Source organism: Chelmon rostratus, chromosome 17 (assembly GCF_017976325.1).
Source record: "Chelmon rostratus isolate fCheRos1 chromosome 17, fCheRos1.pri, whole genome shotgun sequence".
NCBI lineage: Eukaryota > Metazoa > Chordata > Actinopteri > Chaetodontiformes > Chaetodontidae > Chelmon > Chelmon rostratus.
This window is the reverse complement of record NC_055674.1, coordinates 5,557,773-5,680,631: the sequence shown is the minus strand read 5'-3', so window position 1 is coordinate 5,680,631 and position 122,859 is coordinate 5,557,773. Positions and strand designations below refer to the sequence as shown.

The window sequence follows — 122,859 nt, the reverse complement described above, 5'->3', positions numbered from 1 at the left end:
ATATGTTAACTTTTGGATCTGTTGGGTGTTATGACCCTGGAAAACACTGAGGAGAGCTGGACCCTCTACATCTTCTTGAGGTCCAGACTAAGTCTGTGACGTCTGTGTCAAGTACACAAGAGTTACCACCATTTATACCGGAAGTCCGGAATTCTTTCTTCAATATAAATGCTAAGAGTTGCGGTAATCAGCTTTTGTGCTTCAGACGCAAGTTCACTTTTGTCAAATATCACCACCTATCACTCGGAAAGACATGATGATCCCTGTGACTTAATTCGTGAAAGTTTTTGAATTTAACTGTAATGCTGTCCAAATGCTATTATAGTGGACTTCTAAAACTGGCATGAGATAATTAATGGAGTCAGAAAAACATAAGATAACATAAGACTTCTAAAACTTTATTTATCCTCAGCTGGGGAAATTTGGGCATTTCAGCAGCATGTAATAGCATTGGGAAGACAAATAGACTATATGAAAGAAAAAATCTATAAAAAATATGTATTGCCCCAATAGCTGTGGAAAAAAACAATGTATGCTGCTTTCCGATTAAAAATAATAATAAACAACATGTTGAAACATGTTGAAATCTAAAGCAATACATCACTGATTTGAAGGATGGCTGGCTGTAATATTAAATATACATGAAATTTGGAGTTAATGAACTCATCATTCAAACTGAATAAAATTTAAAAAGAATCGAGCAGCTCAGTGAGACTTTTATTTTGAAGGACTCGACCGGAAGCACTTATTTTCAGCGTCCAGCTTTACGCGGTTTTCACAGCCTACGTGCAGGCAGACATGAGCGATCCCTGGTAAAGAAAGAGGAAGTTTCCCGATCCATTCAAAACAAGCTCAGTCTCCTGCAGGAGCCGGCGGAGGTCACGATGCTCCTGAAAAGCCTGTGCCTGGCCCTCCTCCTCCCAGCCCTGGTGGAGGCTCAGTATGAGAAGTACAGCTTTAGAAGTTTCCCCCAGAAGGACATCATGCCGCTGGACTCCGCGTACGGCTACGCGCTGGAGCAGTACGCGGCGCAGAACTGGGCAGAGAGCATCAAGTTCCTGGAGCTCAGCCTGCGGCTCCACCGGCTGCTGCGGGACAGCGAGGCTTTCTGCAGCCGCAACTGCAGCTCCGTCAACCGCGGCAACGACACCCTGTTCGCCGACAGCAGCCTCCGCGTCGTGCGCCACGTCCTGCTGAGGGCTGCGTGCCTTAAAAAGTGCAAAGCGGATTTTCCGGTGTTCAGCCTCGCGTACCCACGGAGGGATGTGCTGGAAACCTTCGAGAAAAGGATTCCGTATCGGTACATTCAATATGCGCACTACCAGGTGAGAGCAAAGGCTTCATGTGTCGGCTGGAGTTCAAAACAAACGTAGGCCCTTACCTCTGGATTCTGAAGTTACACCAGACCAATTTAATGCCAGATTATGAGTCCAAACTACACAAAGTCTCCAAAGTGGAATTTACAGAAATGTGAAGTTAGTGCGGGTGATTGGAAAATCTGGAGTCTGCACAATAACCCGGGGCAGGATTAGCGTAGCTGTGCGTAACGGGCGCAGAGACCCAACAAAAGTGTCTGCAGTCGGCTCCTCGACGCAGATCGACTCGGTTCGACTCACCGAGAGGACATTCGCAGTCGGAGAGATGTGCGCTTTCACTCCCTGCTCGTTTGTTGCGCCCTCCTGCCGACCAGGCAGGAGTTGAGCATGTGCCACGTCTCTTCCAGTGTTCCCCTCAAACAATCCCGTGATTCTTCGCCTCGATGAGGTGTGCGGTTACTCACAAAGGCGAAAAAACCGATCGGATTTTTGGGATTTTGAAACCGTGCGCTCTGATCTCCGGGTGATCTCCATGTGGTACCGTTTTATTCTTGCTGGTGTAGCCACCATCAGAAGCCTGAGGTGTTACTGACACCACATCAAAGCTGAGACCTTTATTGTTGAGGAGTTTTGTCTGTGTTTGTGAGGTTTTGTTTGCTCTCACCGGTCTGATGAAAGCTGACTTAAAGCTCCTTCTGGTGATCAAACAGCAGCCAACAGCATTAAACATGCTAATAAACAGGTTGACATGGCTTTGATTTTATGACATGAGTCCATCTGTCCTCTTCTTCTGAGATAAAAATTGTTTTTTGTACGTGTCAAGTCCTTTAAGTTCATATTTTAGGCCAATACTTCCTTACATATGTGCCATTATCTCTTATATTTTCACATTTCTGCATACAGCACCACATTAGTTTTCCAGCAATGCAACAAAAGCACTCAGGGGTCAGAGGTCATGTTATAATGGTATGGTATGGTCATGGTATAATGGTAATAACAGCCCCTCCTGCCAGTGAGAGATGGTGTTTCATGTTTTGAAATCCTGGAAGTATCATCAAATCAAACTGTGTTCTTCCTCAGCTGAACAACCTGGAGAAGGCCGTGGCAGCGGCGCACACCTTCCTGAAGAAGAACCCCACCGACCCCCATCTGACCAAGAACATGAACTACTACAAGACGCTGTTCGACGTGGAGGAGTATCTGATCGACCACGAGGAGCAGCCGTATGAAGTGCGTAGACCGGCTCCGTCGCCCCGATCCGAATGAGGCGCCCGTTAAACTCTCGTCTTTCTCTCTGTCACCCAGAGCGTCTTCCTGAAGAGTGTGACGCTCTACAACAGCGGAGACTTCAGCAGCAGCGCCCGGAACATGGAGCAGGCCATCGCGCAGTACTTCGAAGTGTACGGCAGCTGCTTAGCGGGCTGCGAGGGCTCCTATGAGATCCTGGAGTTCAAAGACTTCTATCCCACCCTGGCAGGTAAGAGGCGAGCTCAGCACACCTTCGATTAGCCTTCGATGAGGCTGTTTTACGATCTCTTTCCTCCTGCGTCCCTCAGATCTCTTCACGGATGTGCTGAAATGTAAGGTCAAGTGTGAAGAGCAGCTGACACCCAACGTCGGAGGCTTCTTCGTGGAGAAGTTCGTAGCCACCATGTATCACTACCTCCAGTTTTCCTATTATAAAAGTAAGAACCGTGTCGAACGCCTCCGGATTCGGGTCTTTGAAGGCTCTGCTGTTCTAACGCGTGTGTCCTTCACAGTGAACGACGTGAAGAACGCCGCTCCGTGCGCAGCCAGTTACATGCTGTTCGACGGCAAAGACCAGGTGATGCAGCAAAATGTAGCGTACTACCGCTTCTACCGGGAGCAGTGGGGACTGGAGGAAGCCGACTTCCAGCCTCGGCCTGTGAGTCAAACACACGCTTCGAGCTTTTGGTACTTTCAGGACTTTGATGTAGTTTGGATTGATTAGAGGCAGCAGAAAGTTCACACTGGCTGCACTTAACCAAAGCAGGATGACGGTAGCATAAAATGTCTTGGCGTGAACATTAACACAATCTCAGGGTGGTAATTAGAAAGCCAGATAATCTTTTCGCTTGGTGTAGAGTTGGCAGCAGCTGCAGTCCTCCAGCTCTGCGTGGAGCCGGACTGGCCCATAAACATCTTTGCCCTCTGAAGGCAACGCTGTAAATCCTTTAAGGCTTCCAAACTAAGAGGCAGAAAAAGAATAAAGCAATAAACAAAAGGACACCAGGCCCAACGAGTCGCCCAGCGCAGAGCTGTAAACTGTTAGAAGTTGGCTTGTTCTCCAGCCGCCGCTTGGGTCAACGCAAGAGCTGATGTCACGTTTGTTTTTCAGGAGGCTCTGAGGTATTTTAACGAGACAAACAAGCAGAAGGAGATGCTGGAGTTTGCACTGAACTACCTACAAACAGACGATGAGGTACGTTGCCACTGAAGTCGTATATAGTTCACTCATCTTTGTGTTTTTAATTGTTTTTCTTATTAAAAGACAGAGAAATGTCTGAGAACCTCCTTCTCCTCTCAGCTGCTGGAGGGGGGCTTTGATTGACAGCAGCTCTCATTTGATTGGCTGCACGGAAACAAGTTCTCCATCCATGTAGTTGGAGAACTGATGGTATTCCACCATCATGAAGCTTAAAGATAGAAAATAGGAACATTTAATTTCACTTCGACTTTAAAACACCTACCACTCCAGTAAACGAGCCTATCCAAGGCGCACCCAAACTAAACTGAGAGCTTTTCTTGAACCAGATCAGACCAAATCAGGCTGTAGCAGCAAAGAGAATGTGCTTCTCATAAGTGGACTCTCCTTAAAGTTGGAAGAGCTGAGTATCCACTGAATCTGCAGAACGTATGAGCTCCGAGAGTTCTATATATACAGAACCACGAACTATGACGGTCTGTGTACAAAACCCAAAACCAGTGAAGATGGCACTTTATATAAATCGTAGATAAAAACAGAATACAATGATTTGCAAATCCTTTTCAACTTATATTCAATTGAATACACTGCAAAGACAAGATGTTTAATGTTCAAACTGAGAAACTTTATTTTTTTTTGCAAATAATCATTAACTTAGAATTTAAAGGCAGCAACACATTGCAAAAAAGTTGGCACAGGGGCCTTTTTACCGCTGTGTTGCATCGCCTTTCCTTTTAACGACACTCAGTAAACGATTGGGAACTGAGGAGACCAAATTTTACGCTTCATAATGCAGCACACATTTTCAATGGGAGACAGGTCTGGACTACAGGCAGGCCAGTCTAGTACCCGCACTCTTTGCTACGGAGCCATGCTGTCGTAGCACGTGCAGAATGTGGCTTGGCATTGCCTTGCTGAAATAAGCAGCGGCGTCCATGAAAAAGACGTTGCCCATGCCTTGGGCACTAATACACCCCCATACCATCCAAGATGCTGGCTTTTGAACTTTGCGCCTATATCCGGTCCGGAGGACCCGGCGTCCACACTTTCCAAAAACAATTTGAACCGTGGACTCGTCAGACCGCAGAACACTTTTCCACTTTGCATCAGTCCATCTTAGATGAGCTCGGGCCCAGCGAAGCCGGCAGCGTTTCTGGGTGCTGTTGATAAATGGCTTTCGCTTTGCATCGTAGAGTTTTAACTTGCACTTGCAGATGTAGTGACTGTTACTGACAGTGGTTGTCTGAAGTGTTCCTGAGCCCATGTGGTGATGTCCTTTACACACTGATGTCGGTTTTTGATGCAGTACCGCCTGAGGGATCGAAGGTCACGGGCAATCAATGTTGGTTTTCGGACTTGTCGCTTACGTGCAGTGATTTCTCCAGATTCTCTGAACCTTTTGACGATATTACGAACCGTAGATGATGAAATCCCTAAATTTCTTGCAATAGCTTGTTGAGGAATGTTGTTCTTAAACTGCTCGACAATCAGCTCATGCTTTTGTTCACTAAGTGGTGACCCTCACCCCATCCTTGTTTGTGAATGACTGAGCATTTCAGGGAAGCTGCTTTTATACCCAATCATTTCACCCACCTGTTCCCAATTAGCCTGTTCACCTGTGGGATGTTCCAAATAAGCGTTTGATGAGCATTCCTCAACTTTCTCAGTCTTTTTTGCCACTTGTGCCATCTTTTTTGAAACATGTTGCAGGCATCAAATTCCAAATGAGCTAATATTTGCAAAAAATTACAAAGTTTACCTGTTTAAACATTAAGTAACTTGTCTTTGCAGTGTATTTAATTGAATATAGGTTGAAATCATTGTATTCTGTTTTTATTTACGATTTACACGACGTGCCAACTTCACTGGTTTTGGGTTTTGTACGTGGAGATTTTGTAGCACTATTACCTCCACCTTGTTAGTCTGCTTGTCAGCAGGATTAAGGAGAAACTACTGGGCAGATTTTCATGAATCTTGGTGCAAAGTTGAAGCAAAGACCAAGAAAGAACCCATTCAGTATTTGGGGTGGATCCACATATGCACACAAATTATTTTTCGCATTCATTAACATCGCAAGATACAGCATTTTGCCCTAGTGGAATAAGTGCAATACATCTTAAAGTCCAGTAGATGGCAGTAAAGTAAAATATTGACAAAGAATAGCCGATTGTAGAAATTCGCTAAATCTGCTGGCTAGAAAAATGACACATCCTCGACAGATCAGAGAACGGCTTCACCCACATTCCAGACGTGTTTTTTTTTCACTCACGCCAAGCCGCCCTATCTAACTTTGCTGATGAGGTTTTCAGATATTCATCTCTGAGATCTTTCTTCAGCTGCACAAACAAAATTCCATCCATGTGCTGGGTGGCAGCAGAGCTTTCAGAGACAGTCGTCTCCATGCCTCAATAGATAAAACCCAAACAGGACTCGACAAGTGCGTCAATGTGAGCTCTGTTTCTGTGAACTGACGCTTTCACTTGGCTCAGCAGCAGCAGAACTGGCCGATCTAGGTGGAGTTTTCTAAAACACAAGCAGGGATATAGATTTTTTTAATTAAAAGGAGCAAAGTGTCAGGCTAAGTGCAAGCTGCTGTTGAGGTTATGGAAAGGAGAGTAGAAGAAAAAAGTCTCAGAGGATGAAAGTGAGGGAAGGCAGAGGGGGGGGGGGGGGCTGCGTTTTCCGCCAGCAGCGTGTGGTATGTGGCTGGGAGGTGTCGGCCACTGAGACGGTGCCACATCCATTTAACTCAGGTCAGCCCCTCCCAGCTCTACACACTGCCCTGACCTGAGAGGAGGGGGGGCTGTGGGAGACTTCAGGGTGAATCACAGGCTGAATTACAGGCTGCACAAGTGACAGATTTATAGACATAAGAAGGGAAAAGTATCAGGTTTGCCAGATCGAGTGGAAGTACGACGGTATAACGCTTGCTCGCTGCTGACTGACTGTTTTGTGCTCACTTCAAGGACGTGGTGAGTCCAGAAGAAATGGCCGGCTCTCAGTCAGAGCATCCTGACGGCGAGTTTGAGGGCGTGGGAGACTACGAGGAGTCCTTCCTGGCGGAGTGGTGGCAAGAACCCAAAACGAAGTGGGACACCGGAGAGGCCGTAGACTGACGTCCGTCCCGGCCTGCCGCGCAGGACGCCTCCTCTTCTGCACCTGTCTCGCCTTCCATGACGACAAGCCGAAGGATGCTGACCTGCCTACAGACAGAGAGACTCCCTACAGCATGTAGCGGAAAAGCACAGCTCACATTCGGCTCTCTGCTTTCACCGAGCTGAAGAACAAACAGACAAACTCATCCATCATGTCGATCAAGACCAGAGATTGACATATTCTGTCTTGGCTGTCATCAGCCTTTTAAAACTGTTCTTTTTCCAATCAGTCATTGGCCTCTACGCCACCACCTGTTAGTGACTCTACAGTTTTTATTTACAGTTTTATTTAATGAAAGCTGAATGTGCTTGGATTTAATGCAGGTGACCTTTAGCTTTCGAGCGATTTCACAACCACCACTCAGGTTGTTGTTATACTAATTTGCTCATCATTAAAGTAATATTTTAATATACTTTTTTTTTTCTTTTTGTCACTTAATGTTGGAGATGCAGCAACCAGTTTGACTGCAGTAGTGCTGAAATGATTCTCTGATTCATTTAAGTGATGTATTATGAAGAAAATTCCCAAAGGCTGCAGGTTCCAGCTCCTCAAATGTGAAGATTTGCTGCTTTTTTCTGTTTTATGTCATAAATTGAATCGCTGAACTCGTCTCTTATCGGAGGTTTAGCTTCTGGGGGCGATGGCCGATGTTTCAGGGCTTCTGATGCAGCCACCAGGTATCAGGATATCCGGCTAAGACTTCCTCTTCCACCCGTCGCCCAATGTTTACAGTCCAATTAGCAACTTGACATTTCTGCTAACCTCCACAAACTGACATCTGCATGCGAACGCAGATTTAAAAAAAAACAACTAAGAAAATACTAAACTTTCAGCAGAATACAGATGATGGGCTCTGAGATTGCAGGTTTGCCAATGCTTCCTGCCTCTTCTGCTCTCCACACGGACTGTTTACCTGCATGCAACCAAAGCCCGCTCAAATGTGATTGGTGGACGTTGGACTCGCACTACAAAATCTTGTCCCTTGCCTCCAGATCCTTCATTTATATGCAGATATCCGTCTACAGAGATTATAAATGTTGTACTTCCAAGTTTTAAACCGATGGTCAGACAAAATATCAAACTTGAAGACGTCAGTTTGGGCTCACTGTATTCATTTTTGCTTGCTAGAAAAATGACAGCTACCTTAGTAGATAATAAAAATAAATCCCAGCATCAGATTGTAGTAGCTCTAAATAATTCAAGAAAACAATACTGATGTATAGTTTTACACTACTTTGCCCTCAAGTTCTGTTTGTCTCATGTCCACTGTGATTTAGCAGACAGATTATTACTATTTAAAAAAAAATCAAAGCATAACTGTCTATTAAAACCATGAAAAATAAACACAAAAACATGTGAGCGGCGAGATGTGAGAGCAGGAGGGGTGATTTCAAGTTTTAGTACTTTTATTTTCCATCCATTTCATCTACAAGCCTCAGTTCATTCCTTTCGTTTTGTCTGAATTCAAAAAGATAGTGTCTAAAAATATTGGATAAGATGCATCTTATTTTCTCTTTTTTTCCCCCCAAACTTCAGAATCAAACAGATTGTACTTGATGCCAACTCTGTACATATTGTAATAACAACAATAGTGCATCTGCCATAGTGCAAAGCTCAAATGTACCAAACTGACCTCATACAGGCATACAGTTTCAGACAAGCTGCCTCCTGGACCCAAGACTAGATCTCTTTAATCTCATTTACAGCAGGGGATCGTTACAGAGCCTCTGGGCTGAGGCGTCCGCCTGGGGCTCAGGGGCTATCAACAAATGTACAAAAGATTCATGACAATTCAGTGACAGCTGGAATGATGAGAGAGATGCGAGACAGCCGGCTCGGCTGCTACGCCACATTTAAAAATGCTGGGACGGCGGAGACCACGGGGGAGATTGGCGGGTCATGTCAGGAGACTGACAGCTGTAGGTTCGCTGAAACAGGTACGACTCGTTATTTTAACATAGCTTTTAAATAAATCTTCATACAGTGCATTTAACATTCAGTATATCTTGCACATATTTACAAATAGGTGTGCATACAGTTGGCTAGTGCTCATTTTTCTGTAGATACATGACATAAAAACTGTTGAATTCTTTATTAATGTGCTGCCTTTATGGTACCATGGCTGCAGCGCACAACAGTTTGTAGAAAGATGATATTCTAGAGGTAAAAACCTGCCTATCTACCTGTGATAGGAGGAGTGTTAAAGTGTACGCGGACACAACTGCCCCTAACACTAATGTAAACACCATACATTCATCCTTCCTTTGAAAAGCTCAAACATTCACTCGTGAGCAGACACGCGCATTAAACGTCCTACACGTACAAACTTTGGGCCTGAACGTAGCACACGCACACAGACGGATATTGTGGAATGTATGTCGGTCAGTCTGTGGTTGAAAACACTAAGTTACGGTCTCTGCTGCCTCAAAGTTCAGTGGTTTAAAGTGATCCCAAAACCATTACACCTAGCTTCCCTTTTTGTACCTGAAAATGTGTGTGTGCGTGTGTTGGGGTGCGAGTTGGGGCATGGGAGGGGGGGCACGTACGATGCCTCAAGATAAAAGAACAAATAACAATGAACATAAAGTCAGTTATTAGTCTGGGCTCTGGCTAATGCTTGACTGGTTTTTGAGCCATCTGATCATTAGTCCTTCCTCAGTCTCTCTTTGGAAAACATGCTAACAACAGTCCAGCGTACGGTTTCTTTTTACTGATATCCAAGTGCCAAACTTTGTAGATTAAAAACACGTAATTGTACGCTCGGAGATGCACCTAATCAAGGCCTGGCCTTAGAGCAACTGCCTCGGGTCCTTCTTCTTTTAGAAAAAAGGACAATATTCATCTCCTTTTCCGTTATTTCAGTCAATTAAATGGCCCGTCTGTGTGCTAGTCCAACATTTAGCTGTGGGCTAAGTTAGTTTTCTGTGCAGGCAGGCAGGCATTGGAAAGACGTGTCTCTTATTAAATTGGTCCACCGTTGATATGTTCTTCATCAGACTGTCCAAGATGGTAGTAGAGGAGGTACACAGACCGAAGCACATTCTTGGAGCCACCGGACTGGAGGAAGACCCTGGTGTCTCCCACGGGGAGAGCCACCTGCTCGCTCTAGGCGTGGCGCGGACACAACGCTCAGCGGCCTGCTGGCAGCAGCCACACGGGTATGACTTGGCTGGTATGGTGAGAGGAGCTCCACAGGCCCAGAGGAGGACGGAGCCAGGCAGGAGGACAGACGAACGGGGCAGACGGGAGTACGCAGGGAACGAGAATCGGAAGAGGTCTGGAGAGCTTTTGGGACAGGAGTGGAAGACTTTTTTTCTTTTTTTGTTCCCCTCTTCTCCGATGTGGAAACGACACAGTGCGAGGAGGAAGACGGGAGTAGACAGGACACAGAGACAGAAAGACAGACAGGCATCTTATCCTCCACCAGATCTGAAAGAGAAGTGAAAACAGAGATTTTTAGCAGAGACAAAGCAAAGGATGAAGCGTTCAAGCAAAAGGAGCGGTGGGATGGATGGTGTGAATGGTCTCTGTGGATGAACTGCTGAGGGAATCAGCGATGAGACGCTTCTCCACCAACAACATGTCACATGATCGTGGTCCTGCAAGGTTATACCTTCCTCTCCGAATGTTCCTGCATCCCGTGAGCACAGATCGGGAGAAAAGACAAAACGTCAAGACGAATCAATGACAGCAGAAAAATGACAAACTAATGACTGACAAGCTTTTTTTTATGTTATGAAGCTTAGAGTAGAACTTGCATGAAATTTAAAGGGCAATTAAGCAAAACATGACTGCACGAGATCATCCATTAACAATTAGTTAAAATCTAGCATAAAGAGGCTTTAATGTGACATGTGGACATAAAATCATTCTTTCATGTTCATGTTCATGTTGGTTGAGATTTAACCACAACGCTGTCAGACTTTAGAACAAAAACATGAATCAAACAATGAGTCATTCAATCCATTATTCATCCACAAGTCCTATCCAAAATCCTTCTTGCCAGATTAGAGTGATGACATCACATGCAGCAGGTCTACAGTAGTCCTGGCACCGGCCCTCTCAGCCCCACAGAGTCTGACAAGGCGCTGCACCAGAACTTATAACACCCACCCTCTAAGCCAGAGCTCTGAGAAAACATCCCGCTTACAGCTCATGCACGCATGCACATACACTTACCTCTGGCCCTAAAAGGACTGACTACATGCTAGAGGCTATTAAAATGTTGCTTTTAAACTAACGGGACTTTTCATTTTCAGTCACTCATGAGGCTGCGAGTAAAGTAGGAGTGCAGTCCTTTCAGGTCAGGGCATAAGAGGTGAACAATAGCAAGCATGCACAGGTGGAACGGTGCAGAAGAAGCACTTCAGCGAGGGCGTTTGGGGTGTTGGCGTTCGCCAACAGGATAATGCAGGCTAATAGAGCACCAAAGGTAAAAGCATCTTTAAAAAAATCTGCTGTTTCATAAACGCCTAACAAATCTAGTGGACTTGAGAGAAGTGCTGCAGAGGTTCCTGGCAGATAAACATCTCAGTCCTGGCCTGTCGTTACAGTAAAAGGCTTGTAGAAGAGGGAGGGGGTGGAAAGGTGCAGGATGGAGCTCAAGGTTGATTCACAGTTCAATCAGAGAAGAACTGGTAGTAGTTTGAGTGGTAAGTAGTTTGAGTATTAGCGCTGTCGAGCTCAGACCCGACATCCCAGTTCCCCCCCCTAAGTTGCAAACGGCATCTGTTTCAGAGGGGTGAGAGTGGCAGGGCCGGGGGTTCCTTTAGGTAGAAGCAGACAGGTACACAAAGGCATGCCAGAACTCTTACTTAAATCCCCATCCTGTTCCCCCTAGGACTATAGCTGCCAGGAGAATAGCACCTGCGATGGACCCTATTATGATATTGGTGCCACTGGGACCTGCGCAGAGGAAGGAGGAGGGAGGGAGGGTGCGGAGGAGGAGGAAGGGGAGGAGGAGGGGGCAGAAACAAAACAACACCACTAAAAAACACACGTCAGAGGACAGCATCAACACCGTACATCAACGACATCAACTAGAGAGAGAGAGAGAGAGAGAGGCAGATGATACCTGCAGACAGAGAGAGAGAGAGATGGAGGGAGGAAACCAGCACGTGGGGTGGAGGTGGGAGAACGGGCGGGTGAGCGAGGGAGGTCAAGGAGACAACAGTTACAAAAGAAAAAAAAGAAAACAAAGGAGAGAGAGTTTTATTACTTTGTTCTCATTCCCCCTCTCCTGCTCTTTCAGCTGGACACCCTCTTGCTCAGCTTTTTTGGCCCTATGAGAGCAGCTGCTCTATTGCTCTGTGTCATTGGCAGACTGCAAGAAAGTAAGGGAGACACTTGAAGATGACAGTGCCTGCAAGACATACAGTACCACACACACACACACTCACATACTGTACATGCACATATGCTCTAAGTGTATCTCAACACACACCCACACTCACCCAACACTGAAACCAAGACTCAGCAGAAGGAAAACAGTGTGCGGTCTAAATATTGATGCTCTCACAATGATCAGGTGAGCTACTCTTCGTGTTTGAGGGAGAGATATTGTGCTCGGCTTCGGTACACAGAGAAGCTACAGCGACGATGGGCAGAGACTATGAGGGGGGTGTGAGAGGCAGACAGGAAAGAGAGAGATGGGCGGGTTGAGGGGAGCTATGGACCTTTCTTCTCCGGGCCCGTCGGGACCGTCGGCTCGGGGATGGGATCAAAGACACTGCAGTCCTTCCCTGTGTAGTCCCTGTCACAGATACACTTCACCTCATTACTGCAGGTCTACAAGAGAGAAAGATGAAAATCAAGTGTAACAGCTGCTAAATGAAAGAGACGAGCAGAGACAGAAAAACTGCTGCGTGGACAGAAAGCGAGGATTTGGTGATTTGCAGGTCAAAAGGCGTGTATGAATCCAGGTCAAAGCCTTTCAGTGGCAGTATTTCAACACGCTGTTTCAACCTGTTTCACTTGTTTAAATACATGTTGGATTATAGTTACTAAAATGCTGTTAATACACACTGTGGCCACTTTATTAGGTACGCCTAATGCATGCAATCTGCTATATAGTCCACTTTTATGATGCCTATATGACACCAGGTTTCCTTAATAATGTCACAGAGATGTGACATTATTCAAATTATATGTTTTAGCATTAAGGACATAGTGTTTCTAATATTCTGTCCCGTCAGGAATAAACAAACATGATTAAAAACAAGTTGGGACGCTGCGTAAAACATAAATAAAACTGAATGCAATCATTTGCAAACAGAACGTGTTTCTGAGCTCAGGTATCAATCTATCCAATCATGTGTTCACAAAGTGGTGAACCTCACTCCTTCCTTGTTTGCGAACATCTGAGCCTTTCCAGGATGCCCCTTTCATACCTCATCATGATACTATCACCTGTTACCAATCAACCTGATTACCTGTGGAATGTTCCAAACAGGTGTTTTTGGAGCATACCACAACTTTCCCAGTCTTTTGTTGCTCCTGTCCGAACTTGCTTGAAACATGTGACTGCATCAAATCGAGAATAAGTAGATATTTACAAAAAACAATATTGTCTTTGCACTGTTTTTAACTGAGTAAATGTCAGAAAGTCTTATTTATATTTTACACAGCATCCAAACTTTTGGAATTGGGTCTGTAAATGGGACTAAGAGAAAATATAATATAATATATAATATAATGTAGTTGTATTACTTCAAACTGTAGAGGTGTTTCTAATAAGTTACAGAATGTGTCTGAAAAACATTCACTTTAAAATGTCTAGATGTCTTTTCACCTGCACTAAATTCACCAAATCACTGTTTGCTGGGAAGATGTGAGGTCAGGATATTTTTACCCCGTGGTCGGAACAGATTCGTCCAAAGTTGGATCCGGAACAGGAGCTGAGGTTGAACGCGGCCACTGGGAGGCAGCGTCGCTCCAAACACATCATGTTGGGACCACAGGGAGTGCCGTCCTCCACGTAGCCCAGGTCTGAGCCGTCCTCCAGCAGAGCATGGCCGCCTCTGAGTGAAGCATCATGTCAGACAGGTGAAGAGACGTGTGAGATTCTAATTTCCAACTCTGTTGGTTGTAGCAGATAAGATGGATGTGACTCACTCACCTGCAGTCCAGGTACTTGTTCTGGTGGTAGAGGGTGAAGCTGGTCACCTCGCCCTGCAGGTCTCCGAACTTTGGCTTCATCGTCACGTTGGCACAGAAGAGGAAGCCGCATAAAACATCCCTGAACAGGAAAAAAGAGAAAAAGTATGGCCCAGAGGTGTAACTTATGCTTTGGCTGCACAGACATACGTCACTTAAGACTCACGGCTTGTTGCACTGCAGCCAGCCCTGGCCTTCAGGACCTGGACCACAGTTGCCTTTCTCTGTCCCCTCAGCATTCAGCTTCTCATAACAAAACCTGTCCGCTGAATCTGGAAGCGCAAACAAAGACACAAATTGTCTGTCGTGAGGAGAATGAAGCTACAAAGCCAAGCACAGGTATGTGTGTACATGCATGTGTTCTATACTTACTATAACCCCAGAGTCCCCTGCACTGTCCATCACGAGTCCTGCATCGTCCACCATAACAGCGGCCCTGAAAACAGGAGACAAGAATAATTAAGTGTATATCTGAGTGAGCTGCAGACGAGAAAACATGCCAAAAACCAGCCCTCACCTGACTGTTGTCACACATGTAGCCATCCAGCTTGTGGACGTTATGAGGGCACTGCAAAAGAAGGAAAGTACATCACGTTCTGCATACTCTCGCTGATTTTGCAGCATTTTTTCCAGTGTTTCATACAGTCGTCTCTACCTGGCTGGAGTCTCCGGTGCAGGTCTCTGGGATATCGCAGTCGTTCACAGCGTCTCGACATACCACGCCCCTCCGCTCGTACTAGGCCACAGCATGAAAAGGCATCAAGTAAATGCTGGATAAGTCATATTAGTAATCATATTTGCAATGCATGTGAGTGCACCACACAGGCTCTCTGAAAGGTCACCCACTGTGGATTCACTTTAACTGTTCTTAAGTAGTTTTTCTGACCTAGATTTAGGTAAGTAGTATACCAGAGCAAACACCATGAATCCCTTGACACTAAGACTAAGGCTGTGGAAGTTTAAATCTCAATGCACGCCAGCTTGAGGAGCAAAACTAAGAAGCTGGATGCCTCATGTGTCTCTTTGTTGCATGCAAGCAAAAAATTATACTATTTCCAGTTATTTCCCTAGTTTGCAGCCCTAATTGTTTATGAGAAACCCCAGCAGATGTACATGTTTTAGCTCAGTATTCTTACATTGTTTAATCACCTTTTTGTCTCATATAAAGTAGATTATATATAGATTTTGTTCACTTTTTTTGACTCATTGTTATAAAGTAGCTGGACTCACCTTGCAGCTACTGCAGCACAGTCCATTACTGCACATGGCATCATGGGTAAGGGTGCATTTTTTGCAGCAGGCTCCTCCACTACGAGCACACTCCTGCAGCCACGGACATGAAAACAAACCTTCAGCTCTGTTCCAGCAAACAACACACCCTCCGATGCTCACAAAGCGACAGGAGGTGCAACCCATCTGCAGAAGGTTAAAGAGCCGGGTTTCATGCATGAGGTCCAAGTGGATACTCACCACCTGGGATCCACAATCACACTCTTCCCCCGGCTCCACAAAGCCATTCCCACACTCTGGAGGGTCCAACAGCTGAGAGAGACAGAGAGGGATATATATGAGCATATATATATACATATAAAGTGGGAGACAGATGGATGAGAGATGAAATTTGCCAGAAATACAGGAGATTGTTGGCTGGAAGTGCAGAGATATGAAGAAAGGGGCATCACTTAAAGGAAGGAAACAAAAATATTCGATGGTCCTTTGAGGAAACATGTGCTCCAAAGGAAATTAGACCTTAAGAATAATGAATAAGCCTATAATGATTCTCACACACATCCTACATGACCACATGGCCCTCACCTTGTTGGGCTTGTTGAAGAGGCAGCTCCCGCCACCCTGGAGCAAGAACTGGATGTACTCATCGACACTGCAGCGAGAAAACTTTCTGGGCAGATAGTATCTGTATTCACACACACACACACACACACACACACACACACACACACACACACACACACAAAGACCGAGGTGAGGACATGAGGAAAAAATAAAAAAAAACAGCACAATGCTTTTCTGCCAGTAAGGGATGCCAGATCCACTGTGGGTGTCTGTGCCACTTCGCAATCTGACAGAAATGTTACCATCTGTAGTAAGATATTACTCAAATGAATAATTGAAATCTGTATTGTTCCATCTGGCGACGCGAGCCAAAACCTAATCACTCATACTGTATAGTAAATATTTTTAATTCGATTTTTAATTCCCACACAGCGGTCGACAAGCTGATGCCCGATGTTTTAACAAATTTGCTTCAAGCATCAAGTACAAGCTGGCTCGGCTCACTGAGGACTGAGTAAAAGTCGATGCATCCCTCTGTTACAGGTGTTTAATTGTCTAATTGAGTGAAATGAAGGGAAGGAATCGCAGCTTGGAGGGAGCGCGGCGGGGAAACAGTCCTGCTGTCTGCTGGTAAATCGCGGCAGTTTACGATGCAGTTTACGGGTGCGTTGTGTTGTTCGCATCGGCGTGCTGTGGTGTGGCTCTTTACCCCGTATCTTCCATGATGCAGCCCAGCCAGGCATCTGGGCACCTGCAGTCTCCTGCAAAGAAGAAGAGCAGAGATGAAGAGAGGAAAATAATGCTGTGATGCTTCAAGTGCGGCAGCAAGCAGCGTCGACAAAGAAGACTCTCTACAGGCCTGACACCGTGACAGAGGTCTGGGAGCCTATAGTGTGTGCACTGAGCTTGTCCTGGCATTGAGGAATGGACCTGATGGCTCTAATCCATTAATCACTGAGCCCATTGTTCAGTGGCTTCAATGCTCTAACCACCACCCCCTCCTCCATGGGCGCAGGTGACTAATCACCTAATGGACAAGTCTAATTAAGAAGCACTGCTGGACAGGGATACCTACACCTAGCGCTCTCTCTATAACACCCCCCTGCCCGGCCATCAATCCAATCGCTCACTGACGTCCTCTGCCTCGATCTTTTCCACACTCGTCTTCCTTTTTATTCAGTCCATCCCTTGTTTTATAGCCTCTCTATCATCCCCCATGCAGCTTCCACCTTTACCTGCAGAGTTGCGTGCGTTGTTCCACCTCATGCCGATGTTCTGGCCGAGACTCTGGCACAACGTGATGGCCATCGCACCGACGTTCCCATACTGGAACGAATACATAGAGGATCCGAACAGGAGAGCGTTACTGTGAGATGCACACTGATAAAATCCTGCAGGTAATTTAGGTCGCCAGGTGGTGCTTAAAACCAGGAGAGCAGCGAGCCTGGCTCTGTCCTAAAGCCACAAAAACAAATTTTCCTCACCTCGTTGATCCCTCCTCCCCTCGTTAGAGAGCACACTCCTCCTGTGTAGGCCGTCCCACTGCGGCTACTGTGAAATGTTCGCCCTCTGAAGAGCACAGGAAAGATGGCGTCATTTAAAGTAAAACCCCAACTGGCGTCCAAACATCACATAAGCCTCGACTTGACTACGAGTCCCCTTACGAGAAAAGATGGACGACGTCGCTCTGCTCTTTGATGTTGTCCTTCCTGTATTTCATGAAGTTCTGCAGCGTTATCAATGGATCTTCCATGACTGGCATCATATTTTTAGAGGTCCAGGTCTCCATGGCAACCAGCACGATCCTCGTGTTCAGCTGTTCTTTGTAGATCTGGGGACCGAAAACGCCCATCAGTCCACTGCATTGTTGCCGTGACACCTGTGCTGTGAACACTCTGTGAATGGAGAACTGTGTGCTATCTGCGATAAATCATAAACACACACACACACACACACACTTCTCGGCAGGTGGTGTGTGTATGCAGAGTTTAGGAGGAGGAGGATTATAATCCCACAAACAAAGCTCTTACCGCATCTGCCATGTTGACCACTGCTTTGGCAAAGTTCTTGGTTTGGCTGCTAGAGCGACGCAGCTGTACAAACTGTGGAGACACAGATGGTGTAAGAGATGGATTACAGTCTCACACACACGCACACACACACACACACACACACACACACAGTACTTCTGTACATGTAAGGATCTCTGGTAACCCTGGTAACCAACAGTGATGTCACGAGGTCCTGGAGTACACCTGTGCATCACTGCAGCAAGGTGAGAGGTTCAACCGCTGGAGGTCAGCAAACACAAGATGAGCTACTCGTTAATTTATCGGAGCTTTAATAAAGGGAAAATGCTGATTTAAACATTTTAAGCATTCATTCATTCATGCAGATCATGGTTGACCGTTACCTGTTTGAAACGACATTCAGGTGAGTGCTGATGTTGTCTTTTGAAACAGATATGTTTAGTCTGGTTAATTGTTCAGAGGATATTTGAGCGCACGATGCTAATTTATTATTCGTAACCATTTTCTAGCTTTTGCTTCACCTCCAGCTATATTTTGTCTGGACTCCTGTCAGACACTTTCCAGTCAGCGTCTCTACATTTATACCTCTGAGGGCAGTTTTCACACTATAATGATGAAATTGGCAGCCTGCCTGTGTGGCCTCTGTCAGCTTTGCAGTCGCAGAATAATTGAGGCTATTACGTTTGTTTGGTTGTTTTTGTTTTGGTGGCTGCAAGTATTTAGTGCAGCATTCAATGGCAGTATGGTGAAATGTGACCTTTATTTTCATGTGCTGACATTTGCCAGACCAGCAAACATCATCTGTGAACCAGACAAATTTCTCTGGACCAGCAGCGTTCACATAATTAGCAGCCAAATGTACGGTACCTTGAACTCACCATTTCGTTGTCGTTGACCACCATCAACTCAATATATTTGGTCTCAGTCTGGACAGAGGGCTTGCGAACGAACCTCTTGGATCTCCTCAGCCCCGCAGACGCCTGCTGCTCCCGCATTTGGTCCGGTCTGTCGTCATCACCTTCACCTCCTCTGCTTTCCCACCTGCTGTCCTCTGTACAGTCTGGACACAGAGACAAGCAGAGCTGCAGGCAGTTAGAGCAGCATGACTTCTAGTGAAAGGTGCAGTCAAACAGTCTCTATTTCAGTCAAACTTAATGGCTCCTAATCAAGAAAGCTCTGCCGGTAATTATCGCCCCATCTGAATTAACTAAAAATTACATCCCATTCAATTATCACATTGTTTTGTCCTCTAACACTGGTGTGAAGTTTTTCTAGTGTTGGAGTTTTATTGGACAGTCACATTGGCAGTATCCACAGAATATCAAAAAAACAGTTATTGAAATTAATGAAACAGTCCTATTGAGTCTTATTTATCTAACTGGAGGCTGAATAGAGGATAAGAAGAAAAGACATAAATGTGTTATTCTGATGGGATATGAGTGTTAATAGTTTATGCTTTAAATGTACTGATGTACCTGGACATTCAGGGGACAGTCTGATGTCAGGCATCCTGCGGATCAAGTGAGCACCACCATCCTACAACAGAATGACATGAGAAAACATTAGCACCTAAAAGCAACCAAATCAGCATCCAGACACGATGTCATTCACAATCATTGGTGCCAAAAACATTCAGTAATCATTGCTATAATTCACTGACTATTTACCTGATTGCTCGCGTTGTGAACGGGCTCAATCCCGTAAGAGAAGAAGCCGTCGGAGAACATGCCGCTGAGAGCCGACCACAAGAGGAAGTCAGGCGGAAAAGGTCAGAAAATAACAATTGAGCGGTTATTTTGTGTGCAGACATTTTAAGCGCGGCCTGATCTGCATGCACAGATCACTTGTGTGCGATTTTGTGAATAAAGGTTGACTGTCAGGCTCACCACAGGCCGCGGCAGGTGGAGAGAGCTGCCCAGGACTCTGGTATACCTCTTAACCTTCCCTGGTAGTAGCAGTGCTCCCCTCCCTGTGGACACAATGCACCACGGTTTCATCATACGACCTCTGCTGACACACTTTGGGCTTCTATACTTCGCTGGGTGTGGTGGAAGGTCACCTCTGAGGAAAAACCTCTCGCAGCCTCTGCATGCACGTCTACCCTCTCCAACCCTCTTCCCACTATTACGTTTACGGCACAGTTTGTGACCTACTTGTGTCCTCCACCCTGCTATGCTTCACTGACAATAGAGGTGGAGGTAGACCCTCGACAAGGATCTCTTGAATAAATCACACTCATGTTGCCCACACAGCTAGATGTGAGAATTTAGCATTGAACAGTGGGCGGGCTGTGACTGAAAACCACGAGATGAGAGTAAAAAAAGGAATTGTGCTCTGCTCTGTCGTGCTCTTATGACAACCTTGACTTCCACAGGCTTTCGCCTCCAGCTGACACTCCCTCAAAAGTGGCTTCGCGAGGTCACAGCAGCGGAGATGAAAGGTGAGAAAAATGACAAACACTGGTTCACCTGGATCGAATTGAGCTCAGCAGGTCGGCGAGCGCACTGAATGGAAATGAAAGCGCTCTGACGACAGAGATCGGTCTGGTGACGCACTGCCCTGAATGCATCGCACCTGCGGTGTCCGGCAGCAGCATCGGAGGCATCACGTGAGGCCTCCGTCCAGCTGAGCGACAATCTGGCCTGACTACAGGCCTCCATCCCCGGCCCTGCGGGCCTCCTCTCCCTCCCACCACTCTGCGAACAAACCGATTGTCTATGAGCACACAAACACCAAAATCACTCCTCCCCAACGCCACAGCTCGTCCTGCCTTTGTATTCGCCGGCATTTTACTGCTCGTATTCCATCCTCCTCGCTCGCCGGCTCCACTCTTCCCTCCCTCTCTGTCTTCTTTCATTCTCTTGGCTGCCAAGAACTTAATGACACCGCTGAGCTAACTCGTTGCTATGGAAACAGGCTCGTGATTGGTCGGGAGGACTGAGGGAGAGTTTGGAATGATTGTGGGTGGGGATGTGGAGTGCTGGTTCGGCGGGTGGGTGGCTGATGGTTGGGGGGGGGGTTTAAGGCTTTCATCCATTTTCCTGTTATCTCTTAATTCTTTCTCTGCTCTCGTGGTTTGACACCGCAGGCATCCGCTGGCTTTTTTCTTGACCGTTCCAGTAAGGCCACGGCTGAGAGGCATGCATGAACCCACGTATGTAGAGCACAGTAACATGTGCAATCCTAATAGCTGCACGGCAGCCTATTTTTGAAGCCCGCAATGCACGTTCCATAAATAGATAAAACTGGAGGCTGAGATCAAACTTCAACAAAACATCACAATCACATAAGAAAAATCTGCCTTAAAAGAAACAAACAAAAAGATTGAGTCAGATCTGCATTAGATGAAAACAACACACAGGAATCGTGTTATATAATGAGTCCTCGGCCATGTGAGGCTGACAAACTTTAAATTGTTCTAAGACTCAACTGGCAGCAGCACCAGTGCCAAATGTGACAAAGTCTCAGTTTCTACAGCCAAACAACCAAATGCTGCTCTGCCGCTCTGGTCATCTCATTAATATGCCGCCTCCTGAATGCCAAAAGACAAGTTCACTCACTAAAATCCCGTCAGTACTCATCCCCACCCCGCGAGAACAGGCTCACCACAGACTGTGAGGGTCTGCCATCCTGGTTAAAGTGCCGTTCCACATACTCTGAAGATAGGAGGTGACTGCAAAGAGAGGAGAGAAACCGTGAATATCTCGGACAGCATTACCTCTGTCGCCGTTTAAGCAAAATTGTTGTCATCAGGGATATTTTTCCACCTCTTGCTGGTCCCTAAAATACATTTCACAAAGAATAAGTGACCATTGTGGTGGTTTCACTTGTGGTGTTAATAAAATCAGTGGAGGCTCATAAAAATGCAGCAGTGTGTGTCTGTGTGTGTGTGTGTCACATTGGCATTCCCCATCTTGTTGTGGAACATAATAGAGGCGGTAAGTGCATTTGCTGAAGTGCGGGGAAATGCTAATGAGAACAGCTGCAGTAAATTAAGAGCACCTACTGATACAAGCATGTGCAAAAAAAAAAAGAAAAGAAAAAAAGGCAGATCTGATGATCCTGGACTGTTATACTAACTGGTTTAGCTCCAGGTCCAGAGTGAAGGTCTGTCCAAAGGCTTCCACTTGAAAACAGCTCTGGGCCAAGTGGACGGGCTGGAAACAACAACAACGACACAGAGACAGATTTGATGGCTGATAAATTGAAGTGTAACAAAACAATTGTGGTTGAGTGTGTCGCTCTGTAAAAGCCACAGAGTGAAACAGTCCCATGAATAATTCAACGGAATCAATACTGCGAGCGCTCTGAAAGCATCGCGGCAGCTGAAATATTATGATTGATAAAGTCTCCATTGATCGACGTCGGCTGCCGGCTTTCAGGCGGGCATGACCGCGGAGAGCTATGGCTGTTTAAGAGCTAAGCTGGGATTTTGTGATAGAGATGGATGGAGAGGGGCTTGACAAAAGGCGAGGAAGAGGAGGAGGAGAAAACTTTAGTGGCAGCGGCTGCACGCAGCGGTGCAGTGCCGATGTCCCTAATGAACAGCGACTGGAGGTGAGGAGACAGCAGGGCCAGGAGACAGAGAGAGAGAGAGGGACATTTACTGCAGACTAAACAGTGCGTCTCCTCAGCAGCTCCGACTGTGCCAGCGTGGCTTTGATCTCAGTCTGGAGAAACCAGGCTGCAGTGAATCACTGGGCTTTTACAATAACATGCATCACTATTCAGGCATCATTCCCTCCAGCGAGTACGGGCAGCAGATTTCCTACTACTGTCTTGGAGAGGCTTGTGTCCGTCGGTGCTCCGTCTGCGCAACGACGCTGTTGCACCGCTTCGCTTCGGTTGCATTTGTGTTCGGATCACTTTGGGTGACTGTTCTTCAGGTGGACCAGGCAAACCAGACTCAATCTCACCACGAGGTCCTTTTAGTAGCTGCTCCGGAGCTTTCGATCGCATCACATCGTCCATCTCCTCTCTGATGGAGTCGCCTTGCAGCAGACCTTTTAGAGCTATAGTGATGCCAAAACGTGTGCTGACTTCTTGATATTAAACAACAAACTTCTAGTTTTATGCATGAAATGGTTTCACGCTTTTATCCTTAAAGTTTTTTCTCATGACCTGAGAAATTGAGGCAATTAAATAACCAATAAAATCAAAATTATGGTGCAGCACATCAACACCAGCCTTAAATTTTAAAATAACTGTAATCCAACCAAATCGCCAGAATAGATGTAGGCACTGTGTGTTTCTGCAAATCATGGATATGTGTAGTGTTTTTAAGCACAAACCTTGAAAACATTGCTCTTATAATTTGTCTTTCAGTGTCAATTTGTCACAAAGAATGATCACGACAGATGAAACGGCACAACCGAAGCAGTGAGGCAAAAATGCTGCCTCACCTGTTCTCAGTGCAGCCTGATGTGACAGAACAGAAAGCAAAAGCTCAGCTCATCTCCTGCTGCTTCTAAATTTATGACGACCCGCATTCCTGCATCTTAAATATTTTAAAAACTAAACACAGCAGGGCTTAATAAGTGCAGCAGCTGAAACAGGGACTTCTGAAGCCACCGTCATCGCTTGCGTCTTGTGAATGTGTGTTACAATAACTGTTGTTTTTTTATTCATACGGTATCATTGTTGGTTAAGACAGTTTGTCCACCGGGGGCAACGACATTCATCTTAGCTGTTCTTCAAACTAGGACTAGGTCTTCAAACATGTGACTCCGCGTGTGTGTGAGGAGCCTAATGGACCCTCTCATAACAGTTATATGAATTACATCAAATCAGCATGACGGGGGGAGGGGGTGCGTGTGCTCAAGCCTCTTGGACCATGCAGCACTTCTCACACAGGCCTGTTTCATAATTAATGGGGACACACTTCAACACACCATTGAATAATGAAGAAGTCGGGGGGTGCTCAGCACGGCAGCCGGATGATCGGACACGACGACTGAATGTTTCAGGAGGGGGGCTACGCTTTGTCATGTGGAGAGGGCCACTACAAGCACGCACGCAAACATTTGAATGGCTTTTTGGTGAACGTACTCCAATTCTTGCGCGGGATACAAAGCAGGTGAGAAGGTTTTAGTCTCAGAACTTGTTGCCAGATGTTACGGCTCAAGTTCAGGCAGGAATAAAACAACAGCTCGTCTGTCTTGGTTTCATCCAGCTGATGTTATTTCACCCTGGACACTCGAAGGGATTTTCAGTGGCTAACTGGGTCAAAATCTCGAGGAGCGGCGACTGCTGCAAAGATACCACCCTGCACTGTCATTCCCCTGCAGCAGGAGCCACATGAGCAGCAGAGCTGAGCGCTGCACTGTTACAGGAGAAAAGACGAGGTTCCCATCAGTGTGTGGAGTTGCTGTCACACCCATACAGTATATGCCCCCGCAGACCACCACCAGTACTGAATCTTCTTTGGTAAGGATGCACGCTGAGCACTAGACTTAACATGGGTCTCCTGAAGCCAAAAATTTCATATCTGATTTTGGTCCAGAAAAAAAAATCTACCTGTAATATCTGATTTAAAAAGCCATTCTCATGCAATGTGTAATTGGGAGACTCCTGAAGGGTTCCTTGCCCCCTTATTTAAGAGCACTGAGTTGAGAACAGAGTGATCCAATGTGAAGATAAACACAATTGGGGAAATGAGAGTGAAGTTGGTGAAGCTACAACTCACCGAGGTGTCCCCGGTGCTGTTCTTCACCCTGGTATCCAGGTGGTCATGAGCCATTTCCTCCTCCGACTTGATCTGCTGCACCAGCCGCTTCGGATAGGTGACCTTAGTGGCAGCGTCCCCGCTGTCCGGCTGCCCTGCCGGGGTAAACCAGTCCCACATGCCTCCATCCTGCACCGGGCTCCTGTCCGCACCTGCATGCAGCACAACAGGGACATTCACCAGGGGCTCGCTGGGTGTGCAGGAGGCTGCCTAAACTGCACCTGGCAGCGGTGTAGTAAGCAAAGCAAATGAGAGTGATGTATTTTTAATGAGTCACGCTGTGTGAGCATCAGTGTTGTTTTCTGTGAGCTGATGGTTCAGTGACCTAATTTATCACACTGACCAGTCAATCACGTTTTATCAGTTCATGCACATTCGTAGAAATTAAGTGGGCACAATCAGGCTTTGGTGGAATAATGGATGTATTAATATAGAACAGCTGAGGCTCTATAGTGGACTGACGCCCATGCTGACATATATTCAGGGACTATATATCTTAAAATCTCAGCAATTATCTATCAAGCTGAAAAACACATTGCCAAGATGATTGACACGCTCTATAATGATGCTTTGAGATGTTTCTTGGATCAAACACGTTGCAAAGAGGCGATGGGGCAGCGACGGAAATGTGTTGATGCAGCAAATCTACCGCAGCGGAGAGTGATCTCAGGCCGGCGGGCTGGTTGGCACCGAGACCCCGTTTCAACACAATCACAGCCTGTACTGAGAAAAGTGCTGGTGCAAGGGGAAAAAATCGTGGATGCAAAGGAAAAGAAAAAAAGGTGCTCTTCATCCAAACACCCCCCCACTCCGCCTCCCTCTCTCTCCTCTCCCTCTCTTACCTGAGACTGCAAGCCTCTCGCCCACTGCAGCAAAGACCGTGAAGCACCACACCGCCAGCATGATCTTCACATATTCCCCCGGATTACAGCATCGAGAGGCGCAAAATGTGACGAACCCGGCCGACGGAGGGGAGGGAGAAGACCAAAAACCGCACCGCAGAAATGATGGCGAAGCTCGAAAGGGAATCTGCTAAACATCTGATGATGCGCGTCCTCTCATCTCTCCCCCCTCTATCTCTCTCTCTCTCTCTCTCGCCCTCTCAGCTCCGGCCAGCGCCGCCGTTGAGAATTTGGATTTGCATTGCCAATCAGAATGATGAAAAATGAATCATTATCTATAGGCCAGTGGCGCAGATGATCGATACAGGCCGTGAGATTGATCAGTGAGGAAATAATGAGGAGCGGAGCAGTTCGCACGGCGAGTGCACAGCTCCGCAAGGCTGCGCGGGCGCGTACGGGTGTCCGGATGAGGCTGTATGTGTGCGTATATGCGAATCTGCGGTATGCGGAAACGAAGGGATGGGAAAGCGAGGAGAAATGCATTGGGTCTGCGGCGAGGAGGACACGTGGGACCGTGGTACCCTCCCTCATCCCGAGCAGGCTCCCCCTCCCGTTGCCATGCAGCTCTGTGTGCAGGGAGAGGATGCGACAGGTCGGCTGCTGAGGCGCACGGCCGGAGAAAAGCCATGAAGCGGATCAGGGTTCAGCACTTTATTCGTGTTCTCAGTGTAGAGGCATGCGCGGCGGTGGAAAAGGTCTGCAGAGGATGAAGACGCATCCCAGCTGAACGCAAAAACATCCTGACAAATACATCCGAGGCCTTATCACGGTTATCACGGAAACAGATACTGTTTCTGTGGTAACCAACTCAGTTTAGGATGTTTCTGTCTTTCATATTTTGCAGCAGGACTCTAACTTTGCTTTTACGCTTGCAGAAGAGTCCAAGTCCATCCTCTCCACTACGTTTAGTGGGATAAAACAGGCTAAAAGCTGGGACTGCTGCAGGACTAACATCATTTTTTTATATAATTCTGATCATTTGATATCTGAGAGGGACAATTCCTAACCAGTACTGATCATATTAAACCATATTTGCATTTCTAAAAACCTGAGCGATGATTGAAGAGAGGCTGATTTCACCCTTTTTACACATTCACATTTTACACATTTCTATTTCTACACACTGAGGGCAACAGTGTGACAATGGAAGCTTTTAAGGATCCAGTAGCTGTTTGACGTGTCCTCTCCATGAGTGAATTCAGGAAGGAGAAAGAGTTGAGTTTTTGGATGAAACCTGAAGCGTTTCTTCTGGCATCTTCAATTGAAACAAGCATCACACAGAAATCAGTTACAGCATATTAGATAAAGAAAACCAGATACATGCTGCACTTCAATAAAATGAAAAATATTGGTATAGACCAGTCAGTCATTATAAAAATAGTGCAAATATCCCTAAACGAACATTACAAAATGGTAAAATACCCCATATAACCATACTAGTGTGCAGATCTACACTGGCACATTTCGTAATATTGGAGTGATTTATTTAAACATGACAGGCATGATGTATGAATTTAATTCTAAAGGACTGTGTGCCAGCATACGATCAATCGGCTTCCTATTGGGAACCATAAATACAGATCAATCAGCGCTGAACCTGGAGAGCTGCAGCGCTCATGTGCTGCTCTGTGACCTGCTGCTTAGCATCGCCGCTGCAGTCAGGTTTTCCAGCAGCCATCCTGCCAACACTCCCCGCTAATGGAGGCACATTGTGCACTGACAGCCCCCTCTGAATATTTCATCTCCTCCTTTTGAGACTAACAAGGAGCAAGAGATAGTTGGGGGAGAGGTGGAGGGGAGGGCAGCAGCAGCGGCAGGAGGAGGAGGAGGAGGAGTGAAGCATCAAGGGCCAAATATGTGCTCGCCCTGTTCTTCCTCCACAAAAATAGGAAAGCTGACATCAAAACAGGCATCGGTTCAGTACTGACTGGCCTTTCTGCTGTTTATCTGCATTGAAGCACCATCAACATCTCCACTGTCGGCGGTTTTCTCTTGATAAACATACAGTAGAATGGCTGATCACCACACAGGGCTGATGCTAGCTGACTGCTGTGAGGAGTCAGAGCTGCAGACATTATGCCGGCTTCACTCATCTATTAGTGGTCTGAGGAATTTTAGCAGACCCCGTCGAGGGCTATGAATGGCTACTTTCATCCACTAACTTTCTCCATTTACAGCAGTCTGGCTGTTTCAAACAGCCGTTCCTCAAACAAAACCTCTGATCAGAGAGGTTTGACATCTGCACCATCTGTGACTAAGCATCCTTCCATTTCCCTACTTAACCCTACATTTAACATTAAACACATCTAAGAGAGGATAAACAATGGGATTTAACAAACTAGTACCAGAAGTTTTAATAATAGATATATCGACTTTGGTGACGCCACTGCACTCAACACAACAAAACTAAATTACTGGGTGTTAAATTAGATGACTTACTGTCTTGGACCACGTTGACTACACTGTCTCCAAGATGGGAAAGAGCGTTCTGTTTTCACAGACAGAGATGTTCTGTTACGATTGATGTTGTTAGATCACTCGTTCTGTCACACCTGCAGTGCTGCCAGTTCTTCGGGTCAAGCACAGCTGATAATAATAATAATAAAAACCCTTTAGATTGTACAGAACAGAGCTGCTAGATTAGTTCTTCGTTGTTCATGTGGCCTGCAGAAACATCTGCTAACTGTGGGGGCCAAATTTAAAGCAAGTCTTTTGTTATTCATGCAGGTTTGGAATAACACCATGCACTTCTTCAGTGATACACTGGTTTTTGTCATGGATGTAGGACACAACAGGTGAGTTCAGGTCACCTGGAAGTATCCAGTCATTTATCAAGATTCAAGATTTTATAGCTGTTTTGACACCTTTTGTTTGACACTGTTCACGCTGTATTTTTGGTCTAATTGATTCAGTGCAATTTTTTGTTGATGTGTCAGTAAGGACCCCAGGAACACCAGGGATCCCTCTGTGGAAGCTAATGGGGTTCCTGTAAAGAATAAAGAATAACAGCACCCTCTACTGTGCGGATGGCGGTATCACACTTACAGCTCCAAAAAGATGTGACATCAAATCAACCAGAGTGATCTGAATCTGAAGTGTGCTGATCACTTTTGAAAATTGACCTCTCACTGTGCAGTTTTCAAGCCAGCTATAATCTTACTTTTCTTAGGAATGGAGAATATATCGCGCTCCTCTCTGCTGTTTTAAGTGTGATAGGCTATAGAGGCCTGTCACGAGTGGACAATCATATTCTGTGGATGAGTTTTATTATTTAATTTAAGTTGGAAGTCATGTAACACCTGTCTGGCTTTGGTACATGTGTTGACTTGCCCGCGTGTCTGCACACAGCTGAGCTAAGCGGGCAATTAGGTTAATTAATTTCAGCTTTACTTCTCGAAGACGCTGAATGGACGGACGCTGCGGGCGCAGCCTGACTCACCGCCTGCTGACCCGACGCTGCCAATTAACCAATTAAGATCTTTCAAGAGGCTATAAGACAGGCTGACAAAAGCGGCCGCCTTTCCATTCAATATTTTCGTCGGGAAAGTGAAAATGAACGGCGTGCGCAGCGGGAAACCTGGCGGCGCTCCGCCGCAGAAGCTGTTCACCTGCGCCCACGCGAACTGTGGGGCGACTTTCAGCAGACAGTGGAGGCTGAAAGAGCATGCGTCAGTGCACACCGGAGCGGTAAGAGCGTGCAGTCAGGAAGTTGGTTATTTACAAGGCTGCTGCACACATGTTCATATTCTTAAATGTGAGAGACCGTTATGTGAACTACTTTAAAGGTGCAGATAAAAGACATGAAGGTGTAAAACTGTTACCAAATGTCCGCAGCGCCCGTGTCAGTGCACAGTTGCTGGCTGTGGTCGTCGTTTCTCCAGGAAATCCCACCTGAGCCGCCACCTGCTGCAGCACGGCGGGGTGAAGCAGTTCAAGTGAGTCTCCGGTCTCGTTTTGCGCCATCGCTCCTCTCAGCCGCGACCTCGTTTTAACTTCGCTTCTCTGCAGGTGCAAGCTCGCGGGCTGCACGCAGACTTTCTACAACGCGGCCAAACTGAAGAGGCATGTGCAGTGCGCCCACGGCGACAAGGGCAAGTATTTCAAGGTGTGTGTTAACGTGCAACTCTGTCCACGAGATGGCGCCAGAGCAACACATTGCAACAAACTGCATCCTCTGAAAGTCACTGCTCCTGTTGTTAAATGACCACTTTTCGATACTTTCGTGTCTTGCATGTTTTCTCTCCTCAGTGCGACCATCCAAACTGCGTCATGACCTTCAAAAAACGCAGAGTGTTTAAACTGCACTTAAAGGAGCACGGCGTGACGGTCAAGTTCAAGTATGTCTGTGAAATGTTGTGTAGAAACACTCTGGAGCTTGTTCTGTGAGTGAATGAAGTGCCTGAGATCAGATCCAGATGAGTCGTTGGATTATGCCCTTGCCATTTTGAACTGATCAGATCTTTGAAGCCTGGAGTACGGGCTCTTGCAGGGGACAAATGAGTGGTTACAGCCTGAGTGGGTGTGGCCCCTGTGATTTTATTTTTGCCTCTGCCTGTCCCCGGTGGGGTACTTACTGTAGGTGTACGAGGGACGGATGTGCTGCCACGTTTGACTCCCACGTCGCCCGCAAAGCCCATGAGAAGAAGCACGCAGGTTGGTCTATTTCAGTCTTAGTAGGAGTCCTTTCATCTTCCATCCCTGTAAATTCCTTAATTAAAAAGTGGAGCGTGGCTGCATATGCATGTAACCTTTTCTTGCATCTAAGCAAAGTGTTTCAGGACAAATAACATGCATCTCTCTCATCAAAGGGGCCCAGAAGGATCCAACTGGTGGTGATCCTTTCTATTTCTCATACTCACTGGCCTTGTTTGGTTCTTGCAGGTTATCGCTGCCCTCATGCCAACTGCCAGGTGCTTGAAAACACGTGGGGGAAACTTCAGAAGCACATGGCCAAACATGCAGGTAAATGTTGCAGTGGTCGTACAAAATTGCTGAAATCTGTCCCATGTTCCACTTAACACTTAAAAAATAAAATGTGTTGTAGCCACATTCACGTGCCAAGTGTGCAAGAAGGTGTTCAAGAAGGCGGACGCTCTGCGGAGGCACAAACGGACCCACGCTTCCCATAAGCCCGTGCTGGTTTGTCCCAAAGATGACTGCCTGGCCTACTTCTCTACAACCTTTAACCTGCAGCACCACATCCGCAAGGTGCACCTCGAGCTCCTGAAATACAGCTGCTCCTTCCCCGACTGCCCACGCAAGTTTGCTATGAGGGTGAGCAACAAGTCTGCAGGTCCTTGTGAGGAGATCAAATTTTTTTTTCTTTGCATTCAAAGATTTGTGGAACTGTAAATCCCTTGTGTGACTTTGGTCATGTCAAATTAGCAGCATTAATACTCCAATTGAGAATGTTTCAAGCAAATACCCAGCAATGGCTGCCAAATTCAACCTTAAAGTAATTCTGATCATTGAGTGTTAACATGAGTGACATGATTTCTGCACATTTTACTGCCATTTTCTTGTACAAAGTTTCAAATTATGACATTTTCGCTTTCTCTTCTCAGGAGAGTATGACCAGACACCTTCTTCATCATGACCCAAGTGTCACTGCTCTGAAGGTAATTCTGATGTCCGTATCCCACGATGCAGATGTGGACTAAAGCCACCACATGGCAATGAGCTAAAGCTATCTGTCTGGGGGGGGATTTCTCTTTAAACCCGTTGAAAGTAGACTCCTTTGTGTTTCTAGCAAACCGAAGGGAACATTCAGCTTGAGGTTGTTGGGTTTAAAGGATGAAATTCTACTTTAAGTGCTTCCAAATGCTAGGTGGCTACACAGCCAGTATAAAACATCTCTAAGTCGTTTTTCTGACACCAACAGAAACGGCGACGGCCAAAGAAGTCCTGGCAGAAGCGTTTGGACAGACACAATCTGCCCCTTGTGGAGGAAAACCTGCGTCGCCTCTTCGCCCTGCGCATGCGCATCTCCCGACGCACCAAAGTGGAGACCAACCTCTCGGCCCTCTTCAATGAACGCAAGATCCCTCATTACGTCGACCCGGAAGTCAACCTGCGCAATCTGTTTGGTATCAAAAAGCCTCATCCTTTGGAGGAGAAGCCTGTGGTGGCACCATTAAAAGGTTAAGTCGGTCCAGACCAGCTCTGCGTTGTGACTGTTAAGTTTGAACTTCCTGAAATCTGCGCAGCCTTTTTAAGTTTGCTTTTCTTTAATTTTTGAGAAATTAGAAAATGGGGTCTCCTTTAGTTGAGCTTTTCTAAATGTAGCTGACATACATTAAAATCTTATTTGAATGGCGCTTCGACACGCTGATTAGGATGTCAAGAGTTGTTGCGAGATTCTAGTTCTTGAAGACAAAAGGTCTTCATTGTGAAACGCTTATGTTGTAAAATGACACTTGTTGACCCAATAAAATGAGTTTCATTTTGATCAAAGTGGGATATATTTCAATGCTGTTTCACCTACCATTTGAGTGTTTAGCTGAACACGGGTGGAGGTCTGCGTACGGTAGCAGCAGCAGCTGGAGGCTCATCTCCAGAACGAAGAATTGTTTGTTCAGTCTCATTTAACGGCAGCGGACGTAGCATCTCATTGTTGGCGCGCTCTCAACAGCTGTTCTCCTCCAGCATCTAGCTTCTGTGCCTGCTTTGGCTTCACGTTGTTGGTTGACATTTGCTGAACATGCTGGAGCTCATTAAATATGAACAAAAGGACTGCACATGAGTAACGGCTGAGTCACAGAAAGCATGTCACTTTGGGGGGTGGATGAGACTTGGATGAGTATCAGCTGTCAAATCTCTTCAGCTGAGGTTGAGCTGCTGCAGTTTAGATTTCAGCCTCATGTTTACACCAAAGGGAGTGATGATGCAAGTGTTGAGCAAATTTGACTCCAACAGGCTTTCCAGCATTTAGATATTTCTCCAATCATTTGGTGTGTGTAATGGTGGGTTTCTGATGAAGATGCCATGACAGCAGGATCTCTGTTCATATTGACTCGTAATGAAATACTGGACATGAACTACAACCTCATTCATAAAAGAAATAAAACATGTGACAGGACAGAGGTGCTGCAGCTTCTACACAGCTGGAAGAAAAGCAAAACAGGAGTTACCACCAGTTTAATTTACTGAAGCTTCAAGTGTTTATCTGTTTAAACAAGTGTCAAGAGCTGACGTCTAAATATCTACAGGTAGAGACAGACCTATTATTGCAGGCAGCAAAATATAGGCATGCGCTTAAAGGATTGCTGAAGGTTAGAAACATCTCTTCTGTTTATTGGACACCCACTGAGAGGTGAAGGGGTCAAAAGAAGCTCAGAGGGTATAGATGTGCATGAGGAAGGGCTTTGAACAACATTGTACATAAGCTTTGACTCCTTGCTAAACAGGTATCACCTATATTCTGTATTTATATTAAACAAGATTGCAATAAAAATGATTTTCTCCAAGTTCAAAATGATTTACATAAATGTCAAACCTCATTTGTTTAGTGCAGCAAATCATCACACTGGACAAGCTGGAGGCAGATGTTTGAGTTTCTGCATAAAAAACAAGCAGTTCCAAGTCATTTCCTGTTTATTGGCTAATTGATTAATTGACCAGTAAATAGACTAGATTTTTCACATTTGCTGCCATATAAATCAGGTTTTTAGAAATATATTAATGGAAGCCTATCTGATATTAAATAACTTATTGTGTTACAAACAGGTTTTTGTTTCAAGAGTTCTGTTTAATGGCTAGTTTTTGTGATTTTTTTTTTTGTCCCCCAGCTCCAGTGGAGCAAGGCAGAGTACATTTCAATTCTTCAGCCAAGCTCTGTAGCAGCTTGTCAGCTTGACTTCGGACAGCATCTTCGCTGCTGTGTTTTTCTTCGCCCCGCCGAAGGTCATCCTCTCGGCTCTGCAGCCTCGGGCTTCTTTCCTCCCTTCACTAGCTGCTGCTCTGCCTCTTCAGGTCCCATACGTTGACCTATCCTGCAGCAGCTGACCTGCGAGCTCTGTCAAACTCCAGAAACACATGCCTCAGCAGCTGACAGTGTCTGGTACATCCATCATTATCTTCTGTAAATTTTCAGTTAACAAGCACAGATAAAAGCATCAGTCACACTCTTAAGATTGTGATACTGCTTTGGATGTAAAGCAAGCCTTTCAAAGTCAGCATGTCTCCGCTGAACAGCACTGTGAAAGGATGGTCTTGTTTCTATGGCGATGCAACACAGTAAATAAGGTTTTCTTAAATCTTTGTTGTGCTCTGAGTGTTTTCAGTGGGCTTTTTAGAACAAATGTGTTTGCAGGTGTTCAGCCGTCGTGGAAAGCCCTTGAGTGATTAGATGTTCCTTGTTGACTGCAGAGTTGCTAATTGTTTTCCACTGGTGCCACAAAGGCCCATAAGAGAGCGCCGACGCTGCCTGGCGTCATAGGAGCCGAGTGCTGGACTCATCCCGGGAACACCATGGAACTGCATCACGTACGGTTAACCACAACCTACACCATCGCCCCTCCGGCTCTCTGGAAAGGCCATGCCAATTATCCACATGGTGAGCATGACCTTTGGTGCAACAGGCTGAGCTTGATTTCTGCAACATGTGCATCACAGAGCAGCACAAAGCGAAACTCACGGCGGTATCGTCACAGCGAGGGAGGCTGCTTTCACATTCATGAGTGCCTGATTAGCTCTAAGGAAACTTTTAATAGGTAAAGGGTGGATTTTCAAAAACAAATTTTATTCAGTGTCAACCAATTCAACCGATTTTACACTATACCTTGTTTCCAACTTATAATAGTCTCATGATTGTGGAAAAAAAATCACATTTCTAATCATCATGTGAAATGTTTAGTTGGCTCCTGTGTCATAAACTGTCCTAATGAGTGTAACTTAAGTTTGGCGGGACTAAAGTGTTGTTAATTAAATCTCAATCTTTCCTGCAAATCAACAGTTAAGATCTGCGACGCCAAATCTGCAGTGGCAGCTTATCTACAGGAACTGATTTGTTCGTTTCTAAAATAAACCGCTTCATCCGCCTTTTGTGACTCAGGCTGAATAGTCTATTTACATAAATCTTACCTTTGCAGCTTTAGTTGCGGGTGGTATTCATTTCCCTGGTTGTTTCTCCCACCCAAGGGCAAAAATGCACCAATTGAAACACCTTGATCCTGTTGTGAATCATTTTTATCCAAGTGATGACAGCTTCTCTGTAAAATTGCCACGACCTGCACAAAAAAGTACCCACGGAGTAGTTTGAGTGGCAACAAAATGATTCAACTAATGTCTCAACAACAGTAAATAACAGCACTTTTTGTCTTTACCACTAACAACAAACAGTAAAACAGGAGCTGCATCTCTGCAGGCCTGCCAGGAGACAATGCGGACGGTCAGTTCCTGGTAGTCGTCCAGCTGTATAACACATCATTCATTTTGCAGATGCTTTTGTGCAAACAAGTTAAAATAGCTGTATCAACCTCCACAGGAACAATTGCTAGATGTCATCACAAATCAGGACATTTCTGATGACTCAAATCGCAGGAAAACAGATGCAATAACAGGCTTTATCATAGTGGCACAATAATAAATACTACACGTCCGAAGCTTTTAGGTGCCAATGCAACTGTTCTTTCTAGGATAATGTCTGATGTATTTTTTGGTGTTGGTGCTCCTGTTTTTTTTTACCCTTTCAACAATACAAGAGGACCCTTCGTTCCACACAGGAGACAATTTTCTAATTTGAGTTGTAGCCCACATTTCTTTTTTCCAATCTCATTCACAGAACATACAAGAAAAAAAAACAAAAAACAGGCAGTCACAGAAGGAGAAAAACGGTGCTTCAGAAAATCCCGAAACCAGGAGATAAATCGAAGTAGGTTAACCATACAGCCGTCATGCCCTGATTTAGCCAGCTTCCTCCAGAATAGATGACCCAAAACCTCCTCTCCCTCCCTTTTCTCCCTTTTCCCATGGCCTGTTTGACGAGAGCTTCTCATGCCCGCTTATCTGACAGGATTCATGAAATAAGCATAAGATGAGGAGGTGCTGCACAGGTGTCGACATGCTCAGCTCCTCCGCCTGCATCGGAGCGAGTGGCACTGCAGCTCTGTGACAAATTACGTGTCACCAACTAGTAGGAACAAAATCCTCTTAAACGACAAGGTCAGATCTGATGTAAGGCTTACTTCTTCGTGAGCGGATTCTCAAAAAATTAATGACTGGTCATTATAGATTTTTAAAATTGGGTTTGCGTGTTAAAGGCGTTACCTTGAAAAGAGTTGAATGAGTCTGGATGCCAGCGAGGCCAGGGCTGGTGCAGAGGATGGCTTTAAAATGACTCTTGTGATTAAAAATAATGAACAACTTACGTGTTGAAATATTGTCTCTGTTGCTTTTGAAGTCGTTGCTTGAAGGAATAATTAATAAGACTAAGACTCTACAGGCATGCTATCAGCTTGCACAGGCCGTGCTTCAGAACAGCTTTGAGCTAAATGCTAACGTCGGCATGCTAACACCCTCAAAGCTGATGAACAGGTGTACAGCTGAGACCGACGCTGTTAGCTTTGAAGGTACTTGGTCATGAAGCAAAGCAGAGGACAAATTGAAATCTTGACCTGATAATGGTCGGAGGAGCACAGCAGTTACTACAAATCATCCCGAGGGTGACATGAAGGTTTGTACCAAATTTAATAGCAATCCACCCAATATTGGAGCGACCGACAGACACAAGCACAGCTGATAAAATAGACCGGGACTGGGGATCAAATTTCAGCTTTTATCCTCTGCAGCTTTACTTACACACTGATGAGAAACTTGAGGTCCAGCTTTGTTTGAATGCTGAAATGAATCCGGTGAATGTCAACACCAGACACAAACTACCTGTTGCATTATTCTATAAGGACATCCGCTCCAACCTGCCAAGAGACCAACATGACCTTACAGTCTTTCAAATTAACTCTATACTTCACACAGTCCTCAACACAGACCTTTGGGCGAGTTTAATGCATGAGTGTGCTCAGGCAATCATGTAATTGCTTCTTACCTCACTTAGCTTTTACTCAAGGTGATTCTATACTCCTTCATGAATGTTTGAGCAGTCTGAAATGGCCACTTTGGCCCCCTTCCTTGTCGCTTGTCTAGCTCAGTTGAAGTTAATGAAACTGTAAATCCACCACACATGCGCGTGAGCTATTTTACAAAAATCAGCAGACAGACAGACATAAATAGTGTCTTTATTTATGCCGGAAACATTTGCCTACACAAATTCCTTCTGGTTCACAAATTTGATGATCCAAGCAGGAGGTCGCAGTTCCTAGGAAACTGGAGCAGGTGCAGCAGTGGCCAAGATGCTGAAAGTCATCCAAAAAGGCGTAGATTGATGGTGTTTGTTTTAAGACTCCTTTGACGTTGTGTGGGGAGCTGTTCATTCAGAGGACAAGCTTTTCCAAGGTACAAATATGTCGGCCGGAACACTGTTCCTAACTGACTGTTTTGTGGGGTACATTTAGTCTATCGGCACGACAGAGGGGATCACATTCTCCCCCTCATCATCTTATTGTAATCGTCCCTCCGTGACCCGCCACGAGCAGAAGGCTGTTTAGCATCTTTTCTCGGTCATTAAATCATGTCACGTCATACATCAAAGCTCTCCTTTGCTTCTCTGCGGTTTGTCTTCACGGCCTGTCTTTGTCTTCTGTTGGGGTAATTTTCATGGCAAAATATTCACTTGCAGATTTTCCCGTGCTCCCTTTGTCTGCGTCTGCAATTTGTAGTCCTCGCAGTTTCCCCGACCGTCCGCATGAAAAATCGTGCAAACATGAATTAATGAAGAGGGCATAATAAGGTGAGCGTATTTCTTTGTCTCAGACAGAGAAACTGACAATGGTTATTTATCTTCTTTGCGTAACAAATCGCCTTGTGTCTTGGTTTGGTGCAGATTAGTGTGCTGCAGGTAGAATGCAGCACCAGATTAAAGCGACTGAATTGCAGTGAGTCACATGTCCACAGGCTGAGACTAGATTGATGGTGCAGGTTAAGAAAACCCACATTGTTCCTTCACTGTGACAAGGATTTTGCATAATACAGCCATAAACGCAGAAAGAGTCTCTAAAAATGAGACACTGACATGATTTATCTTGGCAGACCATCAGAGTCATTTTGATCAGATTAGATGGGATTTTTTTAGCCACTCGTCTGCCTTGCCTGAGATGAGACTTGATAACCAGTGACAATTTAGGGTTGATTACGCTTCGTTTTGTTGACATCCGCATCAAAACATCCAACGATGCCCTTATTTCCTCATATTCACCGTGTGCTGCTGCATCAATCAAACCCTGGCTTCCGATAAGTGCTTGGCGCTCCTGTTAATTAAAAGTGCTGCAAGCGAGCAATCAAGAAATGTGACAGTTACCTTGTTTTACAACCTGGTCTGAATTATCTGCCAAAATATCTGCCCAATGCAATAATTTATCAAAGCTGCCAAATAATGAGAACCTGACGAAACAGATCTTGATACACGCCACACCTCTTTCCTGGTTTTATTCAGTTTTCATTAGCTGAAGCTCGTGTGTTTGCCTCGTACCTGCACGAGACGTGCAAAAGGTCAATGATTGATTTTAACCTGCTGTCTAATCACAGTAAAGGAAAATGCACACAGAGCAGCGGGTGGGCCAGTCTTCAATTAACAGCCATATAATCCGGAATGATTAGCTTGCATGAGCTCAACGACACCAAGCAGCAGTCTGAGAGACGTCTGCTTGACATGCAGTCCTGCATGAAAGAAATTTTATTGAGCCCTTCGGGGAAATTGAGTCATCGCAGTGGCAAGAGTATTTCAGCGAGGATCAGCTAAAGTGGAAGTTAAGCACAGAACATGAATACAAACACTATAACGGGTGTATTTTCAGTTGCAAAGCTCTTTGCAGCAAATAAAAATTTCTATATTGATGAGTTAAAGAGTGTGGTTGTTTAATTGTTTATTTTTTTATATTATTATAATTAAAAATGCTGATATATTTCAAACCAAATGAATATCTGACAAAACAACAGTTAAGGATAAACTGTCAGCTCAACAATATAAAGGAATGATTTGACATGTTGCTAAATACATTAATTTATTTTCCTGCCTGCAGTTGGATGAGAAGATCACAACAGGATTAGCTTAGCTTAGCACAAAGACTGGAAATAGGGGGAAATAGCTAGCCTGCCTCTGTCTCTGAAAACTCACTAATTAACACCTGGTACCTTGTTTGTTTAATTGGTACAAAAAGTATAAAAGCGACATGATGTGGTTTTACAAAGCATTTTTTTCCCCTGTTTCCAGTGTTTATGCTAAGCTAGGCTAAGATAGAAGGCTGCTGGACACAGCTTCGCAGTTATCATACAGACATGAGAGTGGTATTGATCTTCTCATTTAGTTCTCAGCAAGAAAGCCAATAACAGTATTTCCAAAAGTGTCGAATTTTTCATTTATTATTGTACTTTTGGCATCTTGTCCTGATGCAAGGTTAAAAAACAATAGTGAAAGTATGGAGAAGAAACGGCCCACTAACATTTACAGAGGTAATTGATGTTACTGACAGGCTTTAATGTAAATAATACATAAGAATTTTAATTGTGTGTGTGCACACGTGAGAAGGTGTTTCTTGTTCTTCGTCTTCATCACCGGGCGCTCACAGATTCGTTTCATCTAGCTGCTGACTAAAGTAAAGGTCAGCTGTGTAGAGAGAAAGATGAGGTGAGCTGTTCACTATAACAGCTCATCTGTGTGTGTCTGTTGGAGTGCGTGTGTGTGTGTGTCTGTTTGAGTGCATGTGTGTGTGTGTGCGCGCGCGCTGCTGCAGCTCACGCTTCACTACTGGCGATGCCTCTGGCTGCAAACTCTTGAAGAGAGAGAACGAGGAGCAACAAGAAAGAGCTCAGTGGGGCTGGTGAAGCTCATGTTTCATTAATGAGGCATATCATGCAGTGTGTGTGTGTGTGTGTGTGTGTGTGTGTTTGTGCATGGGGGGTTGCAGGGTCACAGTTGACTTTAATTAGAGGGAGAAGGTTTTAAACAAATGTAGGGCAATCACTAAAGAGCGTGGCGTCCATGTTAGTCTACCTCTAATCAGCGCTGATCAGGGGCAGAGCACACAGGGTGAACCGGGCCCCGCTAAAGGCATGAGACACTGAGGAAGACTGATGAGTCAGTAGCCTGTTTGAAGCAACAGTCATGATTACGAACCGAGTGCTGAATCACAGCCAGACCAACGTCTCCGGGTATTATTTCCCACAGAGGGACGCTGAAGCTATCGGCCGCCCTGCCTATCTCCCTCCTCGCCTGCCAGTCACTTCCAATCATCATACGTGTTATAACCTCTGACTCCTGTGCGGCCACGGAGTGACTGACCTCCCCGGCCTCCTGTCTGTCTGCTTGTCCAGCCTGTCTCCCTGCTCGCAGGATTTGCTGTTGACAACTGCAGCCTTTGTTCTGCTGCTAAGAAACATTCGCAGCCAGCCTCCTCAGAGATGACAGGGAACAACAGGAGTCTTAAAACAAGAATAAATATTTACGGAAATGGTCCATCTGTACCTGGTAATTAATAGATACACTAAAATCATGGTCAAATCACTTCGTGGTTAGATTATTTTTAATCAGCATGCATGAGAATATGCAGCATGTGGCTTTCAATTTCCAACATAAAACAGCTATTTTTCTTTATCCTTGCTAGTGGCATGGCTCCAGGGATGGTTTTGCAACACTGTCATTGCAGTGATAAATGTTTTAGCATATTAAAAATAACGCGCTTCACTGTGGCTATGATAACATGCAGGTATAGGGTTATGCACATACTCATAGAACTGGAGTTACATCCAGTAACTACTATTTTCCTCACTTTAATGGCAACTTTGGTAACATGAAGATGAGAAGGTAACATTTTGAGCAACACAAGTCAGCTTCTCTGTTGTTGTCTGCAAGAACCCACACGACTGAGTGGATTAAGATGGAAAACGCTATGCTACATGTGTGCTAGTCATTTTACTTCTGGCTGTTTTGAAGGTCAGTTCAAAACTGAAGCTATATGATGGATTAACACTGATTTAACAGTTTGAAACTATTTCTATGTTACTTTACTGTTTAATTTGCTGGTTAGCCTGTTGAATTTGGCCTTAGCATGTTTCACTGCTAATGTGGCTAGTAGCAGCTATTGTAGACCCGTACGCTGGAGCAATGTTGGAGTAATTAGCATTGATTAATATTAACTGTATGAATGTTAAGCCTCATCAGAAGCTGGAGTTTGGTTCAGATATCGTTGGTACAGACAGTCAGTGTGTGTACTCTGGATAAATTATAATCACTTTGTTCATCTGTTAACTTTTAAACTTTCAGTGCCATCATCAGGACATTAATGAATGATAGTCCCATCAGTCTCAGCTGTGCTTTGTGTTTAGTGCTAATTAGCAGTGTTTTACCATGTAGCATGCTGAAACACGATACTAAGATAGTCAACATGTTAAAAATTATACCTGCTTCGCATTAACATGTTAGCATGTTGTTTGAGTATGTTAGCATGTTGTTTTTTGGATTTATCTCAGTGCACCGCTGCATCGAAGTACACCACAAAGCTGCAAGCAAAACTGTCTAATTATCAGAAAAATGCTTGTGCTTATACATATTTTGAAATAAATTATTTTTAAAATCAATATCTATATAATATATAACAACTATCTGTCCCAGAGAGACAAAAAATAAATATGCAAATACTGTGTGATTTATATTAAGGTGTGGTATTCATATATGGAGGTATGTTTTGCTATCAGTTGTACTCTTCTTCTTCAGCAGTACATCACAATGATTACTAATGCACAGTGAAAGTTATTCTGTGACAGTCACCACGTCGGTGGCATTGTCTGTGCAGGCCTGGATTAAGGTGCTGTCCTTTATCTTTGGAGCTGCTAAATTTCAGATCTCATTTTTGAGATAGTAACCAGCAGTCGCTTATTTGTAGCTGTAAGCACTGAGAGCACCAGAGCAAACAAACCGCCAGACACATGACCAATGATGTTTATGTTCTTCTTCTCTCTTAAAAGTGAAGTTGACCAGTGGTCCAAGCGCTACCAAAACTTAATTAATCCTTTTGATGGCCCTCTGCTGCGTTGTCACACAGCAGCGCTCCTTAATCCCTGATTTAAACACCCACGTTGCTGCAAAGACAGAAGTATCATGGCTCCTGCAAGCTACTCATGAAGCGGTGAGAGAGAGAATAAGATGTCAATGTTTCCAGTGTGATGCCCCTCCAAATTGGTTCTGTATTGACTGCGTGCACTTGACGCATCTCAGCTTCCATCTTGTCATTTGTGTGTCTTTGAGATTTCTTTTATTAAACAAGACTGTCCGGCGTTGGCATTTGTCAACCCGCTATGACACATTTATTTTCTCTTCTGCTCAGTGCAGCACAGGGAGAGGAAGCGGGAGTGTGACTGGAGATAGTGGGGATGTAAAACAAAGACGAGATGATGATCTTCAACCTCGCCTCTGTGCCATCTGCGTCTACATACGTGTGGCAGCATTACAAATTGCTTTTTGTCTCTATTTCTCTCTGTTTGCCCACACTGCATATTTACTTTTCTGTGTATTTTAGCTTGATGTCAAAGACAGACAGATTGCACCGCATTTGTTCCTGTGTGGGTGAAGCAGAAAGGGTAATGGTATGTTGTACTAAAAGCTGGAGAAATAAGTCTTTATGCTGCTGTCAGCCTATATCAGTGACAGCTCCGTGTGTGTGCATGTGTGTGTTTTAGCAACCTGTGATTACCTGCTATTCTTAGTATGACTATCATTTAATCAGCTTTATTTTTGCAATCGGATTCCCCTGACAGCTGCTTTTGTCATTATTTGTTTTGATAATAGCTCGCTTCCTCCCTCTAGAAACAGAGAGTGTGAAAATTGCATACTTATAAAAGGAAACACCAAGGCGGGAACAAGCCTGTGTGTGTGTGTGGTGGGTGGAAATCTGTTGTGCTAAGGATTTGTTGAAGGAAATTATTAACATATGTGGGATTTTTCCATGTGAGACACCGCTCATTGTAACTGTAATTTGTTTTCAAATAAGGGATTGGGTTTGGGTATCATTCAGGTTTTGCCACTTCTGTACCTGATAGCGATTATCTGTATGCTTCCTATTGAATCCTGGTTTGGCTCTGTGGCGTGTTATTTGAGGAAGAAAAGAAACAAAACAAAACAAAAGAACAGATTAAGGCTGCCGTGAACGTTCATTTGTTGTCAGCCTACCTGATTCTGGGCGAGGGCGCCAGATGTAAGAGGTTCAAGGGCCATCACCCCCACACTCCGCAAATGCCCCTGCGTTGCAATACTTACAGTATAAAAGACATTTTAGTCATTCCATTCCACTCCAAGACAAGGGGTAAAATAAAGCAGGCAGACATAAAATGGGAAGATTATTTATTTTTTGCATATCTTCAATCAAAGAGGGCATTGCCACCCCAATCAAATGCATACAGTGTACACTGCAACCAATACAATTGTTTCAAAACTGTGAGTGACGACGTTTGAGTCATTAACCTATAGCAGAACTGACTGCATGCATCCACACACCGGTAAAAAGAACCACCGCATAGAGAAAAGTAGAATACAGTGTTAGGAACTGGTTGCCAGTGGCAACATTCCCAGAAATAATGCCATTGACATTTTGAGAAATATGTATATTCTCTTTCAGAGAAGAAGACATGCTGGACCACTTCTCCGAGCCAAGAAACATTTTTACATTTTGTACATATTAAACAATTCCAATATATTGTGTTATTCAGTGACCTTTAGAGGTGCTGCTCAGCAGATTTTACTGCAGTCTGAGCCAGGCTTGCTGTTTCCAGGCTTGCTGTTGCCCCGTTTCTAGTCTTTTTCCTAAGCTAAGCTAACCGGCTTCACATTTAGTGTACAAACGAGAGTGGAAGCTATCCTCTCATTTATTTTTAGGCAATAAAGGGCGTAAGTGTAGGCTTATAAAATAACTATTTAAAGTAGCTCAATCAGTTCCCCCAGTTTTCAGCCTTTGTGCTATAGCTAATGGGCTGCACAAGGTAGCTTCATATTCACTGTATAGACATCAGAATAGTATAAATCTTCTCACCTAGCTAATGCTCTATAACTTCTGTGACAGGCCTGTGCACGTTATGTTTTTATGATTGCTTGCTCATGTGTTTTACTAACTCTGCATTTCCCTGAACATGGTGCCAATGTGCAACAATGCTGGGAATTCAGAGTCAGTCCTTTGGCTGTTGTTACTCATAGTGGTCATCTGAGCAGTGTGATCAGTCACTTTGAAATCTGTTCATTCCCAGTGCAGGGGAGCATGCAGTCAGAGAAACTCAGTACTGTGGATGTTCAGCTGGTGGTTAGAGAATGGCTTCATCACCCTGAGGACCAGCCGTTCTGAGATATGTTTACTGACATTTTTTTTCTTTCGCTTTCAATTAATGCTACATTATTCTTGACCTGTAATAACACATTATACCTGCTGCAATATGCAACAAGAAAACCTGACTGTTACATACTATAGATGCAATTAGATTTCCACCTAAAATCATTTAAAGGCTGAACATGCAGTTCTAGTGTGTACTTGCTTGCAACTGTCAAGCAAAAAAAGGTATAGTTTGACGTTATTCCTCATATTGTGATTCTGGTCCTCACTCGAACCACGCTGGAACCTACAGAACAAACAGCACAGTTTGACGTTAACTCAAAAGCACCACGTGGAGGAGAGATAAAAGAGGAGGAACACGGTGTTCAGAACAGCTCTCTCTCTCGCTCTTTCTGTGCGTCTGTATTGATGTTATGGCTCTGTTCACCTGCACCGGGACAGACGGTGCAGAGGCTGTTAGTCGTGACACTTGCTCGGAGGCACCTCGAAAGGTCACGCAACGTAATAATAACAGCAGGGGACATCCTGAATAATGATAGTGGACATTTATTGTACAGGAGCACGAGTAAACCCCTGCAGGGTCTGTGCAGGGTCGGCCAGATATGAGGCAGGGCCACGTTTCAGAAATAACCACATTTACACCGGGCCTTAATTGTCCCCCTGCTGTCGCTTTACTACCTTAGAAAGTTGATGTTATGGCCGAGCTGAGCAGGAGCTGCCAGCAGAAATGAGGCATTATTAAAAGGCAATTTTATTTTCAGCAGCTTCCCCACCTCCTCAGATATTTCTCCATAATAAAATCAGGAGAGGCGAGTGCAGATGGAGCCTCTTTACCATAACTTTAATCATAAGAAATGTCAACACGCGAGCTGGAAAAAGGAGGAGAGAAGATAGTCAGTCATTCCCTCCTTAACGTCTCTCAAGTGCAACTCAGTGCCAGACTGACGCAAGAAAGAGAGACGTCGACATGAAGGCGGTGACAGAAACTGATAGGAAGAGAGGGGGAGAAAGACAGAACGAGCCAGAGGATTGAGACACCGAAGGACAAAAGAGAGCGTGAGGGTCTGCCTGTAAAGCGACAGTCAGAAAAGAAGTGATTGAGAGAGGTGGATGGAGCCAGAAAAAATGAAATGAGAAGATTAGAGGAGACTGTTCAGCAACGCTCTCCCACACTGGCAAAGTTTCATCAGCTTGAGAGGACTCGCAGTGCTCTGAGTCACAGCAGATGGGCAGCGCTGTCAAGTGTTAATAGAGGTATAGCAGCAACTATTGGTGGCGAAACTCTGCCGCTTCGTGAACCGGCCGAAGATCCCCTTCTGTCAAAAACACCGGCTATGTTTAGCTGCTGTTAGCTGGTGTCAGGCCGAAGCCAAATTTACACCCAAAAATCAAACATATGCACAAGCAGAGCTGGCCTTGAAAGTAAAACGTTGAGCCAAAAATGAAAATGGCCGCCATTGTTTATGCACCGTAGTGTCAAAACATTAGCAAGTTGGCGAGTGCAGCGCCGTGTCAGAATTCTTCAGAACTCCAAAAAAGGCCCAAAAAACAATCACTTATTTCAACATCTGTCAGCAGAATAATCCAAATGCTCTAAAGCCATGTATCAGAGTTTATGATCACGTCCCAAGCTTGAGTATTAATGCTGCACTTTATATGGTAACAATTCGCCATGTGTTTACACTCTAAAGCATAAGTTTACACGATGCAAAACAGCGACAGCTCTGCTCCAGCTGTGATTTGATCGCCATGGTAACTTACAGTGGAGGTTATGTTCAGGGTTTTGGATTTATATATTGTTGTATATGTAAGCCCGCTGAGCCGTATGTGAATAGTGTCACTGATTAGAGCAGTGCAAAGTGTTTTTTTTTTCGACACATGCATTCAGTTGGTGATGCAGAAAATAATCTTTTCCTGTTTGCTCCAGGTGATTTTTTTTAAAATGATTTCCACGCATCCTTCATTATGGGACAGAGTGTAATGTTTAAATACGCTGTATGAAGTTCAAAGTTTAAGAGCTCTACAATTTGCATTTGTCACATTAGAAATAAACGAGAGGCACTGTGGTTAAATAATATATTAACTTACACATATACATCATCAGCAGTTTTCTAACAGCATTCCCCTTTTACCTTATTTGCTGTTATTTTTTATATTCTTCGTAGCCATTGTAATGACCTGTTCCTCTTGAATGAAGTAGAAGAAGAGTCAAATGATGCACCAAACAGCCGTTTTCATGCACAGAGCACAGAGCTTGATTGGGCAACAAAGAAAGCTGCTGACCGCCATCAACACGCCCTCTATGTCTGATTGGGGTTTTAGGTTTAGCTGAGCTCACATAAAGACAGCCTGGCTATGTCGAACTTGCTTCATAGTATACCCCCAATGTAACATCTGTATAGACAGGATATTGGCTGAATAATGTTTTCTCACAGACCTTTAAAAAGCTTAAAAGTAGAAACCAGCAAATACAAATTCATGTTGTTCTTCCAGGAAAAGCACAACCTGTTCAGGCAACATTTTGAAACTGTTGTGTTATTGTAAAATGAGTTAGCATGGACGCCACTGAAAGTTGACATTAAAGCAGCCTTATTTAGGAGCTCACTGCTATTTGTGCTAAACAGGCTGCGAATATGTTCGCAGATATAGAAAATACAGACCTATGTGATCAACAGCATTCATGCATGCAGGAGCCTTGAGTGCACATGTAATGAGACCGACTGCACACGTGAAAAGGGCAGAAACTGTTTTGTAAAGATCTTTTATTGAGGTATGCGGCCAACCAATGAATCTGGATACATCCAAACACATCACACACACTTTACATTTTGATCCTCAAAGGTGTGAACATGTGGTGCTACATAAAACTAGGCGCAATGCAAGATAACAAAGTGTTAACATGGGTAAAACCATGAATCCAGTTCTGCTCTAACACGTTTTTTTTTTTCTCGAGGATGGTCGCAGCTGCGTAATTCTCAGTGTTTTTCCATCTCTGATATTTTTTGACTTTAGAAACGCACAAAAACAAACCATCAGTCCGAAGAGCTCCACGTCCACGTGAAGTTGCAGGTAAAGTATGACAGCTAGCACTACGAAGGAGATACCTCAACGAAAAGGGTTATTCAGATGACACAAAATAAAGTGCTTCTCGTTAGTACAAGAGGACAAGCTTATTCTCACAGTCTCTAAAGGCTTTCACATATATTGAAATGTAGACTAAAGAAGGATCGTAATCGCTAGATCTCTACGCTCTGACAGAAGACATGAGTTAAGTTATTTTAGAGTTTGCAGTGCCGTCGATCTGCTGTTGCATCCTATTCTTCTATCCCACATTTTCTTCATGTGCGTGCGTCCTCTCTCTGGAACGGAATCTCCCTTTTAAGAAACGCATCAAAGTTGTTAAACAGGCGATGGGTGAATGAATCGATGGAACCATCAAATGTGCACCTACACACAGGAAAAAAAACAAACCTTCCCTTCATGTCATAACTGACCAGTCCCATCAATAAAGTGAGGACAAAACAGGGAGCGGGAGACGGAGGTGACAGGCTGACATTTGATCAATGATGACTCGTGCACCCATGGGTACAACACTACCTGCATGCACACACTGAGTCATGACGGCTCAGCACTGATGTCACTCCTCTCGCTGCACCTCCTCCTCCCTCTGTTTTCCTGCGTCCTCCTCCGAGCTGTCAGTGAAGCTTAGACTCCTTGTCATGGTCAGAAAGATCCCGACTGCGTTGTTGTTTTTCTGGCAGACTGGCTGTGGTTTATTTCCCGCTGTTCCGGCTCCAGTGAAGTCATGTTAAAATGCTGTGCAACGCTTACAACACCCGCTGCGGCTCTTCAGCGGGTCTATGGAGAAACCAACACTTTCTGCCAGCTGAACTCCTTAATGCTGAGGACCACCTGACTGGGTTTTCCTAGACCTTCCCTAGACTTGCAGGTTTCATGCCCCCTCCTTCTGATAAAAAAGTAAGACAAGAGTTATCAACAAGATACATTACACCAAAATCCATTCGTGGAAGTTTAAGTTCCTGTCTTGTAGATAGTTGAAAAGGTTGTTTTGCAAAATGTGTTGAGTTGATCTTTCTGCAGAGCGTGATTGATTTATGCCCTCTTTCTGCTAATTAAAAGATGCCGAACCGTATTTTCATTGTTATTTTATACTGAAAAAGTCAGGGGAGGAAAAGTTTCCTGTGAAAAGATCCCCAGAGCCTCCAATTTCCCTTTGAAAATCTTCTCACTTCTGCACTCTCAAGTCGGCGAGCGCAGTTATAACTCAGCCCGACACTGCTGAGGATTTTCGGATCCGGCGCGCTCCTTTCATCTGATTCGCCGGCCTGCCTGAGTGGCGGTAGCTTTCTCTGGCTGGCAGCGGTCGTCCTTGGCGAGTGCCTCATGTCGTGTACCAGTCTACACGAAGCTGATATAAGACACCAGACCAGAGACCCTGACATGAGCAGATAGGGATGAGAAATGCGGAGTGGGTAGAAGCAAGAAAAGGACACCGACAGAAGCATCATGTTCCCATTACAGGAGTCAGCCTCCTCCCACGTTGGTACACATCTTTTTGATGAGGAAAAACTAAATGTGAACCGGCATCCAGCAAGCATATTTAAAGCATTTTTTGACTTGTGCACCCTTTGTCTAACTATACACTGATTTTTGTATTGCAAAGATAAACCTACAGCAGTTCCTGTCTAAGAGCAGGATGACTCCATCACTGAACACTCTATTAAAAACTCTATTAAATACAGTAAACCAGTTCAAGTGGAAACCACATGTTCATCCTGGGCTGCGGTTCCCGCTCTTTGCAGAAACGTGTTTTCCGTCCAGTTTATCTGCATTTGGTTTGAGTCAGTCAGGGCTGGTTGTGGAGGCTGCGGCTGACGTTGTGCCGAGGGGGATGGCGGGGGAGGGGTGGTGTTGATGGTTTTGAAGATGGGCGCGTCCCAGGAGGAAGTACAAGTGGTAAGATGGTGATGTGCACACAGAGGCTCAGATCTCCTCTATGGAGTCAGCTGGGACCAGGCCTCTCTTCTTCCCGCTGCTCAGCTTCAGAAACACCTCGCCGTCTTCTAGCTTCCCCACACAGATCTGAAAGGACGAGAGGGAAACTGAGCTGCTCCATTCGTTGGAAAGGAACAGATACTGCAGCGCAGGACCAGATTTACCTGTCAAAACCTTTTTCTAAAGTTAAGGAATTTGACTCAAACATGTACAGTCTATCTATTTTGTAAGAAAATTATGTGACTATCACACTCTTTATCTTAATATATGTATGTGAATGAACATGCTGACAGTTCATGCCTGCAGTTATTCAGTGTAATTCATGCTTGGCGTTGCTTAATTTGTCAAAATGGTGAAGTTAAGAAGCAATACAACAAAATCTGGGTAAATAATTGGAATTTAACTTTAAAAAATGCTGTTTTGTAACAAAAGCCCTTATTTTAATTTACATAAAGGGACTTTGGAGCAGAATCAGCAGCTCATTTGTGCTTTCTTACCATTTTCTTTTTTCATAACAAGAACATTTTCTGATTTGTGCTAAAGCAAAAATATTAATGTAAACTGTGGCGTCGGGGAACAGCTTCTCCTCACAGCAGGAAACTAAAGTTTTGGGTGTGTGGGGACATAAATCATTCAAAGTGATATGTTCTCCATCAATCTACGTGTTTTATTGCTGAAAGCCTGTAAAAACTGGAAAAGATGAGCCTTATAGTGTCAACACACAGGAACAAAGCTCATGTTTGTGCCAATCCTTTGATCACGCCTTGACCGGGATGTGTCCTGCTTCTCCCCCAGTGTGAGCTGGGAGAGGCTGCACCCCCCTGCAGCTCTGCACAGGACAAAGTGGGAACCACAAATAGATCGATGGAGCCTTATCATCACCGACTGTCGAATGATTCAAATTCCCGAAATTTATGGAACAAACTTAAAGGATAACTTTCGTTTTTTACAACCTGGACTTTATTTGTAGCATTAAATACGACCATTTAGACACCCAGACAACTTTGGTGGCATTTGGAGTCGTTTTGAAGAAATTAGCCCCAGAAGAGCGGCGCATATATCCGTATAATGCAAGTAATTGGGGCACCCGTGCGTAGCCTCTATAAACGCATAATCTGCGGTGAAACTCGTTCATATTCCAATATTTTGTTATGATATGCTGGCGCTATTCCCCTCTGAGCCCGTGGTGGCATGTTATCAACATCCAGTGTCTCTAGACAACTACTTCTGACGTGGATGACGTCATTTTCGAGCGCCGCGCGCTGCAAGCGACCAGCCACAACACGGCTAACTCTGCGGCGGTCGGCTAGTTTAGCTGTAGTTTGCGACTGTTATTTTTTACAAAATGGATGAATATTTTTCCGACTCTGAGGTGGTGGACGATGACTTTGTTTACGATGGACGTCCTCACCGTTCTGAGCCAGAGTACACGGACGAGGAGCTCGTTGAAATGAGGACGAGGAGGCAGAGAGAGGAACAGCTCGCCAAACAACAACAAACGGCTGCGCGTCCACGAGTAGACGGTAACTGGTGGTGTTCTTGTGGACAATGTTCATCAATGACAACAGAGGAGGAATGCCTCTGTTGCTCAGAGTAGGACTTGCGGCCAGGAGATACGCGTCTGGATGTGTCAATAAATGTCTGTGTCACAACACTGAAGGATTTTCGCGCAATGATAAACTTCTGTCAAACAAAACCAAGGCAAATAAACAATCTATACATGTGTGTAAGCTATTTACTCAATTGAAAGTTGCCCATTTGGTCCAGCAGGCTTTGGCTGGGTCTTCCAGTTCACTTTAGGGACACGAAAAAACGTCTCCACCACAGCCCGGTTTATCATTGCGCGGAAATCCTCCAGTGTTGTGATACAGACGTTTATTGACATATCCTCCTCTGTTGTCATCGATGAACATTGTCCACAAGAACACCACCAGTTACCGTCTACTCGTGGACGCGCAGCCGTTTGTTGTTGTTTGGCGAGCTGTTCCTTTCTCTGCCTCCGCGTCCTCCTTTCAACGAGCTCCTCGTCCGTGTACTCTGGCTCAAACGGTGAGGACGTCCATCGTAAACAAAGTCATCGTCCACCACCAATATTCGTCCATTTTGTGAAAAATAACAGTCGCAAACTACAGCTAAACTAGCCGACCGCCGCAGAGTTAGCCGTGTTGTGGCTGGTCGCTCGCAGCGCGCGGCGCTCGAAAATGACGTCATCCACGTCAGAAGTAGTTGTCTAGAGACACTGGATGTTGATAACATGCCACCACGGGCTCAGAGGGGAATAGCGCCAGCATATCATAACAAAATATTGGAATATGAACGAGTTTTGCCCCAGATTATGCGTTTATAGAGGCTACGCACGGGTGCCCCTATTACTCGCATTATACAGATATACGCGCCGCTCTTCTGGGGCTTATTTCTTCAAAACGACTCCAAATGCCACCAAAGTTGTCTGGGTGTCTAAATGGTCGTATTTAATGCTACAAACAAAGTCCAGGTTGTAAAAAACGAAAGTTATCCTTTAAATGCGATGAAGAAAAAAATGAGCAAAATGTAAAGAAAAAGAGCAGAATAGGTCATTAAACAGCATGAATACATCAGCGTACCTGGGATTCCCTCACGGCCATGTGTCCTCTCTCTCGGTTGCCGGGCAGACCCTGAATGACCCTCCACACTCTCTCTCCTGGTCGAACCCTCTGCACAAAGTTGGCAGGGAAGAAGCCAACTCTGTCGCCACTCTTGCCCTGAAAAGCACAGAACAAAGAGGCATTTCTGCCGCTGTCAGTTCCTCCATCCTGAATCGTAATGGGAAATTACAAACAAAGTGAGACAGACAACACACTTCCTCACATTTCTGCCTGTGCAGAGACGAATCATTGTGGCTGCAGTGTACAAACAACTGAGGAAGACGGCACACTGGAATTACACCAATTAAGGTAATATTTGTTTGGAATCCAAACAAGAAATTGCTTCACCTCAATGTCATATTTGTTTCACGTGTATTTAAAAAAAAACAGTAGCAGCAGATTATGGCCCCTTGTTTGCTGGAGAAAACAGATGATGTTCCATTGAACCATATTATGCAGCATATTTCACTGTTTATGACCCTCTACCTCAGGTTTTTATGTGTTTATTGAAGTGATTCACAGGCTATACATTAGTCATGAGCAGATGATTCACAAATTATACATAATTTACAGGTTCTCTGGAACAGCAGTGTTGATTTAAAGTGTGTTTTGACTGCTGCTACATAAAAGTATCTGTCTTGACATCATCCGTTGGTTTGGACTATCATTTTGAAGAGTTTGGCATTTTGTCCGTCGCCATCTTGGTTTTTGGGGAGCCAGAAGTGACCATAATTTGGACGAGAGGGATACAGCAAGGGGTAAGCTAAATTATCAGCTAACACTAGCGCTGGCTAGCTAGCTTGGTTAGCAGGGTGCAGTGTCGTTAACTGTGATATTAACTAATTTTGGCTAGAAAAACAGGCTTAAACAAAACCATACGTACCATCTTTTATTTTACTCTAAATGTGATAATAATTTACAAAATAAACTTCATGTTTTATTAAAGTAGACTTGAAACTAACGACTGAGACCATAAACTCATTAGGAAAATGTTTATTGAGGTAATAAATCAAATGAGAATTAGGGTAATTTTCTCATAGACTTCTATACAATCAGATTTTGCAACCAGTGGAGTTGCCCCTGCTGGCCTTCACAAGGAATGCAGGTTTCTTCTACAATGGCTTACGTCTTTTATACAGTCTATGGCGACATAAATACTGGTGCACTGACTGAAGTCAAACAGAGTCTGCTCTTCATTTCAGTCTGGGTGCATCTTCCTTTATTTATGACTGAAACACACACACACACACACACAACTCAGATGCACATTTATTTCCACTGGGAGCGAGTGAAGCTCATTACAGACTCAATAAAGACCTCTTTGAGGTTGCAAGACTAGTCAAGTTCATTATGTTAAACTCTCAGTAATTTTCAGAGAAAATTATGTTCTATTTCTGTCTGTGGCTGCCTGCATGTTTATGACAGGCAAAAATGAAGCAGGTGTTATGCATTAAAGGCTTGATTTGAACACTTGAATTTGCATACGTGCACAATAAATTCATTTACACATATTTCTGTACACTCAAATACACAATCTACATAAAAGAACACAGGCACGCACCATCTACCACACACACACATACACATGCACACACAGATGTTTGGAGGGGATTTATTACCCACCTTCCACCACTCTTCATTCGAGTCGTCAGTGACCTGCACCCGATCACCGGGACTAGAGGAGATAACATAAGAGGGAGGATGGAAAAAGGAGGGATGAAAGGGGAGGTGATTGAGGTGTCGAGGGAAAGGGGATGGCGGGAGGCGGGGGCGAGAGCGGGACGGGGAGATGAAGAGGGTGAAAGAGCGAGAGCGAGAGCGGCGAGCAAGAAGGGAAGAAGAAAAGAGTTGAGTGCGAGCACAAAAGATAACATTATCCAACTGTCGCAGGAAGCTGTTGTACCCACAGCTACAAAGCTGCGGAGGTTAAAAATGTGAGCGAGCCTTTGTGTCCCTCTGCAGACTTGACAGAGCGGCCGCCACCGGAGTCATGAGGTCTGCATGAAACATGACGCTGTGCCGCCTGCTGCGGTGGTGCAGGCTGGGCCTGATCTGCAGCCGGCCTGGGCTGCATGCTAATGATGCTACCATTTTTTAATGAGACTTTTTCTACACACACACACACACACACTGTGTACCCTCCGTCCCAGATACACAGGGAGAAACTGCTGTCCCAGTTGCACTTCTGTACGTTGCGTCTCCTGGGTGTCTGCTCTCACTACTGCCCTATATGATCATCACTCAGAAACACACACATATGCACACAGTAAGTTTGCACACAAACTTACCAACTAGGGTGGGACCCATATACCTCAGCTGATGCTGGCCATTAATTAAATGTGAAACAATTATTATGCTCACTGAGGTTTCTCCCAGGAGCACAGCTACTTGAAACCAAAATGACAAACTCGTTGATGCCTTTTTTAGGTTCCTGCACACAGTTAGAAGGCATATGCTGAACAGTGGGATTAGCCTAGTTTAACTGATGTCTTTGGGAACAGCAGCTTTGCTCGGTGTCAGAAAAATGCACCTGTATAATCCTCCACTAAGTGTAAACAGCAAACCCTAACTCTAACTGTTTTAAAAGCACAACAGCAGCGCTGAGAAAGCTTTTTTTTTTTTTTCACAGCAGGAATTTTGGCTTGTCGTGGCAGGAGAGGCGCAGGTGAAACAAATGTCTTTAACGATGACTCAGCTCCATGACAGTGAGCCAGCATGCGTCGTAGCAGGATCCTGGAAGTAGCTCACCTGAATGGAGTACAGTCATTTTTCATGTTATTAATTACATCTGTGTTTTTTCTGCTATGACAAGCCAAAGTGTCGTGTATGAAAAAGGCCTGTTGTATGCCATACTAACTGCACAACCACGTGTTCACTCTTTAGTGATTTTATTTTGCATCTTGCCTGATTTGAAGCACTGTATTGCGGGATTGTTAGCAGAAAGCTTTTTTTTGTTGCATTGTGGGAATTTTTCATGCCACTATATGCATAAAATGGCAGAGAGTAAATGTAGCGCACTTTAGAGCAAACAAAGAGTGATTTCAGAATGCAGTGGAGATTTGGATGACCTTAATTACAAGCCTAGGTGGTGACTGCAGGGATAACTGAGAACACCTGTGTGGGTGTGCAGGGCTTTTAAATAACACAAGCTCATATTTTTTGTGAATCTGTTAATTCTGCATGTAGAATGAACGCATCCAGAGTTTTCCCTCCTGTCGAACACCTGTGATCGTCCAAATTACAAACAAATTATATATTTTACTTTACTACACGCAGAGCGATGGCACAGATGGCTGTCAACAGTCCCATGGATCTTCTACCTTTGAGAAAACTGTCCCCGAATCATCCATACACACACCTTCACACACACCCTGCCCTCATTTCACTGCTCCGTCCCTCCTTTCTTCTCTTTCCTCATCCTCCTCCATCTTATAGAGCTTTTACTTCTATATTTGCACTTTCCTTTCTCCGCCTGTGTCTCCCATCCTCACTCTCTTTCTGTGCATGATAATCTTCATCTCTCAGTTGTTCAGTGTCTTTATCCTCTCCCCTGCTGGGAACACAGCTCAGTTGCTACAAGGGGATAGTGACGGGCTACGAGTTTATAATTAGTCGTCCTTAAGGGCGCCCGGGCACTGTCCTCTGCAGATGGTGGGGACGTTTTTATCCTGCAGGAACAACAGCCGGGGCAAAACACAGGGAGGGACAGAAACACAGACAAAGCAACGCACTCATACTCACGTTAGGAAAAACACACTACCACAAAAGCACTCCTGCACGTGCTCACGCTTGCTTGCTTGCATGCAGGCAGTCGGTTTGGCTTTTACTCACTGTAGTTCCAGGTCGTTCTGTTCCTGAGGCAAAAACTTGTAGAGCGCTACATAGGTGTGGATGGAGTGAACTTCAATGCGCTTGGGCACCTGGACACAGGGAGACACAGGGAGGGCAGGCAGTGAGACAGAATACAAACATCAATGGGTGACAGTCTGCACAGGGGAATTAAAAAGAGGCGGCACCTTCACACTGCTCTCCTCGGCAGGAGCTTGGCCGCTGCTCTCCTCTTCCTCCTTCTCGATCTCGGCCTCGGGGACGGCGTCGTCTGGAGGTGGTGAGACATTTTTTTTTTTTTTTTTTTTTAGAAGGTGCCACGAAAGCATGCACCCACACATATGCAACCGGGCATGTCATTTTTTTTACAGCCAGACACAGTAAATCTCTCTCACGCAGACATGCACAGGTAAACACAACAGCACAGGCGCACATAGGCATGGACATACAGCGCATATGTGTATCCACATAGACACAGGCACACAGCCGTGATTACCCCCTGTCTCCTGAGTTATCTCTTCCTCCATGCTGCACTGTCTCTGCTGACTCTCCTCACCTCCCTCCCCCTTATCAAAGAAGGAAATAGAGAGGAAAGAATAAACTGTTAGCGCCAGGATGATGATGAAAGAGGATGCATTTTATAGTCGGAGTCAACGTTTTCGCCTTTAAAATATTCAGACTGCACATCACACAGATCAGTAGTTCTCAGTGTTGTAAAAGAACCTGCACACATGACCTACATACTCATGCATGAAAAATATTTGAGGGGTTTAGGGAGACTTTCACACTGTTTGTGGGTAACTACAGTGCACGTTTAATGAGTAGAACACAGAGACCGGTACCATCCATTATGCTCCTCATAGATGATGCCCTGGTGCTCAATTAGAAAACTTCACCATATGCCCAGTTGGATTTATGTAGGGGACTTTTAAAGGAAACTTTTCTTAAGCTTTAAAATTAATTCTCAAGCAGACATTTTCATAAATACACTCAGTTGCTTTCTGGCAGGGAGTTAGACGAGAGGCTTGATACCACTGTATATTAGGTTAGCCGCCGGTTTGCTTAGCCTAGCACAAGACTGGAAATAGGAGATAGCACATAATCACACATAAAAAATGGCAACTTGTCTTTTGTACACTTTTATGTTTTGCACACATCAAACAAACAAGATATAACATGTTAATCAGTGAGCTTTAGAGGTCCTGCTAGGCGGATTTTGATACTGTCTAATACAACCAGGCTAACTGTTTCCCCCTGCTTCCAGTCTTTGTGCTAAGCTAAGCTAATTGGCGCTTGGCGGTAACTTTATTTACTGTGCAGACGTTAAAGTGGTATGGATCTCCTCATAACTCTCTTAAGGGAGATCTTTAACGTTATCCAGCCAATTCAAATATATATGTGGATGAGTTGTAAAATGCTTACAAAATATAGCCAACTATGAACCTGGGGAGCATCCTGTGCAGCTACAAATCAATGCGGTATCTATGGTCTCAGTGCTTCACCAGTCAGATGACCAGTAGACCAACATTGCTAAATCTTTGTGGGTTTCTTAATCACAGGATCCGACTGTCCTCCACCCCGGACCACTGGGTGATGATGTCATACCAGGCTGCGTGTTGGAGACTCTGACAAACTGCCAAAACTGGAGCGGCTCATCTGTGCCAAGGACGTCCCGTAGCGCAAGGCGGCATACACGGGGTCCACACGCATCCGCGCCGCCTCTGAAACCACACACACATTCATAAAACTCATGCACGCACACACTGCTGCTCACTTTCTTTACAAACGCGCATGTGAATTATTCACGCAAAGACACAAGCTCTGCACACACACTACAGTTAAACTGAGATTACACCGTGCAACGTTGTGATTGTGCCTGTGCCAATCTGGAGGAACCACAGGCTCTAAATATAACTGTAGTAACACAGTCAGGCCTGGACCAAAGTGACCCACTTTAGATCTGAGAGAGGACAGCAGCCAAAAGTTAAGGGGACATCAAGACATTCCAATAAAACTACGCGCTTTGATTTATTTATACATTCACTTATTGGCAGGAGATGCATCTTAGTTTTAATAGCTGTAATATATCTGGAGCTGCAGTCGAGAAGAAAGGGAATACGAGATGAGATTTAAAATGTGGAAATCCTCGGAAAGCCTTCATTGCTACATTTGCAGCATGATGGCGGTGCTCGGGCGGTATCACAGTATTTCAGAAGTTAGGAATTAGATTTCCTGCTCCTTTCTCCATCCAGCTCGAATAGAGGCCGGAATGAATTTTCTTCAGGGCAGTACGTGTGTGTGTGTGTGTGTGTGTGTGTGTGCGTGTGCGTGTGTGTGTGCAGGATGAAGTCGTAATGCTTTCATATTGAAGCCGCAGCCTCCACGCGCTCGTCAGATGGATGAAAAATAAAACAGGAATGTTAATAACAGGAATTCTGCAGCAATAATGTCTTTAGTGCAACCTGTCCAAGTGTTTAGGGACGATAAAGCTCATTGTGCTGACTAGAAAGTGGTGCTCTGAGACTCTATACTCCTCTCCTCTATACAAATAATCATTTTTTGCACTGAGTCTCTGACTTTCAGCTTTCTTTTCAGTGCAGATAGAAGAATTCCAGATGTGTTGTGGCTTCATACCTGTCGTCATACCTTTATCAACCTCGCCTTATGACTTGAGCTTATTTTGACAAACTGATACTGATTTGACAAAAGATAAAGCATGCAATAGCAACCACATCTTATCCCCAACTATATTATTCAGTCTTCTTTCCAAAACTCGCCTAAAACAGCATGTCTTTAACCCTAACTTGAACTTAACACAGATGTTGTTTTTGTCTAAATAGACAAACAAGTCCTCGTGTACATAATTTCAGTATTTTTGCAATTTGTTAGATACAGTAAGTAATCAGATTTTAATTGTCAATGCAAGATTTCAGATTCGAGCGTTAATTGTACTGTACCCTCCATAGTCTAAATAGCTGCACTCCAGCAGCAATTAAACTCTCAGCCTCATAAATGAGGTCTAATATGAGACAATAAACTGATCTGCCAAAAGGCAGTTGACGGGAAATTACAGGGTTTGAAAATGAATGCATCATAAAAATTGTCATCTAATATTAATATGCATAAACATGAGCTCAGTATTTTACCATGCCTTTTGTTAGCAATAACTGTGAGGACACTTTGTAATGTGTGATTGGGAGTTTGGCAGGTTGCAGTCTCAGCTGGCCCTGGCAGAGTCCCAGGCGTCGTGGCGCTGAGCTCGGGGTGATGATGGAGCTGTAGGTTAATTGTTCCCTGATTCATGGATAGTACAAGGAAGTGACAGCATGAGGTGATAACCCTGATTCAGCGAGGCATACAGCACGTGAGATGAAGGGCTGCCTCACCTGCACAGATGATGAAGGTACGGCAAAGGAAAAACAAGCTCCCATACAGAGGCAATGGTGAAAGGAAGAACAAATTCAGGTGCTTTTAGGCCAGTGAGTCTAAAAACAGTCTGTGCTTGTACCACAGTGTTTTAGCCTTCAGCAGGTTTACTTGACAATAAAGTGACATGGAAATATCTGATTTGTTTGCTTACATAATTGTATAGCAAGTAAAAATGTGTGATTTGTATTCAAATCTTTCTATGTGAAATACAGTACAGGTAGATGCTATGATACAGAGAGCTAGCTATGAGAAAATAAGCAGCATTGAGATGTTTATGAAGCTTTAAACATGCAAGCTGCAGTCTCAGACACAGTCTGCATCAGTCCAAAGATATACAGTACGAATCACAAACAGAGGCATAAAAACATGAACATTAGAACTTACGATATAAATGTTATTCACATACTTTCAGGGTGCGGAACGTCCATCAGCCTCCAAGAGAAGCTGAATTTGTTCTTCCTCTTTCTATTTTCCCACTTCATGCTCCTCGGTTGTCAGGTGAGATGGAGACAGTTTTATTACAGTACACGCACGAGCACAACACCAAATCTAAAAATAAACCAAAAGGCTAGACAAGAGCAACGTCACAAAACAAAAGCACGTGGGACACATGCATAACAATGCACACTCGCACTCACTCATAAGCGCACACACACACACCTGCTTCAGGCACGCTCACCTTGGCTTGGTTGAACTTCCTTGACGACAGACAATTGGTCATTGACGAGCATCGGCGAGCTGAAGTTTCGCTTGAATGCCCCAGACTAATGGAGGAGAGCAGAAAGCAGAGTGTTTTTTTCCAGTTTCCATTACTTCCTGTTTATGGGCTGAGCTGATGGGGAAACCGGCTCCATGTGGTCATTTTAGAACATTAATGGAGTCATTTAAAAATCTGCGAACCGGAAACGCATCGAGACGCGCTGACAGACATGTGAGGCCACGCAGAGTGGCGCACATGCTGCAGTAAAGCTGCAGTCGAGTCACAAACTGAAGCGAAGTGTTAGCTCTCTTTGCTGCTAATTATGAACAATGAATTTCCTTCGGTGGCTTACTTGTGTGCACGTGGCTTACACACAGGATTCTGCGTGTGCATGTCCACACGCCTGTGATTTCACACTGAATTAAGCACAGTAAGTGTTTCGGCTGAGATGTCGGTTTGTCTTTGCTTTGACTTGCAAATGAGCGACTCGCTGTGTCACATTATGATGAAGAGAGAAACACTGTGGATCAAAGGTAGTGAGTGATACCTTTGTTTCTCTGAAGAAGCTGAGGTTCTGGCCTGATGATTTTACCTTTCATTGCCCCCGTCATTCCCCTAACTCTCCTTCTCTCTTTCTTTGTGCTCTTCTTTCAAATTGCACTGAGCCATCTCGAACACAGTGCTCTTAAAATTTTCCAAGTGGCTCTCAGAAGGTCTCACCCCCCGCCGCATGCTAATGTCCTCTGCCCTACACTAGAGGATAAACACAAAATCTCTGGCTGAAATCACTCCCAATTTACTGCCTGGTGCACCGTACACCTCTTTCACTGCTGCCCTTCACACAGCTTCCAAATACAAAGCATGCGAAATCCCACACTGGATCGAACAAAATGTTGTCTGTGGCGTTTACATGAATGTTTGCTAAAAATTCCATAATGCAAATTGATCCCAAGGTCTGAAATCTCAAATTTCTCTCGCTATTGAGTATCTGAGCATTAATAATAAGTAAATGAGGTAACAATAAAGCGATTTTAGATGCAGCTAAAAATTAAGATGGCTTATAAATGCGGATATTCTACTGATTTTGGCCCCAAGGGAAAGGTGATGTGATTAATGGCTTTGTCTCAGCCACGGCAGCACTTCACATCGCATAATACTGAAAACAGCATCATGCCCTTTACCACATGCATCTGTGTCAAAAGTGTTGCTGTGTGTTTGTGTGTGTGTGTGTTGATGCAATGGATGGCTGTGCACAGTGATGCAACATTAAAAAAATATGAAGCAATGTGTTAATATAACTGCACAACATGCTGCTGTCCCTGACTTATACGAATCAATAATGATGGAACATGCTTGACGGCGCTGGTAAAATCTGAGTGATCCAGTAGTCCAACCAGTCCAGATTTATGGTAAAATTACCATGGTAACGGTGTTTCTGTGCAGGTTATTCAAATCATGATTGCAATCCAAACTGTTATTGTTGCTGGTGTTTTTATAATGTGCCTATTAAAAATGTCTGGGTAGGAATCAGACAAATGGGAGGTCAGACTTGAGGAAGAGAAACACTGTCTCAACACTTTTCTTTGTTTCATCGATGTAAAAAACGATGTGGCTTCCTCTTCAGTCGAGACAAGTTGTGTTTTATGTGGTTTCCCTTATTGTAATAGCTACGAGTTTATTTGTAACAACATTTAAGTGAGCGCAGGCTGGAAACAGGGGAAAAGGCTGGCCTGCTTTCCTGCTAACATCTTGTTGGTTGAATCCTTAAATTTGTTGTTTTTCAGGCCAACCCAGAAAGTAACTGAGTCCAGCGCACAAGCACCCATAAAATGGTTCATTTGTCATTTTTTCTTCAGCTTTTGCACAGATTAAACAAACAAGGTTAGAGATGCCAATATGCAGATTTTGTTACCTTTGGACAGAGCCAGACTAGCTGTTCCTCTTGTTTCCAGCTAAACTAAGCAAACCGACTGCTGGCTGTGAGGCAATTCCTTTAAGGATGTATCTCTTTTTCATAAATAAAATTTAAGGGAACAAGTGAATATTTTCCTGGGATGCTTTATGCAACTGGGTGAAATTCTTCACTAAAAACTGCAAGGGATGTTTTTTTCTATATATATTTCCAGCAGAGGAAGAACTGTGCAGTTATAGCCACCATGGCTGACTAGTCAGAAACAGGATCATGGCACACAAATGTCACAAACAAAACCACATCAAATAAAAAGTTGATACACAGATTACAAATAAAATGCTAAGCAAACCAAGAGAGCCAGTCAGTGGGTTTTGTTGAGGAAAACCACCAATGTCATGCATAAGGGCAACATCAAATTCTGCGAGCGTATTCGCACCTTCCCATGGCACGGCTGCTGCGACAGTTCCGAGGTGCACCACAGGTGAGCGGCCATCTTGCATGTTTTACACCGCAGAGCCTGTTTGGAGTTTCCTGCAGAGAGGGACAGAGAGGCGAGAATGAGAGCGGAGGACGCAGGCGTGGAGGCAGCGGCGAGAAGAAATACGCAGCGGGCTGCAGGCAGGAAGAGCTAACAAACCAAAGTGGCCTTCAGCTCATATGAGCAGGTTTCTTTCTCTGCTCAGGTAGCAAGTGTAATCAAGAGCTGGCCCAGGTTTGTCAAGCTGGCTCTGTTTGCAGAGCTGCAGCTTCATAATCAACAGCTCCTCTTCCAAAACAGCCTGCAGAGATTGGAAACCAGCTGGACATGTTTCAATCATAATCGATATGGCATTGAGTCATCTTGTCTTTGTTTTCAAGTGCTTCAGTGCATTGAGATGTTTTCCCCTGATTTGTTTGGTGATGAAAAATCCTCTGCTGATTGTTGTTTTTAACCATTTAGCTAGAAGTTGAGTCTCTTTATATCTTACAGACCAAACAGGAAACGATTTCTGGTTTTGTTGCAGATGGGGATCACATCTGCAGGTCTGGAAATGGATTTTACTTCATCATCTTAACAAGGAGACAGAGGCTGGACCGCGGAGGAGCACAACTAGAATGAGGCGATGCATTACATAAATAAACCCACAATGCATGCAAAAAAACACATCACAGTCGCAACAGCAGAGGAGGCCGGAGCCTGTAATCGATCATAGTGACAGGAAGTAGATGTAGCAGAAATACTAGCAGTGGCTTGTAGTTCATGCAAGCGGCAAATTAGGGATAAAAGCACTCACACATCTGCAGCACAGCGATCCGTGTTAATAATCTAATGGTTTCTTCACAGCCACAAACACTGAGAGAGCTGCGTGGAACTCATAAAGGCCAGTTTTGAATCTAATATTAAGGTTGTTTCTTCATCTGTTTCAAGGATTTTTCCTTTGAATCTTTGACTCTATCATAACGTGCCACCATGCCTTTACAGGAGGATATAAAATAAGCAGCTGGTTAATTTATGTTAGCAGAAAAAAAAAGGAATCAGGGGAAACAATTAAAGGTGACAAAATTACTCTTAATTCTTAATCTCAGTAATTAATATATTATATCTTCTGTGTTTGATCTATATGAGCAGTGTACAGATTAGTACAGATGGGAAATTAGTGTTCAGTCTGGGACGCTAACCTTGTAAATCTGCAAGTTTTTGCACGGATTAAACATACGAGATATAACATGTCAGCTGTAGAGGTGCTGGTAGCCTTATATTTAACAAAGCAAATATGCGAGCGGTATCTTCTCATCTAACGCTTCACCAGAAAGCCAATAAGCATATTCATAATAATGTCCAACTATTGTTTCATGGAGCAGTAGATTCCATTAACCATGTATAACAAATTTACACGTATGTTTTCTACATAAACATTGCACTAGAAGGGATCCACATAAGCACAGACAGGAAGGCCAGAAAACTGAAAAAAAGGGAATAAAAGGAAAGAGAGTCCAGGGGGGAGATTGAACACCTTACCCACTATCATGTGCTTGCAGTGCTGGCAGTTGGTGGGCTTGCGAAAGACATGGTCCTGGAAAGAGTGGGTAATCTGAGGTCTGGGGGGCTTGGTGGGCAGTGATGGGGAAAGGCTGAGAGAGGGGGAGTGGGAGGCGATGGAGGGGTTGGGGCTGAGAGATGGCGAAATGGACGGAGAGCGGTCGCCGACGAGAGGAGAGCCAGGCAGCAGCGGGGGAGAAGGAGGCGGCGGGTCGGTAATGAAATCCGGGGGGAGGCGAGCGTCGCTGTAGGACCTTTGGAAGAAGTTCTCCACGCTTTTGCTGCGCATGATGGTCTTGAAGGACAGCGAGCGTTTTAGTCTCTGGAGCTGCACACACACATTGACAGAGGCACGGAGAAAGAAGTTACACTACGAATAAACACAAGATAAAGCAAGAACGCTGCGCCACATTAGGGAGCAATAACAAATGTCCAATACGCCCTCAGGACAGCACAGGCAATATCCCGGCATCCATAAACACAACACTCTGATCCGTAGGCCATGGGGAAAGAGGGTGACTCATGAAATGCAATATCACCTCATAAGGAAACAACACATTAATAGCAAAGCTATCTGTATGTTCCCTTCAGTGGGACTAAGCATATCCTTCATACTGTCACATTTAACAGGGCAGCTTGTGCATTTGGCTCATGGTTAAACAAGATAAGCTTTCTCTCTTTGAGAACACCCACAGCCATACATTGAGGACTGCCGTGAGAAAATGGCATTTCCTTGGTAGCGGTGGCTGGGGGGCTATTTCGACCGAAACAAGACGGTTTACACAGCATTATCATTTACCAACAGTCTATCTCCAGGGCTCTTAATCTGATGGAGTCTGCTCATTGGACCGATTGATCCCGCCACAGGTTTTCACTAAACATACAGGGCTGATGGATCCCACCTCAAAGGGCCAAACTCGCATGCCCACAACATGGAACAGTTGCACATACCCTCTCTCATGTATTGACACAACCAGTGGAGCCTGTTTCTAGAAAGCTGTATTGACCAAACAGTCTTAAAGAATTGATGGATGCTGCATTTCAAAAGCCGCCCAGCATTGATTGGCTAGACAAATGCATGTATCCTGACGTTTCCCTCCGGCTATGTGTACAGATGATGATGCTAGTTTCCCGGGGGACGGGCGGCCGTTTGTTACCCTGACATGCAGCGCCGGTGGAGGGAGAACGGCGTGAGGGTGCGGCCGTGTCACGGGGGAAGAATGCATCAACACAGACAGACAAGCAGACAGATGATCAGTAGGCCACAGACACCGTGTGCGCACGCTCTGTCTGTCTGCCTGTCTGCGCTCGCTCTGCTCAGTGCCAAACATAATCACTTTACAGGGACATGCTGTTTACAGCTCTGCGCGTCTGGGAATAAGATATGAAAACAGTTTGTCTATTTGAGTTTGTGTGTGTGCAGAGCACGAGAAACAAAAGTCTACGCCTGAGTGCAGGTTTGCACAGTCCATGCTTCCTGTAAACCTTTACTAGAAATGTCCGTTCATCAGGTTAAACTGATGAAGACAAGCTAGGGCAAACTCACAATACTATACCATACCAATGCTTATATTGCTATTATAGCTGTGGATGCACAGAATAGTGTTATTCTCTCTATGTTGCACCTTATTAAGGGTTTATAAGATGCAACTTTAATAATAATAGAAACACGGGGAGAGAGTATTGTCAGTCTGATTCATGTCCTTGACTCTCATTACAGTCTTCACTCTCTGGCAGAAGATTCAGAATTCCTCAGTGTAATTTAAAGCACTCCCAGCATTCATTTCTACCTGTGGCAGTTAGCATAAAAAGCGATTTTGATGTCGTTACCTGCAGGGGATGTGCAGTGCTGTAGATGTTTGGGGTAAGTGGGCTGGAAGAGATTGTTTAGTGTGTTGTGTGGATGTGTTTCAATACGTTTTGCACGTATTTAAGGTTGTTGAATTTGTTTGTGCTGTACATTTATTTGATATGATTTCTTAATCGTCCTAATTCCAAGATTCCACCAGGCGCATCTGCATGACACTGTGTATGCAATGCCTTTATATTCTGTCCTCCATGCAGCTGCAAGCACCAGCAAGCGCATTTCAGAAGCAGAGCTTAACTTGTTCGGATTTTCCTGATTTGGGAATCCAGGTCCATTCGGAGTTCAATTAAAATAGTGCTTATGGATTTAGCATTGCACTCTTATAACATTACCAGTGCATAAGGATCAAAATTGCTTATATATATAGCACAGATATCATTCCATGCAATCTTCTTTGTTCTCAAAATCTGGCGCCTACATCATACTAACCCACAATGCAACTCAATGGCCAACAGTTTGATTTCAGAGTGTGTGTTATGCTAATAGCAGCTAATGTAGCCTTGAGCCACCAGCCTTATACAGAGATGAGGAGCTGGCTGCAGAGGTCTAACTCAGCACCACCAGATTTTCAGCCCAAACTGACGCTGACTTTTTCTACAATCCAACTTTGAGTGTGAAATCACAGCGCTTCCCCTTTAAGGTGCTCAAATGACGATTTGAACACCTGCAATTTTACGACAACTGTGCAGACTCCACCTGCTGAAACACGAACAAACTACCTACAAGTATTAAATGTTACAACCTAGCTTTACTGAACATAAGAATTCCTTATGGTATGCACGTGGTATGCATTTTTAAGCATGTTTGTTAATACCGCAATGCTTTGACACACGTTTTCTGCGCAGCATCACAGCCTTGAGCGCTCTCAATCAGAGCAGATGAGTAACAGCCCCAGCTAGAGCACATGTCTCAATTACAGTTAATCTAATCATCTGTCAGTGTGCGAGCCTAAAAAGCATTCCCGTTAGCTTCCATTTGAACATTAGCTGAGAGCGTCATATTTCTGAGTCAAAGCCGGCGTGATACTGCGCTTAAGTCAGGTCATCAGTGCACACAGTCTCCATTCATGTGCATGAATTTCTCACATGATGTTCTGTGACAGGTGAGATCCAGATATCGATGGAGATGAGTCAGAGTGAACCGAGCTTCGGCGCAGATGACACCCTGGTTGTGATTAAGATCTGGTCCCATTTGTATTATTCATCCCCTGTAATCTCATGACGATGCCTCAGTCTTCTTTCCTTTATCTACTAAATGTACTTCTGACAAGTACTGAAGCCTTTCAACTGCAGAAATAATGCTTTTTCCAAAAGAAACATTTGGGTTTGATTTATGTTGCTGATGTTTCTCTCGTAACAAATTATTCATATAATCCACAAATGACGCACAATGCCATGCAAAATGCATAACGTTACCCAGATTTACATGCACCTGCACACTCAATATCCTTCAAGCAGCAACAGTGACACTGCTGCAGATTTTCACTGAGCTGTGTCAGTGGTCCAAAAAGCCCATAATTCACATATCTTAAATCCATATACCAACCCCCAGCCATTCTCACATGTAGCCAATTATGTCCAAAATCAATACTCCATAGAGGGACAGCAGGGTTTGAGCAGACATAATTCAATGGTAAAGCTTTTATTTCGTCCAAATATGTGGCTCTTCCTCCCTCCATCAGAATTTAATGGGGCTAGGGGCAAGGCTGAGATATGTATGGGATGCTCCAACCTGTCCAGGAGCAGAGACTGAACTTCAAAGGCTTGGTCCTGCTGGGAATGCTACCATAAATACAGCTTGTGGCCATGATTTGCTTTAGTGTGGCTTTTATAAATAGTTCACCTTGTCGAAAACATTTCAAATGGAAAAGCTTAACCAGTAAGTCCAGCTGCGTCTTCATTCAGAGGCGGTAAAGGTCAAAATATACACTCTCTCAAGCTTCAACAGTCTGGAGTTTCGTGAAAAGGTCTCAGTGATGGGGTCTGCATCACCACATCTTTCCGTCTGTCTAAAAACAACAATCAGACAGTCACATCCTATTATATAGAGAGTGGCCATGTGTGCATATGTGTTACAGCGGAGAGATTTTGAGCTAATTCCTCTCCAGTTTCCTCAAATTGCTCCTTCTATTGCTATCTGTGTTCACTCCTGAATTGTGCCTGTCGCCTCTATGTTGTCAGTATCAGAAAAGTGCAGCAGATATTGGGGGGAAAACACCCACTGCAGCAGATATATGTGCACCTTCACTCGGTTTTAAATCAGTGTCAAAGCTAATATTCAACAAAGTGTATGTATGCGACCTAAAAATGCAATATCTTACTGTCTGTATCCTGTAATTTCCACTTTAAAATTCTCCCATGCTTCATGCCCGCCTTTGTGCCGCTCTATAAAAAAAGTGTGCACAATTAGTTTTTTCTTCTTTTTTTTTGCCGTGGTGAACGTCACCACATCCGACCTTGTTCTAAGCGAGGATATTTCAGACTTAAGAAGGATAACCGTGCTGTGGAAGACACAGTTTCCCGGCTCAATTCAATTCTAGGTCATCAGCAGAATACGTGGTTACAGAGGAAATTATCATCCTCAGGTACATGACGTGTTTAGGGACATAGTTATTTACACCGTCACTGTGTGGCCTCGGTTGTTTTGGGCAGATAATGTGAAACTGAATTAAACCAGCTCTCTAAATGAACAGACGTAAAAGGACGATCTGGTTTTATCACAGAGGAGTCAAAAATAGAGGAAATCACAGGGAGAGGCATAAAATGACACATATCATAAAATCTCTGAGAGAAGCGTGCAAACAGCCTCGGTGATCATGACGAGGAGGATACCGAACCAGCTCCGTGTCCAAACATTTCCCGTCTTGGCTGAAGTTACTATGGACGGCAGGCTGGCGGATTCCCACTTGAATACTAGATAAGAGATGCATAATCACAGGCCTGATGCCATCATTCTGTCCCTGTTGCACATGCATGCACACATGCTCATACACACAGAAGCACCCCCCCCCCCCCCCCCACTTCATCTCTCTGTGATTGTTTAATGGAGAATCTCTGTGTGAAATAGTAGCTTGGATTGCAACCACTTCCCTCGCTGCAGCACAATTCCGCACCCGCGTTCAGCTAACCCCGCCATGCCGCTTTGCCCTGGCAACTCATCACCCGCCCATTTTCACTCACCCAATCACTGTTCACACACAGCACCCCGAGCGCAACACAATAGCTGTCAGACTCCCTCGCCCTGTCTGTTTCCGAATGAGCATCGACGGTGACAAACAAGTCTCCCTAACAGATACTTTTCTTCCCCTCGTCACGAATGGCACACGAATAGACGCTGCCTGTTTTGTAGCGTCCACCATTTCGACGGTTCACACCTTTCCCTGTGGTGTCACATCAATAAACATCACAGCAGTGAAGGTGTTACATTAATTAATGAAGACCTTGGCCCACTTCAGCCTCCCTCCTCGACTTACTCCCCTGTCCAAGTCACTCAGATCCGTGTCTCAGAAAGTGAAGCGATAGTTCACTTAGAAGTTTGCTCAGTGGTAAGTTTTGTAGCTTGGAAGTGAGAGCGCAGACACCAGGAAACATCCATTTAGCTATTTCCTGTTTTATGCTGAAAGAGTTTCTCCTCACGTGTCATGTTTTGTTTTACTTCCTGCCTTTGTTTCTTTTCTGCCTTGTGATTGCAGATTCGTTTCACCTGTCCCTCGTAAATCTTCCCTCTCTTGTGTATTTAATCAGTGTGTGTGTCTTCCCTCTTTCTGCTGTCAGGTCGTCTGCGTTTGCTCCCTTGTCCTGTATTTATTTCCTGCCCGTGCCTTACTGATTTGTTATTCTGGTAATGTTTGGTAATCAGTATTTCTTCTTTGTTTTTTGGATTTTGCCCCTGCCTGTGCCTGCAGTTTGTTGCCTTCCTGGTTCATTAGTCTGGATTCAGCTTTTGCTATTGAAGCTGGCTTTTTGCTCTTCAACCTGCCTGCCTGTGTGTCCTGCATTTGGGTTCAACTCCTTGTTTCCCACATACACAAGAGTGTGACATGCGCACCCTGCAGATCATTAGCTGCTGTTATATGCTGAGTGCAGCAGGTGACTAAAATTAAAGGCGCTGTGTGTTCTGCCACTAGGGGTCTCTCAATCAAAACAATAATAAAAGACGTAGTTCACCACAATTACACAGTAAAATTTTGCCCTGAAATTAGGTAGATACATCCTCCTCAGGATGAATTGTAATGGCTTTGGTGTTGAGTTGTGCCATCAACTTTAATTGTTAGCATGCTAAGACGCTAAACTAAGATTAACACGGTGAGCGCTACACCTGCTAAACATCAACATGTTAACATTGTCATTTTTAGCTTGTTAGCATGCTTACATTAGCATTTAGCTTAAAGCAATGCAGTGTGTATATTATATAACACATGTATGCAAAAACTGGTCCTGTGTCACAATGGCCTGTTATACATGAACTGTTCACAGGTGTAAAAACAAAATACTCATTTTCTTAGTTACGATTTGCATGGACGTATAATTACACAGTAGAATTTTAGGACGAGATATGAGCATATTATGAAAATATGATTCACTGAAAGTTTGATTATTGCCCAGCTCTTACAGCATATATTATTCACTCTGGTTCATTTCCATTCAGGGATCTTTCTATCTCTCCCATGTCTGCTCACACAGTGTACTCACACTTAATAAAGATGCCAGATAGAGCAGAAAAACACCTTTTGTTATTGCTAAAGCTATTTTACTCTGGATTAATCTTCCATGACTCAACATGCTGAGTTCAAGTGTTAGAATGAAGCACCAGAGTGAAATATCTCCTTGAAAAAACAGCTGAACTTGGCCATGAACTGTATGGTGTACGATTACTTGTCATTTAGCTTTGGAGCTGCGACAAGTTCTCATTTTCACACTGTAGGCAACACCAGTCACCTCTTATCACTCTGCTAGATGTGTGTGCGCTTAAGTGCTCACATTGAGAGAAGAAGATTGGGTGAAGCATCCAAAGGGGACATGTGGATGAGTTGTGATTTCTCATCACATCGTGGACAAGCTGACAAAAAGGCCCCCCACCCCCCCAAAAAAACATGGTGCCAGGTATTATAGAAGTTTTTAAATCTCTGTGGTCAGATTTCCCTGTGTGCTCATCTTGGAGAAAAAGAGGTTTACCTGTACACTTCTATCACAGAAAGAGCTCCCAAAGCACCAACAGCCCTGAGGGATCAAACAGCTCTCGACAAAGAGGGAGACTGCCGGCTGATGATTGCTGCTCTGGCATCTCATCTGCTCCACCACTCACGTTTCTGCCGGCCTTGGCGAGAGAGCGCGCTACAGCGTTGGGAGCCTGGGAGAAAAGTCCACGCTTCTCTTCCTTTTAATCCTCTGGCACTGTTTTCCTCCGTTCCTGATTTCTGATATGCATCTTTGTGGGAAATTTGCTGCTGGTGGTTTTCAAGGAGCATCTGCTATCTCTCCCTCCCTGTCATCCTTATCTAATTAAAAACACCACGGACTCATGTGTCTGATTTGATTCCTTCAAATATTACACCCTGTGGCAACATTTTATTTTAGGAATGGCGATGATTAAGTGTATACAACAGATATGGGTGGAATACTAATGTGTAGGATTTTCAGCTTCCTGGGACAACACCTATGTGTAGCAGAAATAAGCTCAAATTCACTTCAATATTCTCCTACAAGATTCCCTGACAGACTCCTGCATGGTTGTAAATTCACACTGACCTTCCGGTGGCAGGGACCTATTGAATCCTGGGCATTTAAAGGAAGTTAAACAGATGTTTCAATTAACCTTTCACCTGAATATCAAACATCTACAAGCTGTATAAGGCGTGTGAGGGCTTAAGGTTGAAGTGAAATCTATTCTCACACACAGCTCTGGAATTCAACCTTAATTGATGGTGAGAGCAGGGGGAGTTGAGGAACCAGGCTGGTGACAGAATGACCAGCTTGATTGGTTTGTGGTATTAATGGTTGCGATGTGCTGAAGCCGGCACAGCCAATGAATCATATGAATACCAATCAGTCCCGCTTGGCACAAAATATCACCCAATATCTTTGGTAGCAGCTGGTGAGGAGTGTGGCAGTGGAGTGGACCACACTGGAGAGGGAGAGGCCGACATTCATACTTCTCACAGAGGACATCAAATATTTAGATGAAGCACAGAGGCAGTGCGCTGGTGAAGTATCTGACTGTGCTGCGCAGGAGTGTCACTTTGCTTCATGTCCACAGCATGTGTGTGTGTGTGTGTGGGCGGCGAGAGGAGGCATGAGGCGGAGACAAAGACTTGGCTGAGGGAAAGTTGTATGAAGTGTCTGAGCCTAATGAATCAGGGGTCCTAAAAGCCAACCATTACAAAAACAGGCATTGAGAAAGCTTTCACAGCTCCAGCTCTTGAAATCTTTGTTTATACAGTCATCTCAACAAATTAAACGGAATCATAAGGACACTTTGTGAGGGCACTTGAGGCTCAGGCGAGCCTACACTGTACAGTAAGAGGATCTAGCTCTGTGTATCAGGCAAATAACACACTTAAAAGTAAATGTGTCCCTTTATGCTTTTTTGCAATATAAACTTTCTTGCAGCACTGAAGAAAAGGTTGTTTGACACAATGTGAGAGTGCAACTATGTGGGATGAAGACATGACTGTCAGCAGCCATCAAAAAGCAAATAATAAAATGCATTTGATTGCAACCATTCTTCCATGTAAATGAATATCGTGAATTAATGTCAAACATAAATCCCCTTTGTGTGTGCATGTATCTGTTTGCCACATTGTGGGGACTCGTCTTCCTTTTGGGGACAAAACACAACACCCCATAATGTAAATCGTTAAATTTTAGGGTAAAGACTTTTAGGTTAAACAGTGGTTGTGGTTTGTTTTAGAGTAAGTGTGCATAAAATTAATGTACGTCATAATAATGTCCTCTGAAGTGATGGAAACAGGACTGTGCGTGCGTGCGTGCGTGCGTGCAGGAAGCGGGTTTGGAGAGGTAGAGAGAAACAGGGGGGGCAGTGACATCAGAACTTACGTGTGAAGTTACACCTAGTGACGCAGCCATGATGAATACAACTGCAGTTGTGAAGTGTTGTCATCAATATTACATAAACCGGTGGAGTAACACAGGTGGAGCACAAACCTGCAACGTTACAGGTAAAAAAAACTAGAAGAATCTCTCCTCTTACTCAGCCTGCAATCATTTTGTCAGTATGTGGAGGAAACTGCTCTGCAAAGTTCACTGCTTGAATCTGAGTGTCTCATATCTCCTGGTCACCGAGATTCGAGTGTGAACTGCGGGAAAGGTCGTGAGAGATGAGTGTGCACGTACTGTCCGGAGCAAAGCTCCAAACTGCCGGTACTTGCCTTTGATGTCATCGGCTGGATGGACATGGTGCTTGGAGAGCGCTGGAGCTGCGACTCGCTCTCCATCTCATTGTTCTCAGTCATCATTGATACCGTGATGGAAAGAGCCGTTCAACAGTAATACTAATAATAAAAAAAACACACTTTAACTCCTCAGACTGTGTCCAGTCGGTAGGAAATCTCCGGCTTTAGTCATACAAAAGCTTGATGAAGAGTGACAGATCCACATCACAGGGGTTTGTGCGCGCTTCGACGTGGACGCCTTATGGTCATTTGCTCTCCGCGCACCAGCTGCAAGCTCGGTCGATTAAACAGTTTCTAAACACACAGACACGCACACCAGTTTGTATTTCGCTCATGCCATGCAAGGACACGCATCCAGGAGACGGATGAGCCGAGTGGATGAGTAACTGTATTGTCCCTTGATGCGCATCGCTCCAATGTGGCACAATTCCGTCCTACAGTTGCAAAAATCAGCAAAACAGCGATGTCAAAACGTCAGATTAATATGGCTAGATCCAAATAAAGCCGGTGCTCTGAAAGGCACCGGCTAGTTGTAAATCCAAAGCGAACTGTGCCTTTCACCGCTGCACAGACTTGAATTTAAGCGCAATCTGAGGCACGCCTTCCCGTGCGTCTGAGGCGCATGATTGGGGCAATTTTTACAACTCTGCCAGAATCCATTTAGACCAAATCCGGATTCACGCTCGTGGGCGGGGGCTCATTTTAAGACCAAATATAGAATAGCTCAAAATTCGCAAAATAGAGAGCCGGATTTCTCTCTGAGGCGATGAGAGACGGTAATAAAAGCAGGATGTTCTCTCTCCACCTTCCCGCCCGGTTCCTGCAATTTTTAGTCAAAGCTGCAAATGCACCTGTTTGACTCCACTGTTGTAGCCGGTCAAAACAGGTCAATAATTGAGATATTATTAATATTTATAATTATATATATATGTATGAATCAATGAAAGAAGCGGGGTGGTGGATGAGGTGGATTTATCTACTCTGGCAGAAAATGATCTATATGGGACGAGCTGGACTACTTTCTGTTCATTTTCTGAGCTTTGGAGAAAACAGTTTTCAGCCACACTTTTACTCTGTTATCATCCACCCCTTGTCATTTGTCCTCTGGGTCTACACGCATGCAGCTACATCAGGGGCGGTATTATTTGTTTAAAGCAGCCAGAATGAGGCCAGAGGATTTGTACCTCTGATTTCTAGTGCAATCTCATTTCCCACCTGGTTTTAGCAGCCTCCTGGGGTGGGTGTCTACTGACTGCCCCCTTTAGATCGCATACATTGCACTTTGGATGGAAAAAGAATGAAGCAATAAGGTTTTGGTCACAGCCTCTGATTTTTGAATTAACCTGATGAAGGTAAAAGACAGGGAGAGCTATGGTATTGTGTGGTGTTTTAAATTGAGGTCTATGCTGATACTGCACAACTCACAGTGTGATGGGGAGGAAAGACTTCTAAAAGTTGGTTTTTGTTTTTTTTTTTCTATCTGCGCTGCATTATTTCACCTAAGCCTGACATCAAAGTTTGCTCTAAGCTGTCAGAAAGTCTTTGGGCGTGGGTGTGTTGGAGAAAAAAGGGGAAGACAAAGGGAGAGAGCCTGTTATCACATTAATTATTGCTTCACTCAGAGCCAGGGCGCAGCAGATAGCAGAGTGGCTGCTGAAAGGAACACTCTGCCAACAAAAGCCAAGTCAAAAGTTGTCTCGTCTGTAAGCTGTGGCTTCGCTGTCAGAAATAAACAGAAACACAATGTCTTGGTGGGGCGGTGTGCAGTGAGCTGTGATTTGATCCGTCTGTGTTCCAATGCAGAAAACACTGAACAGTTGAGAGGATTGCTGAAGGGGGGAAACACACAAACACACACACACAATTTAAATTTTTCCCTCTGAGCCACCCACCTCTCTTCCTCCAGGTGCTGGAGCACGGCTGCTAAAAATGAACATTAAAACTGGAGTGAAAGCAGGAGCATCTCTCGGTGACTTAGAGGCAGGGGAAACAAGAGGAGGATGAGAGGAACAAAATGAGTCCCATGCGGCGGAAGACGGAGCCCAGCCGTGACAGCGGTCGTCATGGTGCAGTCACAGGACCGGAGATGCTGCTCTTCACCGGGATAAATTGATACTGATTGTTCATGTGCTTTCACCTCAGACGCGTGAGCACAGGCGAATAGACACTCGACATGGCACGCAGGGTCCCATGAGCTCCTGAAGTCTATCGTGTGTCAAATCTGCAAAGACTCACGTTTTAAACCACAGACACATGTCTGATCAAGGCCCTGCTCTCAGGGCTTCTGCTGTTTGCACAAAATATGAGCAAAGTGACACTTGTCTCAGTAATTTGCTGTGCTTGTGAGTAAATTATGTTAAACTAGAACTCATCAAGTTTAAGGTTCATTATTTTGCATGTCTTCTTAGTTACTGTGGTTTTTGTGCTAAATTCAAGGGAATTTTACACTAAAATCACAGTAACTGTGGAAAATGTACACTTAATTTGCTTAGAATGTGGATTTTGTGCCACATCACTCACACTGGAAGTGCATTAGTGAACAGACATATGGACACCGGGCCATTGTTTTAAGACAGACTTAAAAAGCTGCAAACCTGTCCAATGCCAGTTTTAGTCTCACAAGAGCTGGAAACGCTGCAAACAAGCCCCTACAGCTTCAACTAAATCACTGTAAGGAACCTCTTCCCACAGATCCAGCAGAAGTCAGCATGTCCACAGGTGTGTTTCGATGCTGCTTCCTTCACCAGGCCCCTCTGAGAAAAAAGAACCACAATGGGAACTTTGTGGAAACTGTAGCATCTATTTCAACAACAACCCCCCCCCAAAAAAAACACTTCTGCTTTAGTAGGAAGAGCACAGGTGTTAATAAAATGAAGGCTGACTGAATGCCATCAAGCGGCTTCGGTTTCATGGTCCTGGTGTTGAGTGCTGGCTCAGTCACAGCTTACTGAGACACTTGAATCCAGCAGAGCAATCATTCATGTTAATCATAACACCTGTGCTTCTCCTGCAGAGCAACCCAAATTACTTCAGTTCTTCAGGATACAGAGTTACAAGCCTACGTTTCTGCGTTTGTCTGGTAATGTCCGAACAAACTATTCCTTCAAACTGCTATTTCCTTTCAGAAAAAAAAAAAAAAAATTACTTCAGTCTGGGAATTGGTGGTTGACCCCATTTAGCTCCTGGCTAAAACAAATCAATTAGACCCATTGAATGGCTAATAGATCCTGAATCCTGCAACCAGCTGAGAGCTGATATCAGAGCAGCAGCAATGGAGTCACAACTGGCTCATCGCTGCCATCTGCTGCTCCAACAATGCTAAACAACCATTACCCTTAAAAAGTTCAAGACCAGGGAGAAAAGCAGACAAGTCTTAATAATATAGGTATATATTTATTCATACGTACATATTCATTTATATCGGTTAATTGTAAAAAAAAAAAAAAAAAAAAAAAAAAAAAAAAAAAAAAAGATAAAGAAAGAAAGAAAGAAAAGAAAAAAGGAAGAGATTTACAGTAATTATGAACTACAGTCATTGTCAAAATTCTTGTTGAAATTTCTCAGGTGCCAATCTAGCATGAACGCACACTGTAGATTCACCTCTTGCCCTCCGTCCTCACTCCAGTGTTTGGGACCGGACGCGGCCTAAACAACCTGAACCGGAGCGCGGCTGCTCCACTTCCGTGTAAACTGGTGGGAAGTCTGACAGAAGGACACAGAGGTGTTTGATACTGTGGGGAAAAATATATCTGGTGTTCCGCTTTCTCGAGCTTGTAGTGTATTCTGTACCATGAAAAGACTGATGACAGGTTATTTCTTTTGCACGTATAAAACCATCAGCGGGATGAGTACTATTACCTGTAATCCATTCAAAGTGTTTGCCTCAAAAGCACAGGTTGTTAGCTGCACTGATGACTCAGCCCGAGCCACATGCATCGCAGGAAGAGGGCAAGCAGGTGTTACAACCAGGCTCACAGTCTAAATCCTACGACTTTTCCTTGTTCCTCCGGTTAACTGTCTTAACTCCGGAGCACAGTGACAGACCACATTAAATATCGCCGCCATTTTGACTCTTAGTTGCTCCCTAATCCCCCGTAAACCCCCAGTCAAACAAAACAGATCAGACTGGATTACACTGGATTCATCTCATCTTGAATTATCCTGCCTGCCGTAGCTGTCAAATCACAAAATGAATGGAATCAAATCAGCGTTTTGCCTGTTGGCGTGCGTCTTAAACCAGACCGGGGACATTTGCGAGTGATCAACATTCCACACGGGGTTTACCCATTTCTGTCTCGTTTGATGTATTTGGGCAGGGTGCATTATGGGAGGGGCTGTTTGGGAAAGCAAGGCATAAAAGTGAAGGAGAGGAAAGCACGCTTATGGGAGAAAACTCTGATTCAGCTAAAGCGGCACACGATGCCTGAACAGCCATCCTGAGGACTTCTCCTTGATGGAAACATTCAATAAGTAGAACCAACATCATACACACATCATCATCATGAACTCCTCCTCAACTCACATTTTTAAAAAAACCCAACTCAAATTTCAACATTTATTACAATTGCACTGGCGCCAGCACTTCCCCTGGACAAAGGCTACACTCTGGACATTTAGTAACAATAAACTCTTAATAAAAACACAAACACCATCAGATCAAAACTGAGGACTGGAAGAGGACTCAAACTCAACTTGGAGACACTGAACTCGTGACTTCAAAACACAAAGCAGGCGCAATCCAAACCACACCAAAACAGAAATGCAAAAGAAGAGAAAAAGGTAGAGATCCAGAGGAAATCAGAAAGAAAAAGCGGTAAAAGACACAGTTATAAAATGAAATGGGAAGAAAAAGAGACGCAGAATAAAGCAGGTGCAAGTGCAGGAGAAGAGAATCCATAAGAAAAGGCTTCAATACTTCATAGGGCAGGGGGGCTGAAGTCCATTATAGCCCTCCGCTGTGACAAAAACGTCCATCATATCTGTCAGCAGGCCAGAATTGTGCACTCAAGATTCAGTCGACTTCCTCTTGCAGTGACTCCACACGTCTGCTCCGGGCTTTACCTCCGGCGGCGGCGGCGCTGGTCCCGGACAGACGGGGGATGTCACAGGTGGCAGGGTGCAACACGCTGTCACTCCGTCCCCTGCAAGGCCTCGTGGGAGTTGAGGAGTCGCCGATGCCGCTCCGACGTCAGGCACGTCCTCTCGCCGTTGCGTTGCGCGTGGTTCACCAGTTCCTCGTCGCCAGAACCGTCACCGATGCGAAAATCAAGAGCAACTTAAATGAAATCAAACTAACTGAAAAATAGACGAACTTTGATTGTTTTCAGTTGGCTTTTTCTTTCCATTGTCCTGGTCTGACAGCATGAATCCATGTAGTGATGCCAGACTTTTTTTTTTTTTCTTCTGTCAAATGAGCATCAAGAACTTCTCTGTCGTTGACATTAGCTTTCACAGGCCAGCATCAGTTCTGCCGTCAAACTACAGATTAAGCACCGGCTCGTTGTCCCCGTCCAAAGGTCCAGCATGTACTGTAACGCACATCTGTAAAAGCATGTGTGAGCTTCGCCATAGATCCTTCAGAAAGACCCGTCGACAGAAATCCCATCTCTCCCGCTGTTAGCTGGCTCTCGGACTCCGCACTCCTCACATATTTACAATTAGATTTTAAAAAACTAGAGGTGTTACATGCAACATTTGGCATCTTCTCGAGTCCCCACTTGAGAGTCTTAATTGGTGTCCGTTTTTAGAAAAATATTTTACTTTGTCTTTTTTTTTTTCCTCAGTACATCGAAGCTTCTGATTGTAACAGAGAGACAGAGAGAGGTGAGGGTACAGGTGTAGCAAGCTCAGTGTGTGCGTGTGAGTGAAGATTTGTGTTTGTGTTGTTAGTAAAATGCCAATCTTAAATTCTGAGATGGCCATCTTTGTAAAGTGTCTCATCATTTACTATAAGTGCAAACAGCTGCAAGTATGCTTAAAAAAAAAAAAAAAAAAAAAAAAAAAAAATCACAAAATAGGCTTTCTGCTGCTTTCTGTGTGTGTGTTGGGGGTGTTGGCAGTTTTAAAATCAACAGCCTGCAGAACAAAGCTAACACAGGTCTTACTCAGGTGCAGTTCCGGTCTAGAGGTAGCTGTTAAGAGACCTTCAATATGGAGGGAAGCATGCGTGAGAGGTTAATCAGGATTTTTCAACGTTTTCAATCGTTCTGTTTAGAGGCAATAATTGTAATCTGATCTGTCTCAAAGTTCTAAATAAGCTCCCCTCCACTACAGAAAGATATTTTTCAATATGTAATTAAAGGTTCTTGGTGAGAAGCCAAACCCCTTAACAGCGGTGATCACATCTGAGTTTTGTATAACCCTCTTTGTAATACTGGTTTGTCCACTGAACACAGACCAGGAATGTTGTGACATTCTTCTCAGAGTTGATCTGTGTATGTACGAGTGTGCACGTCAGCTGAAAGTGTGGTGCATGTTCTGTCTGCGTGTGCTGGAAGGATTCGGGAATGTTTTTTGGGAAAGTTACCCCGAGACCCTGTAGTGTTATTTGGCTCTCTCCCTCTCTCTGCAGCTCCAAAGGGGAGACGGGGGGGGACACACACACCACAGCATGTACTCTGTGACAGGGGGCCGGGAGGGGGACAGCAGGTCGGGGGTCAAGCGACGGGCTGCGGGGAGCGTGTACGAGGGACACGAGGGCAGGAAAAGGGGGGTTGTTGTCTTTACATCATAGCAGGACGCAGCAGCGGCAAAACCTCTGACGGCTGCCCCCGACGGAGGGGGGTGGAGTGACGGGAGCGAAGTACGCATGCACTTTGATGTTAGGCAGGTGGGTCTGCGGAGAGAAAGGAATAAAAAACTTGTTAGTGCATTATATAAATACAACTGGGAAGCTACATCAGCGGCTGTAATTTGCTGCGAAGTGCGACTTCAATATCGTGAAATCATTTCAATAAATACAAGATATCGACAACTGACTCACGATTTCCAACCCAGTCAGGCTGATTGATTTCTATCAGAATTTAAAGACGGCATCAGATCAAGCAGCTTGTAATTCACACTTTAGTTTCGATTCATCACCTCTTGTGGGTGGAGCGGTGACTCCAACACCAGAGTTTAATTTGGACAAAATGTATGAATGTGTTACATCTCTCTCGAACGTTCTCCTCTGTCGCTTCCTTAATGAGGCCAAATGAGAAGTTTTCATTAAAAAAAAAATCTTTGTATATCCAGCTTTAAGTTTGCTTATCTGCTCATCATGATTCATCTAAACTCCTTCTCCCTCAGCTGTGCTCGTACATCAGTAACTGTAAGATAGCATTTAGCCATCAGTGGCAGCACGCTCCTCTATACGGGCCGCTAAGTACTTCAACTTGCCTGCAGTGAGTTTGTAAAGAAGGACCTAAAAAGGTGCCTTGTGGACTTTTCTTTAAAGCAAATCAAAATTTTGTTTGCATTCTAGCAAGGTTCTAACAGACATGTTGAATGAATTTTCTTCCTCAGGGCATTTGCAAAACCAATTTTCAAAAAAATGTTGCATGCATTGTTTCCATCCATCACCGCCACCTGTTGATCAGTGGAAGATATATTTGCAGGAATGTATCACGTCACCCGAGTGCACAAGTGAAACAAAACAGGCATCCAATGATTAAAAAATGTGTCAAAACTGAGGTCAAAAACTCCACAGGGCACCTTTAATAAGGATGCAATGTCTGGAAAGGGTCGGCTTCTTTAGAAAGTATGACAGACGGTTTGTTTCACACAGCGAGATGCTTCTAAAGTGCAGTGGCTGCACACCACATGTGATTCTATGATTCAGTGAGAAGCTGTTTTGCTGTAGGTCTACTGTAATTTAATTAATAACAATTTCCCAAATCAAAGGATGGAGAGCATTGAGGGGTTCAAGAGCACCTTAACATCAGCCTGCATGAGAGCACCTAAATTATATACATTTGTGATACTGATCCATTAATGCAATTTTGCTCTAAAATTGCATATGTTGGGTGTTTATCGCACATTCTGCATATGAATCAGTGCTTACTCACTGTTGTTAGCCCACACAACTCACCCTTAGTCTCTTGATGCCGGCGCGGGTGATCTGCTGGCAGTCATAGAGCTCAATGCGATCCAGACTATGGCAGCTCTTCAGGTGCTCCAGTGAGGCGTCTGTGATCAGGGGGCAGTTGTCCAGCTCGATCACCTCCAGACGGTCGTGAGCGCAGGGGCCGCTACCGAGGTGTCTGATGCCATCGTCCGTGATCAGCTCGCAGTGAGACAGGCTCTACGGGAGTGCAGCATTAGCTCCATTACTCAACTGTTTGCTAGAGGAAGCTGCTGCCTGGTGTTGGTTAATGCTGCAGGAATGAAATATGTTTTAAGTGGCAGGCCCACACTCACCAGGACTTGCAAACGGGGGCAGTGGATAGACAGCTGGATGAGTGTTCCATCTGTGATCTGAAGCAAAAATAAAAAGAGACAAACGCCACAACTGCAGTGTCCGTGCAACAACAACAACAACAGTGGAGAGAATATCTATGCTGCTCGGACTGCTTATTTACCTGCACACATTCTTCTAAATCCATCTTCTCAAGCTCGTGACAATTCTGAAAGCGGCGACAAACAGAGAGAAACCACGCGATGTAATGCGGCTTTGTGGAGATTTTGATTTTCGTGGCACAAATCTTGAAATATTTTGATGTTGAATATGTTTTCGGACCAAAACCAAGGGTGACCTCAACTTTAAATATTTAGATCTGTAAGCAGAGTCTTTGTACGCAACCACGAGACGGATGTCACACTCACCCTTGCTAATGTAGTGAAGCCCACGTCTGTAAGCTGAGAGCAGCGAGCCACTTCTAATATTCTGAAAGGACAACGAGAGGAGCACAGTCTTACACAATGGCATCACTTACAGTCCGTCACTCCATGCGACTTGAATTGGATCAGCAGCAGCAAGGCTTGAGAGAACATTTATTCATTACTTTCCACGATCTCTATTATTAACCCAAAGTTTACTGCAGGAATGAATGATTTAATTAATCAATATGCAAGCCATTTGATCTAAAAATAAGGCTTCAAATTGTTTTTTGCAATAAATCAAAACTTCCAAATCAAGTCTAAGTTGCAGCCATTTCTGAAAAGTCTCTTAAAACAAGGGGCGACATCTGTTTGCCAGGATCAGGACTGTCAATCATTCATGAAATCAAGCTCAATACATTCAGGGCCGTCTGCAGGGTCCAGGAGGTGGTGCACAGTGGAGTTCAGGGTGAGGACGTGTGTGTGTGTGTGTGTGCAGGTGTGTAAACTCACCTGAGGCGAGGGCAGTTCTGTCCCAGGGCGTGCAGGATGGCGTCTGTGATATTGGCACAGCCCGACACACACAGAGACTGCAGGCGGTGACAACCTCTGCAAATCGTGATGAGTCCCTCGTCCGTGATCTGCTGCTCAAAGAAAAGAGGAAGTGTGTTCGAGTGTGTGTGGGCTCACTTGAATGCACATCCACTGTGAGATGTGAAAACATACCAGCTTTGTCTTTAAGACTTCAGATATATTCATGTACCACCGTAATGCACTGCTCAGCTGATCAGAGCAATTTCTTTTCCCTGCGTTTTCTGCTTTAAGTATTGTTCGTGAAATCTTTGTGCAGATCAGGCAGAGAGAGGAGAGGTGAGAAGAAGGCAGGCAAGAGAAAGGGAAGAGGAGACAAAGGAAGTGTAACAACAAGGAAGAACAACTGGGACAAGATGAGACGGCGGGGTCCTGAGGTGTGAGATGGAGACGGAGGATGAGACGAGCATTCAGGTGGTGATGAAGTAGCCAAATTTTGGAAAGAGAAAGATGTGTGCATTGTGTGAGCAGGCTTAACAGACTATTGGATATTTAAGCTTTAAACCACCTATAAACCCTGGAGAGAGACCTGCAGGGATCGTTTTCTACTTATATGCCAAAAATCCAGATTTGGAGACATTCCTTTTAAACATAATGATATATGGGCACAAAGTGTCATTAAAATGGAAAAACATTCATCTTGCAGCCTTGTTAACTCTACTTACTGAGCATGTCTGCAAGTTGAGTGTGACCAGCTCCGGACAGTGAGCCCCGATATGCTTCAGAGCCTCGTCCTCCAGCTGTGGAAGAGGAAGACAAAGGCAACAGTCGTCTGAAACACAGTTCAACAGCACCACAAACTGCAGCTTCTGAAATGGCCGTGAAGCTGAAACGACACCTCTAGCAACCGAGCGTGTGTGTTGGAATTAATTCTGTCCCTTAAAAATGCGATCTGTGACATCTTCGTAGAAATACATGGTTGTCTTTTTGCACTGTACTGTTGACTGTACAGGATGGTGCTATAAGAAGGCTTTAACATTTGCATCTGGCACGTCTTTCTTCACAAACATCCTCTTTTGCAAAAGAAGTGATGCACTTTAAGTTTGCGGTAGCAGCAACTGAAGAGGAACTTGGTAGTTAGTGAAGTGGAGATGAAACATGCAAGAAAACACTCACCTACATGTGCACTTAAGAAGTCACCAATGAATACTACAAATCAGGTTGCTTTTGGGTTTATCCAGTTTTATACTGATCACCTGTAACTCATTATGCTCTCAGCGCCTGCACCATCAGCCCTGGTCTGCATCCCCAGCTAACCCAAGCCCTGACCCGTACCTGTGTGCATCCCTTGAGGAAAAGGCCTTTCAGTCCAGGGCAGGAACGCACCAGAGCCTGGATGCCATCCTTTGTGACCTGATCACACCAGGAGATGTTGAGCTGCTCCAGCAGGGGACAACCCTCACTGACAGAAGGAAATTAGAAGAGGGCAGGTGAGAAGTAGCAAAAAAAAAAGAGCAGTGACGGGATTGCAAAAGAAGAGCACAGCAGTGACAGAGAATACAGAATGAAGAGTACACAGGCTTGAGGAAATATTCCTGATATTGAGTTAAAGTTTAGTACAATCACCATATGTTATCAAATGTTTCAAACAGTAAGTCAGTGAGGGATAACAGCTGGTGTCTGAGGCTGTTGAATCTAAATACAACCCCAATTCCAAAAAAGTTGAGACTAAATAGAAACAGGATGCAGTCATTTGCAAGCAAACTGCGGTTGTACAAAGTGTTCCTGAGCCCATGTGGTAACATCCTTTCTACAATCATGTGTTCACAAAGTGGTGAACCTCGCTCCATCCTCGCTTGTGAACCATGAGACTTTCCAGGATGCTCCTTTCATACCCAATCATGACACTATCACCTGTTACCAATCAACCTGTTCACCTGTGGAATGATTCAAACAGGTGTTTTTGGAGCGTTCCACATCTTTCCCAATCTTTTGTTGCTCCTGTCGCAACTTTTTTGAAACGTGTTACTGCATCAAATCCAGAGCTGATGAGATCAAACATTAAATATATCGTCTTTGTGCTGTTTTAAATTGAGCGTGTGTTAAAAAGGATCAGCAAGTTATCACGTCTGTTTTACGCCCAACACAGAATCACAACTTCTTTGGAATCGGGCTTGGATGTTGTAAATTTGGCGTGAGTGCACATCACAGTGTTGACTCTACACACCTGAGAGCCTTGAGCGACAGGTTCGTGATTGAGGTACAGGAGGCGAGGTCCAGGTGCTTCAGCTTTGGACAGAACTTACTGAGGCTGTTACACGTGCTGCAGAAGGGAAAGACGATCAGGGCTCTGAAGGGTTTGAAGTCAGATTCTGATGACTGAAGCCCCGGAACAATGCACGTACCTGTCAGTGATCTTGGTGCAGCCGTTCAGGCTAAGCAGCTCGATGTTTCTGCAGTTCTGCGAGAAGGTCCTACAAAGAGAGAGAGCGAGAGAGAGAACAGAAATATTTATGTGGTGGTAGTCAAACTGAACTTGCCCGATTCTCCCTTCTTATGTTCTGGAGTAGAACGTCTGTCAGGCCAAGTTCCGGCCAAACTCACCTCAGGGCGCTGTCACCCACACCCAGACAGCCCCGCAGACTCAGCTTCCTCAGGAACCCCCCACATCGCTTTGAGATGTTCTCCACCACCCGGCCCTGCAACACAAACATCCACTCAACCTGCTGCATTTCTACATGCGCCTGGATTTAAAGTAATGATAGAGTAAGAGTGAAGCGTGAAGAGAAAAGGACGCAGTGAAGACTGAAGTAAGAGATCAGAGTAGATCAGATTTACTCACCTCGATGTCCCTCTGGAAGTCAAAGAGGTCGATTCGTTGCCAGTTGCTGCCATCCAAGGCCAGAACATTCCAGGACTGAGAGCAGGGAGCGAGATGTTTAGGGTCAAGTTTTTTTTCTTAGACATGCAACATACACACACAGAACGCACACTAGCAACACACATTCACGCCCACATGCATATACACACACACACACACACACACGCCTTGTGAACACAGACTCACCCGTGAGACCTGGGCACAGCGACAGAGTGTCACCACATCCAGAAAGGAGAAGATTCTGGAAGACAGACAGGGACGGTTTAGAGACCCTGATCCCCGCTGCCAGAAGCTTCCTCTTTACACTAGACTCTGCCCTGCTTCCCCTCACAGCACAGGGATGTGAGTAAATCAGCTAATATTGTCTTTGACTGTCAGCAGGATAGATGTGTTTACTCTGTTTTCAGCGTCGACGTGTTTACTCAAAGTGGGGTCCCGGCGAGGAGGACACGTCTCGCTTCTAAGGAATGAAGCTGGAAACTTATGAGATCCCTCACTGCAGCAGGAGCTGTATCGGGGTCGAAGCGGGGATGCAGCAACGCCTGCAAGCCTCACAAATCAGGGAGCCGAACCCGGCCAAGCAGCACAGAGTCAGCAGCCGCAGCGCAGGCAGCTTGGCTGGCAAGGCCGAGGCTTGAGTTATGGCCTTCATTTTCTGTTTGCTCAGGGGCTCTTGGGTTTTTTTTTTTTTTTTTTTTTTTGCCTGAACTCAATTTGAATGCTTTATAGCCTCAAGCATCTGTTTTTAATTACAGTTTTAGCATTAGGGGAGCAGAGGAGGGTGGGGAACACGGGGAAATTGGCATCCTGGTGGTTAGTTTAGTTGAATTTTTTTTTTGCTAAAGGGCAAGTGAGAGCTATCGTATATGATCCTGAGATGCACAGTGTGGGTGTCTGTGTCTGACAGTTGTAGAGGAAGGAGGGTGGTGCTGCAAGGCCAGTCGTGCCTTTGTGTGTGTGACTGGATGTGCTGATCGGGAGCGAAGGCGGGGAGGTGAGTGAGGAGTATGAAACAGGAAAAAAAAAAAAAACCCTGCAGACAGTCTGATTGAAGTGTTCTGAAATGTCACTCACCGTAGCAACAGCTCCTTAGGCAGCTTCTTATTGATGACCGCCTCATCACTGTTTGTGAACATCTGAAAGGGTGCAGAGGATAATATTAGTCCTGGCAGCCTGTTTTAACATAGCCGGGCCTCCCCCCTTCTATCCACTCACCTCACTCAAGGACGGCCCCAGCATATAAACAAGGATAAACGATGGTAATCTCATCACCTGAGATGGATTCAGTGTCGAGTCTTGGAAAACGCTAAGTGTGACTGCAGATAAAGCAGCACAGAAGACTGGATTTTGTGCCTTCTAAGCAAAAATCAGCAGGATGGGACTTTGCACCGTCGACTACAGAGCTGCGCTTCCATGTTATCTTTTCTGCAGCCATATTCTCTCCTCACTTCTGGTGTTTACTCTGGTGAATTCACATCGGCATGAGCTGAGAGAGTACACTGGAATTAGCTGCGATATATCGTTTGTGAGAAATTGCTCCAGCTTCTGCAAACAGCGGATGAATACCAGCCTCTAATCCACAGAAAACGCCTCAGCACACAAAGAGGCAATAAATGAACGTTTATTAAGATCCAGCTACTCGGATACACACACACACACACACACACACACATACTGAGGACTTCGGGGTTCCCATCATACTCTGATAGATTGTAAAATGCAAGACGCTGAGACGATGGTGTTTGGGAGCATTCACTCTGTCACAACCAGGCGAATGAGGCGACATCTGGCCCGATCCATTTTCCTTCACAGATTTAGAAAGATAAATCTAAACCAGGGACAGGGTAATTGAGGGGCGGGGGCTTTCGCGTGTAAATAAAGAGCAGGAAGGCACATTTTATTTACAACAGGCAAACATCTGTGACAAGATCAGCAAGGAATTTGCAAGTCCTTCTTTGCACCTCTGGGCAGGTTCAAATAAGAATCTATCATCCAAAATAAATGAAATGTTTACTCATTGTGTTTAAACACAAGAAACAATTAATTGCTGCTGAGGGAGAATACTGTGTATTATTTTAATTATGGCTGTCCATCCTAAAGCCACATTCACAATAGCTTTTAAGCTCAATAGATTTTGAGGGACTTACACGCTAAAGCAAACCTATTCATCAGCTCACAAAAACAAACTGACAGGTTTGGCTGTTTAAAAATCCAGTCAGCTCTGGGTCAAAGCCTCTCTATGTCTCTCTGATAAACATACAAACTCCACACACACGCACATACACACACACTCACACACAGCTGTCTATGCAAGGGCTGCCTGCCAGCGCAGACGTGTAAAATTTTGAGGGAGGAAGAAGAGACAGACAGTTCGCGTTTGGATTTGGGGCAAATTGACTCTGACAGCTCGCCTTCCACGGCGTTACTTTCTGGCCAAATAATCCACGGCCATTTCCAAAGAACCAGATGCGCATGGTCAACGGGCATACACTGTCCCCTTTTGTACTCTAACATAAAATGAACCTGATGCTGCATGAATGTGAGCATTATGTTTTCTCCACTGGTCAGCTATAGTCAGCGAAGCAGGCCTGGCAGGAGGTAAAAAGCCGGCTGAGCTGTAACCTCCAGCTAGAGATCGTTGTAAAGCAAAACAAAAAGTGAGAATATTTTTAGAAAAACTTTTTTAACGCCGTTTCCTGAAAGGACTCGACCCTCAGATTAAATTTAGATCAGTTTGACATGAGCAACTGTGATGTATGAGTCGACATTAGATCAGGGGCTAAACTGGGTTCACATATTTAGTTCATCCTTCCCTACATTCATTTAGCTAAAGACAACTGATATATGAAATACCCAAGAGACAGGCCAGCAATTAACTGGCTGCTTAACTTACTGCCTACAGTTCAAACTGCTTCAACAACTCTTATATCAATACACTTAATTGTACACAAAGTAGTGGTAATGTCAGCCACAAGATGGTTATTATTTACATATTTATTTTAACTTGGAAATAGAGTTAGGGTCCATCAATGCCGCTCTACTTTTTAGAGAGGTGTAGTCTTTTGTTAGGGGCTGGTGTACAACAGGTCAGTATCTACCGCAGAGCAGTAAAGCCACACAGAATATAAGACAACACTCCTGGCAGTGCCTGTCAAAGTAAAGCTCGCACTGGCAGACAACGTAGCTGTTGGGTTTGACCACTGTGAATTTTTAATGACCTTCAAAAGCTACTTTCTCCTTGGTTTCAGGCTTCTTACTATCAGCCCTCTGGGCTTACTCTTGGCACAGTTTTAAATGGATTTTTAGCATATTAACGACTGAAGTAAGCCAACTGGCTGCATGGTGTTTTTCTTATATCATCCTTTTTACTAAAACTATCAGATGACATACAAACACAGTATTTATTTTCATAAATAAACACCCACCAATCAGTCATTTTAAAAAATTTAAATTAAACATGTCCATCAAGGACATGTTAAAAATGTACATCTTATTCTGCATAGGGACTAATTGTACAAGCCCTATTCATTAACATTTGTTTGAAGTCTTCAAAACCTCAAAGGTGTGTTTACAATGGTCCATATAAAATTAATACAGCCATGCTGGTTGTAAATTTCACTGACTGCAAGGATTTTTCTGAAAAATAGTAAATTTAGCAGTTTCAGATTAGCACCTTTTTCAGACTGTAATTATAATACTTACTGGCCTAATGCAGGCTTCCAAAATGAAAATTAAGAATATGATAAGGAGGCTATTTAACATATTGTATGGACTAAAGTGAATTTATGTATCAAAGTAATTGTGTTGTGAAGAGAGCTGTGCCTTTATAAATCTATATAGAATTCAAAATATACACATTGAGACTCCCTTTCAAGTAAAACCCATACCACACAATGTCAGGGTGTCTGTAATCATTCCCGTTTAAACTATAAGTGACAGGGCAAGTACACCTTGACACTAGCAAACAAAACAAAGCAAAACAAAACAAAATAAATATTCGCTTTTATTTTGAAAGCAACGGAGCGCAACGTCCGGTACTGTCATGTCCCAAATCCGGTTAGCTTGACGAGCAGCTACCGCAGCTGTCGGGCCAGAAGGTAACGGCCTGAATCTTCAGAGTCGTCAGCTGTTGCACCGTTAAAAATAAATAAAACCACACACAAATCCCACGCTAGCTGGGGATTAAACAACACCAAGTGCTCAGGCTACACGGCCCAATGTCACCGGCCGGAAGCATAACATCTGAGAACAAGTTTTCACCAAAATATTCAGCTACGCTTACGGCTGCGACACAAAGTTTATGGTAAACGCTGCAGAACAACAACACTGTAGCTCATGTGTGTATACGTGTAGCCTTCCTGCTACCAGTATAGGTTATGGTTTGCGTTATATCGTGGAAGCTCGGGCCTATTTGTTGACGGCTCTGTGCTAATACGGGGGTGCATGTAGCAGTCACAACCCGAGGCCCCCTCGACCGCATCGGCCGTGCATATGCACAACAACCCGGCTCAGACAACAAAAGTCGCCTTTATATATATAAGAATCACACCCCAGCAGATATGATGGTACCAATAAAACAGCTACAGCTTCTTAGTTGAGTGAAGTCAATAAATTCCCTTCCCTGATAAATGCGTTAATGTGTGCCGGAGCTGTCCTCGGCGTGCTCCATGTAGCCTCCGCGTCTTTGTTTTGACGGCGCAAAGGAAAACGAGGACAACACGTTAGCATCGTTTCCACGAAAACCTCAATTTACTGACGAGCAGCGCGACGGAGGTGGCGCAGAAAAGCAACTCGTGTCCTCCGCGAAATAAACGCCAGGCCCGGGCTATGTGCTGCCCGAACAAAACAACAGCGTTTGACCTAATCCCAAACACCGACTGCGGAAGCTGCATCAACAGCCTCACCGTGAGCGCAGTTTTACAATAAACCCAGCGACAGTCACCGTGCAGGCCCACATCCTAACGTTTTTAACAGCTGCGTTCAGTGTGTGCCGGTAGCTGTCAGTTAATAATGATGGTGAACTCACCTCAAACCGGCTCCGTGAAACGCCATTTACCTCCTTCCCCATGTCGGACGCTGGTTACCGACTCAATGAATTCGGTGTAGGCGAAGTGAAATGCAGATACGGGCCCTCTTCCTGCCGATTCCCCTCCACGACTATCATGCTACCGTCCTCTCGGTAGCTCCTGTGGCTGGGATGTCGTCGTTTTTCGCACTGTAACACAAACGGTAAGACCTCTTGTTTCTGATAAACTAGCAGCCAGCGTCCAATAAGCCCAGTTCTCTTATCTGCTCAGCTCGCCCTCACCTCCTCCTCCTCCTCCTCCCCCTGCACGGCTTTCCATCCATCCACACAATAGCCCGACAGGAATAGGATCTGGCAGCCCAAAATGGAGCTGGTACAACGCCTACATCACTTAGAAATAAGAAATATAAAGAAATTTGCGCTGAGGTGTGTGTTGCCCAAAGAGCAAAACGACTAAGTTGTCGGCTGGTTCTTGAAACAAGGCGCGCACTGCGGGCCCTTTACAAGCTCAGGAGCAAAGGTAGAGATCAGTGCGGGGTGTCAGTCCTCTGACAGCCCACGTAGCACCAACACCTGGCTAGAGGGGACAGGATTCAGAGGTAGGCTACATATAAAATGTATTTTACAGAAGTTAGATCCCAGGTGATGGTAGATTTTGGCCCCGCCAAAGGCAAAGAGCGAATAATTAAGATACGCGTGTACATATGGTTGATGCTTTCCTCTCATTTAGTCTATACTTTGAATAACAACAAGCCTAATTTAAGTGCATATCTAATATGGGTCATTTCCACTTCAAGGCCCTGTCATTGAAATGTGGGCCAAAGCGCTCATAATTTTTGTCACAGTATGACTCGTGTCCTCTTTTGCGCACAGAAGCGACGGGTTTCCCGTCTTGTGGCACATTGATCATTTAAATGCGTACTAAATCGATTCTACTGCACTTATTATTCTCAAACATTCATTTGAACTTTGTTAGTACTGTATGAAACACTACTTCCTTGTTTCTCTATGAACACGCCCCGGTGAGACAGCGGATCCAATCAGCATCCAGGGCGGACCCTCGTCATTCTGCGTAGTCATACTGGGAACGCACGCTTGACAACAGTTCAATGTCGTCTGGAGTGTCATAATAAAATGTAAATGAGGGTACTTTTTAATTTTCTGATATGTTCCCCGTGTTTCTTTTCCCCACCTCTGCAAAATTGAGGTAGATTTAAGGTTTTTAAATGCAATGTGATGGAAACACCACCTACAGTAATTGCAAAATTATTCAACTATTATACTTTAGAAAGTAAATGTTTAGTTCAGTGGAGTAAGGTAGTTATGACGGGCCGCAGTTCACGTTGTTATGATGGAAGCTAGTTCACGCTAATTAGTAGTTATGAAGCGCACACATCTCGTCACATGATCAAATAGAGAACTGAAATTTGACATCAACGTACATTTTACCCAGAAATCATAATTACATATCTGTTAATTGTTTTTATATATTTCAAGTAGAATAAGCATATGATTTTGTTACAGATTGCTTCCGACTGTATCATACAGAAAGCTTGGGGCTTTCAGGGCCCTGGGGCAGTTGCCCACTTTGCCTATTGCCAATTCAGCTTTGCCTTCTGCATGTTTAAAATTCAAAATACACCATGACCCTGACACTTCCATTTCCTGCGAGAGCAATGCTCTGTGTTCTTTACTTGTGTGAAATGTGTCATCTTGTAATACCTGACTAGTTAAAATAAATATTCTTCCCTTTTCCTGCAGACTGGTGCAGCTCTCCAAACAGTTTGCGTCGCTGGTGCGCTACCACGAGTGCAGTAGGCGGGTGATGTGTTGTGATTGGCCGTTGCTAAGATACGTCCAAGATTGACAGCGTTCCTGTTTCCGGTTCATTCCGCTGTACGTAGAAGTTGCTAGTCACAGGAGCCATAATGGCGTTTGTAGTCTCCTTCAGCTAGGGCTGTGGATGATATTAAATCCACTAGCATCGCCCTAAATATAGGCCTGGTTGATTCCCAGAGCCATTGATAATAAACTGGAACATCTACTGCACACGAAAATACTATGATTTCTAATCAATATTGAATTTATAGGGGATAAAACTTACATTAAAGGGAACATGTAAACAGTACCAACCGGGTCAAGTTTTCATTTTGTTGGAGAAACGAGCGTCTTTTAATGAAGGCATTTGCTTGTTTCTGAATGCTAAGACCGTAATTCTGTGGAATAAAAACACCTTTACTTAACTTGGCACCGGACAAGGACACCTTTCACAAAGGGACTTTTTTCTTTTTCACGGGTCAGCTCGCTAGCCGCTGAGCATTAGCTAGCGGTGCTAGCTAAATTGAGACGGAGACGACACCACACTTCTCCGATATTTGGTTGGGATCTTTTTCATTCACTGACTATTTCAAAGTACATATTTTACAGCACTGGAAACCCCGCTTGGCATTTTTCTTCATTGACGAACTATGTTGGCGATCTCAATGGAATGAATTGGCACTGAAGAGGACTGGACGTGAGCGGCCTAGTGTGTTTATTTTGTGTGTTTTCTTGCCCTGTATCTGCTTAGTAACACTTTTGTTTTGACATTTGAAGTAGCTACTGCTTTCCTGTGAATGAATTGCCTGGACCACAGAGGCCCAGTCGCAGGAGAGGTACCGACGCCGGCGTGAGGGATGCCTGGGTCAGACCGACACCATGGGACCAAGAGGAAGCCGGAATCTAGCGCGAGCGGTGTGCCACACCAGACCCAGGCCCCGAGTCATACCTCTGCGGGAGACAAGGCGAGCAAAGACGGCAAGGTGCAGTTAAAACCTTCAATGTCCTCTTCCTCTTCAAAACGCAAACGGCATAAGTCAATCAAACATAATCGGGAATCCTCGGCGGCACCGGGACCCGAATATTTTGCCCTCGGCGATACGGCGCCACCTGGTGTCAACACGGTGAAGCCTCTGGTGGAGTACGACGACATCAGCTCCGACTCGGACACTTTCTCGGACCCACCGTCCTCCAGGCCTTCTGAGAGGGGGGGCGGGGACCGACTGGAGCCCTCACCAGACTACGATAGGGACGATATCGACAGAGAAGCAGGCGGTAGAGAGAACAGGGGGCACAGGCACTCCCGAAAAAAGTCCAAGGACCCCAACAAAGTTAGAGACTCTGGGAATGAGGACCGCGGTTACAAGAAAAAGAGCAGCAAAGACCGTGAGAAAGGGAGTTCTGGAAAGAGCAAGGAGAAGGCTCCCTCATCAGGCCCCTCATCCAAACGCCAGATCCACCCAGAGGGTGACTCCAAACGTGGGGAGCTGATGCTCTCCACCCAGGTACAGCCTGCAGCCAGTGTAGGTAGCACTACTTCCTCTACATCTTCATCCCGCAGCAAGGAGAGCAGCCGCTCAGGGAAGTCCCGCAAAGACCGGCAGCAACGAAGAGAAGGCCGAGCGGAGGGCAGCCGCAGCTCCTCGCAGAGGAACCGAGCAGACAGGAGCCACCGCAAGTCCTCCAAGAGCCACAAGTCAAGTCCTAAGGGCAAGTCCAGTAGGGGTAGCCCCCGCAGGAAAGGCACCAGCTCTGCTCTTTCTCCCAGTCCCAGAAGAGGCGCTGGCAGTGAGAGTCCACAAGGCAGTGGGTATGGGCAACAGGGGGATGACAGCTACTCCAGTCGGAGGGTGTCCCAGCAGAGCCCCAGTCCCTACGCGGACATGTCTCGCCGCAGCAGACAGAGATCGGACAGCCCCTACGGAAGCAGACACAGGTCCTCCAGCTATGAGCGGGACAGCAGCCCTTATTCGAGGAGACGTTCCATTAGCCCCTATGGTACCCGGAGGTCCTCCAGCACCAGCCCCTTGTCTCGGTGAGTAGAGTCTTGGAAACTCTTTTTTGGGGGAATATGTTCTGAGAAGTTCAACAGGTTACAGCCACACTCAGACGCACATGTTGATAGGGGAAGTGCTGACTATCAGAGGCCATGATGAGTCCTCCATGGAACAGAAAGCCATAAGGCAATCTTTGGTAGTATTTGCGTGTGTCCTGACACACAGCCTGATGTTTCATGATCCATCTTGCCACCTATTGGGCTATAAGTTTAACAAACAAAAGTAACCTGCACTGTAAGCTGAAAATCACGCACACCTGTTGAACTGAACTGACAGCGCCCTTCTACGGCCAGCAAAATACTAAATGAGGAAGATGGCTCAGGATGTAGATGTTCTCCATCTTAAACTTTCCCTGATATAGCATTGACAAAAACCTGAGGTTGAGAGTTATCATTGTTTGCCTTCTGCCATTGAATTTTGCAATGCAAAATGTCAGTAAACCCCTCTCATGTTAGCTATGGCTATGCCTTTCATATAACCATCAGAGACTTAGATGGTTGTATTTGAGTTGTACAGTCGATATAAGCATGTGTCTTTTTTAAAGGCAAATGGAAGGCAGCTTTAAAAAAAACCTGGCACCTGATGGTGAGAACATAGTGTGACATTGTTTCATAGCTTATATAGTGGTAAGTGTTATTTTCATGTTTAATGCTATGTTCGTATTTTCCCCACGTTATACAAAGCCGGCCATCATTTCCTCTCTTGGCCACATTTGGTTGAAGGAATCGAGCTGCACCTTGCAGAGTTAAAATTTTACTCAGCAGTCGGTGGACTACTCTCCGGACCTGCAGAGTAACCTAACAAAGCCCTAACAAAGAATTTGAATTGGCACATTCAGAGCTGTATCGTTATCAGTCTATCAAAGTTTTACATGAGTTCTTCTGAGAACAACAGCTGTTTCTCTGTTGGCTTATTTCTGTCTGTATTAGCTACTGTTACACTCCATATCAAAAGGCCTTTATGGTTATGTTCATGATGTGGTCAGTGGCCGTTTACTTTTGTAATGGAAGAGGTTGTTTTTGCTTACCACCCACTCTGTTCTTTTTTTTTTTAAACATTTTCAAAAAGCACGCACCATGTTTTTATCGTCTTCTCTGGCTTTCGAAAGAGGCTGTAAAATAAATGCTATGGCATTGATTTTTGACATTTTTATGAATGTGTTTCTTTTGTTTAGGCGCTCTGGCCGTTCCAGGAGTCGCTCCCCTCTGCACTACTCATCTTCTCGCCGCTCCTCCTCTCGTTCCCGTACCAAGAGGCATACTTCCTCTGGTGTAGCGGGCAGCAGTTCCCACAGCAGCCGGCCAGCTAGCCGCTCCCCTCCATCCTCTCGCCTGCCGCTCAACTCCAGCCTGGGAGCAGAGCTGAGCCGAAGAAAGAAGGAACGCCAGGCTGCTGAGGCGGCTGCTCGTGCCACTGGTGGTGCTTCCCCTCTTCCGCCAGCGCGTAAATCTGCAGGCACCACCTTACGGCCTTCTAAAGCTGAGGCTCCACAGCCAGAAAGAGATGCAGCAGCAGAACCTCTGCCACCGCCGCCTGCGCTTTTACCCCAGGATGCTCCCAGTGGCGAAGATCAGGTTACTGCACCTGTACCTTCCTCTTTCACCTCCTCCCCGGCGCCGCCTCCTCCTCAGCCCTCTCCTCCCGTGCCACCCGGTCCAGCCAGCCAGGTTCCACCACCGCCACCTCAGGCAGATACAGGCATTCAGCCTCCCCCACCCTCAAACACATCCCAGGCCAAATCGCCAGCTCCGATTCCTACGCGCAGCCCCGTCCGCCAGACCCCGCTCCACAAGACGTCAACTCTGCCCCCCCTGCCTTTACCGCCTGCACTGCTGGGAAACGCTCAGGACAGGTGAGAACCTTTTGCATGTTTTTCCTGCACAGCTATTTCACAACAAACAGCTGGGTGAAAATATGGTGATGATCTAGGGTACACGATCAAGTAGTAGTGCATACTTCAGTATATATAAATGCCTACTTCTCCTCTGTCTCTTTAGTCAGTTACAATTTTCTCTACAACTTTTTTGTATTTTGCGCTCTCAGTCCAAAGAAGTCCACTCCTCCTCAGAGGTCATCTAGGAAGGAGAAGGAAATTCGCAGCCGGCCATCGCTCATCGACCTTCCGTTACCGCCCACCCTGGCCGGAGGTGACTCTTCTCCCCCACAATCCCCCATCCGCCAGCCTCCATCGCTACCCCAGCCAGCCCTAAAGAAGAGACCAAAGTCAGTTTCTTTTATTACTCACCTGTTTCCAGTATTCCTTTTCTTAATCCCACATTAACTCTAACCTGTTCTGCTTTCTGATGATTTACAGGATTTGTTGCCCGCGATATGGCGAGCGCAAACATACCCAGAGTGACTGGGGAAAACGCTGTGTAGATAAATTCGATATAATCGGCATCATAGGAGAAGGCACCTATGGCCAAGTGTACAAGGCCAAGGATAAAGACACAGGTAAGGGAATCGTTCCTGGACTTCACTCACTCTAATACTCACGTGGTTTATGTTAAAACAGCAAAACACCAAATTCTCATTTTGACTGATTCTCTAAATACTCTCTCCAACTTGGCAGGTGAACTGGTGGCTCTGAAGAAAGTGCGTCTGGACAATGAAAAGGAGGGTTTCCCAATCACAGCCATTAGAGAGATCAAGATCCTGCGGCAGCTCAAACACTGCAGTGTCGTCAACATGAAGGAGATCGTCACTGACAAGCAGGATGCTCTCGACTTTAAAAAGGACAAAGGTAAGAGGGTTAGAAATGATGTGCCAGGGTTAGGTAATACCGGAAAATAATAGTAAGCATATGCAGCAGAAAACTGCTACCCCACTGCTGTCTGAGACTTTCAGATTTATTGTTCTTGTAATGCTTTCAAAGTTGAGTTCAATGATACTCACAGAAAATCAGGACAGACGTGAAGTTTCCCATCCATGAATATAAGACAAGAAAACCCACAAAAAGTAAACTACAACCACAGCTGGTTCGCTGTGGGCACGGTGATGATTCACTTCAGCCGCCCTTCTTTAGGTTTCACCCCACAGAGAGCAGTGATGCAGGAATTTTCTGCCTTGTTTGATGATTTGCACTTTAAAGTTTGAAAACTATATCCCGTTGTACTGTAGCTGGCTGTGCAGCTGCGACAAAGTTACTGAGGAGAATATTTGAAGCTAGGTAAAATTTTCTGAGCTGGATTTAAGTACATAGCAACCCTCTCATCACAGGGCCGCTCCTCTAACCTCCACATATGTGGGTCATGTGTATACAATTGTGTTTCTCATTTGTGAATACGTAATTTCTCTGTTTTAGGTGCTTTTTACCTGGTGTTTGAGTACATGGACCACGACCTGATGGGCCTGCTGGAGTCGGGCCTGGTCCAGTTCTCCCATGAGCACATCCGCAGCTTCATGCGCCAGCTGATGGAAGGTCTGGACTACTGTCATAAGAACAACTTCCTTCACAGAGACATCAAATGCTCCAACATACTGCTCAACAACAGGTAAGAAACAGAGGAAATGAACACCAGGAGCAGCTAGGCCTTCAGCAATCACAGCTGTTTAGCGGTAACAGCTGTTTCAGGTGAATTTTCATGCATCTGCATCACATGCAGGTTGTTTGATCAACTTCAGTACCTCTGATCCACTTAGACAAGTTGACATTAACACTGCCTGCTGTACTGCAGCATTATCCACATCATCAACTTGGAACATCATTTAAATGCAGCTGTGGTCTGTAAATACAGTGAGCTCAAGACCCAAAGCAGTCGAACGCTAACTTTAATGATCAGAATGCAAGCAACCAATTACCTTACCACTAATTTAATTGGGCTCTTCAAATAACAGCAATGGAGTACAAGAAAGTCCTCACAGATGTTTGCTCAGTCTGCTTTCAATCTACAAACACGACAGGATGCAAGGGAAGACTTAGCTAAAGTAGCTGCCATAGCTAAGGTGCTAATAGAAACAGCTGAGGATGTGTGTGGAATTGAGTATATAGAGCCACACTGCAGTTAACTCTCATTCGCTGCCCTGCTTACTGTACAGCTGGCTGTAAATAGACTCTTGGAGTTTGGACATTTGTTACCACACGTGTCCTGACGTTTGCTGAGTTTGACCAATCACTTTATTGATTTGGCTCTAACCCTCTCAAAGTGCAGCGCACATTTTTTGTTCGGTCAACGTGTTTGTGAACTGATGCTTTCAACAGTATTTCTGAGGCAGACAAAAAAGAAACAGCTGATTTGAATACACCCAGTAATAGCAAGTTTCATAATTTTGTCTTGTTTAAATGGAAAGTAGTTATTCAAAGAAGGCAGGCAGATGAGTGGGGTTCTATTGTCTCAGGGTTAGATACTGTAGTTCTCAGTGATTTGTAGTTGTTGTTGTTGTACTCTCATGCTGACATGTTTTCTCATGCTTGGAAGTGTTGCTCCTAATCTTGATTTTTTTGTTATCTGTTTCTTTGTACAGAGGTCAGATCAAACTGGCTGACTTTGGTTTGGCCCGCCTTTACAATTCAGAGGAAAGGTAAGACAAGCATGTTCATCATCACATGATGTATGCAATGCACGGGGACCTCACCTGCTTGCTTCTGTGATTTAAATGTCCAGTTAAATGTGTTTTAGCATGGCTTTTCCTCGTCATTTCCAATGACTCTCCACTAGATGGTGGTGTTCACATTGTTGTCTTCAGAGACATCCGAGTTAGTGAAAGCTGAATTTGTTTGTTTGGGCACTCAGGGGCATAGATGCTCTCTGAATGTGTCCTGAGTCTCAGCGTCCTCTCTCTTACTTTGCCCCCAGTCGGCCGTACACTAATAAAGTAATCACACTATGGTACCGCCCCCCTGAACTCCTGCTGGGAGAGGAGAGATACTCTCCAGCCATCGATGTTTGGAGCTGTGGGTGAGTGTGCCACTCTCTATTCCCTTACACGTGCTTTATTTCCCCTTTTACATACATACTCCTCCATGTTCTATTTTTTTCTCATGTAGTTTTGGACTAAAGTTTTGTTGTGTGAAGCAAAGTTTGATTCAGAGGGGACTAATTATTTTTACTTTACTGCTTTGTCTTAGTCTCATGTCTATATTAAACGTCCTTGTAAGATTTTATCTTGCTTAATCAACCTCAGCCTGTTTTGTTAAGTTTTAGTTTGGTAAAAGGCATTTTGGTCTTACCTTAGTCCGAGAAAACCGCCATTATTTTGAAGTGTAAAAGTCAATGGAGACTGTAAACATTTTAGTCAATCTCATCTAGACAAAGCTAATATTTTTTGTAATTTCAGTCAAACTTATTTCACATAAGATGTTATGATTATCTGATGAAAAACACGGGTTGAATCCCAAGGAACGCAGCTTTGCAGAAAGTGTCTGGTCTTGTGCTCTGCTAACATCAATTATACAAAATACAAATTTATTTTAATGGTAAAGGACAAGTAATTCAGCATTTTTAGGTCACCACATACATGACAAAATACATCACTAAGTTAGCTGCTCGGGTGTTGGGTCCATATTAAGCTGATGTTTATGATTGCAAGGTGAGTAGCTTTTAGCTAGTTAGCTCACTAATTTTAGTCTGAAGCTCCTGCTGCTGCTTTAAATAAACTTGCACATATTTCTTGATAATTTTCATTAATCAACTTAATGCTGTTTAATACTGTCATTTTTGGTAAATAAACATTAAATCTGACGTTAATTATCACTTAATCGGTCCATAAACAATAAATGAGAAAACATCAACCCTGCAGTGTTTTTTTTTTCTGTCTTCCAACTCAGTAACGGCATAGTAGGTGAAAGCTTCTGTCCCACTGTGGTGTATCAAGGTAGACAGGCTTAGAGATATTTTTTTTTTTTCAGTGGGAGGAAAACTTAACAGAAGAAATGCATTTTTTTGTGCCATGAAAGTAAATTTGTTTCCAACATTATGAGCAGACCTGATGTTTATGTTTTAATCCTGAACCAAGAAATTCAGCTCAGTCAGGTGTGAGATACTCGACTTTCTTTTTACTCGTCTGCTGTGCAGCTAAATTCTAACTTGGTTTCTTGCAGAAGATCGTTTTATGAAAATTGTTTTTTTTCCTGCAGTATGCAAAAAACAACACTGATTATGAACATTGGCACTTGCCATAGATTTCCACTCTCCTCTTATATTAAAATGCACTTCTTTATCTTCTCTATGATAACTCAAGTCAGAGGGGAAAAATCTTTTTTATGGTATGAGTAATTCGACCAGAATGTGGAATGTAATGTGTCCTGTGCAATAATTACATGTTTAATGGTCACAGTAGCAATCCTTTCTGACACGGATTCTGGACATGTTTTAAATTTCTCTTAAAAGTAGTGTATGTGTATTTTCTCACAGCCTCTACCCATTCTCTGTCATGGCACAGGTGCATTCTGGGAGAGCTCTTTACCAAGAAGCCCATCTTCCAGGCTAACCAGGAACTTCTACAGTTAGAGCTCATCAGGTAGGCAGCCCTTTCCTGGACACAGCATCTCATCGAACTGCTACAACCTTCATCCCTCATTGTTCTGTTTTTTTGTCACTGACCCCCTGTTTGCCTCCCACTGTCATTTCCTACAGCCGTCTATGCGGGAGTCCCTGTCCTGCTGTCTGGCCTGACGTCATTAAACTCCCCCTCTTCAACACCATGAAACCCAAGAAGCAGTACAGACGGCGTCTGCGCGAGGAGTTTGCCTTGTATGTAGCCATGCTGCACTGCCTCGGAAGAGCTATGATTACCCCTTTGTCTGTTTCTACAGCTGAAAAATCTCTCCCCTCCTACGCAGTTTACCTTCTACTGCTCTGGACTTGCTGGACCGAATGCTGACCCTCGACCCTGCACGGCGCTGCACATCAGAGCAGGCGCTCAACAGTGACTTCCTGTGTGACGTTGAGCCCAGCAAGATGCCGCCACCAGAGTGAGTAACCCTGTGGCCTCCGCTTACATGTTTCCTCTATCAGATCAGATCAGATTAGATAGTTTTTCTCATTGTGAGAGTTAGTGGAAAAATACTTTGAATGCACACTGAGGCTGTAATTCATGGTTGTGCTATAATTATGTCACCCCGCTGCGTCTCCAGTCTGCCTCACCACCAGGACTGCCACGAGCTGTGGAGCAAGAAGAGACGGCGTGCGCGTCAGAGTGGGCTGCCCGAGGATGTGCCTGCACCCAAAGTGCCCCGTAAGGATGCGACGGGGACCTCCAGCGCAGAGAACAGCCGGCCCCAAAACAGCCCAGCCGGTGCCCCGCCACCTCCACCAGGAAAACCGCCTTCCACAGCCAACTTAGAGCACGAGTTGTCAGGTAACAGCTACCTCTCACAAGCTGCAAGCCAATAAGTATGTAGCATTCTTGGACCAAGATCTAACAATGCCGGTGATTGGAAGAAGCATGCATGCTCTTTTTACCTTCAATCGCTTATGTGCATAGACAACTCAGTAAACTCAGTGCTGCTTGTTAGCTTGCCAGTGAACTAACTCACTGCTCATCAGTGAGTTAGTTCACCACATCCTCCACTGGCGCATCCTGTCCTCGCCAGCGCAACGATGGAGCCATGGTGGAGTGTTGCTTACAGAACAACAAGTAAAAGGAGCTAAATGTCCTGAAGTTGACAATGTGGATTGTTGTCAGATCGGGCTAGCTGCTCTTTAGCATAGACGATGTAAGAGGTCTCACTCTGCTATGTTGGATTAGGCAGACTAGCAGCTACAATGTCACATTGCTGCCCTCTCCTGTTTGCTATTAATGTCACTCTTTGACAGTTATTTATATTTTTTGGATAGTCTAATACTGTACAAATATTCCAGCAGTTTCCTCATTTTAGTTGAGTTATCCAGTCGAGTAAAGTGAAAAAAACAGTTTCCCCAGCTACTCCTCTTTTGAAGTGAGTAATTGTACCAGAATGTGGAATGTAATTTTCCAGTATGGAACATTTTCAGATGTTTGTTAAACGTTTAAATATTGTGTGTGAATGTGCAGGCCTGGGCGCTGCTGCAGAACAGTTGAACCAGGCAGAGATGGCGGTGCTGCTGAACCTCCTCCAGGGACAGACGGACCTCAGCCTGCCCCAGGTGGCACAGCTCCTCAACCTCTCCAACCCAGAGACTCTCAGCCAGTCCTTGTCTGCCCTCAGTGAGGCCTCTGACCACCAGGGGGCTCCAGAGGACCAGGCCCCATCTGCTGCTAGGTCCCAGCCCCCAGAGCCGCCTCCTGAACCCCAGGAACTCTCGCCAACATCCGGAGACCCGCCACTCAGCCAGGAAGACCAGGCCAACCTGCTGGCTCTCATTTTGGGCCACATCATCAAGCCACAAACTGAGGAACAAGGCGATGAGAGCAATGGCGTCCAATCAGAGGAGGCATTAACGCGCGATTCGTCTGCCTCTACTACTGATCGCAAGGGCAAGTCCGGATTTAGTCTCTAGAGGGTGTAAAATAAAAAAAAAAAAGGGGGGAACCAGGTTCAGGTGGAAATCACTGGGAACTGCAAGAATGAGGGGAGCAGGGCAGAGAACAAACAGAAGTTGACTGAGTTTTAGAACTCAAAATTCCTGTATACTCTATCAAATTAATTACATTCTAGACTACCTGAAATCAACAAAATGATCAATTAACCAAATAAATTTGGCTGTTAGACTTACCATGCATCCCCCACCCCTTCCTTTATCCCTGACATTCCTTAAATACACACACATTATCATCCCTTTCACCACCTCACGTATTGAGAAATGCAAAAGCAAAAACCTTGCAAAATGTCTGTCGAGCGTCCGTCGTCATGTCACCCTGGCAACCAGGCAGAGGTTTGTTGCAGGCGGACGTCTCTCACCGGTGTACTCAATAAACCAGTAGGAAGTTTAGTGTTATTCATTTGAGTGAATCGAGAAGTTCACGCTGTATTGTTCCCTTCCACGTTTCTCCCTCTTCCTTGTTTCTTTCTCACAGTCTTTGTTTCTATATCTGTCCCATCTCCACACGTGTTTCTTCTCCCTCACTTCATTTTCATTATAAAGCAGGTGTCGTGGAATCTTCACAGGAAGCGATGTTGCTTTAAACAGTCTGTAATGTCAGCCTTTTTATGAAGAAAGTCTAATAAATTATCAAGTGAAAATAAATGTTTTGAATCTATAGACCTCACCTGCATGTGTTTCTTTTAATTTTGATTTGTCACACATTTTTTTGTTTTTGTTTTTTGTTTTTAACTGTTCACTCTTGACTCAGATATTAGTTCAGAAATGTGATTAGCAAGTTGAATAAAACTGTTGACGATGCTGCTGACACTGGAATGCTAACAGTCCTGTTTTCTTCTGGTTATTTCTTCTGTCAAGGCAACTAAAAGGCTTACAGCCTTGGTTTGCCTTGCGCTGCTGTAGATTGGAAAACGGACTAACCCGGTTTAGCAATCTTGTCCTGACCTTTATAATGCTAAACATTCTCCTACATAAGTCACCCTTTCTGTTCATCCAGCTGTACATGCCCTTCCTAATGTTTTCTCACCAAGTTCCTGCATTTCCCTTTCATTTAAGGTGGTTGGACTTGTTCGGAGTAAAAACAAATACAGCTGCATCTGTTTTGCATAAATTAATGCAATTATATTAAGTTTTGCACCCAAATAGTGAAAGAGAAATGTTTTACTGTGTTTAATAAACAGTCCTTAAGGTCATGATGAGTCACATTAAAATAGAATGAAGCATTTTTCCACTTTAAACATTGAGATTTGTTTTACCTGAAATAGGCAGAGGTATCTTTGTTTTAAGGTCTGAATATTTATAGTATTCATTATACCATATCTACGTTAAGACCTCAGGTAAACAAAGTTAACTTTATTGCAGAAGCCCTGACATATTTTATCTATGCACTGATGACGCTGCTGAAATATACTTGATGTGAAGATAAACTTGGAGTGCTCTGCCTCCCTCTTATGGTGACGGTAGGAACGTCGACATTGTGTAACTCCATGTCAGGTGCATTTGACAACATTTTTTCTGTAATAGCAAATTAGATGCAGGAGATGACAAATAAGATTAAGGGTTATTGTATCGATAGTCAACATGTTTAAGTTAAACTTTAATTGCCAAACAGGCTTTGATAGCTAATGCTTTGTCCTACTTTGTCCCATTTGGCCCCTTCAGATGCTGCAGCATCAAAAAGGAAACCGCTTGGGGCCAACCAGGTGCCATCTGGTGAGCAGCGTCCACCCTCTCCACCAGGCCCACCTCCTTCGGCTCTCCTCCTTGGAAATGCCCAGCAAGCCGGGTCTGAAACCCAACCCAGCCAGGACATCAGCCCTGCCGTGGCAGCCGCCTTGCTCCAGCTCATCTCTCAGCAGGACTCGGAAGCGGGGGGCCCTCAGCGCAGCAAGGACCCCTCTCCTGCCGTGGATGTTCCGGCACGGGGACAGCCCCCTCCACCCTGGGTTGCAGACTCTCCACCTAAACCCTCAGCTGCAGCTGAGGCCCCAGCAGGACTAGTGACTGCCGCTCCCACCACTGCAGCACAGTTCCCGAAGGACCAGGACCTCCGCTTTTCCCATGGAGCCGCCCGCTGACCCTCAATCCCCTGGTGAGACAGAGAGGTATCTTGGGATGGCTCCAGCTCCCTGACCTGAAGGGAAAGGCAGGGGACGAAGGCAGAGGGACACCTTCAGGTTATGACTCACTGGACGATGAGCAGGTAGCTAAAGCTTAATCAAAGATTTTGAAAATGAATGTCTGAAAGAGATTAAGGGCCTTTCCAGGTCGTGAACATCACTGCCCACTGAGCAAGCTGTCATGTTGTGCCGGAGGGAGCTGGTGTTGGTCTGAACAATCCTGTTAGGGACAGTCGCCACCTGCAATCCCTTGCTCTCTGCTGTCCTGACTTGAATGAAGTTTAGCTTCCAAATTGAGTGCCACGCAACTGACACTCAACTTAGAAAGCGACTGTGATCTTTTTCTTCCAAAACAAATGATTGTCATGTCCACTGCAGTGCCCACTTCTGACTAAAAGTTAGGAGTGTTTTGGGAGAATGGAGTCACTGTCCACTCCGTCGTGGAGTGGCGTCTGTGATGAAGTGGAAGATTAGCTCAAGCTAAAATACTGTGTATGGGTATATTTGAGGCAATGAGCGCACTGATATGAACTCTGGAGGACTATGAGTTTCCCATTAAACCGTACATGCTGGCTAGCTCCCCCCTTCCCCCGTGTGCCTCCTCTGTGACCCCAGCGACCCCTGAATGATCTTAGCCATGTGGGGAAGTGTGGGTTAAGTTTCTGCTTTGGATGGCACCTACAACAGTGTACATCTACAGGACTGCGTTTTGTTCCGTATTGCATCCTATCACCAATCCAACTGAACTGCGATGTGCTCTCGGCCCACATGAACATTTTCCTTCCTTTACTTACAACAAACCTCTGTGTCGTAACAAGCCTAAGCCTGTAGTACTCACTTTTCTGTCTCAAATATGGATTAAACCACTACATTATGATCCAACTGCTCCAGAATGCACACGCTATTCTGCCAGCTGAAGTATAAAGCTAGAAACATATAATCACACTCACAGGAACTGACTGGCTCTCAAAGCCTCGTTTAACATGTCGCCGCCTCCCTGCCAATTTGTGCAACAAATGGTTTCGGTCTTTTTTTCTTTTCTTTTTTTTGGTGAAGTTATTTTCTACATGAAGAAAAACAATACCCGCTTTAAAAAAGTAATGGTCTATGTTTCTGTTTCCATTTTTTTTCAGTTGGAAAAGGAACGGCAGGAGAAAATGGTTACACGTGTCTGTAAAAAGGAAAAAAATATTTTGTAATATGTGTTTTCTTGGTTCAGTTTATTAAAGGAAGTTATGCGACCAGCTGAAATGTCTGTCCTGGCCTTTCTGAATGTTTCTCCGAAGTGGCCACTAGATGGTAGACATTCACTCATGCTGCAGCTCAAACTACAGGAAGTCCTCACAGTCGGGCCTCAGCAAGGCCTGATCAAAGTGGAGTACGGGCTGAGTTTCACACCAGGTTTCTGCTGTTTCTTACTACTCTCATGATGTGAAAACTCATGTTAGCTCCTCTTCATTCTACAGGCTACTTTGACCGGACACATATCAACAGTCATTGATCACACAAGGACAAAAGTAAAATGACTAAAACTGAATTAAAAGCACACGTAATTCAATTCAGTAATAATCATCAAGATCTAAAAAGCCAATCTAATGCAAATATGAATAACTACATCTTAAATGTGGAAAATATTTGATAAGTTTAGATATTTTGGAGTGTTTGCTGGTTATTTGTCAATTCACCTTTCCATCTTTTGTGCTTTTTCATTATCTAAGATTGTGTCATGGTTGGTAATATGCACTCTGCTGTATGACATTTTTCTCTTTTCACAGACATGTAATCTGTCTGCTCTCACGGTTGCTGGTAAATAGTGTGAAGCACATTTGCGGCACTTTAAGTGAAGCATAATTTTCACTCTGAATCTCAGTAAATTTCTATAATGACTTGTTTGCTATGCGCTGCTTAATATGTGCCATGAGTTCGATGTGAAGTGCTCTCCATGCATCAATCTTATTTAGGTGTTGATTTCTTTACCACTTGGGTTGATCTCTTTATGAAGCTCCTGACAGGCAGACAAGGATCATAAACTACAGATTGGCAAAGACAGAAGCCTGCAAGGTTCATGCAGACTGGCTGTGTGTGTGTGTGTGTGTGTGTGTGTGTGTGTGTGTGTGTGTGTGTGTGTGTGTGTGTGTGTGTGTGTGTGTGTGTGTGTGTGTGTGTGTGTGCCTCATGCATACCCAGACCAGTTCTTCACTTGGCAGGCTTACAGAGCCGCTTACCCCTCTGGCCCACCGAGCAGCTGAGCCCTCTGGGTGAGAGATCCTTTCAGAGTGGCGGCAGTGGGAGGCTCACCTGCCCTCTAGCACAAGCCCAGTGTGAGTGAGATGAGACGGTGTAGCGCTTGTGTGTGTGTGTGTATGAGGGTGTGTACGTGTATGTTTCTGTCTGATGCTTTTACCCATCGGGACTCCAAATAATAGTGAATGTGCCCGCAGGGAGTTTCCACAGGAGAAGTAGTGGGCAATGCCAGTGCCAAGTCACAGAGACTAGACGAATAAATCAGGGCCGAGGACTGAAGAGAGGGAGGTGCACGAGGCTGTGCCATCAATCAGAAAGGCACCTTATGGGGAATGCCCATAAATGTGCCACGCTGCCAGTCTGAAGCACGTACTCGCCATGGCAGAGACGGGCGACGGCGGCATTCAAAATGGAGCCTCCATTTTGGATGCCGTCACTTCACTGTCAGCTACAGTGATCCAGACAAATGGTGAATTGATTGACAGTCCCTGTCAGTCAAATGCATTTTATTCACGTGATTGTATTTCTTGCATCTCTGCTTGGTCCAGTTTTCTCAGTCCGTGTGCGCGCTGTCTGTCAGAGCACGCATTCAGAGTCTGCATCATACCTGACCATAATCTCAGCAGTTGTCCAATGAGAAATCTGCCAACCTTGAACAAATAGCAGCTCCTTCTGAAATTATGTACAATGACAAACCCTGCTCTCACATCAAACATCTGCCTGGAACCCCAACTGACTACAAAGAGCTCTTAGGAATGTGCATCCGACTGCTTAAATGCACACCAGCCGCTAGAAAATGCTGATGAATTTTTTTGCAAAGCAAATATGTCAACTCTACCAGCCTTTCTATGTCTGGATTATAGCTGTGAAAGTGCATAGTGACCTTTCAGATGCGGCTCAAGCTGAAACTCTCTTAGCCACAAAGTTCATTAGCATATTTCCGCTTGCCACAGCAAACAATGTAAGAGTCTATCTGAAATGCCTGGCAAATCAGTCTGTTTGAACTGGTGCTACATTTTAATTTGGCAGCAAACTCAGTCAGGATGCAAGAAAAAGAAGAAGAGGGCGACCCGGGATGGAGAAGACGAGCTTGATGGACAAGGAAGGAGGGCAGACACTTCCTGGCTCTGGAGGGGAAAAGTAAGCAATTCAATTCTGCGTTTCAAATTTCACTGCAAGGAAACAGGAGTCAGTCCAACACTGAGGGATATTTTACACATTTCTACGGTATTTCGATGAGCCTTCTGGCTGCTTTGACACGTAGCTTTTCAGATTCATTTTGCGATTTATTCAGTCGAGTCCATGTTAACGCACAAGAGTGCTCAGTCTGAGATGTGACTGATGCAGGCGTCTCCGGACCAAACATAACTATGAATTCTGCAGCTGAAGCACTCCATAAATCCAGTCTCTCATTTTTATCGCTTTTACTCGTTACTGTAATAAATTCTAGATTAAATTTGAATGTAAAAAATAGAAAGCGCACCAGTAAAAGTCTCTTAACTGACTGTAAAAAAAAAAAGTTAATTTCTCTTGCCCTGAATGCTCATGGGTGTGTGTGTGTGCACGTGTGTGTAAATCCTCTGTGTGGTGTAAATCTGGGCCGCTGGTGTCTCTCTGAGCCATGCTACGGTTTGATGTTGAGTTTGATGACTGAAGCTGTTTGATCAGTGACTATGTGTAAACTCAGTGAGGGTAGAAAGGGACTCCCACGTTCCCACTGTCAATCCCACATCCAAGACACACACACAAAGTTGTGTTTCCATTGCTTTTGGGGACACCACATGACTTCATTTCCTGAAGACTTAATCTAACCATAGCCTTGGCCTAACTGTAACACAAGCCTTCAGCCTAAAAGTTGAGGATTTACATTATGGGAACTTGCATTTTGTCCTCATAAGGAAGGCAAGTCCCCGTAATGTGTAATCCAATTCAAGTCCCCACAACGTGAGTAGTACATGTCAGCACGCACACACACAGTGATCAGTAAAGAACAGCTAATGTAAAGTATGAAGAGTAAACTCAACATGTAAGAAGTTTTATCTCCAGATTTTAAAAAAGAGTATTTTTGAATGGATATTCACCCTTAAAGTAAAGAAAATGTAATTATGAATGCATCCTGGGTTGCGAACAAATTGTGCTGTCTTCATCAGATCTCTTCTTTGTCTTCTATCAAACAAAATTTAATGTCAGTCGTTCCGTTTATGGCTACATCTTTATTTATGTGATATTTGAAAAATTGATTGACTTTACACCAGCAGTGATATATGCTTTAGTGCTGCAACAGCGTTCTTTATTGATGCCATAACACCATCTCCATTTCTTCTCAGTTTATCGTTTTGTGAGAAACTGCTGTCACACACACTCGTTATTTCTTTATCGCTGAACAGCAGTGAGACCAACCAAAGAGTTTTTTAGGAGGCTTTTGGATTGGCCAGATGATGCAGATGTGTGTTGGTTTTATGTAAAGTCGCTGCTGCCAGGACATAAAACTATAATAATCTGGACTCACATTCATTGAAGAATTTGCGTTTATCTGGTCCATCAATAACAAATAATGAGGGGAAGAAAAAGTACAAAAGGAAGAAGATGCTAGCTTTTTAAAAATCTTTCTCTGACCTTTTTACAGTGATCTCCACTTCAGCCAAAGACACATCACCCTCCCTGCATGATGCTGCACTTCCGCGAAGCAGAGTACATTTGCCAGGTCTGAGCATCTCATTACCGGTTCAATTCAAAGAGCTTCATGAGCAAGGCAAGATAATTGTCTCTGTCTGTCTGTGCGGATGCTGCCGCTTTAAGGGCAGAGGGGCTGCTGGGAAAGCAGTCAGCGAGGGTGGTGGAAAAGGAGGAGGAGGATGGTGGTGGTGGTGGTGGTGGTATGGGGTGGGGGTTTGAGGGAGGGAGGGGAGGGGGGGACGGGCCCTGCAGGACCATTTGTGCTGAAGCTCATTTGCGCAGCGACACTTAATTGGCTACAACAATTAATTAATGTGTTGGAAAGTTGGCACAAAAAGTTCATTTAAGAGGGTTTTAATAAGCAATTAGAGGAAAAGCAGCGAAGAGGGGGAATTACTGGAGAGGAAAGAGAAAAGCAGAGATGGAGCGAATGTCTGGCCACTAGGAGTGTGTACTGTAGCTGGACGCAGTGCTTTGTCTCGTTCACTGACCCTTCAGTTTTGAAGAGCAGATGAAGGATTAGGCATCATTATAATGCCATTATATCTCTTTCTGAGGCTCTGACTGCTGTTCTTAAGTGGACTTGAAACCCATGGTGCCCTTATATTGTATACATATCAACCCCGGTGGCCCCTACTGCCCCTCCCTTTCCTACCTCTTGTCCCGGCGCCCAGTGTAAAATATCGCATGACTAATGAGTGGAGCAGGTTGGAATCCTGGGGAAGATGTCCTTGGAAGACGAATGCATTTTCAGCAGAATAATTAACTTAATTAACAAATTCACATGCATATTCATCAGCCTATTAATGTCTGCTCCGCGCTGCTTGATGAGCAATGCAATAATAACCGTTTCATTTGCATATTTGCATTCACACTCACACCCTTCTCCAAATAATTAAAAAAAAAGAAAAAAAAGACACAGAGTGTTGGAAACTCAAAAGACAAGCAAGTCACTCGGCCTCATGCTGTGTTTTCGGAGGCACTTTCCACCTGCAGCTCACACACAACTGCACCCAGATATCTGTCTCCGGAGCGTGTTTCCATCTTCACTGTTGAGCTATGCCAGTTCAACTTAATCAAGACTAGAAGTGTGTGTGACAGCCTCTTTCTCCCTCCCTGCACCTCCAGCCTCCTTCCAAAAATCACTGCATCTCCCTCTCTGCTTCCTCTCTCACTGCTGCACACTCCGCATCTCCTTCCTGTTTTCGTCTCTCTCTCTCTCTCCTCTTGTTATTTATTCATCCCTATCACACTCGTCTTTTTAATTAATTTATTTCTTGCTTTTGAAGTTCACCTCGTCTGCCTGTCAGTGTGTGTATGTTTTGCTGGAGAACTTGTATGCATTCGCCTGGCGGTGGGAGCACTGTTAGGCTGTGTTATCATGCCGGTTTGAAACTGAAGCAGCAGCTCAGGATCGAAATAAACAAATAAATGTGGAATGTTCGTGTCCTTTTTTACTTCCTTGCTTTCTGGTCATGTTTTAAGGGCTCGTCATGTGTGTTTCCTTTCACACTGGATTTGTATTCTGAGTAGCAGAGATGTTGTCTCTGTGTCTCTCAGCTGCTGTCAGTGATGAAATGTGTGTGTGTCTGAGAGGGAGTGTGTGTTTCCTGGGAGGCTGCGAGCATCTCAGTCTTTTATCACTTTGTGTGTGTGTGTGTGTTTGTATTTATCTCTTTGAATTCAACTTGCACCGTGTCATTGATGGCCCGTGTATGTGTTTGTGAATTCCTCTCCAATATTTCAGATGACAGTGATGTGAAAGAGAGACATGTATGTTGCATTTAAACCGTGCATGGGGCGACTGTGTGGGTGTCTTTCATTGCCTGTTTGGGCGGGGGTTCACCATTGCATTTGTGAAACCAAGTGTGTGTGTTTGTGTGTGTGTGTGTGTGTGCATGTATGTGCTGCCAGCTTGTGTTCAGACAGCAGCAGTTTGCAGAGCGAGAATTAAAAGTAGGGAGAGATGCCAAGTGAGTCCCTGGAGACAGATACAGGGGACAGAGAGAGAAGAAAGAGGAAATAAAAGGATTTCTCACACACACACACACACACACACACACACACACACACACACACACACACACACACACACACACACACGTGCAATCATTTACACAAAGAAACCAAGCCTTCTAGTAGCTTGTTAGCAGAAACACACTCACCCATACTAAGACAGGTTTTTCGGTGTGGTCTGATGTCTGTTTTCTTATTAGTTACATCATCGGGTATCTCATCAGGTATAGTGTTGTCACAATAACATAATGCCAATAATGTCTAACTCTAATCTAAATCTTACTCTGGCCTAAACCCAAGTCTTAACCCTCAAACAGCAAATAAAAGAGGAAGGACCATCCGTAATGTCCCCACTTTCCAAAATGTCCTTGCTGTTAAGGTTTAAAATCAAGTCCTCACAAAGACAGAAGATCAGGATTGCAAACACAAACACACACACATGCAGCTCTTCATGGATCTCTCACCTTTCCCTCTGACTCCCTGTCCACTTTCTCCTTCTCTGTCTCTCTCTCTCCCAGCCTGGTGAGGTGACACCCTGTGTGCAGTGTGACACTGAGCTGTCACCTCCCACTCCCTGCATCACACCTCTGCCCCCTGCTGGGCCAACCTCGTCATGGCACCCAGACACCCAGACACCCAGCCAGCCTCTCCACCTCCGCTGGCACGAGAACTGGCAGCAGTGAACATCACTTTCCATTCTCTCACTCATTCACTTCAACTTTTCTATGTACAACTATGTTATTCTGCCTTTTTTCTCCCTTCTTGTCTTTAATATATTGACAATTTATCTAAAAATCCTCCAGCAGGAATCCCACAGAAGGTTGTATACGGCAAATTTGCACCTCCATACTATCATCTTTTTTCAGAATGGTTTGGGAAAAAGTGAAAAAAAAAAGCATGTTGTGTCGCCTGCAGCAACAACAACATCCCAAAGTACTTTTCCTAACACAAAACATGGAATGAATTAGACAAGACTGGCATGGTTAAAACAATTATGACTTTCACACGTACTCGCAATAAGTTTGACAGCCTCATCATACATTTTTTGGTGCTTGGGTCATAGTTTTTAACCATTATGCTTTAAAAGAAAGGTCAATGATAATGCCAGAGATAAAAAAAAAAAAGAAGAGAGACTTATTTATCTTCGGGCCCTTTAAATGCTATTTAATTGGAGAAGAAAAAATCACTTTGCAGACATTTATAACCTGTAACTAAGGGAAGAAAGTAGACATGGATTCATTTTAAGGTGTTACAAGCAAAAAAAAAAGTTAGGACCCACTGCTCTCAGGAAAAATTTCAGTCATTAGGTCATTTCACAAGTCACTTCGGAGCACAACCTAACAATTTGGACACTTTCTGCTGCATGCTCAGTTGCCTGTTTGTGTATCTGTTTGTGCTTTTATACCTGCACGCCGCTTCGCCCTCTGAGTCACCAGGTTTGTATGTCCAGCCAGGCAGGCCAGTGGCGAGCGGGGACGGGGCGATTGAGATATAGAGCATTAGTTGGTGTCAGGAGTAAATTAGAGGCCAGATCTGTTTTCTAATCAGAGCACAAGCACCGTGTTAGAGGAATTAGGGCGACAGCTGCTGGGAGCTTTTTATTCCTCTCTCTCTCAGCCAGAGACAGGCAGACCCCAGCTCAGGGACCACCTCTTTACCACAGCCACCTGTCAACACCGGTGTGTGTATACGTGTGTATGTGTGTGTCTGTGTGTGTGCACATGCATGTTTCCCTCCCCCATTGACATGCACACTCACATGCATGTGAGCACACATCCACTGCCATGCAAACCTGCACACATGCTTGCACACAGACACACAAACACCGTCTGGTACACTGACCTCCCTCCATCTCTGAAATTAATGACAGTGCAGGTTCTGTGTGCATGCAGTCATTCGTGGTGTGTTTATGTTTTCCGGCAAGTGTGAAAGGCCCTTATGAGATATCAAATTTAGATAAGGTGGAGCGGTGGGCGGCCTTGCATATGTCTATTTACTATGAATCCCAGTGAGGCCCTAACGCCGCATCCACCCGTTCATTCGCCACACCAGCTTTGCACGTGAACAGATACGGCAAAGAGGACTTTGACAGATGCATTGGTGGTAAAGTCAAATCAAGTCAATTTTATTTATATAGCACAATATCACAAATTTGCCTCAACAGGCTTCACAATCTGTACAGCATATGACACCCTCTGTATATAGACCCTCAGCTCGGGTAAAGAAAAGCCCCCCCAAAAATCACAGGAAGAGCAACAGAGGATGCATCCCTCATCCAGACTGACTTATATGCAGTAGATGTTGTGTGTGAAGAATAGACCACAGTAAAATGAGAGCGTGGATCCAGGTGGACGTCAAGCAGCCTGTTTTTTTGGTTACACTTTAAACGCCAGAAGATATAATTAAGTGTAAAAACATAAAGCAATGTAAGCAAAGAATAGATCAGAGACAATTAGTGTGGATTCAAAAAGTCTACAATTATTTGAGTTAAGAAAAAAAACCCAAATTCAAATACAAATACAAATTCAGTTCATTTCTCTGTCACGTGACTAATGTCAAAAAAGGACGACTGCTGATTCTAAGCATGATTGATGATGCCAGGGATGAATAAATGAATGTCGTGAGCCGCCTGCACTGATTTTACACAGCAGAGATTTCTTGTGGGCAGGACTGTAGGAGGGTGAGAGGTGTGGGAGGTGGCATCGAGATTCGCACCGTGTCACACACTTGCTTCGGAAATGTCACCTATTTTATCAGATCAGCTGAATCCGGAGGGTGTAGAGTGTTTTCAGGTAACGTGGGGGGACAAATTTTGGAAAGTTGTCACTGAGATCATCACGGCGAGTCTGCACGAAGCGATGCATTGTTGATTTAAATGGGTGCTTATTATATCTGTGGCAAAATTAGAAACAAGCTACATCTCTGCAGAGTTTTCCAACCTCTTTGAATAAAGTGAGGCTGTCACGTTGAGCAGGATCATTTCTGCGATAAAGTGGGACAATATCATGTTCTGAATAAACCCTGTAATTCTGAATGTGAGAAAAAAATGTTTTCAAATATTTATTCATGTCAGTCAACAAACATATATGTAGTGCATTTATCCTTTTCCCTTGAAAATACATACACCGCTGTCCTTTGCATATTCAATTAATAGATTTTGAATATTCATACATCTCATGGGAAAAAAAGCATTTGACCTTGGAGGTCACGTCGCTCCTTCTCTGCTCTGGTTCTCCTTAAATCAGAGGATTTTGCTTTCTGCTGATTGAAACCTTAGACTTTTGGATATTTCAAACCCTGTACCTAAAAATCTGACCTGAAGCCTGTTCCTTGGGCCTGATTCTTCACTTTTCCCCCCTCCTTTCATAAATTCAGTCCTTCTCTCTTCTCTATCTCGTTCCTCCTGTTTGATTTGATTTCTGTGTTTTTATTTCAGTGAAGATTTGAGCTCCAACTTCAACTGTGTGGGGAGTACAGGTAAGAGTATAATTTACAAAATCACATTTTAACACAGTAAAATTGCTGAAGAGGAACATTTAGACTGTAAAACAATAACTGTCAGTTTGTCATTCATATTAGTTTAAAAGAGTAAATCGTTTTCAGCATACTTACCAGGAGGTCTGCGAAATAATATAATCACACCCACTACTATTACATAACACTAATAACCTGAAAGTCCACTAGACACTCAGCTAATAACACAATAACATTATTACAAATGGCTATCGACTGATTGTCCAACTCACCACACTATTACAAACCACGCTGTGTGAATGGTTAGTTAGATAATCCAGCCTTACATGAGAAATCTGGAGGAAGAATCAGGGTTTGTAACACACGTCTCTCTTTCTAACTACAATTTAGGCGACAGTCTTGTGGCTTTGGAGGCTAATTTGCTACTGGCTGAAGTCTAATAGGGAAACACATGCACGTACTTACACACACACACACACACACACACAGTCCTCCTCTCACTCTTGCACATCCCACACATGTGCGCCGCCACACAGTGTCATAAATAGACAGACAGTGCCAATCTGAGGCCTGGATGGGAGCCAGCTCTGCAGCAGCTCAGTAGTTAAATTATTAACACCAACTGGGAGAGAGACAAAGAGAGGAGCGGATCAGGCAGCTCAGCGGAGAGGAGATCTGGAGAGGAGAAAAGAGGAGGTGAATCGAGACAAGCTAGACATCAGAGAGATTGAGGAGGTCAGCTGTTTGGGGGGGGTGAAGGTGCGTAAAGGTGGGGAGAGGAGAGAGAAACACAACAAGCGTGTAAAATATAAAAATATATTTTTTGGATTTCCGCAGAGTTGGAGATGAATAAAGAAAACAGGATCTTGGTGCGAGTGAGAGGAAGGTGGATAGGTGGATGTTGAGGTTTTTCATGGATGGCAGTAGAATACTAATGGTGTATGTATGTGTGTGTGTGTGTGTGTGTGTGTGTATTTAGCAGAGTGAGGGGAGGGGAGGCGAGATGGAGAGAGATCTGGGGATGTTGGTTCTGATCCAGAGAGTTAATGTTGCGCTCATTGATGGATAGAGTGCCAGCCATGAGGCTCCATACCCACACAAGATGGATGGAGCACTGCTCCCTCTCTCTCTCTCTCTCTCTCTCTCTCTCTCTCTCTCTCTCTCTCTCTCTCTCTCTCTCTCTCTCATGTTCCTGCTATAGTTTGATGTCTCTCATCTTATTTCTCTCTCTTTTTCAAAGCTAAACGGTGATCAGAGAGCTCCGCCACAAAGCCACTATCAGATCCCAAGCAGCAGAAGCATGTGTGTGTGTGTGGGTGTGTGTGTGTGTGTGTGTATCCATGGAGAGGTTTGACTTGCCTACCTCTGTGGCAAGGCGGCTTGTGCTGTGTTCAATTGTGTGTGTGTGTGTGTGAGAGAGAGGAGGAACGTTTAGATTTTAAACATACCTGCATATTAAAGGCCCAATTAAATGCAAATGAAAAGGACATGAAGAGTTGCTTTAGGGATCTTTTAATAGACAAACACATCTATGTTATTCATATTTTTCTAATCCTGATACACATTGTTTACAACAGGAAGAAAAAATACTGATTGACCCTTTAATTAGGAAAAACTTAAAAACAAAAACACCTTAAAAGTGTGTGTGTGTGTGTGTGTGTGTGTGTGTGTGTGTGTGTGTGTGTGTGTGTGTGTGTGTGTGTGTGTGAAAAGATAAATTCAGAATGCAAATGCATGTTCAGCAAGAAACCAAAAAATGAAGTATTGGTACCGTGAGATTTATAGTGTTTGTGTGTGTGTGTGTGTGTGTGTGTGTGTGTGTGTGTGTGTGTGTGTGTGTGTGTGTGTGTGTGCGCGTGCGCGTGCGCGTGCATGTGTGTGTGCGTGCGTATGTGTGTTGTTTTTATTTACACACAAAACTAAAAGCTTGACTACTTTGTCTGTAGGGCCCCCGACGCCTCCATCACACACACACACACACACACACACACTTTCCCCAGCATCCTCCTTTCTGGCGGGGGCATCGGGGGGTGAAGTGATCTGTGCGAAAGCCTCCTGTTCTATGCGCTGCGCGGCTGAGGCAGAGGGGGATTGTGGGTAGCTGCTGTCTGCAGGGGTGGGGGGTAGAGTTAGCAAGGAGGGGGGGGGGTGGATGGGTTGCCGGGGCGGGCGGCAGCAGATGGCGTGCCACACTGTGAGGGCCGTCGGCTGGCATCCAGAGGAGGAGGAGGGAGGGGAGGGGAGGACGGGGGGTGGGGGGGTACGGGGATTGGAGGGGCACTGCTCCCAAAGTGCCAGCAGGCATCAGGAGAGAGAGAGGGAGAGAGACAGAGGTGAGGGGCTTTGGTGGGAGACAGGCTGGTAGACAGGCAGACTGGAAGGAACCCACAGACTCTGAGATTAGAGCTTAAGCGGGGCTTGGGAGCAGGATTTCAGTGCTAATTGCATCCACTGAAGAAGAACCAAAACGACAGATTTGTCTTTGAACCCTAATTCACTAGTGACTTTTGACCTTTTCCACTTCCATACAGCGTCTCCCGGTGCCTGCAGCCGAGGGATTAGCACACCGGGCCAAGCAGAGGTCCACCGTTGGCATATTGTTGTCTGAGGATTGCCACTGATGTAGCATGAGGTTGGCATGTGGAGGGCATTGGGTTGGCATATGTACTGTGAGGAGTTGACACAGGGTCTGCTCTGATGTGACATAAGTTTGGCAGGCTTGGCATCAAGGTGGCGTAAGACTGGCACTGGGTTAGTGAGGGGTGCCGAATGGATACTGTCTGTCAGCGAGGTCGCCGATGTGTGTGTGCAGCGTCTGCGCTTCGTGTGTTTACCTCTGATTAAGACAGGCGGTGCTGGACGAAGTGTTTACATTCTTTACTTAGAAACTAAGCAAACTTGCCTAATGTAAAAGTCACAAAACAACTCAGTAAAAGTACGTATTTATCAGGAAAATATACTATTACTGATTTGCTAATGGTAGGATGCATCTTAATGTTGTAGCTGGTTAAAGTGGAGCAAATTTAATATAATTTATATACTGTTAGGTCATATAAGGAATTGTAAAATCTTAATCTGCGAGAAATGATCAACTATAGCTGCTGTGTCCTACTGGTACAGTTACCCTCCCTAAAATGTTTAGCAGTGTAAAGAAGCGTCAAATAGAAATACCAAAGTAGACAGTAAGTACTTCAAATTTGTACCATACTTGAGAAAACATACTTTTCACCACTGACAGTCCCAGAGCTGCGTATGTTTGTGCTTTGAAACTCTCCTCGCGCTCGCTCAGTAGATGGCACACAGGACTTAAATATTTCATTTAAAAAATCTTTGTCATTCCACATTCATAAGTGCACATGGCATGCTAATGCTAACCCACATCTCCTGCTGACTTCTTCAAATCTGTGCTAGAAGACTGTGCTAAATGCACTCGGGCATACACTACAGCGCTGGCTGGGACGCACTCCTGGGCCATTTAGGTTGACCTACTTGGTTTACACGTTGCCCTGTTTCAGCCCCAGTACTTCATCTGTCCTCTGTGTTTGATGAGTGTTGTTACACCTCTGACAGGCCGACCTGCTCCATGCATTACGGCTCTGATCAAAGGCATTGAACATGAGCTGCAATTTGGGTCACAGTCCTGGGAGCGGAGGAAGCGTCGCAGCTTTTGGAGGTGAATGGGTCTCTTTTTGTATTCACTGCGAGCGCTTCACATTACCTGCAAGTATTGTTGGAAATGAGTCTCTGTCTCCTTCTAATTAAGGTGCGGGTAACAACCAGCACCTTCAGCAGAGCATGCACATATGCAGACAGACACAAAACACACAGATACACATATGCGCCCGTGCACACACACAAACATGCGCGCACACATACACATAGACATCACAACCCGCTGCTGCTACCACAGAGATGGGTTGAACAGATGTTGAGGAATTTAAGATGCAAAAGGGAACTGGGACTCCCCCCCCACATCCACACACACACACACACCCTGTGCCCCACCTCTCTTCCCCCCTTCACACGCACTCACACAGTTTTACACTCTAACACACACATGAATCTACATATATTACACCCAAAACTTGAAGATGCATCTTTCTTGTCTCTACACCTTCACACGCGACATGTATGGATGGTCATGCGTGCACGCGTGCATACACGTGCATGCACAAAAGCAGACGCGAATCCACACGCGTACACGCATTGTGGCCCACATCCCCCTCCAGGCTGGCCCTGCTCATAAGGGGCACCATGTGGCACTCTATTCCCTCTGGCACGAGGCACCGACTCTGCCAGCTCTGCATTGTCCTCTGCCCGCTGGAGAGCACGCGCCCAAACCATGGCCCCTCTCTTCCTCTGTCTTTATCCCCCTCTTTCTCTCGCTTTCATTGCCTTCCCACTTGTTTAACGCACATGAACCGAGATGGATGTCGCCCGCTTGCTTTCAGCCTCCGCAGTGCGCCGAAACTTAAGATGAATGGGAGTGTGTTTGCGATGGAACACTGTTGGGAAATCTTGTTCCCGCACCTCATTGTCTGCCTTTGTGTCCCGCCAAATTTCCAGCCTTCATCCAACTGAAAATATTGTTGTAAAGCGCTGGCGTAAATGGTTGATAGCTTGGATCTCTGTCAAATAAAAGCCAAAAATTACACCCCAAACCAGTAACCAACAGCCTCTCTAATGGGTAAATACAGGAGAAACTCTGTGCCCCAGTGACTGAAAGGCTGGTTGGGTCCTTCATTTTCGTGCTCACTTCCATGATGATTGATTCATTGAGGAGTATTAAAGACCTCTCACGGCAGCCAAGATCTTGCGAAAACACAGTGTGAGCGGTTTGACAGACAGTGACCGAGATCAAGACATGACAGATGCAGCTTTGCTTCGCTGGAGCACCGTCAACAGTGAGGTAGAGGAAAATAAATAATATGGAAAACACAAGATCAGACATATTTTAAGCTAAAAACATGAATGATGCTTTTAAAAAAAAATAAAATCATCCAACTGTGCTTTACATTAATTTGTAATATTGTACTATATAAAATTATATATTCTCTCTACATAACTGGACAAATCATGTTGAAAAATCATAAAAATCTTTATTTTATGTTCACAGGTGACATTGCTATAGTTGATAAATTAGTGGGCACTGCTTCCGATATAGATGGACCCTGGTGACTCGAACAGTGATATATAATCACTTAGGATCTCACTTTACTACAGGGATTGTAATGTATTCTGTTCTATTTGGCTGTATCAGTTCAATTTAACTGGATGAGATGCTTCTTAATTAAACTTTGACGACTGTTTAATGATAAATTGAAACTGGGTCCTTTGTAACAGCAAGTAATAGTAGGAAACACTGAACAAAAAAGAAGTTGAGGACAAATAACTGCACTGACAGACATAGTGATATCTGTATGCTGCAAATCTTGCGATGCAATGACAAGTAGAGAACAAAACAAAAATGCATGAATGAAAACAAAATCTGAAAATCATGGAACGTGGAATGGAGGGAAAAGAATGCACGCAGAATGTGCAAAAGTTTTTGTGTGTGAGCCATTAGCCGTCTGTAATAATTGACAAAAAAAGTCATCAGTGCCACAGGGAGAGAAGTGTGTGAGTGACGCTTTGATTTCTCACTCTTTTCCTCCGGTTCCTCAGAGAGAACCAGCTCCGTCCCTCCCTCCACCACACAGCTGCTCTGAGGAGAGAGGGGCTCGGCGGGGCTCTGGGTAGCGTTAGCTCTCTGTGCTTGGGTGAGAATTAGCCAGCTTTAGCGCTCGCCTTGCCTGGTAATCCCTTAATCTGGCGAGGCTGAGGAGGAAGGCTTTGGAGAGGAGATGGTGTGTCAATCCGTGTCTTCACATCTCTCTTGGCACAGCGAGGCAGACAGAAATCCTGGAAAAGTTTGCAGTAGAGAGTTGTGCCGTGCTTTAATAAATTAGGCGTGTTATGCTGGATGAGCTATTTCATCTTTTTTAACAAGGTGATACATTTTTAAACATCAGCCTTACAATACCAAATTAATTGCGATACCTCTGCATATTTATAAAATGAGGAAATGGTTTTTCATTTGACATTTGTAGCCTGTATTTCACACCTTGCTACTGATAGAATTTCCTAAATCTAAGATCACATTTCCAATATATCCTGTTCCTTTTGGGGCAAACAGATGTTGATTCTTAAACCGACATTTACCAAGTTTTTAGTTGTTCATATCTCGCAGTTACAGAGCATTTGAAGCCGTATTTGTGGCCACCCACCAAACTTAAAGGACTAGTCTGTGGGATTTCGGACATCTAGTGGTGAGGTTGCAGATTGCAACCAGTTGAATTTACCCTCTCCTATATGGTGGCTGCTTGGTTTGTCCATTCTGGGCTAGTGCAACAAAAATACAATATTCTATATTGTATCACCAAGAAACTTCGACAAAAAGGTGTGATTTATTGAAGTAAAGTTCATTCAGCAGGTTACTCATGGTTTGGTGTGCAGCAGGTATCCAGCTGGTGTATTAAGCTACACTTTAGTGGCCAAACAGGATATATTGTGGCAACCCTAAGTGAAGAAAGGAAATAAACTTCCACTTGATCTAATGAACACATCACAAATACCAACCACACAGTCTAACAGGGTACAGTACTTCTTTATAAGAAGGAATTTAACTTGTCTTTTTTGATATTTGGCTCCTGCATCATCAAAAGAAGAAATCATGAGCTCATTGAAAACAAATATCTACAGTAGACAGAGCCACTCTTTAATTTTCTACTCAGTTTTTCTTTGGCTCACTGTATTTGTAACTGGCAATGGCGACTTGTTCCATTCCAGTGTTCATTTATATAATCACAAATATTTGCCCAAGCAAGTCTTAAACCATGCTACATACACAGATTTTTTTTCCTGCTGGCTCTGGTGTTCTGTCGCTGTGCAGAACCTACTTCACAAAAAGCATCGAGCAGGCCGATACGGGTGGCCCTCCGACCTCCAGACCCAGCCCTACCCTGAACCACCATACCTGCACATGTGTTTGGTGCCACAGAGCAATCCCGCAGATTCATGACATAACGGTGCACAAAGGTCAGTGCAGCGTGGAGGCCAGCTGTGGCTCTCAGGCTTTTTGGCTTTGACTCGAGTTTGTTTTCAGCAAATATGATATGATGCTGATCAACTGATGTCAAAATCTCACACACAGCTCACAAAAATACTGTTGTGCAGCAGAAATCAGAAATCTTAGATTTAATTACGTAATCTGACACTGCTGTTTATCCAAGCACTGCAAGGTGTAAATACAAAACACAGTGATATGGTGACAACGTCTTTTCCTTTTTAATTCCTGAAAATTCCTGTGAAACTGCCTGAACATGAGTGATAGTTAAACCATACTCCTGCTAATGGTCTATGAATAACAAAGCATCCCGATGTGTTAACATTGTCATGAATGCAATAACACAGAGGGGAATGAGGGGCGGCCTGGTAGTGATTGTGCGACCACATGGTAATGAATGGCTAATGTGGTGGTGCAGAGGAGACGTTAATGCCATCCTAATTCCCCTTTGCTCAGAGCGGGACACTGCGTCCTGAGCCTGTTAATCTGAATCCTGTAAACCTTTAATCTGGGAATCAGCCACGCACAAACACAAACACATAGAAACACGCACTCAGACGACCTGTTATTGCCTCAGAAAAGTACCACGCCATACCTGTCACACCTCTCTCTGCCTCTTTCTCTTTCTCTCAGACACGTGTGACATATTGAACGCCTGCAGCGAGATTCTTCCCCATGAGCGGCATTCCGGAGCAGGCCGTCCCAGGGGAGCCTGGGAGTGGGGCCGGGCAGTGGTGGGTCTGGGGGGGGGGGGGCGGATGGAAGGGAGGGGGGTGGTGCAGGGGGGCTTGTTGATGCACAGGTCTGGCTGCTTGGGATGTTTGGCCTGCTACTGTTGTAGAGTTGTGGCTTTGCAGCAGGATGGATGGACTTTAGCTGAATTGTGGCCTCAGAGGTTGTCACA

General features: G+C 44.7%; 6 protein-coding genes across 6 annotated transcripts; 3 read left to right on the top strand and 3 right to left on the bottom strand.

Moving 5' to 3' along the window:
- The first annotated feature begins 783 nt into the window (after window positions 1–783).
- Window positions 784–8,255, top strand: p3h4 (prolyl 3-hydroxylase family member 4 (inactive)). Its single transcript, XM_041957178.1, has 7 exons — window positions 784–1,325; window positions 2,397–2,546; window positions 2,622–2,793; window positions 2,873–3,001; window positions 3,077–3,222; window positions 3,676–3,759; window positions 6,729–8,255. The coding sequence occupies exons 1-7, from the start codon at window positions 885–887 to the stop codon at window positions 6,876–6,878; spliced, it is 1,272 nt and encodes a 423-aa protein (XP_041813112.1). The 5' UTR covers window positions 784–884; the 3' UTR covers window positions 6,879–8,255.
- Window positions 8,256–10,083: 1,828 nt separating this feature from the next.
- Window positions 10,084–25,861, bottom strand: LOC121620258 (disintegrin and metalloproteinase domain-containing protein 11-like). Its single transcript, XM_041956240.1, is given in 27 exon segments — window positions 10,084–10,347; window positions 10,532–10,549; window positions 11,733–11,823; window positions 12,594–12,705; window positions 13,769–13,937; window positions 14,036–14,155; window positions 14,240–14,345; window positions 14,446–14,509; window positions 14,591–14,641; window positions 14,729–14,809; window positions 15,304–15,396; window positions 15,544–15,615; window positions 15,889–15,988; window positions 16,577–16,628; window positions 17,103–17,193; window positions 17,352–17,436; window positions 17,532–17,698; window positions 17,898–17,969; window positions 18,776–18,957; window positions 19,373–19,433; window positions 19,565–19,628; window positions 19,784–19,866; window positions 21,504–21,570; window positions 21,978–22,054; window positions 24,583–24,773; window positions 25,464–25,598; window positions 25,601–25,861. Coding segments are annotated over 27 exon segments (2,481 nt in total). The 5' UTR covers window positions 25,662–25,861; the 3' UTR covers window positions 10,084–10,331.
- Window positions 25,862–29,075: 3,214 nt separating this feature from the next.
- Window positions 29,076–31,841, top strand: si:dkey-208k4.2 (uncharacterized protein LOC570186 homolog). The gene is made up of 9 exons (XM_041956241.1): window positions 29,076–29,210; window positions 29,358–29,458; window positions 29,532–29,628; window positions 29,772–29,860; window positions 30,103–30,176; window positions 30,405–30,485; window positions 30,568–30,797; window positions 31,088–31,141; window positions 31,405–31,841. Exons 1-9 carry the CDS (start codon window positions 29,076–29,078, stop codon window positions 31,666–31,668), a joined length of 1,125 nt encoding a protein of 374 aa, XP_041812175.1. The 3' UTR covers window positions 31,669–31,841.
- A 17,095-nt stretch (window positions 31,842–48,936) lies between these two features.
- Window positions 48,937–72,812, bottom strand: LOC121621375 (SH3 and cysteine-rich domain-containing protein 2-like). Its single transcript, XM_041957815.1, has 11 exons — window positions 72,726–72,812; window positions 63,451–63,799; window positions 61,888–61,982; window positions 59,519–59,603; window positions 57,016–57,131; window positions 55,907–55,976; window positions 55,599–55,681; window positions 55,414–55,502; window positions 53,206–53,257; window positions 51,562–51,699; window positions 48,937–49,045 (listed from the first exon to the last, which is right to left on the bottom strand). The coding sequence occupies exons 1-11, from the start codon at window positions 72,810–72,812 to the stop codon at window positions 48,947–48,949; spliced, it is 1,263 nt and encodes a 420-aa protein (XP_041813749.1). The 3' UTR covers window positions 48,937–48,946.
- Window positions 72,813–76,241: 3,429 nt separating this feature from the next.
- Window positions 76,242–90,236, bottom strand: fbxl20 (F-box and leucine-rich repeat protein 20). Its single transcript, XM_041957177.1, has 15 exons — window positions 89,984–90,236; window positions 86,032–86,093; window positions 85,144–85,198; window positions 84,919–84,993; window positions 84,681–84,775; window positions 84,482–84,550; window positions 84,304–84,399; window positions 83,412–83,538; window positions 82,802–82,876; window positions 82,059–82,189; window positions 81,552–81,612; window positions 81,308–81,352; window positions 81,147–81,203; window positions 80,818–81,030; window positions 76,242–79,584 (listed from the first exon to the last, which is right to left on the bottom strand). Exons 1-15 carry the CDS (start codon window positions 90,023–90,025, stop codon window positions 79,477–79,479), a joined length of 1,311 nt encoding a protein of 436 aa, XP_041813111.1. The 5' UTR covers window positions 90,026–90,236; the 3' UTR covers window positions 76,242–79,476.
- A 1,648-nt stretch (window positions 90,237–91,884) lies between these two features.
- On the top strand, window positions 91,885–105,676 carry cdk12 (cyclin-dependent kinase 12). Its single transcript, XM_041956285.1, has 15 exons — window positions 91,885–92,498; window positions 92,579–93,836; window positions 95,033–95,710; window positions 95,902–96,081; window positions 96,173–96,312; window positions 96,431–96,601; window positions 97,163–97,352; window positions 98,323–98,379; window positions 98,655–98,756; window positions 100,240–100,317; window positions 100,434–100,550; window positions 100,640–100,771; window positions 100,934–101,157; window positions 101,833–102,255; window positions 103,983–105,676. Exons 2-15 carry the CDS (start codon window positions 92,659–92,661, stop codon window positions 104,396–104,398), a joined length of 4,086 nt encoding a protein of 1,361 aa, XP_041812219.1. The 5' UTR covers window positions 91,885–92,498; window positions 92,579–92,658; the 3' UTR covers window positions 104,399–105,676.
- Window positions 105,677–122,859: the final 17,183 nt, after the last annotated feature.

Coding starts and splice junctions, on each gene's coding strand:
- p3h4 (XM_041957178.1), top strand. CDS start 885: ATGCTCCTGAAAAGCCTGTGCCTGGCCCTCCTCCTCCCAGCCCTGGTG. Junction 2,547..2,621: donor ACGAGGAGCAGCCGTATGAA/GTGCGTAGACCG, acceptor TCTGTCACCCAG/AGCGTCTTCCTGAAGAGTGT. Junction 3,760..6,728: donor ACCTACAAACAGACGATGAG/GTACGTTGCCAC, acceptor GCTCACTTCAAG/GACGTGGTGAGTCCAGAAGA.
- si:dkey-208k4.2 (XM_041956241.1), top strand. CDS start 29,076: ATGAACGGCGTGCGCAGCGGGAAACCTGGCGGCGCTCCGCCGCAGAAG. Junction 29,211..29,357: donor CGTCAGTGCACACCGGAGCG/GTAAGAGCGTGC, acceptor AAATGTCCGCAG/CGCCCGTGTCAGTGCACAGT. Junction 30,177..30,404: donor CCATGAGAAGAAGCACGCAG/GTTGGTCTATTT, acceptor TGGTTCTTGCAG/GTTATCGCTGCCCTCATGCC.
- LOC121621375 (XM_041957815.1), bottom strand. CDS start 72,812: ATGATGACTGAGAACAATGAGATGGAGAGCGAGTCGCAGCTCCAGCGC. Junction 63,800..72,725: donor TCCAGCCGATGACATCAAAG/GCAAGTACCGGC, acceptor GTGTGTGTGCAG/CTCCAGAGACTAAAACGCTC. Junction 61,983..63,450: donor CTGCAAGCACATGATAGTGG/GTAAGGTGTTCA, acceptor CCCTCTCTGCAG/GAAACTCCAAACAGGCTCTG.
- fbxl20 (XM_041957177.1), bottom strand. CDS start 90,025: ATGGGGAAGGAGGTAAATGGCGTTTCACGGAGCCGGTTTGAG. Junction 81,353..81,551: donor GCTTCACTACATTAGCAAGG/GTGAGTGTGACA, acceptor CGCCGCTTTCAG/AATTGTCACGAGCTTGAGAA. Junction 81,204..81,307: donor ATTTAGAAGAATGTGTGCAG/GTAAATAAGCAG, acceptor TTTTTGCTTCAG/ATCACAGATGGAACACTCAT.
- cdk12 (XM_041956285.1), top strand. CDS start 92,659: ATGCCTGGGTCAGACCGACACCATGGGACCAAGAGGAAGCCGGAATCT. Junction 96,082..96,172: donor GCCCTAAAGAAGAGACCAAA/GTCAGTTTCTTT, acceptor GATGATTTACAG/GATTTGTTGCCCGCGATATG. Junction 98,380..98,654: donor CTTTACAATTCAGAGGAAAG/GTAAGACAAGCA, acceptor CTTTGCCCCCAG/TCGGCCGTACACTAATAAAG.